Raw genomic sequence first — 144,179 nt, forward strand, 5'->3', positions numbered from 1 at the left:
TGTGATCATACATGTAAAGTTTCATTCAGATCGGAGCATGTTCAGGAGAGTTAGACAGCATTTCCTGTTTCATGGCGAAGGATCAAATTTCGACAGGCCGCCACGACCACACCCTTTAACTATGGAGGAAGATTTTGATAAGTTTTTCTCAGGAAGGTCTGCTGTATGTACTGGCAAAATTTCAGATCGCTCAGACTTTTCCCCTAGGAGGAGTTCATCATAGATTTTGTACAGTTAACGCATGATGGCGCACTTCCTGTTGGGTGTAGAGCATGGCTGTGATTGACTTTTTTGTGTTTCCTGATGTGCTGCAAATGCCTCCCAAATTTTTTAGCTCTCGCCCAAATTCCCTCCGAGTTGGCCTAATACCACTTTTTAAAATTTTGTAGGGGGCGCTATGGAGCCATTTTGCCACACACCTCCACATGCCCTAAAAAATATGAAATTTTTCGCCAGTTCTGATGTGTGTGCAAATTTTCATGACTTTTCGAGCATGTTCAGGCCCTGAAAAATGCAGTTGTTTTGGCAGAATAATAATAATAATAATTAAAGCTGCAAGCAGCGTTGAACGGGTCCTCGCATCCTTGCTGGTCGGAGACCCCAAGCATTTCCACCAGGCAATGCTATGACTGAGAATGTATTTAGGCCCATGAATGTCACAAAGATTGGATTCTGAGCACACAGGTCAAATTTCAGGCAGATTGGAGCATGTACAGACTATTTTTGCAGCACTTTGTGTCCATCCACCAGGTGGCGCTATCTCTGTGACTGTATCGTGGTCTATGAAACTCATCAGGACTGGACTCTGATCAAACATGTAAAGTTTGAGGTAGATTACAGCATGTACAGGGGATTTACACAAGACGTCCTGCTTCATGGCGTAACATTAAAGTTCATTTGTCCGCCATGGCCACACCCTTTGAGTTTTGTGAACAATTTTCGCAAATATGCAACCTGAAGGCGTTTCTTATATATTTTCCCAAATTCAGGTGTTTTGGAGTTATTGCCAGTGACAAATGAATTGTTGAAAATGACCAAAAACACCAAAAATCTGACATTTAATTCAAAATGGCCAACTTTCTGTTGGGTTTAGAGAATGACTCCAAGAGACTTTTTTGCTTGCACTGATGTGCTACATATGCATGCCAAATTTCATAGTCATAGGTGAAAGTCTGTGTGGAGGCTATTTTTTTAAATGCTTCAGGGGGCGCTATGGTAGATGCTGTGAATGTATTTTGGCCTATAAATGTGATCAGGACAGGACTGTGTTTAATCATGTGAGGTCTGAGGTAGACTGGAGCATGCAGAGGATAGTTCGGTAGCACTTGATGTTTCATGGCGAACCATCAAAATTCTGGAGGTCGCCATGTCCACACCCTTTGACTCTGCAAGAATCTTTTAATAACTTTTGATCATAACATTGTGTTGTATATCTTGGCAAAATTTCAGCTCTCTAGACCTTAACCCCAAGGAGGAGTTCGCTCTCAAAAATTAAAAAAATAGAGAAAATTTTTCCACGTAATTCAAAATGGCGGACTTCCTGTGGGGTTTAGGGGATGGCTCCAAGAGGCTTTTTTGTGTGTCCTGGTGTGCTCTATATGCCTTTCAAATTTTGTGGATGTATGTGAAACGTGCTCCCAGGGCTGTTTGTTAAACATACTGTAGGGGGCGCTATAGCATGCACAGTTCCAAGAAGCATACCGTGTTCTTCCTTGGGTCGACAGTGATGTGTGTGGTAATTTTGGTGAGCTGTTGAACATTCTAAGCCTGTCAAAAAGTACTTTGTTTGTCACAACAACAAAACGTTGCCACGGCAACAGCATTTTATCAAATGCCAAAATCTTCACACTTTGGCATTGTCAGGGGGTGAAGACTGAGCTGACCAGTTTCCAGAAGGATATGACAAAGTTTGGAGCAATGATGCAAGCAAATGTAATTTCTAAACTACTTGTTACCAATAGGTGGCGCTATGACTTTTTCTAAATTTTTCAGTGTGGATGTCCTCAAACTGGTTCTGGTGTCCAGCACATGAAGTTTGGGGCAGATAGGATCCTTTGCAGCTGAGATATGAACACTTCAATTTTCATGGCGAAACATCAAACTTTGCCGTCCCGCCACAGACACGCCTTTTTATGACACATCACCATTTTTTCTGTGATTCATCATCAATGTGTTCAGGCTTATGTCGCCACATCTGAGGTGAATCTGAGCAACAGGCTAAGAATAGTACATGAAAGTGTAAAAAATGTCAAATTCTTGATACCACAAGGTGGCGCTGTGACTGTGAATGAATCTTGCTATATGGATGTCATCGAGGCAGGTCTGTGATCATACATATAAAGTTTCATTCAGATCGGAGCATGTTCAGGAGAGTTAGACAGCATTTCCTGTTTCATGGCGAAGGATCAAATTACGACAGGCCGCCACGACCACACCCTTTGACTATGGAGGAAGATTTTAATAACTTTTTCTCAGGAAGGCCTCATGTATGTTCTGGCCAAATTTCAGATCGCTAAGACTTTCCCCCTAGGAGGAGTTCATCATAGATTTTGTACAGTTAACGCATGATGGCGCACTTCCTGTTGGGTTTAGAGCATGGCTGTGATTGACTTTTTTGTGTTTCCTGATGTGCTGCATATGCCTCCCAAATTTTGTAGCTCTAGACCAAATGTCCTCTGAGTTGGCCTAATACCACTTTTTAAAATTTTGTAGGGGGCGCTATGGAGCCATTTTGCCACACATCTCCACATGCCCTACAAAATATGAAATTTTTCGCCAGTTCTGATGTGTGTGCAAATTTTCATGACTTTTCGAGCATGTTCAGGCCCTGAAAAATGCAGTTCTTTCGGCAGGATAATAATAATAATTAAAGCTGCGAGCAGCGTTGAACGGGTCCTCGCATACTTCCTGGTCGGCGACCCCAAGCATCTCCACCAGGCAAAGCTACGACTGAGAGTGTATTTAGGCCCATGAATGTCACAAAGGCTGGATTCTGAGCACACAGGTCAAATTTCAGGCAGATTTGAGCATGTACAGGCTATTTATGCAGCACTTTGTGTCCATCCACCAGGTGGCGCTATCTCTGTGACTGTATGTTGGTCTATGAAACTCATCAGGACTGGACTCTGATCAAACATGTAAAGTTTGAGGCGGATTGCAGCGTGTACAGGGGATTTACACAAGACGTCCTGCTTCATGGCGTAACATTAAACTTCAGCTGCCCGCCATGGCCACGCCCTTAGAGTTTTATGAACAATTTTCGCAAATATGCAACCTGAAGACGTGTCTTATATATTTTCCCAAATTCAGATGTTTTGGAGTTATTGCCTGTGAGAAATGAATTTTTGAAAATGACCAAAAACACCAAAAATCTGACATTTAATTAAAAATGGCCGACTTTCTGTTGGGTTTAGAGAATGACTCCAAGAGACTTTTTTGTTTGCACTTACATGCTACATTTGCATGCCAAATTTCATAGTCCTAGCTGAAAGTCTCTGTGGAGGCTATTTTTTAAATGCTGTAGGGGGCGCGATGGTACATGCTGTGAATGTATTTTAGTCTATAAATGTGATCAGGACAGGACTGTGTTTAATCATGTGAGGTCTGAGGTAGATTGGAGCATGCAGAGGATAGTTAGATACCACTTGATGTTTCATGGCGAACCATCAAAATTCTGGAGGTCGCCATGTCCACACCCTTTGACTCTGGAAGAATCTTTTAATAACTTTTGATCATAACATCGTGTTGTATACCCTGGTAAAATTTGAGGTCTCTGGGAGTTAACCCCGAGGAGGAGTTCGCTCTCAAAAATTAAAAAAATAGAGAAAATTTATCCACATAATTCAAAATGGCGGACTTCCTGTTGAGTTTAGGGGATGGCTCCAAGAGGCTTTTTGTGCATCGTGATGTGCTCTATCGGCCTCCCAAATTTTGTGGATGTAGGTGAAACATGCTGCCGGGGCTGTTTATTAAACATACTGTAGGGGGCGCTATAGCACATGCCCTGCAGAGATGCATACAGTGTTATTCCTTGAGGGGACAGTGATGTGTGTGTAAATTTTAGTGAGCTGTTGAGCATTCTAAGCCTGTCAAAAAGTACTTTGTTTGTCACAAAAACAACGCGTTGGCACGGCAACAGCATTTCATCAAATATCAAAATCTTCACACTGTGGTATTGTCTGGGGGTGAAGAATCAGCTGACCAATTTTCAGAATGATATGAAAAAGTTTGGAGCAATGGTGTGTGCAAATGTAATTTCTAAACTTCCTGTTACCAATAGGTGGCGCTATGACTTTTTCCAAAATTTTCACCGTTGATGACCTCACACTGGGAATGGTGTCCAGCACATGAAGTTTGGGGCAGATACGATTAGGATTTGCTGAGATATAAACATTTTAGTCGTCATGGCGAGACATCTAAATTCGCCGCGCCGCCACAGACACACCTTTTTATGACACGTCACCATTTTCACTGTGAATAATCATCAACATGTTAAGGTTTATTTCACCACATTTGAGGTGAATCTGAGCAAGAGACAAAGAATAATACATCAAAGTGTAAAAAATGACATTTTCTGTTGCCAGCAGGTGGCGCTCTGACTGTGAATGGATTTCATCATATGGATGTGATCAGGGCAGGAATCTGATCATACATATAAAGTTTCAGGCAGATTGGAGCATGTTCAGGGCATTTACACACAACTTGAAATTTCATGGCGAAGGATCAAAATTCCACAGACCGCCACGGATACGCCCTTTGACTTTTGAAAAAGATTTTAATAACTTTTGCTCATTAAGGCCTCCTGTATGTACTGGTTGAATTTGAGGCGAATTGGAGTTTCCCCCTGGGAGGAGTTCGCTCTGGAAAAAAATGAAAAATGGGCAAAATCTCACATTCAACTTAAAATAGCTCACTTCCTGTTGGGTTTGGAATATGGCTGTCACTGACTTTTTTGTTCAGTCTGATGTGCTGCATATGTGTACCAAATTTGGTAGCTGTAGGTGAAACATGATGGCCGTGGGAAAGTGTAGGGGGCGCTATGGAGCCATTTTGCCACACACCTCTACAATTCCTTTAAAATATGAAATTTTTCACCAGTCCTGATGTGTGTACAAATTTTCATGAGTTTTTGAGCATGTTTAGGCCCTCAAAAATGCAATTGTTCTGAGAGACAAATAATAATAATAATAATAATAATTAAAGCTGCGAGCAGCGTTGGACGGGTCCTCGCATCCTTGCTGGTCGGCGACCCCAGGCATGTCCACCAGGCAATGCTGCGACAAAGTGTATTTCGGCTCATGGATGTAACGAGGACTGGATTCTGAGCACTCAGGTCAAATTTCAGACAGATTGGAGCATGTACAGACTATTTTTGCAGCACTTTGTGTCCATCCACCAGGTGGCACTATGTCTGTGACTGTATAGTGGTCTATGAAACTCATCAGGCCTGGACTCTGATCAAACATGTAAAGTTTGAGGTAGATTACAGCATGTACAGGGGATTTACACAAGACGTCCTGCTTCATGGCGTAACATTAAAGTTCAGTTGGCCGCCATGGCCATGCCCTTTGAGTTTTGTGAACAATTTTCGCAAATATGCAACCTGAAGGCGTTTCTTATATATTTTCCCAAATTCAGGTGTTTTGGAGTTATTGCCAGTGACAAATGAATTGTTGAAAATGACCAAAAACACCAAAAATCTGACATTTAATTCAAAATGGCTGACTTTCTGTTGTGTTTAGAGAATGACTCCAAGAGACTTTTTTGCTTGCACTGATGTGCTACATATGCATGCCAAATTTCATAGTCATAGGTGAAAGTCTGTGTGGAGGCTATTTTTTAAATTCTTTTAGGGGGCGCTATGGTAGATGCTGTGAATGTATTTTGGCCAATAAATGTGATCAGGACAGGACTGTGTTTAATCATGTGAGGTCTGAGGTAGATTGGAGCATGCAGAGGATAGTTAGGTAGCACTTGATGTTTCATGGCGAACCATCAAAATTCTGGAGGTCGCCATGTCCACACCCTTTGACTCTGCAAGAATCTTTTAATAACTTTTGATCATAACATCGTGTTGTATATCCTGGCAAAATTTCAGCTCTCTAGACCTTAACCCCGAGGAGTTCGCTCTCAAAAATGAAAAAAATACAGAAATTTTATCCACTTAATTCAAAATGGCGGACTTCCTGTTGAGTTTAGGGGATGGCTCCAAGAGGCTTTTTTGTGTGTCCTGGTGTGCTCTATAGGCCTCCCAAATTTTGTGGATGTAGGTGAAACATGCTGCCGGGGCTGTTTATTAAACATGCTGCAGGGGGCGCTATAGCACATGCCCTGCAGAGATGCATACAGTGTTATTCCTTGAGACGACAGTGATGTGTGTGTAAATTTTGGTGAGCTGTTGAACATTCTAAGTCTGTCAAAAAGTACTTTGTTTGTCACAAAAACAACGCGTTGCCATGGCAACAGCATTTCATCAAATATCAAAATCTTCACACTGTGGTATTGTCTGGGGGTGAAGAATTAGCTGACCAATTTTCAGAATGATATGACAAAGTTTGGAGCAATGATGTGTGCAAATGTAATTTCTAAACTGCTTGTTACCAAGAGGTGGCGCTATGACTTTTTCTAAATTTTTCAGTGTGGATGTCCTCAAACTGGTTCTGGTGTCCAGCACATGAAGTTTGGGGCAGATAGGATCCTTTGCAGCTGAGATATGAACACTTCAATTTTCATGGCGAAACATCAAACTTTGCCGTCCCGCCACAGACACGCCTTTTCATGACACGTCACCATTTTTTTCTGTGCTTCATCATCAATGTGTTCAGGCTTATGTCACAACATCTGAGGTGAATCTGAGCAACAGGCTAAGAATAGTACATGAAAGTCTAAAAAATGTCAAATTCTTGATACCACAAGGTGGCGCTGTGACTGTGAATGAATCTTGCTGTATGGATGTCATCGAGGCAGGTCTGTGATCATACATGTAAAGTTTCATTCAGATCGGAGCATGTTCAGGAGAGTTACACAGCATTTCCTGTTTCATGGTGCCTTGGCCAGTCGGTGCCCTTGCACCGCCTGTCCTCGGCACCTCGGTGTTCGGACCCTAAAAAAAAACCCTAAGGTTCCTATAGAGCTCCGGGAGATGACGTCACACAATCCCGGCATGCAACAGTCGAAATGAAAACACCGCCATATTGGCAGGAAGGCGCGCTGTTTAAACTACTGCCAGCTAACTCCTAAACCTTCTTCAGCGTCGACATCAGAGATATGGTGGACAGTTGTTGCGCCCCGGGATGCCAGAACAGCCGAGGACGAGCAAAGGGGAGAGCATTTTATCGGATTCCCGAAGATCCTGAAAGACGACAGAGGTGGATCACTGCCATAAAACGCGCAAGAAGCGAGCAGAAGAAAACGGAGCGGTGGGAAGCCGCAGGCAACGGATTCCGCTTATGTAGCAACCACTTTGTATCAGGTACAGAATCTGTTTCCTAAGATTTATATCTGATCGGGTAATTTCTCTTACCCCTCAAGGCTTTTATACGCTTTAAGAGATTCACCAGAGTAGGATGAAGGAAAATTTATCAGGTAATTGTAGATGTCAGGGTACCGCAGGTCCGGTAAAAGATCCGCTCCGACCGCCTCAAGATTCTTAAATAAGATACCGGGGGCATAATATGGACCGGATATGTTTAGTTTGTCCAGTTTGTTTGTATATTTTATATCGTCTGATTTAAAATGGAAAGTAAACTCAGACGGCATAAATTTTCTATCAGCGCCATTCATTTTGAAGCGGAGTTTCCTGCCAACATGGCGGCGTAAACAAACGGAGACACGTGATGTCCGGAGCTCTATAGGGTCCGAGGCACCGCTGGTGCCTTGGACAGTCGGTGCCCTTGCACCGCCTGTCCTTGGCACCCTCGGTGCTCAGACCCTAATTAAAGCTGCAAGCAGCATTAAACGGGTCCTCGCATCCTTGCTGGTTGGTGACCCCAAGCATTTCCACCAGGCAATGCTGCGACAGAGTGTATTTAGGCCCATGGATGTAACGAGGGCTGGATTCTGAGCACATATGTCAAATTTGCATGCATGCAATATGCCAGAAATGTGCTAAGTGACCCCTGTGACCTTGACCTTGATCTGCTGACCTCTAACTCCACAACTGAGCAGGGGACCTTAGACCGATCGTCAGTGCCAAGTTTGATCATCCTGACTTCAGCACTTGCAGAGATATCTGACCGGACATACCCACCCACCCACACACATACATACTTACCCAGCCAGCCACATACCGAAGCGAATGCAGTAACCCCGCTGACGTACGTCAGGCGTGGTTAATTAGTGATGCTAACCGAGCTAGTTGCTCAGTCGTAGCCTGATTAAAGCTAACATAGCATTAAGCTAACGATGTTTGCATTGTGTTTCATGTAAACAGCTGAAGTGTGTTGTGTTTGTGTAATGTGGTACATTTAGTTAATAAAACTGTCAGTGGAGACGCTGGTTCACATTAATGTAATATTTAGAAAACCTAAATGTGTTTAAAACAGTAAGGTTAAGATTCTGTGTTGTTAGTAGTCCTGAATATCTGCTGAGTCTCTGAAGTTAAACTGGAGAAAACAGTAAATCTACTCTCTCGTCGTTAACATTGTTTAATGACTGATTCACATGTTGTAGTACATCTTAGTGCAGATAAGAAAAATTACCTCCCAGAACACAGTGGGGAAAATAAGTATTGAACGCGTCAACTTTTTTCTCATCACATTTATTTCCAAAGATGCAATTCAAACAAAATTTCTACCAGACATTGATATTAACTCAGTTAATCCACACATGAAAAGAAATCATGACGTTCAAGTCCGTGAATAATGATTATGTGGAATTAAGTACAATAACACAGGAAAAAAAGTATTGAACACACCATGGAAAGGTTGTATACTTTGGCAAGGAAATGCACCATACCGCCTGAAATCTGTCAGTAATTATTACTTGAACTTCCAATTAGTGCAAACCAACATCAGCTGGGCTAGAGCAAATTGATGGTCCTTTAAAAAAGGTTGTTTTTTCACCAAGCAGTTAAATACGAAACACCTCATGATGGGTAAAGACAAAGAGCTCTCTGAAGACATTCGTAACCTGATTGTTGCTCAGCATCAGAATGGAACTGGTTACAGACTTATATCAAAGCACCTAATATTCCTGTCAGCACCGTTGGGGCCATTATTCGCAAGTGGAAAAAGCACCACCTTACCATCAACAGGCCACACACAGGAGCTCCTTGCAAGATTTCTGACCAGGGAGTCAGAAAGATAGTCAGAAGAGTACTCAACAAGCCAAGGACCAACCTGAAAGTGCTCCAGAAAGACTTGGAGGCAGCAGGTACAATTGTTAGAGAGAAAACAATAGGCAATGCACTCCACCGCCATGGCCTCTATGGACGCTCAGCCAGCAAGACTCCATTCCTCAAGAAAAGGCATGTTGAAGCTCGTTTAAAGTTTGCTAAACAGCATCTTGACAAGCCTGTAGAATACTGGGAGAATGTTGTCTGGTCAGATGAGACCAAAATTGAAATTTTCGGCTGTCATACTACATACCATGTTTGGAGGAGAAATGGCACTGCACATCACCCAAAAAACACTATACCAACAGTGAAGTTTGGAGGTGGAAGCATCATGGCATGGGGTTGTTTCTTATCTCATGGTATTGGGGTCATTCCGTGTGGTTTCACCAGATGGTGGTTGCCGCACCATTTTCAAATTAGTCCTAAATTTGTATGCCATTAGATAGTCACAAAAGTACTTTCTATGCAAAATTGTAGGCCTGTAGCTCAAATAGTTTCTGAGTTGTGGGGGTCTGAAATTTTCAGAATTTGGGCTATAAAAAGCCTCGCCAGCATTTTTTGCATCTTTAAGTGGTTAATTCTCAGCCTCTAGACATACCAGAGAGCTGTGAGTTGGTAAACAAGGCCTCTGCATGTAGCTAGTGCCCCACAAACATCCCCAGGTGTTTCCCTACACTCTGCAGCCCATGGGGGCTTGCTAAAAATGCTAAAAATTAAGAGATACCTACTCACGAGTGGGGTTTGGGACCTTGAAGGTACTAGAAATACTGCACAGAAGTGTTCTAACACCCCTGGGTTCCATTCTACACAAACTTGTGTGATAACTTAGCAAATTGGAGCTTTCCAGGTACCTCAGTTTGGAAAATATAAGCTCCCAAAGTTGGACGAGATTTTAAATTGGCTATTTTGGGGGGCAAAAATCTCAGTGTGGGACAGGTACCAGAGACCCCAAATTTTTCTACAAGACAGTTCCATCTGTCTTCTATCACTGTACAAAAAAGCAGCAAGGTTATATTTGTTGTTGTTGTTTCAAGATGGTGCAGCAACACCCCCCAAGGATTATCTGGGATCACCTGGAATGACTCATTGGCAAACTTCATATAATTGACGGAGCAATGAATGGAGCCATGTATCGGGAAATTCTTGATATGAATCTGCTGCCATCCACCAGGATGATGAAGATGAGACGTGGCTGGACTTTCCAGCAGGACAATGTTCCAAAGCAAAGTTGACTCTCAAATGATTTCAAAAAAAAGAAAATAAATCTGTTAAAATGGCCTAGTCAATCACCTGACTTAAATCCAATTGAACATTTGTGGAAAGAACTAAAAAGGGTTCACGAGAGGGCACCAAAGAATATTCAAGATTTAAAGACAATCTGTGCAGAGGAATGGGCCAAAATCACACCTGAGCAGTGTGGGCGATTAGTTAAAACATACAAGAAGCATCTGGAAGCTGTCCTTGCAAACAAAGGCTTCTCCACTAAGTATTAGATGAGTCTTAGCGTGTTCAATACTTTTTTCCTGTGTTATCGCACTTAATTCCACATAATCATTATTTATGGACCTGAACGTTGTGATTTCTTTTCATGTGTGGATTATTTGAGTTAATACCAATGTCTGGTAGAAATTTTGTTTGAATTGCATCTTTGGAAATAAATGTGATGAGAAAAAAGCTGACACGTTCAATACTTATTTTCCCTACTGTATGTCCAAAGTAATGATGAACACTACAGTTATTATATTTAAATTGCAGCACAGAGAAGCTAGATAATAAAATCCTCTCCTCTAAAGCTAAAGTGACTGCAGACCTTTCTGTCTTGCAGTGATTGGAAAACTGTATGAAATAGGAAATCTTTCCAGGGATACTTTAAAATGAACCTCTGCTGTTGATGCTGATACTGTGACGTCTGTCTTCATCTCAGGTGTCTCATGTTCACTGTGAGGATCTTCTGTGTGCAGCCAACAGGAGAAAAACCTCATCTGGTTGTGAAGAAGGAGACTGAATGGACGACATCCTCAGTGAACCACTTCCTGTTTAGCTTTCACTTACAGACAGACCAACTGTTTCAGCTGTTTATTATTCTCTGTTTTTAGTATTCACTGGTTCCATTTATCACCTTAAACTTAATCTCTGCTGTTGTAGCAGAAATACAACAGGGTTTCTGCAGGGCATTAAAAAGCATTAATAGTCATTAAGTTGATTTTGCAAAAATTAAGGCCTTAAATGGCATTAAAAATCATTTAATTTGATTCTCAGTGGCATTAAAAAAAATTTCTGCAGTTTTCAAGAAGATATTTGACAATAATATAGACTGCGATTTGTCAGATATGTGCATCTGCGTAAACATGCCGAAGCATTGCAATAATTGTTCCAGCCGGTTGGGTACAATTTCCAAAAATTGCATGTTTTAAAGTGGCTGACAGGTTGGACCAGGTGGAGGAGAGCTGGGAAATGGGAAAACACAAATTCCAGCAAAAATGGCTCAAAAACATGGATTTCAGGGAATGACTGCAGCCCGTTGGTGGTCAGGGGTGGTTTCCGGATTCAGAAATAGTCAAATGTACGGCTTTTATATAAAAATCATCTTTACAAAACAAAAAAAACCTGTGTAATTTGTTGAGTTCATGGTCGTGGCATTACAATTTTTACAGTATAGCATTAAAATGGCATTAAAAAGCATTAAATTTGACTGGTTGATATCGGCAGAAACCCTGTACAATATAAAAAGTCCATGTTATTTATAGCAGATATGCAGCATTAAAACATCAACACATTCAGGTCAAGAGCTTCATTATTTCCTTCACTGCACATTATAAAACTACATTATTTAACAATTCTAAACTGTAAAGATGTTTAAACACATGAAATAAATGGATGAAATAAATAATGTGTGGCTGACAGTGAAGTGTAAAAACTGAGCAGTCACAAAACAAGTTGTATTATGAAGAGAGGAGCTAAATCTGCAGCTTTATTGTTCTTAATGGAAGGATGAGGAGGACATCAGTGCTGCTCTTCCTCACAGTGATGAAGGAGAGAAGACTCTTCAGACAACAACAGCTGGATGTTCATGTTCTCTGTAGCTCTCAGTCCATCAGACCAGATGTTCCCAATGATCCAGACCAAGGCTGGAAGGAAAAGACAGTGAGGAAAAGATCGACAAGGTTCTTTCATTCCAACCGATGGAACTTTAAATATCAGAGTGAACACATCAGGATATGAATGTAGCGCAACAGAGTGTTGTATTTGGTCCTCCTTTCTAATCTTATAGAAATGTTTGTTTTCCTGGTTGAGGCCAAAGAATATTTTACTGCCTTAGACGGACAATAAAGTTTATTCTAATGTATCATTAGCATTAACATGAGCTCCACAGTTAACTTACCGTACACTGTTGTATGAACAGAAGCGGTAAAAATAGAGTCTGAAGCAAAGAACAGAGATATTAACTCAGAACTGAATTGTTCTTCATTCACTGAACTGAGAGTTCAGTAACAGAGTTCTGTGGAGGAACGTAAATGTAGATTAATTTCTATCTGCTGATCATTAATGAACTGCACCTCGAGACAGCAGTTGTTGCTCCGTTATGACTGATCTATTATGATTGATCAGCTGTGACCTGCAGGACACTTAGCTACACCTAATAGATAACTAGTTTATAACACTGACTAACCTGGATTAGCCTCAGTGTGAACACAAAGTTAGGAAACATAATTGAGATTTACAGAACAACTTTAAAACACGATGTTAGAACATGTTTATGTCAGAGATTACAGTCTGATGTGAACTTACAGTAACTTCACTGCTTTATAGGTGATATTGTCCAGATGTAGAGAAGAGTGCAACTAGTTACAAAGTTGACTTTAACACTTACCTGTAGAGATTAGCTCCACTTCTGGAAGCTAACGCTGTTAGCAGCAGTGGCAGCAGCGTCAATAAACAGCAGAAGCCGATAAATGTGGGCGGGACAGAGTCTCCTCGGCTGTGATTCAGTCTGACTAATCACGGCTCCACCCTTGCTGTTGACCACTTCCGGTCTCAGAAAATGAAAAAACGGACCTTTTTCATTTCTGTCTCTTAGTAATTTTAATTGTTGTTATTGTAAATATGAAATGGAAATCAAAGCATTTTTAAAATTTCGTATATCCCTTTTTGATCATGAAAAGGAAAAACGCCTTGTATTTCTATTTTAATTTTTGTATTTTAAAACGAAAATCGAATAACCACTTGGTTTTTTTTGTTTTTCAATAGCCTACCTGCTTTAGAATGGAAAATCCAATTACCAAAATATACACGGACCTATATCCAACACCGTACTGTACACAAGATGAAAGATAATTTTTATTTATTACATTAATGCAGTTGACAGTAACTGCATTACACAGTTGATTTTAGAATCCGTAGCTACTTAGAAATGGCTTCAAGCAACTTTCCTGACTTGGTCAAGTCACTGATTTGCTTTTTCAAATCTTTCTTATCAGATTTTCTTTAACTAGTGTTAAGGGTGTAATACATTTGTCAGATGTCCCCTATTGAAATTGGCTCAGAGGACTCACCAGCTGTAGTCAATTATAATCACTCACAAGAAGAGGAAATTAATTTGATTACCCCAGCTTTCTACATCATCATTAAAACTGATAACTCAAGTTGATGTTTATATGTTTTTGACCCAGCAGATTGTCATTTTCCCAGAAGACTGATAATAAATGTATGAAATAATCAAATTGGATGATTGTTTTTTTGTGATAACATCATAAAATTCATACTGAAACAGACAGGAAAACAATAGGAGGCGTAACAGTACTGGCTTAATGTGATGACAGTGTTTTCTTCCCATTAGAAGACAAGCAGCTGAACTGTGTACCAGTTACAGACACTGAAGAGGTGACTGCTCTGCACCCAAATGCAAAGAATTAAAAGCCTAACCAAGTTGTAATAATGTCCTGAATAATGTTTTCAAAGTATAAGAGGAGAGACTGGCCTTCAACTTAGAAGGCCAGTCTTTTGAAACTAGCATTTCAAAAGAAATGCTAGTTTTGGTCACTGAGCTGAACTTTCAAATTTGAAGGTGCTGTTAAAGGTCACTCCAAGGTTTTTCACAGAGTGATTGTATCAAGGCAAAAGAGCAAAACTGCTGTAATGATTAACACCTAGTGACATTTAATACATTGTATCAAATATTACTTTGTTATACCCATTATTAAAATCACAAAAAACACAAAATTCAAATTCAGCTGATACAAAATTTTATTCAACATATTTTCAAACATTAACAATAAATTAATGTCCATGATTAAAATTACCAGAAGGAACAGTTGAGATAGAAACTAAAAAAGGCATACTCATCAGGTGGATCAGCTTCAACTTAAAAAAAAAAAAAACAATCCCTCAAATGAAAAATTTACAATGCAAACATGATGGCACCATGAGATGTTTTTTTGTTGTTGTTCCTAGCTTGCTTAACCTTTGACTTCTGTCCTTTAAGGATATCCTCTGCTATTTAAAAAAATTCTGTGGTCACCAGGCTGTTTTTGGGTTTGCCCTGTAGAGACTGTAATCTTCTTCCCTGAAGAAGGCCACTTCCGTTTCATTGGCTGAAAAGACAAACACAAATATGTTACAGTTAACAGTGTGATTTAACTTAACTACCAGCAGCACTTATTAAGCTCCTAATGTTATCTAATTAACAGAAGCATTATTTGGAAATTATTTTTAATGGATTTACATGAACTTATATTATTACTGTTTTCTTGGATTAATGTCAAAAATATAGAGGGCTCTTTGGTAAGAGATATAAAAATAGTATTCATAATTATGCTTTCACTAAGGTATGAACACCTGTAACTATGAATCATGCTTTAATTAGCTTCGAATTAGCCCTTTATATAAAACACAACACTATAGAAAGACTATATTTAAAATACAGTGCAAACAAAAGTAAATACACCTGTGATTGCTGAAACAAAACTGAGTATTTTCAAATTAATTCAAATGCATGAACATGGATGTATAATGAGCTGTGAACAGAACCGTTTTGACCTGTGGGCTTTAGCTTATGAAAATCTGACATTAGAATGTCATATTTTACTCTTCTCAAACTCAGGTGTTGGCCACACATCAGTTTTAATGATGTGAGCTTCAGTAATTGAGGGACTAGTGGCTTCTCATGTGATGTTATGTGTTAATGGAACGTGTACATTCAAGCTTCAGAAAACACCCAGGGTTATCCTCTATACCTCTAAATTGCATTGTTGTGCATGAACTTTTGTCCCACCTAACACCATCTCAGCTTGTGGGAAACACTGGGATGTGACGACACATCAAACATTACGCATTTATTGCACAGTGCACAGCCAAAGAACATATGGGAACAAAAATTTTGCTGTTAGAGCATCAGTGTTCAGAAATAAACATTAAAAAAAAGCACAGTGTCTCCAATAAACTTGTCCTGTGTCATGACAGCTGTGGCCACCAGAGCAGCATCTTTCAGCACCTGGAAGCAATAAACTGAAGCAGTGAGGAGTCAGAGATAATAATCAAGTTTAACAATGCTTAAAATGAAGAAGATGGGCTACACCTTACTTTAAGTCCCAGATCATGTTTATGAAAGAACTCATTAAATGCACAAAACATTTATCTGCACCTTGATTCCTGTTTACATTAAGTCATTTCCATGTAGTGTTAAGAAATTACCTGTGTCTGGAAACTGACAAAGAATGTTATGCCTAAAATATATTGAACAGCACCAAAAATCACCGTAAAAAGGCTTGTGAGAATACTTAAATCAAAAAGTTTGGCACACAAGTGCAACCAGCAGAAAAAGTCAGTCTGAAGCCCCGCTTACAAGCCAAGCTAAATGGCTATTTGTTCATCCCTACACATTTCACAGACTTAGGATTAACATCTAGTAAAAAATCTGATGTTGTACCAACTTTCTTATAGTTGTAAGAACAAAGGGAAAGTTCTCAGATATACTGCTCTTCTGTAAAGCTGCAATCATGATATTAAAAAAAAAAATTCCAAATCCTTTGTGCATACAAAAAATACATGCGCTTGCACAATTTGAGAAATCAATTGTTAAAGCAGAGTTTAAGCATAAACCACTAAGACAGCATAATTTCCAGATGGTTCCATAGTGGTCTCTTTCATTAGTACATTGTGCAAGAAAAGCAATTTTTATAAAAATATAGAATAAAAGAAGCAAAAAAGTTTGGTTTTCTAGCGCAAACATTGTGCAAATAAATGAGTCCATGTGGACAATTGGATGTTAATGTGATGCTGTGGTGATTGCCTATAGCACCCTGCAGGAAAAATCTTAGCCTATATTTGTTTACATTTCTTAAAAAGTGGCTATACTAAAAGTACATATTAACTAACTAGTAGTTCCTGTCTGCTATGCACTCATAGAAGTAAGACCACTGAATGTCTTTGATACTAAACGAAAAACATAAAAGTTACAGAAGCAGAAGTAGTTTGTTTATCCTACATTTTCTAAGTGGATTTTTTAAAGTTTGAGTTAAATTAAGTAAGGTTTAGGTCAGTGACTTCTTAATGGACAGCAACTGCAAACTCTTACCAACACCAGCAGTTCTAAGGGTTTGGTCATCTTGCAGAATGAGTTTGTCATCATCATACAAACTCATTACCAGCTCATTCGTCTGAAAAAAAACAAAACATGTAAATTGAAATTTTAGTTAAAAAAAAAGTTTTATTTTCAAAAATTTATGAAACATACAGTCACAATGACATGAGATTGTAACTTGTTATCATACAGATGATTTGCAGCTCATTTCAGACACCCAGAATTCTAAAAAATTTGTCTTATCCTTGGCACATTTATCCGAAGGCAGGATCAATAGTATATTGAACTGGTGGTTCATGCTCTAATTTATATGCAACTGATATTCATCACAACATGTGACACTTGTAAAGTCAAACAAATTTTAATGTCAGACAAAGATAACCCAAGAAAACATAAAATGTAGTTTTTAAAACCATGACTTCCTTTATTGAAGGAAACGTTCTACCTGCACTAAAACCTACCTCTGATTACACTAATAAGAAGGACCCTAGGGCTGAGAGGCAGATGTGACAAGAAGGAGTTCATAATTCATCTATATATTTACATTTTAATTAAGGTTGTTTATTTCATTTTCCAGAGATGTACTGCAGTTTTGCGCATTATTTTGTACTTAAAAGTTCTTTGTTCTTGATAGTTGTAGATTAATAAAATAAATAAATGAGGCTTGTGAAAAGAATGCTACCATAGTGTGTTTGTTGCTTTCTTCTCACAATTACAACTTTATAAAAAAAAGCTGGACTATAACCTACCTCTAACAAGAAGTACACGACAAGATGTATTTCATAACTCACTTATAACTCATTGACTCTTTTTAAAAGGTTATATAATTTCCGAGAGGTTTAATATTTGTTGCATGTTTTTGTACTTAAAAATTCCTTTCTGTTGTATAGTTCAACAAATACTAAAGGACAAAGTATTGTAAAACAGTAAAATGTTCTGCCTGTAATTCATATCTTTGAATTGAAGCATTAAGGGACCAAAAAAGAAGCTATTTTATTCGTTATATTTTTTTAATTAATCGGCCAATTAATTGGTTATCAGAAATTTTTCTGCCAAATATCGGCATCGGCCTCAAAAAAGTCTATATTGGTCAGGCCCTAAATAAAATATTTCTTGTTGCTGCTAATTAAACCCTAAATCAACAGCTCAGAATCAAATGACAGAGCACTACTGCATCATGTTAAGCATTTTTGTCATCTGTTTTGCCTTTACTGCAGTAAACAGTACAGTAAGAATTATGGCTGAAATATTCTGCTTTATTTTTTATTGTTTTTGGAAATTCTGTTTTCATTCCATTAAGAAATAAGCAGATGCACAATTTCTTACAAACCTTCATTGCAAACTGTTTTTCACTTTTGTAAACGAGCATGTAGAAATAAGAAAAAAATAGAACACATGCATACACACCAGCAAAAGAAACAAACAGAACAAACAAAAAACCCTAACCCTACACCAATTTTGATTCCTAAAACCTCCATGCTACACTATATTGCCAAAAGTATTCGCTCACCAATTCAAATACTCAGAATCAGGTGTTCCAATCACTTCCATGGCCACAGGTGTATAAAATCAAGCATCTAGGCATGCAGACTGTTTTTACAAACATTTGTGAAAGAATGGGTCACTCTCAGGAGCTCAGTGAATTCCAGCGTGGAACTGTGATAGGATGCCACCTGTGCAACAAATCCAGTCGTGACATTTCCTCGCTGAAAATATTCCACAGTCAACTTTCAGCTGTATTATAAGAAAGTGGAAGTGTGTGGGAATGACAGCAACTCAGCCACGTAAACTGACAGAGCAGGATCAGCGGATGCTGAGGCGCATAGTGCCAAGAGGTCGCCAACTTTCTGCAGAGCCAATCACTACAGATCTTCAAACTTCATATGGCCTTCAGATTAGCTCAAGAACATGAACAGAGCTTCATGGAATGGGTTTCCATGGTCGAACAGCTGCATCCAAGCCATACATCACCAAGTGCAATGCAAAGCATCGGATGCAGTGGTGTAAAGCACGCCACCACTGGACTCTAGAGCAGTGGAGACGCCTTCTCTGGAGTGACGAATCGCGCTTCTCCATCTGGCAATCTGATGTACGAGTCTGGGTTTGGTGGTTGCCAGGAGAACGATACTTGTCAGACTGTATTGTGCCAAGTGTAAAGTTTGGTGGAGGGGGGATTATGGTGTGGGCTTGATTTTCAGGAGCTGGGCTTGGCCCCTTAGTTCCAGTGAAAGGAACTCTGAATGCTTCAGCATACCAAGACATTTTGGACAATTCCATGCTCCCAACTTCATGGGAACAGTTTGGAGCTGGCCCCTTCCTCTTCCAACATGACTGTGCACCAGTGCACAAGGCAAGGTCCATAAAGACATGGATGTCAGAGTCTGGTGTGGATGAACTTGACTGGCCTGCACAGACGCCTGACCTCAACCCGATAGAACACCTATAGGATGAATTAGAGTGGAGACTGAGAGCCAGGCCTCACAAATGCGCTTCTGGAAAAATGGTCATAAATTCCCATAAACACACTCCTAAACCCTGTGGACAGCCTTCCCAGAAGAGTTGAAGCTGTCATAGCTGCAAAGGGTCGACCGACATCATATTGAACCCTATGAATTAGGAATGGGATGTCACTTGCGTTCATATGCGAGTCAAGGTAGGTGAGTGAATACTTCTGGCAATATAGTGTATCTCTAATCATCTTCCAGAAGCTGTGAATCCGAGGGCACCCCCAAAACACATGAAAATGGTTTGCCCCCAAATTTCCACATCCTCTCCAGCAAGCAGCCTGCCTTTCCCTGAATTGTTTCTGAGCTGGTGTTATAAAGAATCAGACCATATTTTAACTCTCTCCAAGACAGTGAAGTGATTGTTTCCACTGCTTGTCATTCAGATCTTCCCATTCCTCCAATGACATGATAAAGTTTTCCTCTCTTTCCCATATGTCTTTTATGTGGGATGTATTCAGCCCATTTAACTCTTCGAGCTCTTTACATAGTTTGGGGATTGTTCTGAAGCATGTGTCTGTCCTATAAGCTGAGATAAAAACGCCTAATATACCATGTCCAGATCTTGATTCTTCCAAGACTGGTTTATTTAGTATTTTGTCAATACGGTGTCTCAACTGCAGAAACCCAAAGAGATCCTGCCTGGCCAAGACGTACTGTTCACTCAATTCTTGGAAGCTTTTAAGTGAGGATGTTCCAAAGAAGTCTAGACATAAACTTGACCATGCTTCTGCCATGATTTGAAGGTTGCATTAAGGCTAACTTAAATAAAATTTGGGTCATAAGCCACTCAACTGATCACAGAATATGGCTTCCTTGGATTCAAGGATTTAGCGACTTAAAATCAAGTTTTAAGTGAGAGGTCTTATCATGGGTTAGGGTTTTCTCCCAGGTGGTGTTTCAGCTTGCTACCTCCAATAATAGCCTGTAGTGAGACCTTGGGTGACAGCTGGAATTCAACTGACTTCCATAGTACCAAGAAGCCAGGTGTAACAGGTCAAATTAACTCCCTGGCCAAAATATACAAGGGTATAAACTGGCCTAGACCAAAGTATACCCGAGGGCATACTCTGGCCTAGGCCAGTTCATACCACCCTCAGCCAAAGCCTATCCCAGGGTATACTCTGGCCTAGGCCAGTACATACCCCTCGAGGCCAGCCTATACCCGCTGACACATGAAGATTAAGCATGGTAAACTCTTGATTGTTAAATTATGCAAGTTTTTTTTTTACACAAAGAGGTATGCTCAGCTAGCAAATCATTATGAAAGAACATAATTAGAATGTCCTTGAGCTAATTCCAATGAAAAAAGTTCAAATGAAAAAAAAACCTAAATTGCATGCTAAGACAAAATAAGGATTGGCTGTTGTTAATTTGAATTGTTGTTATAACTGATTTCAATACAATATTTATTTACCATCTTTGTATTGTGCTTATATTAAGCTAGGCTTGATTTCCTGTCCAGTATCTGTGCACTGCTTAATCCTCATTTGGGTGGTGGTGGTGCTGGAGTCTATCCCAGCTCACTTGTGGTGAAAGCAGGGGACACCTGTACAGGGAACAGTCATACTGTCTACTTCCCTAATAGCGTATTGGTCTCTGAGGCACTGACTGGGTGTTAATTAAAAACTAATAGTTAGGATTTGTGAGCGTTCAATTTATACCCTGATACTGATCCAAACTCTGTGTTTGTGGTAGCCTAGCCCACTGTCTCCCAGGTGGGAGAGACAGTGGGCTGGGCAGGGCCTGTACAACAGAATATCATATGCCAACATCGCTATGTTGCGTTCTCCTGACAGCAAGACTCATTTGCCTAGTCAGGCAAAGGCACTATAAAGAGTGCAAACAGGAGGGGACTGATAGGACACCCCTTCCAACACCTGCAATCCAGTTTAAAGGATCCAGATAGAGAGCCTTTTATTTTTATTCTTGCTGTCGGTATATTGTAAAGAGCTTTTAACGTTTGTATGAAGGTTGCATGGAACTGAAACTTGTGCAATGTGTTATAAAAAATGAGCAGTATACAGAGTCAAAAGCTTTTTCTGTTTTTGTTGTATAAATGTCATGTTTTTAGGTATAATTTGTGCTTGTACATTATTTAATTGAGATTTTATCGGTCCCATTTCTTTGGCAGGGTTTGGGTCCAAGGTATATCCCAGCTGTCTCAGGGTGAAGATTCAACTGAACAGGTCACCAGTCTATCACAGGACTACACAGGGAGACAGACTAGTAGAAGCAACTGTGCAGAGTTATAGCTAAGCCATTTTAATGTCTTACTTACATGGGGAAAAAAATCTAAATATGTCAGTTTGATACACAGAGCTTTTGGGGGTTAAATCAATGACTGGGGAGAGACTACCCTCTCCATGTACACTTCTAGGTTACTTAATTTTTGCTGCAGTCCTTTCAGCCATATGCAATATTGGGCAATATTGGGGCGTACCAGGCTGTATTGTTTCATTATGAAAAGACTTAATTATTTTTCCATTAAACAATACTACTGTACCTACTGTAATCCCACCTGATTTTATCCTGCCACTTTCTGTCTGTGCTAGTGTCTAGTAGTGGCATCTGTCAATAGACCAGTGAAATATTATTTTCATCAATAAAAGCTGCATACTAGAGATACATTTATACCTCTGCATGTTTCAAATTGATTTCTTTATGTACATCTGGCCTGCAGACACACGCCTTGTTTCTGGCCTTGCAGTGTGACAGATGGATACCTTTGCTCCATGAGCTTGGTGGATAATCTTCATTTTGTCTGAAAGTACAAGGTAACAAAATCAGATGCAGTGCAGGGGTTTTGGTACATGCCACATACACATACAAGAAATCACAATTACCTCTAACACACAACATTATATACACTTTTAGCTGCCAATCTTTACAAGCAGGTATTATTTTGTCTCTCTCTCTTCCTCTATTCCAGTATATCAGAATAAATACAGTTTAATTACAGTTTTTCTCAATTGATAAGACACTAAATTCCATTCACTGCACACAGCCATCAACTGACTGCACACATTCCTCAAAAACAGGACACTGCTGTTCAAATTTTGGACACTATTCATGGTTTGCACATAGTTTTCAAAACTCTTGCACTCTTTTTTTGCTCATTTGAACACACTTTTTCACTCATAGCACACATTTTTCAAAGAGTGAACAGCAGAATTGGGACACTGTTCCAACACTGCTGTCACAATTAAGATACAACAGGTCAAAACTGAAAACACTTTTGCCAATGAATAAAATCTGCTGGGAAGCAGCATTAGCTGTTCAGAATGTGTTGAGGTCAGCAGATAGTAAGGATGGTGCATAAAGCTGGGCTTGCGCTAGCCGATCGCCACAGCGCCATTGGCACATCACCCCGCCGGATGGCGCAGTCAAAAAGCAACAAAAAAGGGTTCGACTTACTTTTTCTTCGAAATGCCCGAGCGATAATATAAGAAAAACAAACTTTTTCTCTTGGCAGGCGTCGGAAATGTTTGGAGCCACCCGAATCTTGATCACCATCCAGCAAAACGATGTGCCAATGGCGCCATGGCGCATCGGCTAGCGCAAGCCCAGTAAAGTAAATTGTTTCAGGTTTGTTGTGGTATATTTTACATGGTATGTAAATGTAGCTTGTCACTTCAGTGACATTTCTATACTGGAACAATGCAAGCAGTCACAAATGTTCTGAGAATACTGTAAAAAAAAAAAATCTAATGTATAATTCTGCTTCACAAGTGCTAGTAAAATTACAGAAAGTGCATATGACTGACTTTTTCTCTATTTTGTGTGCATTTGTTCCAGAGAGTTTTTCAGTTGGATTCTGATGATGCACATGAATACATCTGGGACAATGCTAGTTTTCAAAGAGGACTATTGATTTGGGAATGGTTCAATATGAACCCCCAAGTTATTGTGGTTTTCTGCCTCCATATTCCCCCATTCTGAATCCTATAGAAGAATTCTTCTCTACATGGAGGTGGAAGGTATATGAGCTGCCGCTCATATACCTTTGGGAAAATCTCTGGTGATGTTTCCGTTGATGCAGGTCAGGGCTGGATCAGACACACTAGGGCTTTCTTTCCAGAGAAAACACAGCTTGTGATGTTGATGAGGTCCTGTGGCCTGACCAGGCTGAGAGAATTGATGCAGAGGTGGTGTAAATATTTCTGTACTGTACAGTGCTGTATTTTTTTTGTCCAACATTATTTTTATTTTGAAATGTACAGTCAGGCACTGCAGTGCCCCCCCTCTGATTTATTTATAGGCTGTATTTGTGTTTAAGTTGTCATTTTTGAGGACTGTATCATTTTTTTACACTTGGTGTGAAAACACAGTGAGTTTTGCTTCATGTGTCTTGATTTTGAAAATAAAGTTCAGATTTTGACAATAAAGTGCGCTTTTGACACAAGTGTGCAGTGCTTTGTGAATTGTTTTTAAATTTAAAAAATAGTGTGCAGTGTGTTGGGAAATGTGTGCTATTTTTCAGGAACAGTGTCTTATCAATTGAGAAAAACTGTAATATACTGGATACAGTATGAAAAACAAATACAAAGAAGATAGGAAATGTTTGTTAAAAAGTCTTACAGGTCTAATAGCCTTTTAAAAACAGCTCAGACTTCTGCAGGTACAATATCTGATTCCATAATCAGACATAGCAGTGCATTACATAATTAATTGTAATTTACTTTGAAAAACTGAGTATTCACAAAACCTTCGATTGGTAAAAATCAAGTCAGACATACGTACCATAAGCATATTTCCTGAATGGAAGTGGAAGTCCTGGTTTTGTAGCAATATCTGGAAGAAATTGTCATCTTTATCAAGACTTTATTCTGTAAATCCTTTGCACTGTTGGTAACACATTAGCAGCAAGTACAGTTGCCTTTGCTTTAGTAATTAGGAATACTATGACCTGGATGTCTGAGAATCTTTAGAAATATGCCCCTTTTCAGATGTGGGATCCGTAACTTCATTGATCTGTTAAAGTGACAGCAACCTATCATTTAGACAGAGGTCATTTTTATGTTAATGTTCCTCAAGGTTTCATTCAGACATACCCACCACAATTAGACAATATACCAAGTAATGTATAATGCTTAATAACACAATGACAAGACAAAATCTAAGCTAAGTGCAGCTCATGAAACATTAACAGTATAGTTTTTGATAAAACAATGACATTGACAGTTCAGGACTTAACCTGAAAACAGATGAGATGGAACAATTGATTTAAAAGCAGCTGATAAACTGTGAGTCTGTGTGACCGCTCACCTGCCTGGGGCGTAAATAAAATACCCAGTGTAACTCTCTATCAGATCTTGATCGACTCCATCTGAATGCAAGAAAAATTTATAATTGCTGTTGGTCTGTGCACAACTCCCTCACTTTGTAGACGCGTGTATTGATCCTAGTGACATTTAATACACTCCCAATTGGAACAACAGACTAAACTGTAATTCTGTGTGTGACGACTCACTCGTCTTGCTGATGGAAACTGATCAACTCATGAAATGATGATCAGACAGACAACAATGCAAAATAATGTGCAAATTATGGTATTTCCAAATAATAAAATAAAAAATAGTAAAAATAAACAACATCTTTACAAAACGCTGACACGGGGAACATTTAGAAGACTTTAGAAGGTTTTGTCTACAGTCTTTGTATGTAATGTGCATTACACAAATGCCTGACTGGCAAAAATGTATCCAGGTAGCAGTGACACTTTATATCAGGATATGCAAGCAGTCATTAGCGAATCATATTCATATATTCTGGCACCAAATATTTGACACCCTAGATACTGTGTTTATCATAAGAGTTGATCCTGATCCCATTACAGTTCTATTAATCTAATAGGTTTTCCTACCAGCTGAAGTCTGAGAATTGTCCTCAACAAAGCAACAGGTTCTGGCCTCTGCAACACTTTTGGCTAGATGTTGAATTATATTCAAGTGGAAACAAGAACTTTGCTGACTCTTTTGATAAGTCTTGGAAGCCAGTTATTAAATAACTGAATAAGGATACAATCCAGCCAAATTATTACTAGTAATAGTATTTAATTTAATATTTTTGTTTTACAATTGCTCTCAGTAATTGCATTACTTATGATTTGCCTGAGGGGTGTTTGCTTTAATGTCAAACTGAAAACTGTTTAGATTTACTGTATAGAAAGGACCCCACTGTATAAATTCAATGCAACAATAACTAGTAGACTGTTGATCACTGGGATTCATATAGCTTAAATTTTCTCAATACTTCACATGTCCACCTTTATTCTTGATGACAGACTCGATCCTCATCAGCATAGAGGATGCCCTATTTCTGAAGAGATGTTCTGTCACTCTTCAGAGCCATTTTTTCAGCTGCTTTTGCTGATGTTGTTCTGCCTTTCTCTTTAAAATACCTCAGAAGTGTTCTGTTTGATTACTCGATTTGCTAAATAAATTTCATCTCACAATATCTTTTGACCTCACAAAGTCCCATATGTAAGCACTATCTAGCCACTGCAGTAGTCCTGACCTTATCTTGGTCTCTGCTGACCATGGAATGTGCTCCCAATATTAACCAAGTTCCTTTTCACGTTATTCAACAAAATGTAATTTTGCAAATTTCTACCCCAGTGCAAAGGTACTGCTGTTCACAATGAGTCAGCTCATTTTAGAACCATGTTCATGCAATTAGACTAACTGAAAATCACATATGTAGTCAGCATAGTTTCAAGGATCACTAGTTATCTAATTTGTGTTTCACACAGACGTCTTCACTTTTTTGGAACTTTGTTTTCAATTTATGCTTATGATTGTTTACCCTACTGGATGAAGTCACTTCCGAAACAGATGCCAACTAATGAAACGCGTGAAAAATCATTTTTATCATTCAGTGATGTTGATACACGACCAATTGAGTTATCAAACTGATAGTTCGTTTTAAAAATGCATGCCAATACAAAGTGCGTTAAATTTCATTGCTAAATGTACTCACCAACTCTTACGAATTCAATGAAGTCCTGTACCGTTTGGTCTAAACTGACTCCATGAAACACAATAGGCTTGAAGTTCCTGTGCTCGAAGGACCTCACCAGACGAACAGTAACCACAGCTTCTCCGTCCATATCAGCTGCTGCTATCTTTTAATGTCACAATTCGGTACAACGCTGGGTGCGCTTGGCGAACCGACACACTGGCGAGGATCAGCCAACAACTTTCAGCGAATGGCGAACAGATTCACCCTAAAAGCTCAGTACTGCCACCTGCTGTATGGAGGTGTGTAGAACACCGACAGACAGTTACTTCCTGCCTATTGACTATGGAACGCAGTTTCATTCAATGTGAAACAAATACATTTATAAAAGTTCCTACAAAGTAAAAAGGGTTATGAAATAAATAGTGAAATACTTAAATCATCTGATATATATAAATACAAGACTTATCAGTAATTGCTTCTTTTCTTAAAGGTTTCCAAATTCAATGGCTTTTTGATTAAGGCTAATATGTAATATGTACATTGCACTCTTACAGTTGGTGCGTTTTTCCTGCGTGTTTTGACCAGAGAAAATAAGACAATTGGCATCCCATTTAATACTGTGATATTTTACAGTTGGCGTGAATTACATCACACTGGGCTAACTAAGCTTGCTGATCAAAGCCTGATAAGACTTAAATGTACCAATGTTAAGCAAATGATGCGTGTGTTGTGTTTCAGGCACATGTGACCAAGCTGAAGTGTACTGTCGAAAGTAGACTGAAACCTTTTATTTTGATGTGTCCTGTTTAAAAGATCCAAATAATTTGATCACTGGATCATCAAATGCTCTCACAATCTGCACAATGGTTGTTATTGTGATGCCAAGTGTTCTTTGTTACTGTAGACTGGCCCCCACTGTGTGCAGCACCATACATGTGGGTTGAGTCTCATCATCTTCATTTTTGCTGAAAAGACTACTCAAGTACTGAGTAACCGTTTGATTGTACTGTCTGATTTATTTTGTAGAAATGATATGATCAGACAGACAACAATGCAAATTAGACTCCCAGTCTCTGAGGTGTGTGAGGACATTTATTCTTGTTATTGTGTGTTTCAAACCGACTCTGTTACTAATAGACTTGTCAGGGAGGTATTTTTTATACTGGGTTGTAAAACTCACCTCTAAAAACTTTCATTCGCCCTCTCTCCTCCCCACAGTCTCAATCACTTAGATCTCTCCTTTTTAATTCCTTTTTTCATCAATCATTCTCCTTATTCCCTGTTCAATTTGCTAACTTTGTCTTATTTCAACCTGGCTGCAGTAGAGCCTCTGCTTGATAATCTTTTACTTTAATTCTGTCTCTGTGTGTGGTACATGCTGTCAAATTTAAAACTTTTTTTGCAAGCAGTTCCTGTGGATTCTCTAACTTACAATTGTTATTCACTCTTAACTCCTCCGTTTCATTCTTCTCCCATGTCTGCTTTATTTGTATAAGATATGTCGATTTGTTTTTGGCTTTCGTAAGCTTTCAAATTATGGTATTTCCAAATAATAAAATTTAAAAATAGTAAAAATAAACAACATATTTACAAAACGACAAGTTAAGGCACGAGAAAGACATATTTCCAAATCTCAGTTTTTCACAACTTAAAGCTTTTGAAACAAAAACCTGTAGTAGGGTAGCGTTTGTATGTTTGAACAGTGCAAACTACTTCCAGTGACAAGATATATTCACTATGTGTATATATATATATATATATATATATATATATATATATATATATATATATATATATATATATAAATTTAAAATATATATATATATATATATATATTGATATTTTTAATTGCCCCCTGGGGACAAATAAATTTTTCTGAATCTCAATCTGAATACCGCATGCTCACAGACTGTACGTGCAATGCTGTAAACAGAACACAAAAGTTGAAGATATCCATGCTAATGCTATGCTATTGTTGTCAGACTCTGATGCAAGATCAGATTTCTCCAAAATGCCACGTTTTTTTCATTCCATGTCTGCTTCGTGTGTACAGTTTGTGTCACTATGCCACCACAGTTCATATGAGGTCATGTGATTGGTGAAATGGAGTCACGTGATTATTGTTGCTTCGTCTGATTGGTGAAACGCAGTTATGTGGTAGATCCACTGGGCTATCTCTCTGGCAAAATAAAGCATATCTAATGCCACAACTAAAGTAGCACCCAGCGTAACCCAGTGTTATGGAGTAAGAGTCACATTTCCTCTTCAGAAATCTACTCAAGTAAGAGTAAAAAGTATGGCAGAGAAAATCTACTCGCAGAAGTACATTTTTCCCAAAACGTTACTCAACTAAATGTAACAGAGTAAATGTAACTCGTTATTACCCACCTCTGGTGAGGAACATCGATCATCTAACTCCGCCAAGGAACGTGGTGGAGTTATGTGACGATCGGTACACTGTAAGAAATGACTGTGAAATTCACAGTAAGTTACTGTGTATCTGTAAAGTAAGTTACTGTGATTTTTTAAAAAGTAAAATACTGTATAATAAGCAGTAATTTGCGAAATACTGTATATATCACGGTAGTAAACACAATACTGTAAAAATTTACAGCAGACTAAGGTCTACTGTAGTATTTCACAGTAATGTCATCACTACCGTAAGAAAACAAATCAAGCATTACAGTAGTGTGAAATTTACAGTAACATATTATTTACTGTAGGGAATAGCAGTAACTTGTACAGTACTGTAAAAGTTCACAGTAACAATTGCAGTACTGTAGAAATTCACAATAATATATTGGAATTTACAGTAACATTATTTACTGTAGGGAATAGCAGTAACTTGTACAGTACTGTAAAAGTTCACAGTAACCATTGCAGTACTGTAGAAATTCACAATAATATACTGGAATTTACAGTAACATATTATTTACTGTAGGGAATAGCAGTAACTTGAACAGTACTGTAAAAGTTCACAGTAACCATTGCAGTACTGGAGAAATTCACAATAATATATTGTGTACCGGGTAATATAGAAACCTCGAACAGTTAAGTACTTTAAAAAATCACAGTCATTTACTGTGTAGCCTGCTCTGGGGATTCATAGTAATTCATAGTAATATTAAAAATTAAATTTACTGTGACATATTCGATTTTCAGACCTGTGCGACTTTTGGAAATATGTTTTGCCCGTGCAGGCTTTTCTGACTCAGAGGGTCTGAAGGGTCATGAGTCTGAGAGCTTCTGATTTGTTAGACTTCAAATGGCCAATTAAGAAAACCACTGGGATTTAGGTTATCATTCCACTGAATTATTGGTCAGTGACCCCCGTGGATCATCTAGCCCTTGTTTGGGGTCTGTGGGGTCAAAGGTTGCTGCATGGCAGCAAAATGCAGTTTATTAAAATCTGAATTTGAACTAGACAAGTCCTCGCGTGACGCGAAAGGCCTGAAAAGAGGTCAATTTGGTCATTTGGAGGTCCTAAAGAGACTTATTTTGAAATGGTGGTGTGCTTTTATTTTGAAAGGCTGAGAAAAGAAGATCTCACCTGGTCAAAATTTTGATTACACGTGGCGTTAAGGCTGTGCAGAGGCCATTATCACTGCAGCGTCTGACATGCACATACGTGCAACTGCACGTTCTACTGAGCTCCGTTCATATAATTCTATGTTTAGTAGTCACCTTTTGGTCAGAGAGGCTACAAAAACAATAATTTCATCAATTGCAGCTCCAATAAAGATTTTTATTTTGAAAGGCAGAGACAGGAAGATCTCACCAGGTCAAAAGTTCGATGAGGCATAGCTTTACACACGTGGACAAAATTGTTGGTACCCCTCAGTTAAAGAAGGAAAAACCCACAATTCTCACTGAAATCACTTGAAACTCACAAAAGTAACAATAAATAAAAATTTATTGAAAATTAAATAATCAAAAACAGCCATTACTTTTGAATTGTTGATTAACATAATCATTAAAAAAAACAAACTAATGAAACAGGCCTGGACAAAAATGATGGTACCTCTATAAAAGATTGAAAACTATTTGACCAGAGTGACATGATTAACTCAGGTGTGTCATTTAATTGACATCACAGGTGTTTCCAAACTCATAATCAGTCAGTCTGCCTATTTAAAGGGAGACAAGTAGTCACCCTGCTGTTTGGTGAAAAGGTGTGTACCACACTGAACATGGACAACAGAAAGCGAAGGAGAGAATTGTCCCAGGACATCCGAAAAATAAATTATAGACAAACAACTTAAAGGTAAAGGCTATAAGACCATCTCTAAACAGCTTGAAGTTCCTGTGACAACAGTGGCTCATATTATTCAGAAGTTCAAGACCCACGGGACAGTAGCCAACCTCCCTGGACGTGGCCACAAGAGGAAAATTGATGACAAATTGAAGAGACGGATCGTTGGAATTGTATCCAAAGAGCCCAGAGCAACCTCCAAAGAAATTAAAGGTGAACTCCAAGGCCAAGGTACATCAGTGTCAGATCGCACCATCCGTCGTTGTTTGAGCCAAAGTGGACTTCATGGGAGACGACCAAGGAGGACACCACTGCTGAAAAAAACTCATAAAAAAGCGAGACTGGAATTTGCAAAAATGCATGTTGACAAGCCACAAAGCTTCTGGGAGAATGTCCTTTGGACAGATGAGACCAAACTGGAGCTTTTTGGTAAGGCACATCAACTCTATGTTCATAGACTCAAAAACCAAGCATACGAAGAAAAGAACACTGTCCCTACGGTGAAACATGGAGGAGGCTCAGTAATGTTTTGGGGCTGCTTTGCTGCATCTGGCACAGGGTGTCTTGAAAGTGTGCAAGGTACGATGAAATCTGAAGACTATCAAGGCATTCTGGAGAGAAATGTGCTGCCTAGTGTCAGAAAGCTTGGTCTCAGTCGCAGGTCATGGGTCTTCCAACAGGACAACGATCCAAAACACACAGCCAAAAACACCCAAGAATGGCTGAGAGAAAAGCGTTGGACTATTCTAAAGTGGCCTTCTATGAGCCCAGATCTGAATCCCATTGAACATATGTGGAAGGAGCTGAAACATGCCATTTGGAGAAGACACCCATCAAACCTGAGACAACTGGAGCTGTTTGCTCATGAGGAGTGGGCCAAAATACCTGTTGACAGCTGCAGAACGCTCATTGACAAATACAGAAATCGTTTAATGGCAGTGATTGCCTCAAAAGGTTGTGCAACAAAATATTAAGTTATGGGTACCATCATTTTTGTCCAGCCCTATTTCATTAGTTTGTTTTTTTTAAATAATTATGTTAATCAACAATTCAAAAGTGATGGCTGATTTTGATTATTTAATTTTCAATAAATTTTTATTTATTGTTACTTTTGTGAGTTTCAAGTGATTTCAGTGAGAATTGTGGGTTTTTCCTTCTTTAACTGAGGGGTACCAACAATTTTGTCCACGTGTGTAAGGTCGTGTGGAGGAGAGAAGTTTCTGCAGCGTCTGACGTGCACGTATGTGCACCTGCATGTTCTGCTGAGCTCCATTTATTAAATTCTATGTTTAGCAGTGAGGTTTTGGTGAGAGAGGCTACAAAAGGCATGAATTTCAGCATTTCCAGCACCAATAAAGATTTCCAAATGGTGGTGTGCTTTTATTTTTGAAAAGCACAGACAGGAAGATCTCACCTGGTCAAAATTTTGATAGGAGCTCATGTTATGTCTCTTTGAAAGTTTCTGCAATGACATGTATATGTCAGTATTGTTCCTAAGCACCTTTGAGTCATAAGCTCTATATGTGTGTGATATCATATGTTATCTGATTTATGTGTGTGTGGTGAATGTGAATGAACTGCAGTCAATCCAGTTGCCACAGACTGTAACATCAGCTATATGTGCATGAAAATGCAGCCTAAATGCAGCCTAAAGCCCTGTCAGTGCAGGTCAAGTTGCTGTCATCACCATGGTGATTAACGAGCCTGCACAGAGACACAGCAGCTTGACTGTGGCTGAGAATGGCTGTGGCGAAGCAGTATAAATGAGCAAATTAAAAGAAAACCGTAAATGTCACCTGAAAACCGAAATGATTTTAAGCGACAGAAACACCAAGTAAAGTGAGATCTGAAATTATTTTCCCCATAATGTAAAAAATGACAGAGTTATGGTAATTTAAAAACATCCAATCCGGCAGTAGAAAAAAGAAGCAGGTCTCACTGTGTAAACTTTTGCCTGTCATTTCACTTCAGAAAGAGCTAGGTCTTCAAACATGAATTCATATGAATCCCAAGAAAACATTTTACCATCTGAGCAAATATCATAAGATAAGATAAGATACATAGATACACCTACACAGTAAATTCCCCAGTGTTAAATATGCAGTGTCAAAGTGCATTGACTCTATCAGAGTTATTTCAACAACAGCTGGGGCCTGTTTCACGAAGCAGGTTCACTGAAAACTCTGAGTTTCTTAACCCTGAAATGAGGGAAACTCAGAGTTTTCCGTTTCACGAAGTGAGGTAACTTAACCCTGAGACAGAGGGGTAACTCGAGCCTGTTTCACAAAGAGGGGTAACTTAAATTCTCGGTCAGTTACCGCAGTAACAGACTCTATGAGTTGAACCTGCTCGGCAGCAGGTTTACCTGAGAAAACCGCGAGTTTCTTTCCGTCTCCGCCCACTTTCAGCCACACACGCTGTTTCATTTCCTCATTCATTCAGTCGGTAAGCGAGCGAGTTTTGGCGTAGAACAGCTTTTATTAACGATCCAGTAGATAAAGGAGCAGCATTACTGCACAGATAATTAAATATTCGTCGGTAGATTGTTATCAGACCGAGCATAAATGTTCTCGCATTTCCGGACAATTATTGGTTTGAGCTAGCCTAGCCGCGCTAGACAACCCACGGCAACGAATTTAATTCTCTGCCAGGGAGGGTCTAGTTACCTTCCATAAGGCTCGAGGCTGGATTCTCCTAAAACTGGTCGGACGAATCACCATGAAGTGTAGAGTCAGAAGGTGGGCGTAACGAAGTGACGACAGAGACGTGACGATTCTGACAGAAACAACCGGCGCACAATAAACAGTTATCTTTTGACTCGGCTTTGGCCACAGCCCTTAAAGATTTGAAGCTAAAATTCAACTTGAAAGATAAACAAAAGACGGCACTTAAGTGTTTCATTGAGAAGAAAGACGTATTTGGACTTATGCCGACGGGATATGGCAAATCCTTAATATACCAGTTGGCTCTGCGGCTCCGCTGGTTGGGAAGCTAATGGGACTTAGCCACAATCTGCCGGTGCTCTCGGAACTACGTCAGCCTATTCGTTACGTTGATTGGTTGTATACCTACCCAATTGCTGCAGAGGGATTTGATGGACAACCTTTTAGCCCGCCTCCCTCCCTGTCGAGCTTCCCTAGACCCTTGTGCCGTCAGAAACATGGGATCTAGCATGGCTAGGCTAGGTTTGAGCGGTACCGTTTCGTAATCGTTTCAAGTCCATAATCGACATAAACAACCTAATCTGTCCTTACATTTACATTACCAACTGCAGTCATGCTCTCACATCCAGCAGATATTGTGTGTTGCGCTGCGGTTCTTTGCAAATGGAAGTTTTTATATAATATCGGAGATGCAGAGCACTACAGTAAGACAACTGTATGCAGGACAGTCAGAAAAGTTTTCCTGGCTCTGAAACGACTTTTACTCATCATTGTGGACATAAACCTGTCAGAACACCAAGAGGAGTTCCACAGAATTGCAGGTGAATGATGTAGAGATCTGTTACATTCATTTTAAATCATATTCTGTTAATGACATTGTGCTGCAGCCTTAGACTGGGATTAGTCATTTGAATTTCTTTTAGGATTTCCCACTGTGAATAGCTGCATAGATGCACACACATCCCCATCACAGCTCCCTCACATCATGAATAGGAAGTCCATTCACAACATAAATGTGCAGGTAGGCTACAGGTAGACTGACTACTGTTTCTAAATGTTAAAGACTGCGTTCAACATCTGTCATTCTCTGCACTGTCCAGATCATATGTGATGCTGCATACATCATTTCTAATGTGGAGGCCAAGTGGTCTGGGTCTGTTCATGACTCCAGGATTTATGGAGAGTCTAACCTGAGCAACAGACTGCAGCATGGTGAGCAGCCTAAAGATTTTCACAATAGAATTCTCTTGTCTCTGTCCTTTAATATACTCTGATGTATCCACTATACATTACAGGAGAGTTTGATGGCCTTCTGCTGGGTGACAGGGGTTACCATGCCAACCCCGGCTGATGACCTCATACCCTGACCCTGAACCAGGCCCCCAACAGAACTTCAACCGGACTCACTGCAGGACCAGAGCCCAGGTGGAGATGGCTATAGGCCTGCTGAAAGCCCGTTTCCAGAGCCTACGTCTCCTCAGGGTGACCCCTGAGAGGGCCTGTGATATTACTGTGGCATGTGTTGTTCTTCATAATATTACTATTAGAGGAGAGCAACACCCTGCCCTACAAACTGAAGACCCAGATGATGACCCCATCCACCTGCAGCTATCCAGGACAGCAGAGCAGTCAGAGACACCGTATGCAATAATCACTTTAGAGTTTAAGTCACCATCTACAATTCTACAATTTCATTTGGCAGATGCTTTTGTCCAAAGCGACGTACAACACAAGCAAGAATTCAGACATAAGGAAAAACCTGTAGTAAGTGCAAAAAGTGTTTCAAGTGCGATTGGTCAAAGGTTGCAGAAGAATTGCCAACCCCCCCCCCCCTTTTTTTTTAAATCTTTGTCAGCGCTAAATAAATGCTGGGTTTTGGACCACCTGACTTATTCTACCCCTAAGGTAGAGTCAGATTAAGTGCCTATGTGTTCTCTAAACAATTGAGTCTTCAATTGTCTTTAAAAGTAGAAAGGGACTCAGCAGAATGCACAGAGTTTGATAATTTGCTCCACCATTTGGAAACAACAGAGGAGAAGAGTCTGGCTAGAGATATCGAGGGTTTTGGACCACCTGACTTATTCTACCCCTAAGGTGGAGTCAGATTAAGTGTCTAGGTGTTCTCTGAACAATTGAGTCTTCAATTGTCTCTTGAAAGTAGTCACCATCATCACCACCACAGCAAATAAAGACATGATACACATTTCATTTGGTCTTCTTTATTTCCTACAAATAAAAGAGATAGTTCAGTTCATGTTCCAATAATTAACATAATTCACCTGTGACCATCATCCACCTCTAACTTGTGCTCCAGTATTTCAATTTCCAGATCTGCCCTCCTAATCTGTTTTTTGGATTTTTCTCAGCAAATGCAGTTTGTAAATCCGTTTTACTGATAATTGGGAATACATAGAGGACATTAAATTATACAGTTGCACATGAATTCCACAGAATGAACCTCTGGTGTTTCCTGAACATCCATCTCACTGTGTCAGTCTGTGCAGTGGAAGCTGAGGAACCATCCTGCTGCTGTCCAGCCATGCTCTGTTAAAAAGATGAGAATGTGCAATACTTCAGTTTAGGCTAAATGTCACACTCTATATTCCACCTAAAATCTGAATGGGAAGAGAACTATCAGTAACACACCTCTGTATAAAACTTAAACTACCATTTGGATAAATGTTTGGAGTGTTGCCTACTTACAGTTACAAGGTCTTTTGTGGTGTGAAGGGGCCAAAAGACACAAAAGAGAACTAAATATCTATCTATCTATCTATCTACACACGTGGACAAAATTGTTGGTACCCCTCAGTTAAAGAAGGAAAAACCCACAATTCTCACTGAAATCACTTGAAACTCACAAAAGTAACAATAAATAAAAATTTATTGAAAATTAAATAATCAAAATCAGCCATCACTTTTGAATTGTTGATTAACATAATTATTTAAAAAAAAAACTAATGAAATAGGGCTGGACAAAAATGATGGTACCCATAACTTAATATTTTGTTGCACAACCTTTTGAGGCAATCACTGCAATTAAACGATTTCTGTATTTGTCAATGAGCGTTCTGCAGCTGTCCACAGGTATTTTGGCCCACTCCTCATGAGCAAACAGCTCCAGTTGTCTCAGGTTTGATGGGTGTCTTCTCCAAATGGCATGTTTCAGCTCCTTCCACATATGTTCAATGGGATTCAGATCTGGGCTCATAGAAGGCCACTTTAGAATAGTCCAACGCTTTTCTCTCAGCCATTCTTGGGTGTTTTTGGCTGTGTGTTTTGGATCGTTGTCCTGTTGGAAGACCCATGACCTGCGACTGAGACCAAGCTTTCTGACACTAGGCAGCACATTTCTCTCCAGAATGCCTTGATAGTCTTCAGATTTCATCGTACCTTGCACACTTTCAAGACACCCTGTGCCAGATGCAGCAAAGCAGCCCCAAAACATTACTGAGCCTCCTCCATGTTTCACCGTAGGGACAGTGTTCTTTTCTTCGTATGCTTGGTTTTTGAGTCTATGAACATAGAGTTGATGTGCCTTACCAAAAAGCTCCAGTTTGGTCTCATCTGTCCAAGGGACATTCTCCCAGAAGCTTTGTGGCTTGTCAACATGCATTTTTGCAAATTCCAGTCTCGCTTTTTTATGAGTTTTTTTCAGCAGTGGTGTCCTCCTTGGTCGTCTCCCATGAAGTCCACTTTGGCTCAAACAACGACGAATGGTGCGATCTGACACTGATGTACCTTGGCCTTGGAGTTCACCTTTAATTTCTTTGGAGGTTGCTCTGGGCTCTTTGGATACAATTCGAACGATCCGTCTCTTCAATTTGTCATCAATTTTCCTCTTGCGGCCACGTCCAGGGAGGTTGGCTACTGTCCCGTGGGTCTTGAACTTCTGAATAATATGAGCCACTGTTGTCACAGGAACTTCAAGCTGTTTAGAGATGGTCTTATAGCCTTTACCTTTAAGTTGTTTGTCTATAATTTTGTTTCAGATGTCCTGGGACAATTCTCTCCTTCGCTTTCTGTTGTCCATGTTCAGTGTGGTACACACCTTTTCACCAAACAGCAGGGTGACTACTTGTCTCCCTTTAAATAGGCAGACTGACTGATTATGAGTTTGGAAACACCTGTGATGTCAATTAAATGACACACCTGAGTTAATCATGTCACTCTGGTCAAATAGTTTTCAATCTTTTATAGAGGTACCATCATTTTTGTCCAGGCCTGTTTCATTTTGTCCACGTGTGTGTATACACACGTGGACAAAATTGTTGGTACCCCTCAGTTAAAGAAGGAAAAACCCACAATTCTCACTGAAATCACTTGAAACTCACAAAAGTAACAATAAATAAAAATTTATTGAAAATTAAATAATCAAAAACAGCCATTACTTTTGAATTGTTGATTAACATAATTATTAAAAAAAACAAACTAATGAAACAGGCCTGGACAAAAATGATGGTACCTCTATAAAAGATTGAAAACTATTTGACCAGAGTGACATGATTAACTCAGGTGTGTCATTTAATTGACATCACAGGTGTTTCCAAACTCATAATCAGTCAGTCTGCCTATTTAAAGGGAGACAAGTAGTCACCCTGCTGTTTGGTGAAAAGGTGTGTACCACACTGAACATGGACAACAGAAAGCGAAGGAGAGAATTGTCCCAGGACATCCGAAAAAAAATGATAGACAAACATGTTAAAGGTAAAGGCTATAAGACCATCTCTAAACAGCTTGAAGTTCCTGTGACAACAGTGGCTCATATTATTCAGAAGTTCAAGACCCACGGGACAGTAGCCAACCTCCCTGGACGTGGCCGCAAGAGGAAAATTGATGATAAATTGAAGAGACGGATCGTTGGAATTGTATCCAAAGAGCCCAGAGCAACCTCCAAAGAAATTAAAGGTGAACTCCAAGGCCAAGGTACATCAGTGTCAGATCGCACCATTCGTCGTTGTTTGAGCCAAAGTGGACTTCACGGGAGACGACCAAGGAGGACACCACTGCTGAAAAAAACTCATAAAAAAGCGAGACTGGAATTTGCAAAAATGCATGTTGACAAGCCACAAAGCTTCTGGGAGAATGTCCTTTGGACAGATGAGACCAAACTGGAGCTTTTTGGTAAGGCACATCAACTCTATGTTCATAGACTCAAAAACCAAGCATCCATGTCCCTACGGTGAAACATGGAGGAGGCTCAGTAATGTTTTGGGGCTGCTTTGCTGCATCTGGCACAGGGTGTCTTGAAAGTGTGCAAGGTACGATGAAATCTGAAGACTATCAAGGCATTCTGGAGAGAAATGTACTGCCTAGTGTCAGAAAGCTTGGTCTCAGTCGCAGGTCATGGGTCTTCCAACAGGACAACGATCCAAAACACACAGCCAAAAACACCCAAGAATGGCTGAGAGAAAAGCGTTGGACTATTCTAAAGTGGCCTTCTATGAGCCCAGATCTGAATCCCATTGAACATATGTGGAAGGAGCTGAAACATGCCATTTGGAGAAGACACCCATCAAACCTGAGACAACTGGAGCTGTTTGCTCATGAGGAGTGGGCCAAAATACCTGTTGACAGCTGCAGAACGCTCATTGACAAATACAGAAATCGTTTAATTGCAGTGATTGCCTCAAAAGGTTGTGCAACAAAATATTAAGTTATGGGTACCATCATTTTTGTCCAGCCCTATTTCATTAGTTTTTTTTTTTTAATAATTATGTTAATCAACAATTCAAAAGTGATGGCTGATTTTGATTATTTAATTTTCAATAAATTTTTATTTATTGTTACTTTTGTGAGTTTCAAGTGATTTCAGTGAGAATTGTGGGTTTTTCCTTCTTTAACTGAGGGGTACCAACAATTTTGTCCACGTGTGTATCTATATATATATATATATATATATATATATATATATATATATATGCATCCATGACCTTTTATACCACCGTTTTACAGGCATCTGCTTTCTTTCTGTTGGCTGAGCAGAAGTCTATGTTAGTTTAAATCGGCTTAATTATTTAACAGGACATGATATGGATGCAGACATTTAGACTATGTGTGGATAAAACAACTGCACAGTCAAACAGGCACTTAATATTTAGGCTACTTTACAATGTAAAACATGATCAACATGAAGTACCTCCATGAAATAATGCCGAGGTCTGACCTGTTTGAACAGTGTTTCTATATTTCATCTTAAGCTGCTGCCACGTGCGCTTCTCCCCGCAGCGGGATTTCACCTAAATGAAATAACATACTAGGCTGCCATTCAGACAGTTATTCCCTGTAATATTATTACGATTACAAAGGACTACATTTAAACTTACGCATTGATCCGGGCAGCAGTGTTTTTCACGTCGTCTCCCTCTCTTTTGCAGCTGCAGCGGTGTTGCACTTCTTTCTAAAAACGTGTTCAAACTCGCCATATGAGCGCGTGAAAAACTTCCATTTCAAAAACGCAGCCTTTCGCTTCTCCGTTTCCATGGTGACTCGTCGAATCGGGGTTCCATTGATGCTGTCTTTTCAGAGTTGCGGTGCACGCGCGTAACTCCGAGACTGAATCCCAAACCGCCCCCTACACACTATCCCTACACACTACCCCTCCATTTGCGCGTTCCCGCGGAGGGTCCTCCATATTAAGGGCCGCAGGGCCGTCCCAAACCGCGTAGTGCGGAGGGGGAGGGGACTGTTCAGCCCTTAAATAGCGAGTCTGCATCGATGCTCACTCTGGGGCTGAATCCCAAACCGCCCCCTACACACTCCCCCTCCACTACCGAGTGTCACTCCAAAAGAAGTCACACTCGCAGCTGTGGAGGGCACCTATTATTGAAGGGGGAGGGTATAAATACGATCGTCAGGAATGGGACGCCCTGTCGCCTCACCGGAAAACGGAAGACATCATTGCCATGGTAACACAAAGACGCCTACTGTGCGTGGCTGTACCGCTGTGGCACAGGTTGCAACTGACAAGGATCGCTGCTGCTTCCAGAAGACGAAAGTGTCCCACTTTTTTTTCACTCACATGTTTTCCAATCCTATTATCTGGCATTTCAAATCCAACAAATGAATGAATTAATGAATTCTGTCAGTTGTGTTCAAATTTTAAGGTGTCAGGGGGTGCACAATTAAATGTGGGGATAGTGGCTGAATCCCAAATCGCCCCCTACACACTATCCCTACACACTACCCCTCCGTTTGCGCGTTCCCGTGGAGGGTCCTCCATATTAAGGGCCGTCCCAAACCGCGTAGTGCGGAGGGAGAGTGGACTGTTCAGCCCTTAAATAGCGAGTCTGCATCAATGCTCACTCTGGACAACTTTTTCAGGAAGTGCAACGTCAAAATGGAGGAGGAAACAACATATTGATGTAAGTTCCACATGCATCCATTATTTCTCCCACGCCTTTTTCACACTGACAGAACATCACAAAAAGAGTGGTGTAAAAAGATAAAACAAAAGAAACAAATCTTCTTCTCTGCTGACGTTTGATTTAATTGTGCATCCCCTGACACCTTAAAATTTGAACACAACTGACAGAATTCATTTATTCATTCATTCATTTGTTGGATTTGAAATGCCAGACAATAGGATTGGAAAACATGCTAGTGAAAAAAAGTGGGATGCTTTCGTCTTCTGGAAGCAGCAGCGATCCTTGTTAGTTGCAACCTGTGCCACAGCGCTACAGCCACGCACAGTAGGCGTCTTTGTGTTACCATGGCGATGACATCTTCCGTTTTCCAGTGAGGCGACAGGGCGTCCCATTCCTGACGATCGTATTTATACCCTCCCCCTTCAATAATAGGTGCCCTCCACAGCTGCGAGTGTGACTTCTTTTGGAGTGACACTCGGTAGTGGAGGGGGAGTGTGTAGGGGGCGGTTTGGGATTCAGCCCGGGTCAACCTACTCCGAGTTAATTAACCCAACTCATATCAGCCGTTGTGAAACCGAAAACTCAGAGTTTTCTATCTCAGAGTAGATCAACTCAGAGTCGCAGAAGAAACTCAGAGTTTCTTGAACCTGCTTCGTGAAACAGGCCCCTGGAGTTGGAGTTGGTGTTAATTCCCAGCGTTAAATAAGGTAGTGTTAGAAGTACTCTGAAGAGCTCTGCCCACGTCCTCCTCATTTTCAAACTCCTTGGAATGTTGAGTACGCCATTTTCTCAAAGTGGAAAGAGTGCGGTAAGTTTCTCCTCATTACTTACTAAAGTAGTTAATTGGAATTTCAACTGAAACAGCTTGTCAGAATTACTTTATATCATTGTTCACTGAACATTTCAGTTATTTTCTGGCGGTTTTGTATCTGAAAATACCGAATTCTAAAAGAGCTAAGGTGACTGAGTGAATGCTAGCTTAATTGTGCCATTGTCGGTAAACTTTTTAACTAACTAGATAGCGTCGGACTAGACACGACATAAGGTCAATACGGTTTATATAAGCCCAGAGAGTGATTGAGGTGTGTACCCATGCATAGTGTTCAGAGTTTGAGAGGGGAGAAATTAGCTAACTTTAGCTTGATTAGTTAGCCACCTCGGGTTACATTGCGCGCGCGGGCCACGCAACAAGTACAAATGGTAAGTGAACCAGAGGATTTAGTATGCAAGTTTTACATATGTAGTTATTGTACAACCTAACAGATTTATGTTTGGCTTATTTATTGACCAAAAAACAATTTTCAATGTAGTGTAACTGTTAATGTTGAATTACTCTTTCAGCTGCAAACACTATTTTTCTTGTCCATTAAAGTGACTGTGAAGCAGACTGTAATAGCTCATTAAAACTAGGAGAATGGTGATTTCCTATTCATGTAGTTCTGTCTAATGTGTATTGGGCAGTAAATTTTACTTGACATTAATGTCTCAGTGGCCTTAAAATGAACTGACTTAACTACAGTGACTGTTATTGACAAACCATTCAAGTTTATGATATTTGACAGCCTCAGGTCAGAATATGTAGACAAGTGACCAGGGCTGATCATCGTAAAGTATGTTTTAATTCTAGAAGGCGTATTGCTGTATAGAGAAATGTGATTTATTAAAAATTATTTTGTGGTGTTTTTACCTTAGACAAGATGAGTTGTTAGCCTAGTTGATACCTTGTCAACTGCATGTGGCTTAAAGCCGTTTTTTAATCAAAAGTTGCATGCATTCATCTAAGAAAAACCTTCTTAATGTAATTAGAACTGGCTTTATGTGCCTGTCAAACTTATTTTGTTGTTTTTGTTTATTGTAAGAATGAACATGTGAACTTTTCCTCTGTGCTGATTCTGCTTATGTGCAATATACTTTCTGCAGGAAACATGCTACTGAAGGTGAAACTTGGCGATGCCCAAACGTTTGTTCGAATAACTGAGCCAAATCTATCAGACTTTTTGAATGCAGGTAAGAATTTGATATTGTTAATGTGAGATTTGCGCAAGGAGCTTTAACTGTGCTATTAACTGAATTTAGCTATATAAAATTGATTTACTGGAGATTAGGGCTCTCGCTTCATATCAAATCTTCAACCAAAAGTTCAGATCGTAACTCTAATGACAGGTTTGAATTCAAAATGAACTGTCTATGAGCCCAACAGATAATGTGATGTAGTTTGCTGTTTGATCTAGCAGATGGCTCTGTAAATCTTTACTGTGTGACCTATGACCTGCCCTGTTGACCTGCCAGTAAAGTAAGCTACTAAAATGATGTTGTTTGTTACAAAAATGGAGGACACAAGTGAGTATAGGCAGCTAGAGTGCACAGTTATGCCACCAAAATATCTGAGAAGCAGTTTAATATTCGGATACCGCCATCATAAACAGATATTCGGGTCCAGCCCTTAAAGATATCAACTTTTTGGTTTCCGCTTTTGTTCCTGTTTCCTAGCATTTGCCAAATTTGGTGTCCCAGCTGTAATGGAAGGTGTTAGAGTCGTTGACAGTTCAGGGACTGAGTTGGATGATGATGTCTTTGAGGACATCATAAAAGATCCCTCCACTGGGGTGCTAACCATTACATATGAAAAAGGTTTGTTCCAGTTAAATTTGTAATCTTTATTAACCTATTTACTCAAATAGTGACACGAGGTGAATCATTATTTCTAATACAGCTAAGTTTAATCTCAAGTGAAGCTTATATTCTTCATTAGATACGGTATGGGTGTGAGGGAACTATGTGTAACATGTCTTCTTTCTCCTGTCGCCAATTGTGGTTAGAATTTGTCTCCATGGTAGCCTCAACTGAGTCCCAGGTTTCATCTGTTGCTTCATCGGACTCTGATACAATTATCCTTCCAGACAGCCCTTCCAGAAAGCGTCAGAGGCTGGATTCGGAAGCTAAGCAAGTAAGACTTCACACAGACACTAATGTAGCAATATAATAATACACTAAACCCATGAAATGATTCAAATTCTGATTTTTAAGAAAGCTAGATTAAAGTTAAAATTTAGATAAGTGTTATTTCCACTCTCAAACAAGAAAAGTTGAAAAATATATGTTCCTCTTATGTTCTTTTACAAACAAAGTTCTTGTTTCCATGCAAAGGACAGGCATTACAGACTGGCTGAAATGTGGGGATATGGGAATGCAAAATTTTAGCTGTAATGTGTTTATCAAATCCCACGTTTGTAAAACATAAAACATCATAAAAGCCATAGAAATACCTGCACTTTATTTCCTTAGCTCTTACGTTAGTCTGGTTAGGGGATGACTGTGTATGTTACAGTGCCTTGTGAAAGTATTCGGCCCCCTTGAACTTTTCAACCTTTTGTCACATTTCAGGCTTAAAACATAAAGATATAAAATTTTAATTTTTTGTCAAGAATCAACAACAAGTGGGACACAATCGTGAAGTGGAATGAAATTTATTGGATATTTTATACTTTTTTAACAAATAAAAACCTGAAAAGTGGGGCGTGCAATATTATTCGGCCCCTTGCATTAATACTTTGTAGCGCCACCTTTTGCTGCATTTACAGCTGCAAGTCGCTTGGGGTATGTCTCGATCAGTTTTGCACATCGAGAGACTGAAATTCTTGCCCATTCTTCCTTGCAAAACAGCTCGAGCTCAGTGAGGTTGGATGGAGAGCGTTTGTGAACAGCAGTCTTCAGCTCTGCCCACAGATTCTCCATTGGATTCAGGTCTGGACTTTGACTTGGCCATTCTAACACCTGGATATGTTTATTTGTGAACCATTCCATTGTAGATTTGGCTTTATGTTTTGGATCATTGTCCTGTTGGAAGATAAATCTCCGTCCCAGTCTCAGGTCTTTTGCAGACTCCAACAGCTTTTCTTCCAGAATGGTCCTGTATTTGGCTCCATTCATCTTCCCATCAATTTTAACCATCTTGCCTGTCCCTGCTGAAGAAAAGCAGGCCCAAACCATGAGGCTGCCACCACCATGTTTGACAGTTGGGATGGTGTGTTCAGGGTGATGAGTTGTGTTGCTTTTACGCCAAACATATCGTTTTGCATTGTGGCCAAAAAGTTCGATTTTGGTTTCATCTGACCAGAGCACCTTCTTCCACATGTTTGGTGTGTCTCCCAGGTGGCTTGTGGCAAACTTCAAACGAGACTTTTTATGGATATCTTTGAGAAATGGCTTTCTTCTTGCCACTCTCTCATAAAGGCCAGATTTGTGCAGTGTACGACTGATTGTTGTCCAATGGACAGACTCTCCCACCTCAGCTGTAGATCTCTGCAGTTCATCCAGAGTGATCATGGGCCTCTTGGCTGCATCTCTGAACAGTCTTCTCCTTGTTCGAGGTGAAAGTTTAGAGGGACGGCCGGGTCTTGGTAGATTTGCAGTGGTCTGATACTCCTTCCATTTCAATATGATTGCTTGCACAGTGCTCCTTGAGATGTTTAAAGCTTGGGAAATCTTTTTGTATCCAAATCCGGCTTTAAACTTCTCCACAACAGTATCTCGGACCTGCCTGGTGTGTTCCTTGGTCTTCATGATGCTCTCTGCACTTTAAACAGAACCCCGAGACTATCACAGAGCAGGTGCATTTATACGAAGACTTGATTACACACAGGTGGATTCTATTTATCATCATCAGTCATTTAGGACAACATTGGATCATTCAGAGATCCTCACTGAACTTCTGGAGTGAGTTTGCTGCACTGAAAGTAAAGGGGCCGAATAATATTGCACACCCCACTTCTCAGGTTTTTATTTGTTAAAAAAGTATAAAATATCCAATAAATTTCATTCCACTTCACGATTGTGTCCCAATTGTTGTTGATTCTTGACAAAAAATTAAAATTTTATATCTTTATGTTTGAAGCCTGAAATGTGGCGAAAGGTTGAAAAGTTCAAGGGGATCGAATACTTTTGCAAGGCACTGTATATGTTATGCTTTACGGTCAGCACTCACAACATTGTTGTTGCTTTTCATTAATAATTAAGCACACCTCCCTCACCATTTAAAAAGACTATCCGGACACAAATTTATTTTATCAGAAATGAGACAAAGACCAACTCATTAGATTTTGGCAATGATGCGGCTTATAGTCTGGATCCACAGATTTGTTAAATATTTCTGTAAATTCTGAGATAGTGACATGGTGTCACTGTAACTATAACAAGAAGTGAACCCTACGTCAGCTGCCTGCTGATGATCACATGATTGCCATCCTACAGCAAATTGACCACTGCGGACTTATCGGGACTTATCTGTCTGAAATCATACAACGACTAAGCAGCCTTGGTGGAGTACTGCACTCTGAGTGTTTTTCTTGTGTTGTAATACATTGTTCTGTTGGGAAACTTTGAGTCCTGACATTCATGTGGATATTTGACATGTACCACCCATCTAAGCATTGCAGGTCAAGCAACCCCCAACACTCCATCCCCTATGGCAACAGCAGTCCTTGATTGCCAGTTGCCACCCTTAGCAGGACAACCCAACCTGACACACAGCAAAAATTGGTCAGGAGTGGCCCGGGAAACATGACAGAGCAATACTGTTCACTCGAGTTCCACACTTCCCTGATTCAAATTTTATTGAGCATCTGTGGGATGTGTCAGGATAAGCCTGATCTAGATAAATCCCAACCTACAACCTACAACTGACAGGACCCCCAGAATTCACTGGCACAATCACAGGTTACCACTGGAATCCTCTTCCACTCCTCCATGCTTTCATCATGGAGCTGGTGGATGTTAGAGACCTTGTGCATCTCCACCTTCCATTTGAGGATACCCCACAGATGCTTAATATGGGTTTAAGTCTGGACACATGCTTGGCCACTCCGTCACCTTTACCCTCAGCTTCTTTAGCAAAGTAGTGGTCATCTTGGAGGTGTGTTTGGAGTCGTTGTCATGTTGGAGTACTGTCCTGCAGCGCAGTTTCCGAAGAGAAGGGATCATGCTCTTCTTCAGTATGTCACAGTACATGTTGGCATTCATGGTTCCCTCAATGAACTGTAGCTCTCCAGTGCCGGCTGCACTCATGCAGCCCCAGACCATGACACTCTCACCACCATGCTTGACTGTAGGGAAGACGCGCTTGTCTTTGTATTCCTCACTTGGTTGCTGCCACACACGCGTGACACACTCTGAACCAAATAAGTTTATCTTGGTCTCATCAGACCACAGGACATGGTTCCAGTAATCCATGTCCTTAGTCTGCTTGTCTTTAGCAGACTGTTTGCAGGCTTTCTTGTGCATCATCAAAGAGGCTTTCTTCTGGGACGACAGCCATGCAGACCAATTTGATGTAGTGTGCAATGAGCACTGACAAGCTGACCCCCCCACCCCTTCAACCTCTGCAGCAATGCTGGCAGTACTCATACGTCTGTTTTCCAAAAACAACCTCTGGATATGACGCTGAGCACGTGTACTCAACTTCTTTGGTAGGCCCGGTCTGAGTGGAACCTGTCCCGTTAAACTGCTGTATGGACTTGGCCACCGTGCTGCAGCTCAGTTTCAGGATGATGGCAGTCTTCTTATAACCTAGGTCATCTTTATGTAGAGCAACAATTCTTTTTTCAGATCCTCAGAGAGTTTTTTGCCATGAGGTGCCATGTTGAACCTCTAGTGTCCAGTATGAGAGAGTGTGAGAGCGATAACACCAAATTTAATAGACCTGCTCCCCATTCACACCTGAGACCTTGCAACACTTACAAGTTGCTCAACACTAGGGAGGGAAAATGGCCAATTGGGCCCAATTTGGCCATTTTCACTTAGGGGTGTACTCACTTTTGTTGCCAGTGGTTTAGACATTAATGGCTGTGTGTTGAGTTATTTTGAGGGGACAGTAAATTTACACTGTTATACAAGCTGTAGACCGACTGCTTTACATTGTATCAAAGTGTCATTTCTTCATTGTTGTCTCATGAAAAGATAATATTAAATATTTGCAGAAATATGAGGGGTGTACTTACTTTTTGAGATACTGTATGTAGGGCAAGCATTTCAATTGGCATTTTCCTGATTCTAGTGACCTTGTCACAGTCCAGCCATGGTCCCTTGTCTACCTTCTTCTTTCCTCTCTTCTCCTCTCTGTGTCCCTCCTTTTCTCCTCATTTCTCGCTTCCTCATCTTCTCCCCCTGTCTCTAGAGTGCCTGTATAACCAGAGTGGCGACAACTGGGGATTTGACGCCATTTTGTTTCCATTCACTCAATATGGGGATGCGCAGTGCGAGGTGCACATTCACGAAAACTAGCCATTTGTGGATTGCTTACTGATTTCAAGACATGTTTTGGACAAAATATTTTACTGGCTTGTTTGTCTGGATGTCCAAGGTTGGATTATGGCTGTTTTTCTGTGGAATATTTTCATCTGTGACTTGTTTTGAGCCTTCAAAGGTGAGTTGTGCTGTTTAGGTTATTTGCTGTTTGTTGGACAAATGTGTTTATATTACCCGCTGTGGTAATCACATCTGAAAGTGGTTTATACCGGCGGATTCATGAGAATCTAAGCTTTCCATGGGTGTATAATGTTTCTATCATCGAGTTTGCAGCTTCGGTCAATTTAGCAAAATACGTTTGCACATACGGGCCGCTGAAGTTTAACGGGGTAACCCGTTAAACTTCAGCGGCCCGTATTTCATGCATCTCCATGCATGAAAATAGTCAAAGTCAAAACAACCACAACTGCCCAAAATCACATCCAACCTTTCTATTTGTCATTCACCCATACATCATAACATGAAAGTACATACATGGGACTAACCTGGCACAAAAACGATGATGAAGTCGGTTTCCATCCCACTCTGCGGACTTTATTTTCCCACAGTTTCCTTCTTTCACTATTACTGGGAAATCTAAACATGTGGAATCCCTTCTCTGACCGATTTGTGCACCCAAAGGCACAACAGCCCGTCATTTTTCAGGTATATAGGGAGCGAAGAAAGACCTAGATTTACACTCTGCGGTGTAAACAACGTTAAAAGGAAAACCCGGCGTTCATGAATTGGAAACAAAATGGCGCCTATACATCACGTGACCAAAATTTTTTGGACCCGTCATGTCACTACTCTGGTTATACAGGCACTCTACGTGTCTCCTCCTGACAGGTTTCCCTTTTCCTCTGTCTCCTCTCTCTTTTTTTAAATAGAAGTCTTTATTTAAAGAAACAATGCAGAACAGTGCAACACAATACATTGTAAAAAAAAACAGCGCCAGGGGGCTTATAAATATCAGGTGTAGCACCTCAGAACATTACATTATACAAATATATTAAAAAGAGCACAGAGATCAACAGTCTTAATGGCCTTCTTATTAGTGGAATGTCTAATAGTTTTAATGTATTGTTAGGCTTCATTATCAAAAATGGAAAGAAGTAGTGTTGGAAATCAGTCTATCCTACAATTAAACAACCCAACAGAATATGTGTAAGGCTATTTCCACCCAGTTCTTTTGATGGAGTAGTCAGGAGACTTCTTCTTAAAATCAAAAGTATTTATTACAGCAAAATTGAATGTGCGATACAGAGCTCTGGGCCTGAATCCTCTGTCCCTAACCAACAACAAGTGTTCAGTCTGTTCGGATGGAATCAGACTGCTACCTGTTCCTGACCCAGTCTTCTTATACTCTAACAGTGTGTATATCTATCTTGGCTGGCCGCTCCCTCCGGTGCTGCGTTGGTCCGTTCTCCTCTGTCACAGCTGATGTTTTGTCATTATCGCTCTCGTAGGAAAGACTTCATCCCTGCAAAGCAAGATTAGAGACTGCACACACAACAAGCTCATGTTCTTTAATGATTATGGCTTACGTCAAAAACTATCTGTATCTTTATTATCAAAAACTGTCTGTACTTTGATTATCAATCACTTTATGTCTTGATCATCCTTGCATTCAATCACATGAGTAATAAGTAGAAATAAAGCATAAGCTCCTTCTTATTGATTCTGGACTTTTCTACTCTTTGTTTCATTACAGTCACACCGTGGTAATGATGCTCTTGACCTTCCTATTCCTCAGAACCAATACAACTCTTAGATATGCACACTTAGCAATTATGAAACACACCATTTCCCACAGTGGTTCTGATTACTGTATCGACATTTGTGGCTATGCCTTTTGGCTAAATATATAATAAGATTATTAATATAAAATTGTTTTCTTTTGGTAGATGGATAGTCTGTGAAGCCAAACAATATATGTTCAAAGCATAAGAAAAAATCTGATTCAATACAAGTAGAAATCAATTTGCAAATATCTACCCATAATTTGGTGGAGAAGGGGCAAGACCAAAATAAATGAAATACATCTTCAGGGTGTCCTTCACAGAAAGAGCAAGTTCATATCTATGTCTCTTTTAAATTGCTGCAAAATGTTAGGATCCTGTTCCAGCTCCTGCCCTTCTTCCTCCTTTTCCTTCTTTTCCCCATTATTGCTCATCTGTGTGTTTTGACTTGTTTTTCTTTGGATCCCTCTATCTGTCATCTCTCCCTCCTGTCTCTTTCTCCCAATCAGTCACCCTCTTGCGCTACCTGCCCTCTACTAGCTGATTACTGCTATGAGTGTCAGCTGCAGTAATCAGCTAAACACTACTCACCTGTTCTCCACCTCACCTCAGCTATTTAAGCTCTGTGCCTTCTTTCAATCCTTGCTGGATCATTGACTCACTTGTGTCACAGATTCAGTTCCCCCACCAAAACCTACCACCTCTGGACTATGTCAGTTTATGGACACTTCTGCTTCCCCCCTTTATGGATTTCCCCTCTTGGACTCTGTTTTGCTCCTGTATGTTTTGGATTGACCTCAGGCCTGTTTGCTCCCTTGGTTATTAGTTTCCCCTGTGTGTGAGTACCTCTCCTTAGCTCTGTCGTCTTCAGCTGCTTGGTTTCATAGCATTTAGTATTGTTTTGTTTTTGCTCTGCCTCCTCAGTCCTGTTCTCAGTTTATATAGAAGTTTAGATTCTGGTTTAATAAAACAACTTCAATAATTCACTTATCTGCCAGTCTCGCTTCGTCTGCCGCCTGGGTTCTCCAACTGCCCCTGTAACACAAAAAGACTTTTGATAGGTAAAATCTGTGAATTATTTTAAAAAGACACTTTTATTTTATTATTTGTCATATATCTTGCTGGCAGGTTCCAGGTCTTTCTCCAGTTAAGGTTATTAATAAAGGTGTTCCAATAAGATCCACATATGGGACTGATACGACATCTTTCTGAATGAGCATATATGACGATTACTATTGCTTGTTGAGAAACAATCCGACCAATTTCAAGTTTGGTTGGATCAATGGGTAATAATGTTGGAGTCTGTCCTGCTGTACTTTTAAATAACATACAGTGCCTTGCAAAAGTATTCGATCCCCTTGAACTTTTCAACCTTTCGCCACATTTCAGGCTTCAAACAAAGACATAAAATTTTAATTTTTGTCAAGAATCAACAACAATTGGGACACAATCGTGAAGTGGAATGAAATTTACTGGATATCTTATACTTTTTTAACAAATAAAAACCTGAGAAGTGGAGTGTGCAATATTATTCGGCCCCTTTACTTTCAGTGCAGCAAACTCACTCCAGAAGTTCAGTGAGGATCTCTGAATGATCCAATGTTGTCCTAAATGACTGATGATGATAAATAGAATCCACCTGTGTGTAATCAAGTCTCCGTATAAATGCACCTGCTCTGTGATAGTCTCAGAGTTCTGTTTAAAGTGCCGAGAGCATCATGAAGACCAAGGAACACACCAGGCAGGTCCGAGATACTGTTGTGGAGAAGTTTAAAAGCCGGATTTGGATACAAAAGATTTCCCAAGCTTAAACATCTCAAGGAGCACTGTGCAAATATCATATTGAAATGGAAGGAGTATCAGACCACTGCAAATCTACCAAGACCCGGCCGTCCTTCTAACTTTCACCTCGAACAAGGAGAAGACTGATCAGAGATGCAGCCAAGAGGCCCATGATCACTCTGGATGAACTGCAGAGATCTACAGCTGAGGTGGGAGAGTCTGTCCATTGGACAACAATCAGTCGTACACTGCACAAATCTGGCCTTTATGGAAGAGTGGCAAGAAGAAAGCCATTTCTCAAAGATATCCATAAAAAGTCTCGTTTGAAGTTTGCCACAAGCCACCTGGGAGAGACACCCAAACATGTGGAAGAAGGTGCTCTGGTCAGATGAAACCAAAATCGAACTTTTTGGCCACAATGCAAAACGATATGTTTGGCGTAAAAGCAACACAACTCATCACCCTGAACACACCATCCAACTGTCAAACATGGTGGTGGCAGCCTCATGGTTTTGGGGCCTGCTTTTCTTCAGCAGGGACAGGCAGATGGTTAAAATTGATGGGAAGATGAATGGAGCCAAATACAGGACCATTCTGGAAGAAAAGCTGTTGGAGTCTGCAAAGACCTGAGACTGGGACGGAGATTTATCTTCCAACAGGACAATGATCCAAAACATAAAGCCAAATCTACAATGGAATGGTTCACAAATAAAACATATCCATGGTGTTAGAATGGCCAAGTCAAAGTCCAGACCTGAATCCAATGGAGAATCTGTGGGCAGAGCTGAAGACTGCTGTTCACAAACGCTCTCCATCCAACCTCACTGAGCTCGAGCTGTTTTGCAAGGAAGAATGGGCAAGAATTTCAGTCTCTCGATGTGCAAAACTGATTCGAGACATACCCCAAGCGACTTGCAGCTGTAATTTGCAGCAAAAGGTGGCACTACAAAGTATTAATGCAAGGGGCCGAATATATTGCACGCCCCACTTTTTCAGGTTTTTATTTGTTAAAAAAGTATAAAATATCCAATAAATTTCATTCCACTTCACGATTGTGTCCCACTTGTTGTGATTCTTGACAAAAAATTAAAATTTTATATCTTTATGTTTTAAGCCTGAAATGTGACCAAAGGTTGAAAAGTTCAAGGGGGCCGAATACTTTCACAAGGCACTGTAACTCCTTTTTGGATTGCATTTATAACAACATTAAGTTCATTAAAAGGGATTATGGCACTATATTTTAGAGTAAATTCTTGATATGTCATGAGTGACCCATCTGGGTTAAACAGCTGATGAACCAAGAGTATGTTGTGAGTATACCAGAAAGGGTAAAATAGGGATTTGTTTCTGTATATGATGTCTTTATTGTTCCACATGTAGTATCTATGTGGTGATTAAATTGTTGCAGATTAATGACCAAGAGAGAAGCATCTGTATATGCAAGTTGGATAGTTTTAAGGGGATTTTTTTCAACACTGTAATTACAAAATGGAAGGAAATTTAGGCCTCCTAATTTAGAGAAAATAAAATTTGTATGAAGTTCCAAATTGAGAGTGGGTTTTAATGAATTGTTTAAGCCAATTTATTTTGAAAGTATTGTTTAAAGTGTAAAAGTCTAAAAAGTTAAGGCCGCCCTTATCACATGAGTTCATTATTACTGATGTTTTTAATAGAGTGGATTTTGGTCCTCCATATAAAGTTACATAGCAACCTGTCAATATCTGTTGAGACCTTTTTGTTATCAAGAGATAAGCAGCATATGTAAGAACGGGATATTCCTTAGCTTTGGTTAGCAAAATTCTGCCTTTCAATGACAAATTCTTTGTAGCCACTGGTTCAATTTTTCTGGGTTTTATTAATAATTAAGTCAAGTTCAGATTGCATCTGGTTTCTTTATCTTTAGTAATGATGGCCGAACTTCAGTGGGATGTACGCACGCTTTCATGTCGCTCTGAGTGAGTGAAGTAATCTCTTTCTAAATGCCCTAAAATTGCATGCTGCCTCATGATTTTGGTGAACAGGCTCTAAAGAAAGGTTTTCAATGAACTTGCTCTGGAATAACAACGCAGAAGTTCGACTCTAAGACAAAGAAGAGACACGTGACAAACAAAGGAACACAATGGACGTGAGTAACCTGGAGAAAAGCTCAAACAATGCTCACAGACTTTAAGATGATCTTTCTAAACAAATTGGTGATTTATGCGCAGACGTGGGCCAAAATGACTATGGAAATGACACACATGAGGGAAGATTTGAAGCTTATACGCCTTGATCTGCGCGAGGCTCAGGGCAATATAAAGAAGCTGGAAAAAAAAAAACCAACTGGAAGAACGAGAAGAGGCTTCTACAGAGATGTTGAAAAAGCTGACCAAAGAACAAAGGGAAATGTCTGAAAAACTTGAATACTTGGAAATAAGTCAAGACAAAACAATATCCGCATATATGGCGTTCAAGAAGGCTTGGAGAGTAATGATGCAATTGATTTGTTAAAATAAAACTGCTATCAAAAGCTGAGTATCCCACCTGACATCATCCGTACCGCGGCTGCACACCACTCGTTGACTCAGAGACCAGCCGGAGACGCTGTTACGCCAAGATCACTGGTGGGTCAGGTTCGTGCAGTTGGAACACAAGACAACGCGTTCTGAACGCAGCATGGTTCCAAAAAAGAAATCCGGATCGGAGACCGTCGCATCTTTTTCTCCCAAGACTTCTCAAGTAAGATCCAAAAGAAAGAAGTAGAATACACACAGATGAGAAAACTTCTGAAAGAAAGAAACGTAAAGTCCCATATAATATATCCAGCGAAATTGAGGGTCTTCATCGAAGGAAACGCGGCAATCTTTGGCACATTTGAGGAAGCGGAGTTGGGCCTGCGGGAGAAGGGCATACTGCAGTGCGGAGAGCCCCAGCAGAGCAGCGCCACGGTGGACAACGCTGATACGTCGGCCTAGGAGCGCAAGAGGAGCAGAAGTGGAGACAGCGTGAAAGGACTTTGAAAGATCCTAAGGTATGCGGCATGAATATTTAATAATTGGGAAAAATATGTTATTCTTGAGAGGATCTTTAATTAACTTATGCTGATATCAAATAAAACCTCTCCTGACCATGGGGGTCGTCCTACAATGAGTTAAGATTAGGACTATTTCATTTGACAGAATGATCATTAAGAAAAACCACCAGAGCATGATAAACCTAAGAAATTTGTATAGATTTAGTTGAACCTTTTGCTGATCTTTTCAAAATGTATTTTTCTGTATATTTTTGTAATTGTAAGTTTATTTTTCAGATGTTTTAGTCTTTTGAAAATATGGTTATTATTGGTGTAGGGTATATTAGCCCCCCTTTTTTCTGTAAAAGCTACTAAGGCCTGCTCTGTTTGAATGTATATAGCAGTTAATTGAATTAGGGACCCCACAGAGGGGGGGATGTGGGCAGAAAAGGGATAATTCATCTAACAACCCACCACCTTTAGTGGGACAGTAGTCTCACGGTTCAGTCATGATAGAGTGGCTGACAACAGTTAATTTTTCCTCATAAAATAACAACACTGTGGAATGGTTGTGTTAACCATGTTGAGGTTACAGAATGTGGAAGTTCACAGGGGTTTCCTAGGGCACTTTTGTTTACTTATTTGTTTTTTATTTGTATATGTATGTTTTAGAATTAAACAACACAGCAAAAGGCCAGTCTTTAAAGTAAATCATGGGAGCCACTAAAGATTGTTACAGCAAATGTAAATGGAATTAATAATCCAATAAAAGAAAGAAGATAATGGAAACACTTAAAAAAAATAGGGGATATCATTTTTATACAGGAAACACATTTGTGTAAAGAGGAACATGAAAAATTAGGTAAATTAATTGGAGCCAATTTTGCAACCTCCTATACATCAGCTAAAGAGGAGTAGCTGTGCTCCTTAACAATTAGTTTAGGGGTTTGTCAAAGATAAGTGCATTAGGGACAGGGAAGGAAGATTTGTCTTTGTACAGGGAGAAATAGATGCCCAAGCTGTTACTTTGATTAATGTGTATAACCCACCAGGAGAAGATGTTGCTCTCATGAAAAGAATCCTACATTGTTAATGTCTGAGCGAAGGGATTAACTATATTGGGAGGAGATTTAAATTTAATAATGAATCAAAGGTTAGATACTGAAAGTCAAGTAAAACATAAATCTGAATCAACAGCTAAATTATTAAGGGAGGCCAAATCACAGAATTTGGCCTGTTGGACATATGGCGTATCCTCCACCCCAAGGACAAAGGCTTCACCTTCCACTTGGCTGCACATAAAGTTTCTTCTAGACTGGACTATTTCTTTATGTGGACCATCCGGCCACAATAGCGGCGCCGCTGTGGCGGCGGCCGCAAACGCCGGTGGACAGCTTAAATCGTCATGAATCCGCCGGTATAAACCACTTTCAGATGTGATTACCACAGCGGGTTTCGCTCGTGGTGAGCGGCACGAAAAACATGACGACATCGTGTTGGTGCCCACGAAACCGAAACAAAAACTGACGTGACAGTTTCACGAATCCCCGTGAGACCGGGCTGAGACTTGAGGTGTTCAATGGCAGATATAACTTACTGTAGTGTTAGTGGTCTGTCACCGAATTTATTCAAATCAGTGTTGATTAACTTAGTTTCTGTAAGAGATCCCAAAAACTGAGAGGTGGATTCTTCACTATATTTGATTCATATAATTTGGTATAGAAATCTGAACAATAATTAGCTATTTTTCGAGGGTCATCTGTAATGTCTCCATCAATGTTTAGTTTTGTATTGTGCTGTTTTTAGCTTTGAAAAAAAGCGTATTCTGTTCCCCTTCCTCCAGCCATCTTCTCCTGCTTCTCACAAAGGCCCCCTCGGCCTTCAATCTACGTATAAATGTCGTCCAATTTGTTTTGTTGACTGATTAAATGTTGATGTTCACTTTTAGTTAAATTTCAGGTATTTTTGTGTATTGATGTTATTTCGCAAGTTAGATTTTCTTCTTCAGCTTTTTAGCTCTAGTGATTGAACTTCTGTATGCTTCTAAACAATTTGATTGTTTGAATTTTAACAGTTCCCAATTATTGCAGAAATTTTTTTCGAATAAAGACTTATGCCAAAAATGCTAAATTAGCGGAATGGACAGTTTTGGAAACAGCTTCATGTTTAAGAATAGAGCTGTTCAATTCCATATGAACCTCTTTGGTGAATATTAGGATTTAGAGAGAGTTGTATTGAAATTGGTTTGTGGTCTGTTAAAGGAGTAGTGAAGATATTGACATTGATGAGGCTGCTATCAAAACAAGTGGAAACCAGCCAAAAGTCTATGCATGATAAGCTATTGCGTGCTTTATTGCTCCAAGTATATGAACTCACATCAGGATTGTTTTGTCTCCATATATCAGTTATACTAAATTTGTGCATAAACTGTGTTTAAATTATGAGGCCATAGAATAATTGGCTCGTGGAGGCCACCTATCCTGAAGACCATCCAAAGCAATGTTGTAATCCCCACCCATCACTATCATTGCGTTTGGACATTTAGAAGTCAATGTAGAAAACAAGATTCCAAAAACATTAAGCAACATATAATTTTCAGATTTTGACTTATACTCAAACAGGTTAACTAGTAAAATAACAGTATCATTGATATCGATATCCAAAATAAGGAAATGGCCATTAGGATCACCTTCAGAATGTAAAATGCTCTCATCAAAGGAGTTCTTCAGGTAGCAGTACCTGCTGCTCTTCCTGAGCCATGTGATAACCATATATCATTGCCCCACTGTGCTTTCCATAGCTGTGTCGTTCTTAACTGAATCTCTCTCTTGAAAAAGAAAAGTTAGTTTTTGTTGCTTTGCAAACAGAAATAAGGCTTTTCGTTTGGTGTTCTGTCTCAACCCCTGGCATTAAGAGAAAAAACAGAAAAAGGACAATGTAACAAGGAAGTACAAGGAACAAGTACTATAAGAAGTAGAAAATCTCAAGTACTAGAGAAATGGAGAGAACAATCTCTATCCCTTAACAATAGATTACAATAAAACTGCATGATTTAGTGTTAAATAATCTCCTCATCAAGTAGACAATACCAGCTAAAGGGGCTTCAGTGACTTAAGAAGGGGGAGAGTAAAAGGCTTAATATACTGTATCTCTCAATTGCAGAAAATAAACTATACATTTTTCCCCATAATTATTTCTTTCTTAGTCCCTCATCACTGTTGTAATAAAGCACAGTCTATATCAAGTCGCCTTGATTTCAAAGTTAGAATTTCAATAGCTCTCAGTAGTTGTCTTAGAACATATGATCAGTTTTAAGTGTAGAGTACAATAAAGGGTGATGAGTACACACAAAAACAACTCAAAAAATTGGGGGCAAAAAATAAGCCAAAAACTTAAGGATACAAAAACAAAAAAAATGGACAGAGAAAGTGCCATGACGCCTTGTGGTGAAGGTCATGTCTTCAGTAAACCTTTGAAGTCATCTTGGCAGTGTTCATAGGCAATTTTAGGTATGGGGAGCCGCATCCATGAATGATGTGTCCAGTTGAGACCGATCTTGCTGCTCTGACGTACCTCCGTTCCATTGATGATGACACGGGTACCAGCAAAGTGTGCCTTCCTTCCTTCATTTTTTGCAGTTTCGTATTGCTTTGTCAACAGCAGTTAGATCTTCAGCAAATCTCAGTTTACTGTTTTTAAGGTATTCACTTTTTTGGCCATCCTCCACAGTAAGTCTCTTGTAGATCTCTTAGTGAAGCGGATAAGGGTTGTCCTCAGCCTGTTTGTCGGCCCTAGGTTTTTTTCTAGGTGGTGGACAACATCAGTGTCATCTGTATTTTTTTATTTTTTTTGCTGAGAACCAGGTACAATAGTACAGCAGATGTTGATAACCTTGGCCTTGATATCTTCTGGGTTATCTTCATGGACACCATGGAGTCTGAGGTTCCACCTCCGTCCGTATCTTTCAGCCTCATTAAGCTTAAGTTGCAGATCTGTTATTTGCTGGTCATATCTTTCACTGGCAATTTTGACCTCTCTCATATCAGTTTTCAGAGACTCAACTTCTGCAAAGGCAAAATCTATGGACTTCTTCAGGGCTTCAATGCTCCACCGTGTTCCTGGTGATCATGCCCTCCAGATTATCTGCTCGCACATTAATTGCGGTGACAATGTTGTTCTGCAAGTCTGTTAAAGATATCTCAGCTTTTTGTTTTTTTTCTTTTGGCTTGACTGGTGTATCAAGAACAGATACAGGTAGGGGGACAAGATCATCATCTGATTACAAGCGTGGGTTTCAGAGATGTATACTCTTGATCGGTGTTGGCTGCGTAGCAGCGGTAGATGCAGTAGTAGCTGAAGAGCTCATTGGAGCTTATGAATATTTAAGGCCACTCCAAAAATCATGCCTTCTTTGTGGGAAGGAGGTTCTTTCTCTTACATTGCCTTCCTTGTTCATTTGGCTTCATGTTGAAGGAGGGCGGCCCCAACACAGCAGCGAAGTAGCTATTTTTAGTCTAGCTGGTGTTTGTGCCTTAGTCAGCAAAAAGGGCATTTGTCTCAGGATTAGATGAAAGATCAGAGTTTAAAGGCTGGAGGATTGTTCAGAATTAGTACTTAGTGGATCATATGAAAAGTTAGAGGTATGAAGGTAAGGGCCAAAGATCTGAAACATTGCTCAGCTACAAGACTTGCGTCTGCCTTGGTTGCCATCTTGCCACGTCCCCTCCTCTCTCTCTGTCTCTTGCTTTCTTTCTCTGTCTCGCCCCCCTCTGTACTGTGCCTCTGGTTGCGCCGGTCGTTGGGCTCATTGGCTCCAGCTGTGGTGGAGCCACAGATGGACCTGATCTGTCATCAGCGCTGGATAAAGACCTGCTTGTCCCTCCATTTGCGCCAGACCCTAGCGTCTACTACGGTAACGAGCTGGTCTGGTCCGAGGTAGCCTACACATCTTCTCGTAGTCTCTTGCGGAGTTACGAGATAACCTGTTTGTTTGTGCAGCGCTAAGTTTCTATCACCCCAGCAGTGGGGATCTTCCGGCGGGGGCACGGATTATTGCTACTGTTTATTATTGCCCCTAGGTTTTACTGTTATGTATATTGTATAAGTGTTGCTTATTGTATTTTAAAACTAACATTCCTGCACAGAACATGTAATATTATTTTAACACAGATCAAGGGTAAAAATTGTTGTTCACTGTGATGTATAGGGTAGTGCTTATTTTGATTAAGACTGATCAGTATACAGAACCCCTGATGTTCATGGTTTACAACTGAGAACTAGTTGCTTAAAGTACAGAATATTATCAGTAAACGTTCTAAGAAGTGGAAATCCACCTGGTTGTAAATAGTGCTGTTCTTGCACAATATTTGTCAATTTCCCTCAGGATACTGTCGTTGAATAGCCTAGCCGCGTTAGACCCATGTTCTGAAGGGCACAAGGGTCTAGGCACGCTCGACAGGGAGGGAGGCGGCTAAAAGGTTGTCTATCAAATCCCTCTGCAGCAATTGGGTAGGTATACAATCAATCAACGCAACGAATAGGCTGACGTAGTTCCTAAAGCGCCGGCGGATTGTGGCTAAGTCCCATTAGCTTCCAACCAGTGGAGCCGCAGAGCCAACTGGTTAATTAAGGATTTGCCATATCCCGTCGGGCATAAGTCCAAATACGTCTTTCTTCTCAATGAAACACTTCAGTGCCGTCCTTTGTTTATCTTCAAGTTGAATTTAGCTTCAAATCTTTAAGGGCTGTGGCCAAGCCGAGTCGAAGATAACAGTCAGTTGTTTTTGTCAGAATCGTCGCGCCTCTGTCGTCACTTCGTTACGCCCGCCTTCTGACTCTACACTTCATGGTGATTCGTCCAGCCAGTTTTAGGAGCATCCAGCCTCGAGCCTTATGGAGGGTAACTAGACCCACCCTGGCAGAGGAATTAAATTCGTCGCCGTGGGTTGTCTAGTGCGGCTAGGCTAGGTCGTTGAACTGACCAGTTTTACATAACAAGCAGATGCTGCAGCTGATGATGCTGTAATTCACATAAACAAGGAAATAAGTCTATTCATAATTGAATGTTAACAGTTAAAAATGAAAAGGTCATATACAGCTTTCCTGTTGGGTTAAAGAGCCAAAAACATGAAAAATACTTTGTACAAGTGAAGAGGTCAGTAGGCAGCTTTCATTTTTTTCTTATAACTTTTTAGTGCACTCTGGCGTTCCAACCTGCCTGCCCCATGAGAGACCTTCTCCAGGATGACATAGGGCTTATGGAGTGACTGGTTATAGACTTCGCAGGTGCCAGATCTCAACTGAGCTCTGATATACTGACATGTTTAAACAGCAATGTCCACTACCATTATCAGAACACCAAATGAAGGAATATTTTTGGAAGACTGCTAGTCCCTCACGGTTACAGAAACAATGCCAAGGAGCACTTACGCTCTTCTGGTGTCATGGTGACCTAGCACCTTACCCTGACATTTTAAGCTGGGTTTTCTTGTAATTCATCACCCATCTGTATATTGTGGAAGTTATAAGAAAGAGGGATGCAGGCTGCACGCGGAGCAGTTGAGGGCAGTGTGGCAGTCAAGACACTGAGCAGAGAGGAGGACACAAAGAGAGCCTCTGGTAGGAGGAAAGACTGATGCATTTGCCAGGGTAAATAAATGACTAAGTCCATGGCAAAGTAACACCATTTATACATCACTCGAATATAGAATCAAGTCGGGCATTACATTTCTCTTAAGCAAATAATGCTTTTCAGTTGCTATTTATTTTGACATACATGTTTATGAACATGTAAATGAAGCAATCAAGTGTGACAAAATGAAGAACTTGAGTTTCAGGTTGTGATGGACCACAGTGAAGTGCAAGCTTCTTGGGGGTACTTTGGTCTAAGTGTAAATGATGCCGACACACACAATTAATATGCGTATTCAGTTTTACAAATGCAAGCTGAGTGACTCTGTTTTTCTCAAATGCACGACAGTGCTAATCAACTTACAGTGATTCCATTGTACTCATCAGGGAGTGCTGTCACACTGCAGAGGCTCTGTGGCTGCGGTTTGTGTGTCAGTGCACTTGTCTACATAGATTGTTATGGACTGCTTGCCACGTGTGTGCATATGCCTGTTTGTCGTGTGCGTGTGCACGCGCATGTGTGTGTGGTGCTCATCAGCAACATTGGGAAGTCCTCGGAATCGACAGCTTTGTTAGCTGCTAGCTTAGCTGCTGAGATGAGAGGATATGAGAAGTTAAATCCCAGATCTTTGGAGATAAGGATTGCTGATCTTGATAACAGAAGGCAAGTCATGCCTCTGTAACAGATTAGACAAACAGGGAAAGGGCACCTGCCAACTTTTAGATAGCTCCAACTATAAGGCACTTCAAGAAGCTAAAGATGGTGATGCACAGAAGGAAAAGATCAGATGGTTCCTCTGTGCAATTCATTTGAAATCAGAGCTCACATTATGTAGTATTGATCAGAAATTAACCCAATGTATGACAAACATGCACAGGGAATTCGTTCTGTGTAGGGCCTCTTGGGAACACAGGCAACACCTGCTGTTAACAGATGTCATAAATGCTTTAAGATAAGGTGCACAAAATCAGTTTGTCATCAAGTGAGAAAAATTAAAAATACACCCAATTTCAGTGGAGCTACAAGTTAAGAGATAGCGACAGACCAACAGACAGATTTCACCCACAATACATGCCCTTTTGCATTCAGATGCACCGCGCGAAAGCCTGAGGCAAAACCAAGCCACTAACTCCCTGCATTTAAGTCACAGTTCACAACAAAATGAGGATTGAGTGTTGTAAATACCCAGTACATCTCTTTATTGCCAAAGAAGATTGCAGTATTTTATTTTGGAGTTTACCTTTATTTAAAGTCGCTAAATGTAACTTCCGGTTCATGCTCATACTTTGAAATGATTACTTCCTGTTGCAGCTGAGCGCGAACTCGCTTATCAGCAAAAATAAGACAGAAAAGGATAAGGACACGGAGAGTCATTGACACATAAATATGTATTTTGCACTTAGCAGCCCTTGAAAGAGGCACAAGTATGTTTGTGTGTAAAGATGACCAATTTGGAATGTTACATGGAACTGAAGTGTACATTTGTTGATTTTTATTACTAAAGCTAAGGTCTGTCTAATGGTTGTAAGAGTTAGCATTTATAGCTTACACGTGCTTTTGTTTTTTCTAGCTCTTACGGTGAAGTTTGAGGGTTTACTGCCAATAAATCCAAAAAACTCATCAGTAAGTGTCATCCTTCAATCAAGGGGGTATGCTACAGTAAGAGCTTGCCTTCAAGAAGAGTGAGAACTTGTCGCCGAGAGAAGCATGAGCCGCTAGCCTAGCCAGAGCTTCACCCCATGTTGCTACAACGAGCTGCCTGCGATCTCAAGGAACGGCACGGCAACAGCGCGGAGCAGCGAGCTGCAGCAAACGGTCTAAGGTTACAGTGACAAGCAATTGCTCTCAAAATGGAAAATATAGAAGAACAGATGCCATGAGAAAGAACAGCTAAAAGAGTTGCAATGTGAAATGGATGAAACAGCTAATGAAATGTTACCAAGGCGATCAGAACGGATTAGTGTGCCCACGGAGAAATGCCTCTCATATCAAAAAGATGAACAGACTAAAAGAGAGAGAAAACTGTTAACCATCTATGAACATTGGAAAGGCCAGGTCAGAATATACAGAGAAAACCTGAAAAGCGATCTGTCAGATTCACATTAGCAGAAATGGCAGATAATATTTGAAAAGACTGTGAATGCAATGACGAAAGCATACAGTGAACTAAGAGAGCGTGATACACCATCCCATGTCATAAGGCGCCAAAATGGACTCTTGTGAATCAGTGACAAAGACATTATGAAGATAATTTCTGAGCGTTAGCAGCCATTGATGAGTATGATGCAGAAAGAGAAAGGCAACGCCTCCATCAGCTCTTAACTTATGAACATGCTAAATCCATATTTGGTACTGTATCACAGTCAAGTCGCCACTCTGAAGCAAGCATTGCTGCCAAAAGAATAGATGCAGCCGCAGAATTAGCTGCAAAGGAAGCTCAATATAAAATCACACAAGAGGAAATTAAACAAAAGGAAAAAATAAGAGAAATGGAGGAGAAACAGGAGGGAATTGGATGCCACAAAAGTCTGAACTAGAGCGTTTACAAGCAGAAAAAGGAAAGGCAAGCTGCACGTGCAAAATTAGAGATTTACAACATGGAATTGAAAGTTGATACAGACAGTCAGTTAATGTTACAAAACAATGGGACTTCTATCAACCACAAACTTTGCACAACCAAGCCCCAGTACTCTCTACAGATCATATCACCGTTCATGCAACAGTATGCATCCATTCCAGTGAACAATCCTGTACAGCAACTGCACCCCCAAGTTAGCACTTCATCGCCTCCTACAGTCATTTCCCTGCTGGCTAAAGCTATCCAAGACAGCCATAGCTGTGAACAGAATCCCCGTGCCCATGCCTGTCGTCTTCAGCGGAGATCCAATCACCTACATCGAATGGAAGGCTTCCTTCAGCTCACTGGTGGACTGCAAAAGTATATCTCCTGCTGAAAACTGCACTTGTTAAAAGCTATATCACTGGTCCAGCACTACAATGTCTTGAGGGCACATTTTATCGCAGTGACGAAGAGGCATACAAAGATGCATGGAAAAGACTTGACCAGCGCTACGGTCAGCCTTTGTTGTTCAAAGGGCATTCAGAGACAAACTCTCAAAGTGGCCTAAAATTCACTCAAAGGATGCAGAAGGTCTAAGGGCATTCTCTGATTTTCTCACAACCTGTCTCCAAGCAACACCACATGTAAAGGGCCTAGAGATCTTAAGTGACTGTGAGGAGAACCAAAAGTTATTGCCAAAAATCCCAGAATGGCTCACAACAAGATGGAATCGTCAGGTCACAGCTGCTCTCATGGAAGGCAAAGATTTCCCCTCTTTTAAGGATTTTGCAAAGTTTATAGCATTCGAGGCGGAAATTGCATGTAACCCTGTGACTTCTTCATACGCACTCCATTCAGGCAGCTCATCTCTGGAAAAAAGACATGCAAGGGAGATTAAACCAACAAGGTCTGCAACTCAAGTCTTCACAACACAAGCTACTGTACATGCAGACAAAGCAAAGTCAAATAACACAAAGCTAAAGGTACCATGCATGTTCTGCAAAGATGAAAGGCATCAGTTGTCAAAGTGCCCAAAGCTTCTCAGAAAAGTCGGTGGACGACAAACGGACATTTGTAAAGGACAATAAACTGTGCTACGGGTGCTTAAAGGTGGGCCACAATGCAAAAGACTGTCGTCATCGCCACCACATGTGACACCTGCAAAGGACGACACCCCACTTGTTTGCACATTGAGAATTACAAATCAAATGAAAAGCCCTCAGAGCCCCAGAAATGTCCCTCCAACCATAGAAAGTGATTCTACGGCAGCCCACAGCTCTGAACGTCACAAAGGTGAGTCAGTCAGGTAGCACCTCCATGATTGTTCCTGTGTGGGTTTCTACTGCCCAGAGTCCGTTTAAAGAGCAGGTTAGTGTACGCCTTATTGAGACACACAAAGTGACAACACATTTGTCAGTGAAGAGGTAGCTAATCAGTTACAAGCAGACTCCCATCCAGTTAAGCTAAAATTAACCACGATGCTGGGAGTTCACATGACAGTCAAAAGTCAGAGAGTATCAGGGCTGCGTGTGAGAGGCTACGACTCAGATGTCACATTGACCTTCCACCCTCTTACACAAAAGACTATATACCGTTTAACTATGACAACATACCCACGAATGAAACGGCAAAGCAATGGCCCATCTGTCAGAGATTGTTGATAAAATACCACCTCTCCTGAGCTGTGATGTTGGACTGCTCATTGGATTTAACTGTCCCAGAACTCTAGCTCCAAACAGGTTCTACTTGGAAAAGACAATGAGCCATTTGCCAATCCAGACAGATCTAGGGTGGAGCATTGTTGGTGGCTCCACATCAGTGTCCAATGAAGCTGAAACAAGTGTGTGCCATAGAGTTACAGTAAAGAACTACCTCCTGTCACACCAATGGACGTGATCAGTGTTCTCGAGTCAGATTTTAAGGACACAAAGACAAGTGATAAGACAGTCTCACAAGAGGATCTCATTTTTCTGGACAAACTCAAGCAAGGAATAAAGAAAAATGAACAAGGACACTGTGAGATGCCTCTCCCATTCAAACAAAGGCCACGCCTACCTGACAACAAAAAGGTTGCAGAATCAGACTTGAACATTTAAAGCGAAAGTTCAGCAAGGATGAGAAGTACAAAAGGGACTACTTAGCATACATGAATGACATAATTGAAAGAGGAGACGCTGAAGAAGTATACAACGAAGGAATACAAGGTGAACAATGGTATATTCCCCACCATGGGATTTATCATCCCTAAAAACCCACAAAGCTGCGTGTTGTATTTGACTGTTCAGCTAAACACAATGGAACAAGTCTCAACGATCATCTCCAAGGGCCAGACTGATAAACAATCTGTCAGGTGTTCTCTTAAGGTTCAGGCAACATCCCATGCTTTAATGTGCGATATAGGAAGATGTTCCATCAGTTCCACGTCAATGAAAGGGACAGGGACTATCTACGTTTCCTTTGGTGGAAAAACGGTGATACGAGCTCACAACCTCAAACCTACAGAATGAAAGTACACCTTTTCGGTGCAGCATCATCTCCAGGCTGTGCAAATTACGTACTGAAATACTTAGCCAAAGAGCACAGCACTCACACCAGCAGGTGCACAGTTTATGGAGAAAGACTTTTATGTTGATGATGGAGTTACAAGTACAAGCACAGTGGAAGGAGCATACAGTTGGCACAGGAGGCCAGAGAAATCTGCAGCAAAGGTAACCTCCGGCTACACAAGTTCATCTCAAACCACCACAGTGTTTTGCAAAGCATCCCTCCATCAGAATGTGCTGTAAACACAAACATGAAGGACTTAACATTTAAAGATATGCCAACAAGAAAGAGCATTAGGCATCCAATGGAACATTGGAAAAGGACTGTTTCACATTTGACAACACACTAAAAGTCCAGCCAGCTACACACAGAGGCATTCTATCCACTGTTGCATCCATCTATGATCCGCTTGGATTATTAGCACCATATGTACTAAACGGAAAGAGATCCTGCAAGAAATGTGCCAGCACGGTATTGGATGGATGAACCCCTACCAAATTCTCTCAGGCCAAGGTGGGAGAATTGGCAAAGTGACTTTGTAAATCTAGAAAAGCTAGACATACCTCGCTGTTGTCTACCTGTTAGTTTTGGCAAACCAAAGGAAATCGAGTTACACCACTTTCAGATGCGAGCTCAAGTGGTTATGGACAATGCAGCTATCTGAGAGCAAGAACACTAAAGATGAGATTCATTGCTCTCTAGTAATAGCAAAGGCCAGAGTTGCTCCAACTAAACTGACCACGATCCCCAGACTTGAACTAACAGCAGCTGTAGTTTCAGTCTCTGTCAGTAACATGTTAAAGGAGAATTGTATGATGATGTGAAAGAATATTTCTGGACTGACTCAAAGGTAGTATTGGGCTACATAAACAATGATGCGCGTCGTTTCCACACCTTTGGGGAAATTAACAGGGTCCAAAGAATCAGACAAAGTACAAGCCCTCAGCAATGGTTTTATGTACCATCAGAAGTGAACCCAGCCGACAGTGCATCAAGAGGTACAACTGTTAATGAGTTAATCAAGTCTAACTGGTTCAGTGGCCCCACCTTTCTGTGGAAAAATGAACTGCCTACACCACAACTGTTGAGCTGGATCTGGCTATAGGAGATCCAGAAGTCAGAAAAGTACAGACAATGCTAACTAAAGTCACAGACACTGTGAGTCTTGCTGAACGTTTAAGTAAGTTCTTGTCATGGTCCAAAGCTATTAAAGCTGTAGCACATCTCATAAGAAGGGCTCAGAAAATCAAGTTAAGCGCACCAGCTTCAGTAAGCGAACAAGCAAATGCTGAATGTGTGATCATTCGGGATGTGCAGAGTCAAACATATGGACAAGAAATAAAACTGTTGAGCAAAGGAAAACAGCTCCCACATCACAACAAACTGTTTAAGCTGGACATGTTCATGGACATAGATGGTCTCCTCAAGGTGGGAGGGAGACTTCAACATTTACCAACAAGTGACTCTTTCAAACACCCAATTGTGATCCCAAAAGATCATCATGCAGCCAAGCTCATAATATCTCACTGTCACGACAAAGTAAACACCAAGGAAAAGGATTTACGATAAATGAAATCAGATCTAATGGCTATTGGATCCCCGGAATGAGCAAAACTGTCGCTTCATCATCCGTCAATGTGTGATCTGCCGCAGACTCCGCAGAACCCAGAGGGTCAGAGGATGAGTTATCTACCTCCACAGCGCTTAGAACCCTCTCCTCCCTTCACACATTGCGGCATGGACTGCTTTGGCCCGTTTGTGACAACAGAAGGAAGGAAACAGCACAAACGATATGGACTCTTATTTACCTGCTTTTGTTCTCGTGCTATTCACATAGAGTTATTAGAGGACTTGTCCACTAATGCATTATTAATGCACTGAGGTGTTTCATTTCAATCAGAGGTGCAGTCCGGCAAATCCAATGTGACCAGGGAACAAACCTTGTTGGTGCTCAAAATGAGTTTAAAGCAGCCTTAAATGAACTGGATACTAACAGATTAAGTACTTACTTATCTGAAAGACAGTGTGACTTTGTGATGAATGCACCCCACTCGAGTCACGCAGGGGGAGTGTGGGAGCGTCAGATAAAGACTGTTCAGAAGTGTACTGAATACCACTCTGTCACTTGCTCATGCCAGACTCGATGCTTCATTAAGGACTTATTCTATGAAGCCATGGCTGTAGTCAACAGCAGACCCCTGACTGTAGATAACTTGAAACAGCCCTGACAGCGAGAACCGCTTTCACCCAATCACCTGCTCCACATGAATCCAACGCACCGTTGCCCCCACCTGGTGCTTTTTCAAAGGAGGACCTATATGGCAAAAGGAGATGGCGCCGTGTGCAGTTCCTTGCAGAGCAGTTCTGGAGCCGCTGGAGACGGGAATATGTTCACAACATCATTTCAAGACAAAGTGGCACACAACAAAGAGGAACCTGAAAGTAGGTGATGTTGTGTTGGACATAGATGAACAAGCGCCCAGAGGCGAATGGAGACTTGCCAGAGTTTCAGAAACTGTCAGTGGAAACGATGGACTTGTGCGAAGAGTGAAAATCTCACTTGGAGAAAAGAGACTAAATAACAAAGGTCAACGCTCTAGTAAGCTATCAGTTGTAGAGCGTCCAGTACAAAAACTTGTCTTCTTGTTAGACAGTTAAGGTAACCACTTTGTATGGGTTATTTTGTTTGAAAAATTCTTTGTTGTTGTTCTCATGTAAACCAACACACAATTTTGGTGGGAGTGTAAATAACCCAGTACATCTCTTTATTTGCCAAAGAAGATTGCAGTATTTTATTTTGGAGTTTTACCTTTATTTAAAGTCGCTAAATGTAACTTCCGGTTCATGCTCATACTTTGAAATGATTACTTCCTGTTGCAGCTGAGCGCGAACTCGCTTATCAGCAAAAATAAGACAGAAAAGGATAAGGACACGGAGAGTCATTGACACATAAATATGTATTTTGCACTTAGCAGCCCCTTTGAAAGAGGCACAAGGTATGTTTGTGTGTAAAGATGAGCAATTTGGAATGTTACATGGAACTGAATGTGTACATTTGTTGATTTTTATTACTAAAGCTAAGGTCTCTCTAATGGTTGTAAGAGTTAGCATTTATAGCTTACACGTTGCTTGTGTTTTCTAGCTCTTACGGTGAAGTTTGAGGGTTTACTGCCAATAAATCCAAAAAACTCATCAGTAAGTGTCATCCTTCAATCAAGGGGGTATGCTACAAGTGTCATACAATTACTGGCAGAGGTGGGTAGAGTAGCCAAAAATTGTACTTAAGTAAGATTAACGTTACTTCAGAATAATATCACTCAAGTAAAGGTAAAACTAGTGATCCAAAAAAATTGCTCAAGAGTAAAAAAGTATTTGGTGAAAAGACTACTCAAGTACTGAAAGCACTGAGTAACTGTTTGATTGTAATGTCCGATTTATTTATTTATTTATTAGAAATGACGAGATCAGACAGACAAAAGTGTAAAATAATGTGCAAATTCTGGTATTTCCAAACAATAAAATAAAAGACAGCAAAAATAAACATCTTTACAAAATGACAAGTTAAGGCACAAAAAACACAAATTTCCAAATCTCAGTTTTTCACAACGTAAAATTTTGAAATAAATACCTGTAGTAATGTAACGTTTGTATGTTTGAACAATGCAAACTACTTCCAGTGACAAGATATACTGCATGCTCATAGAGTCTATGACATCGACTCTATGAGCATGCTGATCACCTCCATATCACACGGACCTATCAAGCCTGACGTCACGCTTCACTTTGCCCGTGTTATTAAAATAGAAGATAAAAGATGGAGATATCCATGCTAATGGCTACTATGCTAATGTTGTCGGACTCCGAAACAAGATCAAATTTCTCGAAAATGCCTCTGTTTTTTTCATTATCTGTCTGCTACATGTGTAGAGTTTGTGTCACTATGCTGCTAATGTGACTGCAGGACCACGTCTGGTGAAACGGAGTCATGTGATTATTGTTCAATCATCTGATTGGTGAAACACAGTCATGTAGTAGGTCCACCAGGGGCATCTCTCTGGCAAAATAAAGCATATCTAATGTGGTAAATAAAAAAGTAAGGAGTGAAGTGTAGCCCAGTGTAACGGAGCGTTTCTAAATCATAAATCTACTCAAGTAAAAGTAAAAAGTATGGCAGAGAAAAACTACTCTCAGAAGTATGTTTTTTCAATAAGTTACTTAAGTAAATGTAACGGATTTAAATGCAACTCGTTATTAATAATCATGGACATGAGACTACTCTGAGTGCGTAATTGTACACCAGGCTCCGTTATGCTGCGGAGTCGTATCATGAAACAGACAAGAACCTTAATATATGTATTTGTTTTGCTCCCGCATTCTGCAATTTTTAAGTGTCAAGGGGAATATTTACCTGTCCATTTTTGCACAAATCTGCCCACATGCTTGTCCCATCCCCTCCGCGCATTAGCACATGATAGGTGAAGTAATAAATTCCAGACACTTGGCATGTAAACCTGCCGGTAGCCAGGTCGCAGTGGCGGTTCTTTTACGTCACCTGTGACGTAAAAGAAGCAGTGAATACATTTCCCTGCCATCTCCTCCTAATCTCAAAGCCTTCCTCATCCAGAATGTATGTTTCTTGTAGGAACATGGTTTTACAATCCAAATCTTTAAGCTTCCTCATAATGTGATTAATAAAGTTAAATGAGCATTGCTCGGATTCACTCTCCGGCAGGTTCACCAGCCTCAGCTTAGTTACTTGCAATCTCAACTGCAGATCCAACACTTTAAAGCCACAGCTTCATAAACAGACATCTCAAGCCCTGATGTAAAACAAAAAACTAAAACAATCTTATTGACTACATACCACAACTGAGTGAACCAACCCCTTTATAGAAGTTCGGACTCCATAACAAACTGATCCTTTACAGCTTATCCCATTTGGATCAGTATATTCTTAGCAGCAGTGTGTCCTTTGACTTGGTTAGCAGTATCACTAGAAATGAGGTGAGGAAGAAGCAAAAAAGAGAGAGCATATATGTCAAAAGATGTCAGATCACTAACAAGAAATAACAAATGTATCTGTAGAGCTGCTTTTCAAAAGCAGTATTAAAGTGCCTTATACATGGCAAACAAACAGAGATATGGAGGATTATTTAAAGAAATAAATAAGTTGTTGCACATATAAATAGCATTTCAATTCCTCATATCCTCAGGTAAAAATTAGTTTTAAAAAATGACTTAAAAAACCTCCTCAAGTAGTTCAGAGCTTTGGTGCCCTGACAGCAAACAGCCAGCAGGTTCCTGTCAAGGGACCTTTGGCTGCACTCAACAGGGAGAGAGCAGCTCAAAATAATGTGGAGCCTGAGGGATAAAATCTCAAAATCAAGCCTAAAACAACTGATGCTAAAAGAGGCAAGGTGTGATGTTTTATGGTTTTAGTTAAAATTGTAGCAGCTGCATATGAGCTGGAATTTGTTGAATGTGTTCATATTTACACATTAAAAAAAGACTGCTATTACCTTTGATATTCAAAGTCAAAGCAAGAGTCATCAGGATCAAAATTAAAGCAAAGGCTGAAATATCACAATTGGAAAATAGTTCAGTCTTCAAAAACACTGGATTCTACACAGTCCATAAATTTTATTGAACATACAGAAACATCTTTCATGCTTGGTCAGTGTCCAACACAGGCTCTCTTTAAAAACATTACAGGAACAGCCAGGGTCAGGATTATTTTCTCTGTAGATGATAACAGGTATAAGTGCATTATCTATATCTAAGTTGATTGTCTCTAACTGAGAGAGATAAAAAGAGAAAATCTATTACATTCTGCTGGAAATTCAAACTGTCACTAATGATTTCTGATCCCTTTCCCTTAGGGCTTGATGGATTTATAATTCATACATAAAGATGACATGGTTATCATTGCAGACATAATCTACATTGTAACTGGCTTTGAACTTGTTAGGTCAACAGCTCTTGACTCCCCTCTCGATTATTGCAGACGAGCATAACCCGCTGGAAGCCTCTTTCAGCTCGGAGATCAGCCGCGTCATGCGCTGCCAAAACGTATATTTCCCCTGCCAACTGTGTGAAGCCAAGTGACACTGGCACCACGCTGAACGCTGCAGGCTGAACGGGGCTTTAGGGTTACAACACGCTGCTGTCTCTCTCTCTCCTCACTTTCTCCTAGGATTAAGTGAATCAGTTTCGGTCTGCTCTCTTTTCGCCGTGGCTTTTAGCACTTTCACACCTTCCACCATTACCTCCCAAAGCAAAACAGACTTTTTAGCGCTTGCTTCTCGGACTCTCCAGAGGAAGGGAATCGTCGCCGCTGTGGTTGGCATCGTTATGGTTTTGGCTCTCATCATCGCAATTCCCCTGCTAATCCAAACTTCTAAGACCGATGGACACTATGAGATGATGGGCACCTGTCGGATGATCTGTGACCCGTACAACCCCAAACCAAGCGCCACATCCTTGGAAGTCATGCGGGATCTGAGTGCCATCCCCTCTCCATCCTTTGTTCAAGGGACAAAAGGCGAGCCGGGTAGGCCGGGAAAACCCGGGCCGAGGGGGCCAGCAGGCGAACCGGGGCCACCCGGTCCAAGGGGGCCTCCGGGTGACAGAGGCGATTCTGCAAAGACCGGGCATCCCGGGGTAATGGGCTCAGCGCGGACCGAAATCAGCGGAGAGTTGGGCTCTTCTACCGGTGGGGCAAAGATAGCATTTTATGTGGGTCTGAAAAACCCCCATGAAGGATACGAAGTGTTACGGTTCGACGACGTGGTCACAAATTTGGGGAACCACTACGACCCGGCTACCGGCAAGTTTACATGCCAAGTGTCTGGAATTTATTACTTCACCTATCATGTGCTAATGCGTGGAGGGGACGGGACAAGCATGTGGGCAGATTTGTGCAAAAATGGACAGGTAAATATTCCCCTTGACACTCTTAAAAATCGCAGTATGCGGGAGCAAAACAGATACATAGCTATATTTAGGTTCTTGTCTGTTCCGTGATGCCACTCCGCAGCATAACGGAGCCTGGAGCGCAATTACGCACTCAGACTAGTCTCGTGTCCATGATCGTAGTGTGGACTTTGTTTCTCTATTTTACATGGTTTATCCAGTAATCTTATGACACATTAAATGCAGGGAGTTAGTGGCTTGGTTTGCGTCAGGCTCCGCGCGCACCTAAAGGTGCGTCTGAATGCAAAGGGGCATGTACTGCTGGGTGAAATCTGTCTGTCTTTCTGTCGCTATCTCTTTCTTAATTTATAGGTCCGAGCTAGCGCTATAGCGCAGGACGCAGACCAGAATTATGACTACGCCAGCAACAGCGTCGTCTTACATCTGGACTCCGGGGACGAGATTTATGTCAAGCTGGACGGCGGGAAAGCGCACGGTGGAAACAACAATAAATACAGCACATTCTCCGGCTTCCTTTTGTACCCAGACTAGTGTGGAGCAGTGGACTCTTAAAGGACTGCCGTGGTCGGAAATAAAGCACAGTAAAATCCAATTAACACCGACAAGAAGAAGCTGCAATGCAATGAAGCACCTCACAGACTTTTTTTTTATTTTTTAGAAATTATTTGTTTATTTATTTAATCTACTTGGATTAGGGAATTCGACTTTTTCCAGTTCCACATGTTTTGCAGATTTTCTTTTTAAAGAGCAGATTACGACCAAAATATCCTCAAGACATTTTTGGAACAGTGTTTTCTGCTTTAGAAATAAGTGACATGACTGTGTGGACAGTTTTAGAGAATCATTCTGAAATATGTTAACTTTAGTTCCACATTATTCTGACGCTCAGTGGATTCGGTGTGTATTTGCAGTTTTGGTGTTGTTGCATTTTCTTTTTGTGCCGTTTGTGGAGTTGGGGTTACTCTTTGTACTGCATTAAAACTGGACTCAGAGTACCTTGATGAACATACAGAGAATAATACTGGGTGATTTGATGCCATTTTTGCTTGAAATCTGTCTCATGAAGATTTATATATAAACAGTCTATGTGTTTGTTTATCCAAGAAGTAATGAAAATCAGTAAACATGTGTAAACTGTAAGCCAATTAACTGTTTATTTGCTTTTGCACAAATGTTTCTAGATGTGTTCATATTCCAATTGTCATTAATTTCAATAAATGATTATGTTTTCTATGTCAGTGTGGGGGTTTTATGGTTGTTAGTAAAACCAACAGGGTCTGATAATTTCTCACCTCTGATACTAGACCTTTCGAATCAGCTGGTTTTGGATGGGTCACGTGTAATATTTGTGTGTACATACACATGCATACACACACACACACACACACATACACACACACACACACACACACACACACACACACACACACACACACACACACACAACTACAGTTATTTTAAGATATGCTTTGTTTAGAAGGGAGGTCACATGTTGAAAGGAGCAGTTACTAACAGTGAGACATGTGACAATGGGCCCTAAGTACATGCTGCCTTTTCTTACATGTAAAAATGGTAGGAAACCATTGATTTCATCTTTAAAGATGTATTGTATTTTGGGAGCTTATCATATGTTTCTTCTACAAACCTTGATTTTAAAATGTCAACCTCAAAAGTAACTCAGATTTAGTGAAGATGTATGAAGTCACAAAAACAAAAGTACACTACCTCAACTGAGGACAATGCTTACAGTACATGTAGCTGCAATCCACCACTAGTGACCTCATCAAAATACAGAGGTCACTATCTATCATGCCCCCTCTAAGTGTCTTAACATGGTTAAGACCCAAGAGGAAAATAAAGAAAAGAAATACAAATGTATACATCTGATCAGTTGGTAACTTTAGGACTTAGCTCTTTATAAAGGAGGTAAAAATAGCTCCATGTCCAGCAGCTTAGCAGTAAAATGCTATTTATATATTAACACATAACAATCAAATCAAGTAAAATGTCAAGGGCACATTTTATCACATGATGTATTTAAAACTGCATTGTGGCGCTACAATTTCAGTGCTTTTCCTCAATAAAAACTGTGAATGCAGCAGAATTTTGCAAGTACAAGTCTATCATTATGTTAATGACAAAAATAATATGGTATATTAACATTGTTGTTCATGCACTTTTACTTTAGTGAAAAATATGAGGACTTTCTTCCAGTCCATTTTGTGAGAGAGAAACAACAGACAGAGAGTGCATGCGTCCTCCCACTATGTACACACGTGGACGAAATTGTTGGTACCCCTCAGTTAAAGAAGGAAAAACCCACAATTCTCACTGAAATCACTTGAAACTCACAAAAGTAACAATAAATAAAAATTTATTGAAAATTAAATAATCAAAAACAGCCATTACTTTTGAATTGTTGATTAACATAATTATTTAAAAAAACAAACTAATGAAACAGGCCTGGACAAAAATGATGGTACCTCTATAAAAGATTGAAAACTATTTGACCAGAGTGACATGATTAACTCAGGTGTGTCATTTAATTGACATCACAGGTTTTTCCAAACTCATAATCAGTCAGTCTGCCTATTTAAAGGGAGACAAGTAGTCACCCTGCTGTTTGGTGAAAAGGTGTGTACCACACTGAACATGGACAACAGAAAGCGAAGGAGAGAATTGTCCCAGGACATCTGAAACAAAATTATAGACAAACAACTTAAAGGTAAAGGCTATAAGACCATCTCTAAACAGCTTGAAGTTCCTGTGACAACAGTGGCTCATATTATTCAGAAGTTCAAGACCCACGGGACAGTAGCCAACCTCCCTGGACGTGGCCGCAAGAGGAAAATTGATGACAAATTGAAGAGACGGATCGTTGGAATTGTATCCAAAGAGCCCAGAGCAACCTCCAAAGAAATTAAAGGTGAACTCCAAGGCCAAGGTACATCAGTGTCAGATCGCACCATTCGTCGTTGTTTGAGCCAAAGTGGACTTCATGGGAGACGACCAAGGAGGACACCACTGCTGAAAAAAACTCATAAAAAAGCCAGACTGGAATTTGCAAAAATGCTTGTTGACAAGCCACAAAGCTTCTGGGAGAATGTCCTTTGGACAGATGAGACCAAACTGGAGCTTTTTGGTAAGGCACATCAACTCTATGTTCATAGACTCAAAAACCAAGCATACGAAGAAAAGAACACTGTCCCTACGGTGAAACATGGAGGAGGCTCAGTAATGTTTTGGGGCTGCTTTGCTGCATCTGGCACAGGGTGTCTTGAAAGTGTGCAAGGTACGATGAAATCTGAAGGCTATCAAGGCATTCTGGAGAGAAATGTGCTGCCTAGTGTCAGAAAGCTTGGTCTCAGTCGCAGGTCATGGGTCTTCCAACAGGACAACGATCCAAAACACACAGCCAAAAACACCCAAGAATGGCTGAGAGAAAAGCGTTGGACTATTCTAAAGTGGCCTTCTATGAGCCCAGATCTGAATCCCATTGAACATATGTGGAAGGAGCTGAAACATGCCATTTGGAGAAGACACCCATCAAACCTGAGACAACTGGAGCTGTTTGCTCATGAGGAGTGGGCCAAAATACCTGTTGACAGCTGCAGAACGCTCATTGACAAATACAGAAATCGTTTAATGGCAGTGATTGCCTCAAAAGGTTGTGCAACAAAATATTAAGTTATGGGTACCATCATTTTTGTCCAGCCCTATTTCATTAGTTTGTTTTTTTAAATAATTATGTTAATCAACAATTCAAAAGTAATGGCTGTTTTTGATTATTTAATTTTCAATAAATTTTTATTTATTGTTACTTTTGTGAGTTTCAAGTGATTTCAGTGAGAATTGTGGGTTTTTCCTTCTTTAACTGAGGGGTACCAACAATTTTGTCCACGTGTGTATGTGATAGATCTGCAGGCATATCTTGTGGTGGATGCTGATCCAGTCTTGATAAATGATGAGATGATGTTTTGTCAAAGTGTGTCATGTTTGATGAGTTTCCCATGAAGTCAACAACTCAGCATGTCACACTCCAGTCAAGACATACATCCTCGTTAAGTCGCCTGGACTCGGCGGCTACAGGACACTGGCAGCAGGTTCAGCATTCATTTCAGATCTTTAAAGCAAGAATCATCACATCCTGTGGGTAAATGTGCTATCCATCCAGTCAGCTAGTACCTTGAGTCTCCTGGGTCCGTGTATATTTGGTAATTGGATTTTCCACTCTGAAACGGATATTGAAAAACAAAAAATGAGTGATTATTTAATTTTCGTTTTAAAATACAAAAATGAAGATAGAAATAAATCCGTGAATCCATAATAATCCATGTATGGTTCGTTCATTCATATTCCCGTTTCAAAATAAAATCTAAAAAACCGATAAACCACGTTGTTTTTTTGTTTTTCAGTTTTAAAAACCTAAATGTAGAAATGTATTATTTAAATAATGGAAAAATCACAGTGTTGGATTTTTGCTCTTGCTTTTTAAGGCCTAAATACAAAATACGGCTGTTGTTTTATTTTGTTGCAACACCGGAAGTGCCGGAAGGCGCCGAGAAAGAACAGTTTTGCGCTGGTCTGCACCACGAATACATAAAGAATGGCTGCACTCAAGCCCTTTTTAAGTTAATTCGGAAACTCTTTGAGAGTGGCAAAACCCACGCTGAAATCAGTGACACTTTGCGCCGCCGTGGAGCTCCACATTGCTCAGTAATGAGTGTCAGGAGGTTCTGTATGGACAACAATTTAAGAAGACGCAATCGTGTCCATTTGGAGAGAGCTGTAATTTGTTCCGTTAACCAGGTAAGTTATTTTCAGTGGCATACTTTGTATTAACTGTGGAATGTTATGTTTCACTTCTGTGTGTTTGTGTGTTTTACAGACAGGTCTAGTACAGGTCCAACCTACGGACGCAAGTTTATGACAGGATACTTACTGTATCATCTATTGGTATACTTGCCGGAGAAACCAGGTTGGTAGGATCTTAAGAGAGGTGCACCAGCCTTACCACAATCTGTGACAGCATGTAAGTAACATTGACAACTTTGTACTCAACCTGTTTAATCCCATTGGCAACAATTGTTGCTGCTCGTTTTTCTTTTAATTTTTATTCTCTAAAAGTGTTGTTTTGGCTTTGGACAGCCCTAATCTCACACATACAAAAAAGACTAAGATAAAAACTTAGTTTGGCAGTGAGGGATGTGTGACATCCTTGACCAAAAAAATTAATTTGTTATATATAAAATGAGGAATCTCAAATGTGTTAGTTGGGACGAATGCTAACATTCTTTAGCTTTATTACAATGATCAAGCTCAACAAATAATATTGCACAGTGCAGCCACTTCCTCATCTAACCCCACAACAGTTTGAACATGATACTCAAAATTATCCAAGCGACACTTGGGACAGTGATCGTGGTTTTGCTGCCACTGCAGTAGGCAAGATCGACAACCCAGTAGACTTCTGCAGCATTCAGCAAACATCGGTTCCTTCATAGGATCTGCACAAATAATGGCGAAGATACTATGAATGCCATATAGTTTCTGTTAAACAGTAACATTGTTAACTTCAGATAATTACCACTGCATTTGACACAGGCAAATGCAGCTTTGACAGATGCAGCCTGACTGGCACTGAGGCACAAAGCTGTGTGTGGATTGGCCTCCACATACCCAACCAGCTCTTTCACAGTTTTTGAGATTTGCTGTAGACCCTGTGACGCAAGAACAACTTCCTCTATTTGTTCCAGAACACCTGGAAGTCCACTGTCCTCTAGACGACTAAAAACAATAAATAAAAAACATGTACAATTGTCTCATTAGCAAACCAACTAAAACATTCCAATGCTTGCACTTCAGCAACTTACCTTTCTCTCCTTCTTTTATTCTCCCTTAGTGTATGTAGTTGTCCTTCTGGCACAGCAAATATTTTTCTTGCATGCTGCTTCCAGAAAGCAGGTCCTACAGTGTTTGATAAAACACCAAACATGCAGTTTTTATTCTTATTTTTTATATAAAGATAAGCTTAGTTTGCATGATTTTGATTAGATGTGGGCGATATAACCAAAAATATATTTCACACCATTTTTTCTTCAGTGTGTCCAGTGTTCATTCATCAGATTTGACAGTTACAGTTTACGTTGTAAAAACTATACGAATCACGGATCACAAGTAGTGCAAAGATTGTACAGAAGCAAAAAGAATAGTGACAAATAAAAAGTGGAAGCTGTATTACAAAACTGACTTTGTATCACTGTATATAAAAATTTTGATTTTTGGAAGAAAAAATGGTATTTGGTATGTACTGGAATATATTGCCCGGCCACCAGCTGTCATTTAAAACATTCATAAATGTAGATGCCTCTTGTTCCTTTGCAGTCCATTATTTCATTGTGATGACTGTCAATAAGTACAATGGGCTCCTCTTGTCCAAGAGCATCAGCAACTTTGGCCTTGCTGCTGGGAACTGAACACTCGAATTCAGAGAATTTTATGATGACTGTCTTTTGAGTTTCCAGGACCCCATCAACTATCTCTGCTACAAAGACATTCCTAAGTGTTAAAAAAAAACATCAACACGTTATGATACACTTAGATGCACCCAGCAAAAAGGTACCAAGTATAAAGAAATGACATGACAAAATAGTAACTATAGATTTACTTCTGCAACATCTTTAGCCCACTGGCTGTTGGATTCTGAGGACCTGCAGTGGCACTAGATGAAGCACTTGATAGGCGACGAAAGGCAAACCTTACTGGAGGTTGGATGATGGCTGCTGAAATTGAGGCCTCGGCATCACTGATGCTTTCGCCATGAACTTCATAATGGCTACTGTCCCGTAGGTCAAGGAGGTCAAAGACCCCACCTTCACCAGGCAACACACCCCTGTTGTCGTCAGCTGTTAGAAAAATTGAATCTGCACGTACCTCAAAGCAAAAAGACAATCAAAAACTTAGAATAATGAATAAGTGATTCATAAAATAAACCATAGCTTGAAGGACAGTCAATAATTATTAATTATCGATATGAATTACTTATTCAAATTATTTCTATGACTAAGGCGTTTGTCAACTTGTCCTTCGCTTTCCGTCCCCCCTTACAAATTTCCTATTACACATACAGGACTGTGATATAAGATAAAAACCCTTAGGAGGACGATAATAACGTTTGTAAGACAGGGATAAATTTTTTCCATAAAGGGCGTATAAATTAGCCTTATAGTGAATGAACATTGTGGTACCCACAGATATTAATATTAACTGGAAATATCTGTGGTGGTACCAACCACGCCAGTGAAGTTTATATAGTTAACGACCACTAGGTTCAGTGAACTACATCCATCCATCCATTCTCTATACACAGCTTTATCTTCACTAGGGTCGCGGGGGTGCTGGAGCCTATTCCAGCTGACTCGGGCGAAGGCAGGGGACACTCTGGATAGGTCGCCAGTCTGTCGCAGGGATAGTGAACTACATACATATGTGAAATTTTATTATAATGACTTGGAATACAAGAGCAATTTTGTAATAAAGTCTATATCCATGTAAACATCACATATAGATGGTTAAAAGAAATGTCTCTAATTATATTTCTGGATTCCATCGTTTCCTCTTCACCGTTCATAAAAATACTTGTTTTTTTTTAATTTCGCCAGCACATTTCCTTTTACTGTCTGTAGCAGTGGTGTAGCAACACGGTCTCACGGGGATTCGTGAAACTGTTACGTAAATTTTTTGTTTCTTTTTCGTGCGCACCAACACGATTTCGTCATGTTTTTCGTGCCGCTCACCACGAAATGTTTTTCGTGTTGCTCACAACGAAACCCGCTGTGGTAATCACAGCTGAAAGTGGTTTATACCAGCGGATTCATGACGATCTAAGCTGTCCATCGGCGTATACTGCTTGTGTGATCGCGTTTGCGGCCGCCGGCCGCCGGACATTCTTTAAATTCCTATGCAAATTGGTAAGTGTACCACCGGGTTATGGTTAGGTTATGGTTAGGTTATGGTTAGGGTTATGGTTAGGGTTATGGTTAGGGACGATGTCATGCAAAATATAGCGTTGGATTCGCCATGGTTTTACATTAAAAATATAATACACACATTCGTTTGAAATACGTTCTGGGTGGCACGAAAAGTCCGCCGTTTAAAATACATTGGTGCGCATTTCGTGGTGAGCGGCACGAAAAACATGACGAAATCGTGTTGGTGCGCACGAAACCGAAACAAAAATTTACGTAACAGTTTCACGAATCCTCGTGAGATCGGGCTGGGTGTAGTCTAGTTTCCTCTAGTGGGTACACTCCAGAGTCATAAGCCAGGTCAGGTTCTCATATATGTGCGCGTGCACTCCCAAGTGCTCGTGCGCCCGTGCGCATCAGCAGCTCCTCCTCTTCATCAGGTAGAGCTGATGTTTCCTCTTCATCAGGCTCCCTTTCCTAAACGTTAACCTAAGCTCCAGCCATAGGCGTCAGTTTAGGGGGGGACGGTGGGGATGTGTCCCCCCCACTTTTTGTCAGGGGTCATTTTGTCTCCAACACATTCAAATTCTTCACATGTAAGCCGTTGTAAACCCAGTTATTTTCAGCAGTGTAGAAAATTCCGATGCTCCTGAACGCACCATCCGCACTCAGCCGAGAGTTGCACAGACATGCAGCACACCTTCGTGAGGCTAAAAAAAAAACATGCAGATGCTAAATTTGCGCCCGTGCCAAGTGGAAGCTCTGACCAGAGGCGTGCAGGGGCAAAATTTCGGCCCGGGAGAATTAGTACTATAGCGGCCCACAGACCCCCTACCCGCATGTACCGATAGCTCAACAGGTTGAGCCTCTGCCTTTGGTGTGGTCCTTGTGAGTTCAAGCCCAGCTTGTGGTATTTTGCCGCCGTTCTTCGACATTTTCTCAAAGTGCTGTTTTACCAACGACACGGAAGCATATGAGAAAAGCAGGCGTGCCGCACCAATGCTAAACTTTGATCTCAAGTAGAGGGCCACAAAATATCGTCCCACGGGCCGCAGTTGGCCCGCGAGTTTGAGACCCATGATTTAAAGCATTATTATTATTATTATTATTATTATTATTATTATTATTTTATGACTGGAGCGGCCCAACAATAAAGCGGCCCACCGGTGTAGTGAGACCTCCAGGTTTAAGTGACCAAAACATTCCACAGGAACATCATCTCACAGAAAAAACAAAACTCTCTCCTCTCAGAAAGCTTAAACAAACAGACTAAGAGCCCAAAGTGGATTTTTATGGCTTCAGAGATATCTGTACCTTCCACCAAAAGCCCCGTAAAATTCATTTACGGGGACCTGTGACCTGGCCAGAAAACCCCCTTTTGCAGACTCTCACATGTATTGTTGTATTTGTATGTTTTCCTGTATTTCTAACTTCACATACAGACCTTTTTTGCAGAGAACTGTTAACACCTTTAAATTTAATTACCATTTAAATGTTTGTGGTCCACACCGACAGAACTTTCACACCTTCTTAAGGAACCGAACTGTTGTTTGCAACTCTGAAAAGTGCTTTGATGAACTCAGTGTCCTCTCAGCTGGATCTCTGCTCCTCTCCCTGTCTGCCATCAGATAAGAAGGGTCATAAATATTCTAATGACCTGCCCTCACCTCTGCAGAGGCTGGCAGAGACTTTCTCCTTTGTCCAGTCACAGAACTCTAAAACTCATGTCTCAGAAATGTATTTTGTTATTCTGTGTTTACAAAAGATATAGTGAGATGTCAACATGCATTTTTAACCAACTCCCGTTTTCCGAGCTGGTTTAAATCAAAAGTTAGGGAACTCATGAACAATTCATTTTGCTTCCACAGCTCAACATTGCCACCTTTTGACGTCGGGATGCCATGACATTATCGAGGTTTTCAGTGTATTAACTATAAAACTTTGCTTTATTCAGGTTTCAAAGAAGTGGAAAACAGTTTTATTCCGCCTTGTATGAACGTATGTTAACATGTCTTCACTGTGATACATATAATAACCATTAGAATGCACCCAAACATATAAAATAGAAACTAGAACTCACATATTCTTAGACTAGCTTGTATATTCAGTTTTATTTTATCTTTGATTGTTTATAATATATTGTAAGGATCATGGAGGAGTAAACAGATCGTTCTTTTGCGCGTTTTAATATTTTTAATTTTTATTTGATCCGGTTTCGTCTCTCCTCTCTGAGCCAAAGTGGGAGGCGCGCCTCAGCCGACATTTCCACGCCCCTTCTCAGAGAAAATCCTTAAAACCAGCCATTTTAGGTTTCTCTCTCTCTTACACTCTTACGCCTCTTCGACTCTTACGTCTCTTACGCTCTTACCTCTTCTTCCTAACTCGCTTTCAGAAACTACGTCGAGCGATTCTTTTGTTTTCCCTTTGGCGCCTTTTCCTCTCTTTTTCTATTTTACTATAAGCTCATCCTGGTTACAGAGCAGGCCTCTGCTAACCACAACTCTTAATCATTTTTCTGTTCATCAAAGAATAGATATCTTCACTCACTACTTAAACAAATCAAGTCCATTTTTGTTTGACGACGATTTTTTTAAATCAAGAACTAATTCCATCCCGTTTCACGGCTCCGACAGTTTCTTTTTTAGCGGCTCTTTATTCATCTGTTCTCCAGTCAAATCTGCCGACCGAGACAGACCAAGAGCCTGCGGTTTTGTTTTTGTTTATCAAGCTATTTTTCGGTCAAGTCAACCCCAGAGAAGGACGAACGGTTCCTGCGTTCTCCCCACCATTTGCTGAGATCCACCCAACTGGCCCGAACCGAACCAGAGGCGCTCAACAGCATCAGCAGGCAGGACGCCAAGACGTTGCCATAGCGACAGACTTCACGGCCGGGGAATCCGCCGACCCTTATAGTCAGGTCCGTTCAAGGCAACGCAGTCCCAGCCGGACCTCGGAGCGACCCATTCTCCAACAAAGTAAGCCAGTAAACGCATTGGTGTGATCTGAATTATTGGGTTCACGTCTCAAAATAGCTTGAAATCTTCCTTAAATAGCTTCCAAAATCTTCTTTTAATAACTCCGTTTAGTCACTTATCAGTCGTTCATTTTCCAAATTATTAATCACATCGTCATACCTTCAGAGGTCTGATTACTCAGTCCATAGTCCTAGTCAGAAATGCAAATCTGAATAATTAACACACACACACACACACACACACACACACACACACACACACACACACACACACACACACACACACACACCTATTATCACCCACACACACACACCATTATACTTATTACTGTATTAATCACTGTTTTGTTATTAGTTTTAGTCAATAAATATCTTTCATTTAAACCAAAATTACAGTCTCTTTTGCGTTTATATGTGTTGACTGGGGTCAATGTTTTTCGAGGATTCTCGACATTCAGATATTAGACTGACTAACTAATCAAAATTTTCAATCAATTAATAATATTTTTATTAAGGTTAATTAATAATTTCCTGACAAAATTAAACATCAGGTGGTGCCCCGATTAATAAACTACAATCAACGAGTGCATACTTATTAAATTAACGTTTAATAAGGCAATATCGCTACACCGTGGATATCCCACCCAGGGAGTGCATTTCCATCTGACAATGGCTGTGGTCTCCACCCCCACACACACACACACACTTTTAAAAACAAACTGACGCCCTTGGCTCCAGCTTTAGTGTTTCCTAAAGTGGCAGTATTCACAAGACAAGCAACAGACTTATTAAAACACTGAAATATTTTCATTTGGATTTGCTTTATTTTTTCTTACTTTTTGGATCAGTAGAGGTTGCTGACTCATGCCCCTCTTCTTCTAAGCCAATTCAATTCAATTCAATTCATTTCAATTCAATTCAATTCAATTTTATTTATATAGCGTCAATTACAGTCAAATCGTCTCAAGACGCTTTACAGAACCCATATGCCTGACCCCCAGAGCAAGCCCAAAGGCGACAGTGGCAAGGAAAACACCCTTTTAACAGGGAAGAAACCTCGAGCAGAACCCGGCTCTATATAGGGGGGACCCATCTGCCTGCTGGCCGGGCGGGTTGATTCAGAGAGGTCCAGTCAGAGAAAATGGATTAAAGCAAAGGTCCAGAACATCACAATGTCTAACTTGAATTAGTGTGATATGTGCTGATGTAACCTGGTAGTTTTATTAGAGTCTGCCTGTAATCAAAAACTGACCATCAAATAAATTCCGTACAGTTCAAAAACATTTTGACATTTATTAATAAATAACTTTTTATATAACGCTATATCTTAAAATAAAGTGTAGAACTTAAAAAACGTGGCTGAACAACCTAAACCAATTTCTATACATCTTTAACAATACATACATCTCATAAATGTAAACATTTGAACACTTTTACATTTTTTTTCTGTCTTCTATCACTCCCCTTATATCTCTGCTGCTTAATGGGAGAACTGAGCTGCTGCTTGTCCTGCCAGTATTTTGAATCACGGCCTGAATGGTGTCAGAGCCGTTCTCAAACATATTTAGAGGAGCTCATTGGTGAGTCAGGAACAATATTTAGTTTTGATTATGTTCATAGTTGAGAAAACTGCCTTACAGCTGTATGTTCAGCCAAGCATGGTCAGCATGTGACCACAGTCTGTCCTCTAGTGATGTGTAATGCACAAAAGATACGACTCTAAGAGCCGATGCTTTGTAGTGAATCTGAAGAGCCGACTCCTAACGTATTTAATGGAGTATGGAGTTCAACACTGTCCTCGCAGAAAACATGTTACTGGATCCTACATTAAAGAAGCTTGCCTTCAGTGACAACAGACCTGTTGATGAGAAACTTCAGAGAATAAGAGCAGCAGCAGCAGCAGCAGCAGCCTGACACCTCCACCATTAGAGGACCAAGTGGAGGAGGAACCTCAAACTTGAGCTGTGTGGAGCCTCTTTGATGGAAGGGCTACAGGAGATGATTCAGGAGAAATCCTACAGCTGATGTGGTAATGGAGGATCATATCTAGAGGAACCCCTCATCCAACCAGCAGCTGACCCACTGAGCTGGAGGCAGGCCAAGGCCTCAGCTCCACCTGGTGAAGGTGATGGAGGAGAGACAACTTCTTCCATCTGAGAGAATCTTCTCACAAACACGGCAGATATTCACTGACAGAAGAAATGGTATCAGCCCATCCAAGCTCGGGCTTCTGATTTTTCTGAATGTCAGCCTGCACTGAGGACGTTTATACTGTTTGAATACCAAGTCTGATTCTGTTTCTGTTCTGGTTCTGTGGGTTCATATGCAGAGTTTTGTTCATTTGTTTTTTGTACAAAAAAGTTTGATTGAAATAATAAACAAAAGTAAGAATACCTGTTTTTGTAACAGAAAAAATGCACAAAATGAGTCAATTATGAGGCTTCTCATAAAAAACACTGAATGAAAAAGTGTTTGTCAAAACACAAATGATTCATATTTGCCAGGTTAGGCTAAATATGAGGCTACAAACAATAATAAATTAGGAGTCGTTTGGGAGCCGAAAGAGCCATGCCATGCCAAAAGCTCTCTGAAAAGAGCCAAACTTCCATCACTACTGTCCTCCTCTCTGTCGCTCATCTCTCTACTGCTTATGGAAGCCAGAGCTGCAATGCAATGCAGCGACGTCATTGGCTGAGTAGCGTCACGTGGGATGCCTGAACTCGTACATAATTGGTCTGTGTGTTTCTGAGCTGATAGACAAATGACAAACACTGGAAAGCTGCACCGGTAAAATAGAAGCGATCTGTCAAATTTACACCTGTATAGATGGCGTCTGGCTCCAGATCTGGACTGCGGTCTGTCTTTTAGTGAGCCCTGTTCTCAGCCAGACACCTTCCCCCGTCCCATACAACGTCACCGCTTCCTAACACAGAGAAGACGAATTTATGAACGGGAAAGTGAACGTTATGTCAATAAACATACTGATACACATGTTTGCGCATTTTTAAGTGGTTATATGGAAATTCAGGACCTTTTCTAGTGAGTATACGGCATATACCTGCGTGTTTACACCCCTGGGTATACGTATCTTTGGGCATTTTTAAGTGGGTATTCGGAAATTTGGAAAATTTTCTAGTGGGTATACGGCGTATACCTGCGTATCACGTAGACTACACCACTGGTCTGTAGGTGATACTTACATGGATATAGACTTTATTCATCAGTGATGCCGACGTTTATGGGCAAGCTCTTCTTTATCTAGTATCTTAATTTCACACACAGCCAGGTCTGGTCTGGTCAAATATGCTACAAAATATCTGGAGACGGAAACTATCACCAGTTAAACTGGAACACCGGCACCAATACATAACATCCCGTCATAAACTTTCGTCCATACGTCGGACCTGTCTATAAAACACACAAAAGTGAAACATAGCATTCTACAGTTAATAAAGTATGGCACTGAAAATATCATATCTGGTTAACAGAACAAATTACAGCTCTCTCCAAATCAGCAGTTGACACATTACTGTGTCTTAAATTGTTCTCCATGCAGAACCTCCTGATAATATAATATAAACTCTTTAATATGGAGCAATGTTATGGGTTTTGTCACTCTCAAAGAGAATAAAATTGGAAAAACGCTCCATTAAAGCCATTCTAGATGTGTTCATGAGCCAGACCAGCTTTAAACTGTTCTTAATCAGCGACTTCCGGTGTTGCAACAAATGAAAACAACAGCCGTATTTTGTATTTCGGGTTAAAAAGCAAGAGCAAAAATCCAACACTGTGGTTTTTCCATGAGTTAAATAATACGTTTTTCCATTTAGGTTTTAAAAACTGAAAAACAAAAAAACAACGTGGTTTATTGGCTTTTTTAGATTTTATTTTGAAACGGAAAAACGAATGAGCGAACCATACACGGATTATGGGGACCGGTCAGAGGCCAAAAGTATTCTGGTAATTGGATTTTCCGTTCTAAAGCAGGTATTGAAAAACAAAAAACGAGTGGTTATTTGATTTTCGTTTTAAAATACAGAAACTAAAATAGAAATAAAAGGCATTTTTCCTTTTCATGATTATTAATGTATATACGAAATTTTAAAAATGGTTTGATTTTCATTTTATATTTACAATAACAAAAATTAAAATTACGAAGAGACAAAAACGAAAAGGGGTCCGTTTTTTCATTTTCTGAGACCGGAAGTGGTCATCAGCAAGGGTGGAGCCAAACAGAGTACGGAGCATAGAGTGTATATAAATGTTTTTTTTCCCGTTAGTTTTCATGGTCAAAATGAGAGATCAAGTGGCTGATCTTAAAATAAATCAATATTGATTTTTTATTTATTAAGTTTTGCGACGCAATGGGGCGTGGTTACTTGACTGACAGTTCATCTGGAATGACTGACAGTCTGGAGGATGTAGCCGACATAGACTCTGCTCTCCTGGACTGGATTAATTCTGATATGGTCACTGTTGGTTTATTTATCGGTGGAGAAGCAGAATCTTTTCCACAGACAGTTTTCCTGCCCGTTGGCTTGTTTTAATCAGTTTTCTACCTTCGGCTGATTCTACCAGCAGACACTGAAAGTTCAGTAAGTAAATGTTTATTTTCTCAACAGTACCGCTTTTAATGCACTTCATATGCAACTTTAGTGTTAGATATAATGTGTGCAATGCAGTCCAGATGTTGGTGGAGTTTATTTCAGTGTGTATTGACCAGAGAAGAGAGTTAGCATCCAGTAAATATTAGCTTTAAAGTAAATTAGTCATGCTAACCGAGCTAGCTGCTTAGTCATAGCCTGATTAAAGCTAGCGTTGTCAGGCTGGCTGCAGCCAGGCCTTGATAAGCACTCTCTCCTCTCATGCCCTTATTTGGTGTTTCCTGCAGCGGGGCAGCAGGTGATCCTCATCTGCCTCATCAGCTGGATCTTCGACAGGTGGAGCGCCTGCAACCCGTGCTGCATAAGAGGAGACGCCATCCACTCCCCTGTGCTGGATTGTGAAAAGAACTTGTAGGGGTCACAGTTGTTGCTTAAGAGAATCTGTGTATGGTTTGCCTTTCACGAATACTCCTGTCCTCCGTTCCTTGCAGTACTGGATTATCTGTGCAGTGACCACCTACCTGGAACTCCTCACGCCATCCTCCACCTGGCAGCCAGCACGCTACTCTCATCCGTTTCCAGCACCGCTGTGAGCCCGTCCGAGCACCTCCGCCATTGTGTTATACTTTGTGAACCATAGTTGGTTATTTTGCGATGATTGTAGATTTAGAGTAATTTGTAGTATCGCTCTTGTAGGAGCCGTTGTAGTTAGTAGTTGTGGTTATAGTTATGGAAATTAATGGTAGAATTTGGTTTTTGAAGTCTGTGCAGAAACAGAATAGAGTATTGCAGTGAAATAGTCAAATTACGTTCATTTGTTATTTTAGTACTTGCCACCCAGCCGCGAGCAAGCGCTATCATTTTCAAGCCTTGAGCTTCTGCTTTCCGTTTTTGCTTGGCGTTCTTTTTATTTGTAGTTTTCCTGTGTAAATGGAGTCTTTGTGTTAGCTGCTATCAAGCGCCCTCGTTTCAAGCCTAGAGCTTCCGCTTTCTGTTCCGCCAGTAGTTCTATTGGTTATTGTAGTTTTTATCCCTTGTGAATAAAATCTTTGTGTTGCCTTCACGTCGACCTGTTTATTCCCTGCACCCAGCCTATCCTACAATTTGGGACAAACGTAGCATTAAACTAACGATGTTTGTATTGTGTTTCATGGAAACAGCTGAAGTGTGTTGTGTTAGTGTAATGTGGTACATTTCGTTGTTAAACTCAGTGGAGACGCTGGTTCACATTCATGCAGTGGTGTAGTCTACGTGATACGCAGGTATATGCCATATACCTACGAGAAAATTTTCCAAACTTCCGTATACCCACTTAAAAATGCGAAGATATTCAAGAAACAAGCTCATCTGACTCAGAACATTTGAAACTCAAAAGAGATTGGGTTGGTCACACCTACTTTTCTTCCTACTCACAAAATAAAAGAGGCACAGTTATTCTCATTAATAAGAACCTGCCCTTTATTTTAGAACATGAAGAAAAAGATCCAGAGGGTAGATTTGTATTGATCACAGGCTCAATACTGCAACAACCTATAACTATCCTCAATGTCTATGCCCCGAATCAGGACTCTCCTCATTTTATATCGCGGATTATTTTAATGTTTAACCATTACTGTAAAGGATTGGGTTTCCTAGCTGGTGATTTCAATTGTATAATGAATGCTGCTCTGGATAAGTCCTCCTCCGCAAGTATAGCAAAACCAAGATCCTCGAATACTCTCCATAGTAGACACTGGTTTAATAGATGTTTAGCGACAGACAAATCCTAATGTGAGAGACTATACATTTTATTCACATCCTCACAATTCATACTCCCACCTTGATTATTTCTTTATTCCCAAACAATTTTTACATGCAGTTCAGGCTTGCCACATAGATTCTATTGCCCTTTCAGATCATGCATCAGTTCATTTGCATATTGATCCAGCATTTAATATTCCTAAGACCCCAATTTGGAGATTTAATACATCTTTTTTAAGTAGCGAGTCTTTTTGCAGCTTCATCCAGAGTAGCCTATCACAGTTTTGGTCTGATAATAGAAACTCTCCGGTGTCTCCAGCTATGATCTGGGACGCAGCTAAAGCCACTCTACGTGGCCATCTTATTTCATACGCTTCTTATCAAAAGAAATTAGAGATGGTCATAGGAAAAATCTTGAAAAAGAAGTTGTTAGGCTAGAACAGGCACATAAACAAACACCCACAACTCCCAATTTAAAGGCATTGATATCTGCTCGGACTGAACTTAATATGGACCACACCCGTCATATCCAGAAGCTCCTACTTATTACTAAACAGAAATACTACGAATTTAATAATAAATCCAGTCGTTTACTTGCACATCAGTTGAAAAATCAGAATAGTGACCGCACCATTAATATAAGATCACCGTCTGGCAATGTTTCATGCGATCCACTGATAACACGTTCAGGGATTTTTATAAATCTCTTTACAGTTCAGCAGGCACTAATCCAAATATTGCTTCGTATTTAAGCACTATTTCCCTACCAGCTATTGCGGAGGAGGATCGTTCCGTTTTAGATGCTGCATTCACTCCTGAGGAGGTTTGGTCTGCAATTCAGGCTATGCCAAATGGTAAATGTCCAGGACCCGATGGGTTTCCTCTAGAGTTCTTCAAGAAATTTTGGCCAGAGATCCACCCAATACTTATGCCTGCTATTAGAAATATTTTAAAAGATGGCATCCCTCCTTCTTTGAAGCAGGCGTCTATCAGTTTGCTTTTAAAAAAGGATAAAAACCCTTTGAACTGCTCTTCATATAGGCCCATTAGTTTACTCAATGTGGACTACAAAATAATTGCAAAAATATTGGCCCGCAGGCTTGAAAACATACTCCCCAAGATTATAAACCCAGACCAGGCTGGATTTGTTAAATCTAGACATGGTACAGATAATGTTCGTCGCGCACTTAATATTATACATTATCTTAACATTCATAAAAATCCAGCATTTATTATATCTTTAGACACCGAAAAGGCCTTTGATCGCGTGGAATGGCCTTTTCTTTTTGCTGCGTTAGAAAAATTCGGTCTGGGCCCCAAATTTATTAATTTGGTTAAAGCCCTCTATTCTGATTCAGCGGCCGCTGTTAATACAAATGGTCTGATGTCTGAAGGTTTCCCAGTGCACAGAGGTTGCAGGCAGGGGTGCCCTCTGTCGCCCTTACTGTTTACTTTATTTATTGAACCTCTGGCTGAAGCCATCAGGACTAATCCTGATATACATGGAATCACAGTTGGGGAGTTTCAAGTGATTTCAGTGAGAATTGTGGGTTTTTCCTTGTTTAACTGAGGGGTACCAACAATTTTGTCCACGTGTGTAAAAATGTGGAACGTATGTATCAGTATGTTTTTTGACATAACGCTGACTTTCCCGTTCATAAATTCGTCTTCTCTGTATCAGGAAGCAGTGACGTTGTATGGGACGGGGGAAGGCGTCTGGCTGAGAATAGGGCTCACTTCAAAGGCGGACCGTGGTCCGGACCCAGACGCCATCTATACGGGTGTAAATTTGACAGATCGCTTCTATTTTACCGGTGCAGCTTTCCAGTGTTTATCATTGGTCTATCAGCTCAGAAACACACAGGCCAATTATGTACGAGTTCAGGCATCCCACGTGACTCTACTCAGCCAAAGAAGTCTCTGCATTGCATTGCAGCTCTGCCTTCAAAACCAGATGAGAGATGAGGGACAGAGAGGACAGTAGTGATGGAAGTTCGGCTCTTTTCAGAGAGCTTTTGGCACGGCTTCAAAGAAAAGCCGGTTCTTTCGGCTCCTAATTTGTTATTGTTTGAAGCCTCATATTTAGCCTAACCTGGCAAATATGAATCATTTGTGTTTTGACAAACACTTTTTCATTCAGTGTTTTTATGAGAAGCCTTATAATTGACTCATTTTATGCATTTGCTCTGTTACAAAAACAGGCATTCTTACTTTTGTTTAATATTTCAATAAAACTTTTTTGCACAAAAAAAGAATGAACAAAACTTTGCACATGAACCCACAGAACCAAAACAGAAACAGACTCCGTATTCAAAAAGTATAATATCTTCAGTGCAGGGTTGACATTCAGAAAAATCAGAAGCCTGAGCTTGGATGGGCTGATACCATTTCTTCTTTCAGTGAATATCTGCCGTGTTTGTGAGAAGATTCTCTCAGATGGAAGAAGTTGTCTCTCCTCCATCACCTCACCAGGTGGGGCAGACTGAGACCTTGGCCTGCCTCCAGCTCAGTGGGTCAGCTGCTGGTTGGATGAGGGGTTCCTCTAGATATGATCCTCCATTACCACATCAGCTGTAGGATTTCTCCTGAATCATCTCCTGTAGCTCTTCCATCAAAGAGGCTCCACACAGCAGAAGTTTGAGGTTCCTCCTCCACTTGGTCTAATGGTGGAGGTGTCAGGCTGCTGCTGCTGCTGCTCTTATTCTCTGAAGTTTCTCATCAACAGGTCTGTTGTCACTGAAGGCAAGCTTCTTTAATGTAGGATCCAGTAAACATGTTTTCTGCGAGGACAGTGTTGAACTCCATACTCCATTAAATAAGTTAGGAGTCGGCTCTTCAGATTCACTACAAAGCATCGGCTCTTAAGAGTCATGTCTTTTGTGCATTACACATCACTAGAGGACAGACTGTGGTCACATGCTGACCATGCTTGGCTCAGCATACAGCTGTAAGGCAGTTTTCTCAACTATGAACATAATCAAAACTAAATATCATTCCATACTCACCAATGAGCTCCTCTAGATTTGTTTGAGAACGACCCTGACACCATTCAGACCATGATTCAAAACACTGGCAGGACAAGCAGCAGCTCAGTTCCTCCCATTAAGCAGCAGAGATATAAGGGGAGTGATATAAGACAGAAAAAAATGTAAGTGTTTAAATGTTTACATTTATGAGATTTAGGTATTGTTGAAGATGTATAGAAGTTGGTTCAGGTTGTTCACCCACATTTTTTTTTAAGTTCTACACTTTATTTTAAGATATAAAAGTTATTTTAGACATAAAAGTAGGGATGGGCGAGTACCGATGACAGGTATCGGTATCGGGCCGATCCTGGCTTATTTCAAAGTATCAAGTACCGGTACTTTTGAAGGCTGCCGATGCCAGCCACCGATACTCAAGGCAAGAAAATCCCACGCGTAGTAAGCCTCCTCGCCGGGAGATGGCGCTACACTGCCGCGGGTTGACTTCTCCATGTGCGTCACATCCTGTGCAGAGACAACATGACTGAGTCCGCTCGTCTCACCAAAACTTCGCCGGTGTGGAAATTCTTTTTTATAAGCGAAAACGAGCCAAACTTTGCAGAATGCAAACTCTGCAACACAAAAATTGCTAGAGGAGGTGTGCGACCATGTTCGTTTAACACTAGTAATTTGTTGAAACACCTCAGGGTGAAGCATGTGGATGAGTATAGAGAGGTTGACGCTGTTGTGCTGGAAAAAGAAAACTCCTGCAGCCAACTCTACGGCAAACTCTACAGAAGACCGAGAAACTGAAGAACACCAATCCGAGGGCAGTACAAATAACACGAGCACTTGCAGAAATGCTTGCACTCGCCAACTTACCCCTCTCGTTTGTGGACAGCGTGGGATTCCGACAGTTCATGGAGGTTGTGGAGCCGAAATATGATGTCCTCTCTCGAACCACAATGGTGAGGACTGTGATTCCGGAGGTGCACGACTCCGTTAAAAAACATGTTAGCAGTTTGTTGTGTAATGCTCCGGTCATTAGCTTCACCACTGATATTTGGAACAGCAGTGTGAATGCTGTGTCTTCTCATCAGCCAGACAGCGCGTTGGATAGATGCTGATTTCCAACTTCATAGCATCATGCTGCATGCAAAAGAGTTCAGTGGCTCACACACAAGACAGGCGATCACAGAAAAGTTTGAGGAGATGCTCAACACATGGAATATATGAAATATATGTTTTATCTTGCACTTTAGTTCATAAAAAAACCTTAAAACTCACAGAAAGCTGTTTCATCTTGCACTTAAGTTCATTTAAAAAAAACATTAACAATGTGTTCATTTAAAAAAGTGTTTTTCACTCAGAGGTGTTTGTTACATCTTTTTACTTCAGTTCATTTAAAAGAAACCTTAAAACTCAGAGAAATTGATTTATCTTGCAACTTAATTTCATTTCAAAAACTGTAAACTCGAAGAGTTGCTTGTTTACATCTTGTACTTCAGTTCATCTTTTAAAAAAACCCTTAAAACTCAGAGAAATTGATTTATCTTGCACTTAATTTCATTTAAAAAAGTGTAAAACTCAAAAGAGTTGTTTGTTTTATATTTCACTTCTGTTATATATCTGAAACTCAGACTGCTATTATTTAGTAGTGGCTGTGCTGCTATTTTTTAGAAATAAAGTCATTTTTCAAAATGATCTGTCATTGCATTATTTGAAATTTTTATGGGATCAAAAGTATCGGTATGAGTACTCGGTATCAAGTGAGTACTGAAGATGGAGTACTGGTACTCGGTATCGGTCTGAAAAAATGTGGTATCGAACATCCCTACATAAAAGGTTATTTATTAATAAATGTCAAATGTGTTTGAACCGTACTGAATTTATTGACGGTCAGTTTTGATTACAGGGAGACTCTAATATAACTACCAGGTTACATCAACATATATCACCACTAACTCAAGTTAGACAATATGATGTTCTGGACCTTTGTTTAATCCATTTTCTCTGACTGGACCTCTCTGAATTTAGCCGAATACCCCTGACTTAGAAGAAGAGGGCATGAGTCAACAACCTCTAACGACCCAACACCTGTCAGTGGAGAAAAATATGAAAAAGAAAGCAAAGCCCAAATGACACTATTTTCAGTGTTTTAATAAGCCTGTTGCTTGTCCTGTGAATACCGCTGCTTCAGGAACACTAAAGCTGGAGCTAAGGTTAACGCCCGATGAATAGGAAACATCAGCTCTACCTGATGGCAGGAGGAGGAGCTGCTGACGCTATTAGTCTATAAGTATCTAATTGGTAGTTTGAAATAATGGAGCTGCTGCTGCTGTGTGTGTGTGCACGCACTCACGCGCGCACACGTGTGAGTGATCAGACCGTCTCTAACAAATCAGGGTATATTGAACAATTTATTATTCAATATAAAGTCACGACATGTGAAGGAGAGCCTGTGAGAAGGTTGATACTGACCAGCACTCCCTGTAACCTGAAATCTATGATCCACAGGATTATCAGGTGGAAGTGTGTGGAGAGTTTCTCCACCAAGTTGTGTGACTGTAGAATGTTGAGGTGAGAACTGCAGTGGAAAGTCTCTGGTGTAGGTGTCTTGCTGTCCATCTGGAATTACTGAGTTTCACTGCCAGTTCACTGAGTGAAACACCACAGAATGCCAAAAAAGCTGAAAAAGCAGACCCCATGAAGAACATCCATGCAAAAAGTTAAAATTACAAAATTAGACAAAAAGAGAAAAAGGCAGCCAGACACAGACAGCTAGTATCTAGCTAAGAGACAACATGTACTCTCAGACTGCAGAGAAAAGGTATCTATTAAATCACTAAATATCCAAATATACAAACAATGGAAAACTGCTCTACAAGTTGTCCAGTTAACTGCACAAGCAACTGACTTTTAAGGAAAAAAACAAAACCCAAAACAAAAAACATTTTACCACTTATCCAAGAGTTATTTCAATTTCAATTATAATCACTTATGATGGGAATGCCCTAATGTTCCTCGATTTTATTAGTAATTTCTACTACAATCTTTAAATTTAAATGTCACATTTGGCTTTTTATGGATTTTTGTGTTCCCATTTTAAGAAACTTATGTAATCATGTTTTTGTTCTTCAAAGATGAAAAATATTGAATTCAGAAAAATGCAAAGAACTTAGTCCATGTTTTTTGACCTCATGACTAAGTGCTCCAAAAGCAAAAACCACAATATGAAACATACAAAGACAAGTACAATATTATAGCATTTTAAAAAGATTCACCAATGGAAGAAAGAGAAGCTTGCTGGGTTGGTCACTGAAATCAGTAGTTTTCATCCTTATTTTAGATCAGGAGAGCATGTGGACGAGAGTAGATTTTTACAGAAAGTGAATACAGGACAAGCTATCAGGGGAAATACAGTTAAAGGGCACTTGTGCTTTAAAATACTTCCTAGAAGCTCAGATTTCTAAATATCAGTGTCTTTCAGAAAGGAGTTAAAATAGACCATGTTGGACTTCCTGTTATGGCAGCACCCAAGTAAGACGTGCGTGACACTCATCAGCAACAGCTTCTGATAATTATTAAATTAAATTATAAAACAAAACACCTGATTCTGCAGAAAAAAGTAATAAGCAAACTACGCTACTCAGTACTACGTTTGTGACAACTAATAAAATGAGTAAAGAAGAAGGAAAATATCGAAAGCTGACTAACTTTAGCACTAGCAGTGCAGAACAGAAAGTTAACGACAATATGGAAGAAGGAGCCATAAGTGTATTCAGAGGTTCAGAAACAACACCATAGGAAATTAATGACATGAAATCTGAGTTCTTCTCTAAGCTGAATAGAACAATGATGGCCATTACTCGGGTGCTTTGCTTACCGGGCAGTAGGCAGGAGCGGGCGCCTGGGCGTGCCGCCCCCTGGTGGCGTAGACTAGCTCTGGGACGTGGAACGTCACCTCACTGGCGGGGAAGGAACCTGAGCTAGATATAGTTGGGCTCACCTCCATGCACAACAAGGGTTCTGGAACCAGAATCCTGGAGAGGGATTGGACTCTCTCCTACTCCGGAGTTGCCCAAAGTGAGAGGCGCTGGGCGGGTGTGGGGATACTCACAAGCCCCCAGCTGAGCACCGCTTTGTTGGAGTTCTCCCCGGAGAACGAGAGGGTCACCTCTCTGCGATTTCGTGTTGCAGAGGGGAAAACTCTGACTGTTGTCTGTGCTTATGTGCTGAACAGCAGTTCAGAGTATTCGGCCTTCTTGGAGTCTCTGGTTGGTGTCCGGGAAGGGGTACCACCTGGGGATTTCATAATTCTCCTGGGAGACTTCAATGCTCACATGGGCAACAATGGAGAAACCTGGAGGGGGTGCTTGGGAGGAACAGTCTGCCCGATCTGAACCCGAGTGGTGTTTTGTTATTGGACTTCTGTGCTAGTCATAGATTGTCCATAACAAACACCATGTTCGAGCATAAGGTTGCTTATAAGTGTACCTGGTACCAGAGCACCTTAGGCCAAAGGTCGATGATCGGCTTTTCGGGCCTGGTTGGCTCGGGGGTCTTCTGAAGCAGCTGACAGGTACCGGCTGGCCAAAAGGGCGGCAGCTGTGGCAGTTGTGGAAGCTAAAACTCGGGTGTGGGAGGAGTTCGGGGAGGCCATGGAGAAGGACTTTCGGTCGGCCTCGGGGAAGTTCTGGCAAACCGTTCTGCACCTCAGGAAGGGGAGGCAAGGCTTTGCTCAGGCTGTGTACAGTCAGGGTGGAGAACTGTTGACCCGTACTGGGGATATCGTCAAGCGGTGGAAAGAGCACTTCGAGGAACTCCTGAAACAAACACATCCTCTATGGAGGAGGCAGAGCCTGAAGACTCGGGGGATCTTCGTCCATATCTGTGGCAGAGGTCGCCGAGGTAGTTAAGAAGCTCCTCGGTGGCAAGGCGCCAGGTGTGGACGAGACTCGCCCTGAGATGCTGAAGGCTCTGGACATTGTTGGACTGTCTTGGTTGACACGTCTATACAATGTCGCGTGGGCATCGGGTACAGTACCTGTGGAGTGGCAGACCGGGGTGGTGGTAGCTATTTTCAAAAATGGGGACTGGAGAGTGTGTGCCAACTACCGGGGTATCACACTTCTCAGCCTCCCCGGGAAAGTTTACTCTAGGGTGCTGGAAGGGAGGCTCCGACCGATAGTCTAACCTCGGATTCAGGAGGAGCAATGCGGATTACGTCCCGGTCGTGGAACAGCAGACCAGCTCTTTACCGTTGCGGAAATGCTGAGGGGGTCATGGGAGTTTGACCTGCCAGTCTACATGTGTTTTGTGGATCTGGAGAAGGCCTATGACCGTGTCCCCCGCGGGGCACTGTGGGGGTACTACAGGAGTATGGGGCACCGGGCTCGTTGCTACAAGCCGTTCGGTCCCTGTACGACCAAAGTGAGAGCTGTGTCCGCATACTTGGCACTAAATCAGACACGTTTCCTGTGGGTGTTGGACTCTGCCAAGGCTGCTCCTTGTCTCCAATCCTGTTTGTGGTCTTCATGGACAGGATCTCAGGGCACAGTCGTGGTGGGGAGGGTGTCCGGTTTGGGAGCCTCAGGATCGTATCTTTGCTTTTTGCAGATGATGTGATTTTGTTGGCATCCTCAGACCGTGACCTCCAGCATGCACTGGAGCGGTTTGCAGCCGAGTGTGAAGCGGCAGGGATGCGGATCAGCACCTCCAAATCCAAGGCCATGGTTCTCTGCCGGACATTGCTCCTCTGGGTTGGGGGGGAGTTGCTTTCCCAAGCGAAGGAGTTCAAGTATCTCGGGATCTTGTTCACGAGTGATGGGAAAATGGAGTGAGAGATGGACAGGCGGATTGGTGCGGCGTCAGTAGTAATGTGAGCGTTGTACCGAACTGTTGTGGTGAAGAGGGAGCTGAGCTGCAAGGGTGTATTTAGTCATTTGGGGCCTAAGGCAAACCCAGTCACTGGGGCCCTCGACATCCTCGTACTACACTGAAAATTTGTTCTCAACTCAAACGTCTTCAGTGTGGCAGCAGAAGCAGGTTCAGCCTAGATTGTTGTTAAAAAAAAAAAAAAAAAATATCAATTATAAACAATTATAACATTTTAACAGTATCATTTTATCAAATTTACCTTTCTCTTTCTTTCACTCCCTTTTGTCTGCTTCCCCTTTCCTCTGTGATGGTTTTGGCTCCGTTTCTTTGCGATGTTTTCTTCTGTCCTTTCTAATGCTTTTCTTCTCTCCCTATTTCTTTGTAATGTTTTCTTCTCTCCCTCTTTCTTTGTAATGAATCAGAAGAATCAGAGAACTTATTGTCATTGCACACTTTAGTATACAACGAAATTACATTTGAGCTGCCCTGCCAATGGCAGCTCCGGCTGCTGCGCTGTAAGCGCGCCACCTGTATTTAGGAAATGAGAAAAAAAAAAAAGAAGAGACATTTGGTGAGGGTGGCCAAGGGTAAAATGAAAAAAAAGGTTAATTAAACAAAATGAAGCCTCCAAGGTTGGGAAAATTCAAATTGAGAAGGAACCTGAAAAAAACAAACCCCGCAACAGACACAGCATAACACTAGACAAGGTTAACTGGGGTAAGGGTGAAGGGTAATGGGACGGGGCGCTCAGCTCAGTAGTCAGTCACTCATCCAGCTGCTGCTGCCATGGGTGGCGCGCTGCATGCATGGGATTCCAACCCCTGTGCATTGCTGTAGGGAAGCTGCTGGTGGCGGCCTTGGATGGGGGAATGGGCTTGTGCGTGCGAATGTGAGTCCAAGTGTGTGTGTGAGCATTAGCCAGTCTCCTTCCGTCCCAGACCCCCCTGATGTCTCAGTTCGGGTGGAAGCGATAACACGGCAGGTTGCCATGGAGACGTCCTCGGATGGGTCAGACAGAAGTCAACAGGTGTTGTTGGGAGAGTGGGGGGGGGGTTTAGGAAAGCAATCTCTTGGCCGTGGAAGCTTCCAGAGGAGTTTATTATTCCAGGGGCGCCGAATTGTTATCAGTATCCTTTTGTTTAGTCGAAGTAGAGGAGCATTTTCCCTCTCCCTCTGGCCGCTCTCAACTGTCAGACGTCGGCTGTGGCTAAACGCATCCTGATGGCATCCACTCTGCGACTCAAATCAACAGTCACACCAAGCAAATTGTCTATCTTACGTTTGAGTTCGTCAATCCGATCACCAACATCCTTGATCCGTTCGTTTGCAGGGGTCAGCAGAGTTTGGACATCATTTTTCTCTGCGGTCCTCCTAATCTTCCAGAAGCTCAGGCCCACAATCAAGCCAATTGTCAGCAGACCTTGTCATTAAAAATCCGAATATGTAGACATCTTCAACGTCCTCCACAGATAGGGGTGCCAGGCACATGATCCCTTGCCACTTCCCCCACGAATCGATCACATAGCCCGAGGCAAAACTCCCATCTGGGCAGGTGGGTCCCCTAAACCCGTGCTTTGTCCCAACAACCTTGTCAATCGCATTGAGAGACCAGCTAATCAATTCCATGATCGGTGTTTCGAAGGTCCAGTGCCAATAGATCACTTCAAGACAGACAGACGAGACGAGACAAAGTATGCAGCAAGCAGAAAAACATAAGGATGTGGGGAGAAAGAGCACAGAGAGAGACGGAGAGAAGAAAAGTGCGACCGCCTCCTTCAAGGAGCAAGGGCAGAAAATGCTTTCTTCTCTCCCTATTTCTTTGTAATGTTTTCTTCTCTCCCGCTTTCTTTCTCTCCCTTTTTTCTTTGTAATGTTTTCTTCTCTCCCTCTTTCTTTCTCTCACTCCCTTTTTCTTTATGATGGTTTTGTCTCCCTTTTTCTTTGTGATGTTTCTTCTCTCCCCAGTTTCGAGTTACATATCATATATAAATGTTTATCACTAAAAGATTTTGAAATCAACTAAAAAGTGTGAATTTGAGGGGTAATTATCTAAGTGAATCATCTCAATACTTTTACTGTAACTGATAAGAGCATTCATTCAACATCAGTCTATTGGCCTGTGTCATCAGGAGACACGGCAATGTACAAGCTGTGTATCATCAGCGTCGCTATGGAAAATGATGCCGTGGTTCTCCTGATGACATCCCAAGAGGAAGCATGTAAAGATTAAAAATAATAGAACCTAAAATCGACCCTTGGGAACCCCACAACTAATTTCATGAGTTTGTAGGATCCACAGCCATTATTCAACAGTGGAACAGGACAAAGAACAGATTTAACACCTTCACAGCCACAGTGGAGACGAGGCTTACTTTGATCAGTGGAGCTGAGACACCAAGACACTGCAGACAAAGACACTTTCCACATCTGGCCCGAAGATGCAAAGGGACAAATCAACAGGAGAGAACCAGATCAAACTTTAAAGGATGCCCCTATACAGACTGGTCTAAACCCCCACTCACCATCAGGACCAAACGGCCACCAGTACACATTCTGACTGATTCCTTAGCCATCGAAGGGGCAGCTCTGGAACCTGCATGACAACTTCAAAGACATTCTATTCACTAACAAAGGAATTTTGAACTCAAATCAGAACCAACAAAGACAATCGTCCCACAGTTATGGACAAAACTGCTTTTATGTACATCCATTTCACCGAACAAGTGACCCTTTCAATGACTTCATGATCAATCTACCTCTTGCCTTACTTTTAATATTTTACTCCTCCTGATTAGTATCAATGTCATCATTTTTGACATGTCTGCCAGTCACATATAATCATGTTTGGTATCATTTTAATCAGTTATCTGTCAGTAATGCATCTAGGTAAATGATGTGCACAAAATTACCATATTTTGAAGAGTTACAGAAATTACCTGTAGATAAACTTTATATCGACGGCCAACTGTACCGGGACCCCAATACCACTCCCTGGCTGTTCTGATCAGTATGGTGAAACGAAAGAGCTTTGTCTATTTACTTAAAAAATAATGTATATATTGTGTGTGTGTATATATATATATGTAGGTATGTATATATGTATATGTATTTAATCTCACTATGGCTACTTATAATAATGGCTCACTGTTTTATGTTTGACCCCCTTCTGTTTACCTTTTTGTCTACCTCCCCTCCCTCTGCTTCCCCTAACCACCTAAACTCACACCTCCCCTCTCCCCCACACAAACTCCCGATGTAAATCTTTTGTGTGTTATATATGTCGAGGCACCAGTGTTCTTTGTTTTTTTGTGCTCACGTTTGACATGTTTTACAGTCTTGTTATCCACACCCATCATAGATTTAAACCCTGCTACACACGTGGACAAAATTGTTGGTACCCCTCAGTTAAAGAAGGAAAAACCCACAATTCTCACTGAAATCACTTGAAACTCACAAAAGTAACAATAAATAAAAATTTATTGAAAATTAAATAATCAAAAACAGCCATTACTTTTGAATTGTTGATTAACATAATTATTTAAAAAAACAAACTAATGAAACAGGCCTGGACAAAAATGATGGTACCTCTATAAAAGATTGAAAACTATTTGACCAGAGTGACATGATTAACTCAGGTGTGTCATTTAATTGACATCACAGGTGTTTCCAAACTCATAATCAGTCAGTCTGCCTATTTAAAGGGAGACAAGTAGTCACCCTGCTGTTTGGTGAAAAGGTGTGTACCACACTGAACATGGACAACAGAAAGCGAAGGAGAGAATTGTCCCAGGACATCTGAAAAAAAATTATAGACAAACATCTTAAAGGTAAAGGCTATAAGACCATCTCTAAACAGCTTGAAGTTCCTGTGACAACAGTGGCTCATATTATTCAGAAGTTCAAGACCCACGGGACAGTAGCCAACCTCCCTGGACGTGGCCGCAAGAGGAAAATTGATGACAAATTGAAGAGACGGATCGTTCGAATTGTATCCAAAGAGCCCAGAGCAACCTCCAAAGAAATTAAAGGTGAACTCCAAGGCCAAGGTACATCAGTGTCAGATCGCACCATTCGTCGTTGTTTGAGCCAAAGTGGACTTCATGGGAGACGACCAAGGAGGACACCACTGCTGAAAAAAATCATAAAAAGCCAGACTGGAATTTGAAAAATGCATGTTGACAAGCACAAAGCTTCTGGGAGAATGTCCTTTGGACAGATGAGACCAAACTGGAGCTTTTTGGTAAGGCACATCAACTCTATGTTCATAGACTCAAAAACCAAGCATACGAAGAAAAGAACACTGTCCCTACGGTGAAACATGGAGGAGGCTCAGTAATGTTTTGGGGCTGCTTTGCTGCATCTGGCACAGGGTGTCTTGAAAGTGTGCAAGGTACAATGAAATCTGAAGACTATCAAGGCATTCTGGAGAGAAATGTGCTGCCTAGTGTCAGAAAGCTTGGTCTCAGTCGCAGGTCATGGGTCTTCCAACAGGACAACGATCCAAAACACACAGCCAAAAACACCCAAGAATGGTTGAGAGAAAAGCGTTGGACTATTCTAAAGTGGCCTTCTATGAGCCCAGATCTGAATCCCATTGAACATATGTGGAAGGAGCTGAAACATGCCATTTGGAGAAGACACCCATCAAACCTGAGACAACTGGAGCTGTTTGCTCATGAGGAGTGGGCCAAAATACCTGTTGACAGCTGCAGAACGCTCATTGACAAATACAGAAATCGTTTAATTGCAGTGATTGCCTCAAAAGGTTGTGCAACAAAATATTAAGTTATGGGTACCATCATTTTTGTCCAGCCCTATTTCATTAGTTTGTTTTTTTAAATAATTATGTTAATCAACAATTCAAAAGTGATGGCTGATTTTGATTATTTAATTTTCAATACATTTTTATTTATTGTTACTTTTGTGAGTTTCAAGTGATTTCAGTGAGAATTGTGGGTTTTTCCTTCTTTAACTGAGGGGTACCAACAATTTTGTCCACGTGTGTATACACTCATCCAACGTTATCAGTAGACTGAGTTTATTTCATAACATGCCAATATTAGTAAGCTGCTCACATAGCTATACATCCAAGGCTGAATTTAAACAGTCTATATGCATAAACTAACTCTGGTCTCCTGGAATGTGTGTGGCACTCGCTCACAGGCAAAAAGAATAAAAATCTTAGACCATTTTTCAAAATTAAAAGCAGACATTTGTCTCCTACAAGAAACCCATCTACAAAAATCTGAAGAAAAATTACTTACTGGCATGAATTTCAATCAGGTTTATTCTGCCTCTTATGACAGTAGACAAAGAGGAGTCTCTATACTTATTCATAAGAGGCTACTTTTTACTTTAAATGACATAATAGTTGACTCAGAAGGCAGATACATTATTATCCAGGCAACTATATTCAATAAAGAATATACGATTGGGAATTTGTACGCCCCGAATAATGATGATCCGGCCTTTTTTCATTTTTCTCTCAACTATCTGACTTAACAGCAAATTCAACTGTTATCATTGGAGGAGACTTCAACACAGTCCTAAATCCATTAGTAGATCGCTCCAATAACACAACACGTACAAGGCAATCTCAATCTGCTAAAGTAATAGAGGAATATATGGATGATTTTGGCCTTGGCGACAGCTGGAGACTAAAAAATCCAACAAAGAAGGAATTCACCTTCCATTCCTCGGTGCATCGATCATTTTCAAGAATTGATTTTTTTCTTACAAATAATTCTATTACTGAGAAAACTTCTACAAGAATACACCCCATTATTATCAGTGACCATGCACCAGTCTCCCTCTCCTTACAAACTGACCTCACCTTTAAACCACCTCCGACATGGCGTTTTAACATCTCACTGTTAAAAGATGAAGAGTTCGATAAGATCATAAGGAGAGAGTGGGCAGACTATCTGGAAATGAATGACTCCCCAAACTCATCTCCATCTTTACTCTGGGAAGCAGGGAAAGCAGTACTTAGAGGTAAAATTATATTCATCGTATAAAAAGAAACAAGATCAAAAATTAGAAAAAGTCTGGAAGATAAAATTAAACAACTAACTGATGAATATACAACAAACCCAAATAATCAAATATGGACTGAAATTACAAATACAAAAATACAGCTAGATGAGATGTTATCCAAAAGGACCGAGTTCATATACAAACAATGCGATACAACAACTTTGAGCATTAATAATAACAAATCAGGTAAATTTCTTGCAAACAACTCCAACGCAATCGGGAAAATCTCTTCATAACAGCGATAAAAAGGGACAACTGGTGAGTATACGCAATCGCCAGAAGATAAAATTAATCATATTTTCTACCCAATTATTATTCGATCTGTATTCAGAAAATAACAAAACCCAACCCTGAGCATATCGAGGCATTTCTCAGTAGTTTAAATATACCTCAGTTATCTACTGAACATAAAAATATCCTAGATGCTCCACTGTCCATAAAAATGAGCTGTCCAGTGGTCTAGACAGTATGCCTAATGGTAAGGCACCAGGTCCAGACGGTTTTCCGGCCGAATTTCTGAAGCACTTCTGGTCAACGCTGGCTCCACTGTTTTTTAGATTAGTAACAGAAATTAAAACCAGTGGTCACATACGGCCTCACATGAACACAGCAGCAATTAAACTTTTATTAAAACCAGATAAAGACCCGACCCTTCCGTCAAGTTATCGCCCGATATCACTAATTAACACCGACATTAAAATTATTGCAAAGGCCTTGGCATCTAGACTAGAGACAGTAATTTCAACAATTATTCATAATGATCAAACCGGCTTTATTAAAGGTCGACACTCTACCAACAACGTAAGAAGGCTCTTAAATTTGATTAACATGTCACAGCGGCAGGACAAAAAGGCAGTTATCATATCGTTGGATGCAGAAAAAGCCTTTGACAAAGTTAACTGGTCCTTCCTCTTTGTTTTAAATAAGCTTGGCTTTGGAGAGTCATTTATTCACTGGGTATCAGCACTATATGATTCTCCAAAGCTACTGTCACCACTAATGGAATCGCCTCAAAGACTTTCACCTTACAGAGAGGCACCAGACAGGGCTGTCCACTCTCTCCTTTGTTATTTGCGATATTCATTGAGCCGTTGGCAACAGCTGTGCGCCAGGATGTCAGGATCCAAGGAATCCGCTCTGGGGCAACAGAACACAAAATTAATTTATACGCAGATGATATATTACTTTATTTAGAAGAACCGGCTATTTCATTAAGGGAAGTATTTAATTTAATAACTAATTTTCAGAGTTATCAGATTATTCCATAAATTGGACAAAATCAACATTACTTCCGATCACAGAAAATTCATGGAGTCCTGCAGACCAGGACCCTCACTACTCTTTCCCTACAGGCAACTTAAAATACTTAGGCATAAAAATTTCACCTAAATTATCTGAATTACTCACTTAAATTTTTCCCCATTACTGGATAACATCACCAATGACCTACAGCGCTGGAACAATCTCCCTATATCTCTTATGGGACGAATAGCTACTATCAAAATGAAAATCCTACCAAAAATAAATTACTTCTTTGCAATGATTCCATTCAACCAACGTCCAACTGGTTCCAGTCGCTGGACTCGGCTATCACAAAATTCTTACTGGAATAATAAAAAAGCAAAAATCAGTCTATCTACTCTTCAGAAAAGTAAAGCCGAAGGAGGTCTAGAAGCACCAAATTTTATGCATTATTATTTAGCTAACCAGCTACAATATCTTATTCTATGGACACAAACCTACCGTAGATGCCAACTGTTGGTTAGAATTAGAACAGAAGGATTGCAAAGCATCAAACTTTCAGACATACTCTTTATTACAACATCCATCAAACGACATAACTGTTTTAAAAACCCAATGATTTCCTCCACCTTGACCGCTTGGTGGAAGGCATTAGAAATTGCAAACTCTAATTGGAGCCCTGTAAGTTTTCTCCCATTTGGTACAACCCTGATTTTCAAGTTAACAATCAGCTGCTCCATTTAGCTGTTTGGGAGCAGAATGGAATCACACATCTCCACCACCTCTTTTCAGATAATACGTTCATGTCATATACAAACTTGCTTCAAAAATACAAATAAAAACGGGAATTTTTTACATTATCTTCAAGTTAAAAATATTATTAAGAAAAGAATCCCAACACTTCAAAGCACGCTCCGGCCGCCGGCATTAGCTGAAGCAATCATAAAGCTTTCTCCAACAACAACTAAAACCCTCTCTAAAATATATAAGTTACTCTTAAGCACTTGATACAATACATTTACCTATCTCTAAATGGGAGTCAGATCTATCTATATCTCCGGAACCAGACTTCTGGACTCAAATTGGCGATAATGCATTTAAAATGACAAAATACACAAACTTACAACTCATCCAATACAAATCCTCCATAGAACTCATATTACTCAATATATGATGAACAAAATGGGATTCTCCGACTCCGACATCTGTCTCCAGTGCTCCCAGAACACTGCTGATACTTATTTTCATGCTCTATGGCTGTGCACCCCCGTAAAAAATTTCTGGACCAACGTCTCAGAAAAACTTTCCGCTATCTTAGGGGCCGTTTATACGAGGACCATCCTAACAGAAAACGCAAAAGTGGCGTCTTGTCATTTCACGTTTAGACGAGCGGTTTTGAAGGAAATCTGCGTATATACGGTGACTCTATAGTGTGTGGAATTCGATTGATATGCATGCCAGGCAGCTGGGTGGCGCTGTGATAAAACTCTGCCATGTCTACGCGCATGCTTACTATCTCCCTTTTCGGATCTCCGCCGCGGTAAATGTTCATGAATGGAATCTGTACAGATTCTGTACGTTTGTTGGTACGACTCCTGTAGTGTACATAGAGCTGCCAGAGTTGCTTGAAGGTACAAGGATGGAAATAATCACATATCTTTGTTTACGTCCTTGTACCGGCCGGCAAACCAAAGCACGTATGTGACGTAATCGCGTACGTGACGCGGTCAGATCTCGGCAAAGTTTTGCGTTTTGCTGTTTAGACGGAAACGTAAAGGCGGAGCGTTTTCTACTTTTCCACTCTGGAGGCCGGTTTCAAATTTTTTGCGTTTTCAAGCCCCCAAAACGCCCGTCCTCGTATAAACGGTAGGGTGTTTTGTTGAATATTTTGCGTTTTCACCTGCAAGCGTCCTCGTGTAAACGGCCCCTTAAACTGCAGGATTCCTCTATCTCCAAGTCTGTGTTTACTCGGCGACTAACAACAACGGACCTACACACAAACAATCTCAATCCTTACCTCGCAATGGCGAGGGCAATGGCCCTCGCCATTGCCAAAAAAACAATCCTTGTTAACCGGAAAAATAAGCAATCTCTGAACATTAATCTCTGGTTGAACCTCCTAATAATCACATTTCAATGGAGAAAATCTCTGCTTCAAATAAAAATCAGTTGTTAAATTTTATACAAACATGGTCACTGTATGTTAACTCCCTTAACTTAAACCTGGTAACCTGACTCTGCCTGTTAGCGAGAGCCACCACATCACCCAATATATGTTGCTGCTTATGTATGTTGGCATTGTGTAACTAATGATTGTCTTCAGTTAGGAACCCAGTCGCTGCCAGCAGGATCGAGCGGGCCGTATCGACGACAACTTACAGTCAACACTCCCCAGGATCCTCTGTCTATATGCATGAATGGCTAGCTTGGTGTTACTGCATGCTTGGCTAATCTTCCAGGTGCTGTCCCCTGTGGCTCGGTGTGGTTGGCCTTGTTCCCCGGGCGGCGCTCGGTTTGGGCGGGCGCCGGGTCGCCTCGGGGGCCGGGGTCGTGGGGGGCTGGTGGCGTCCTGCGGGTGGCTGCTTCTGTGGGGGGCATGGTGGACGGTTCGGCTCGGTCGGGTGCCTGGTTTGGCGCCCGCCGGTCGCCATCTGCGACTAAAAATGTCGTGGGTGGCGCCCGGCGGTCGTCTGGGTCTGGCGCCGGTCGGGCTGGGTCGCCTGTCGTGTTCTCTTCATGGGGGTGGCCCCTTTGTGTGGTGTCGTTGGCCTCCCGTGGTTCCCTTGGCGCTTGTGGTGGCCTGGCGGCCGTCTGGATCGGCGCTGCCCCCCGGTCTCTGCTGGTCGCAATGCGTCTCGGCCGTCTCCCAGTGCCCGTGGCGGGTGCTGTGCGGGATGTTGCCCGGGGCTCGGGGCGGCGCTGTTCCGGCATGGCCTGTTGCTCTCGGCTAGCGTTGCGGTTCCGGCCTGGTGGGTCTCTGGGTGCCCCGTGGTACCCTCTCCTCTCCCCCTCCTCCTCCTTGCCTTTTTCCCCCTCGCTCCCTCCTCCCGTCTTCCTCCGCCTCCTTGTCCCCTCTCCCTCGCCCCCTCCCTCCTCCCCCCCCCTCGTCTTCCCGCTCTGCTGCCTGTCCTCTCCTTTCTTGTCGTCTACTCCTCCCCCTCCTTCTCCTGCCTTCCGCCCTCCCCCTGGGGGTGGGCGGGGATGGTGTGGGATGGGAGGGCGGGTGTGGATGGGGTGGGGGGGCTTGGGGGGCTGAGGGGGAGGAGGGTAGGGGGAGGGGGACCGGGTGCGGTGCGCGAGGGCGTTCTGGCCTGGCCTGCGCCGTCTGCCCGCTGGGGCGCCGGGGCTGGGATTGGGGTGGGGGGGTGTATGGGGTCGGCACTGGCGCGCGCGCACCTCCTCTGCCTGGCTGGGTGGGGCCCCGTTGATCGCTCCTCTTAAATCACTTCACAAGCTTCACACAATACAACTTGTAAATATACACATAGGGCACACAACACATCCCTTGGGGGGGGGGGTGGAGAGGTACTATTCCTACTCCACAATTCCCCTCCAATTTTAATGCACCACACTACCTGGGGGGTGGGTGGTTATGGGGTGGGACGTCATTAGACGGGATAGGCCCCAGTGCAGTGTTGCGCTGTGGCCCCCCCGTCTATGCCCCCACCCAGACACTTCTTCCCCCAATTTTAATGCACCACATACACATTCACATTTTGGGCTTGTGGTGAGACTGAGGGGGGTTTCGTTACCCTGTGCTCTGCCTCACCGACCCCCCAATCCTAAGACACCACACATACTTGTATATACACTTGGGTGGGTCACATTCACGGTGCAGGGCTAGTGTTCACCAGTTGGGGAACTGGTGAACTCAGTAACAGGGTAACTCACAATAGTTTTACTGGCGTGATCTCCGGGGCTTCTCCCTGCCGGGCCCGAGGCCTGGGTTGTTGCGCCTCCCCTGGTGCTCCTTCCTCTCCCTCCCTCCCTCCCTCAGGGTCGCGTCTCTCTGGGCGGCCGGAGGTGGGCTGGGCTCGTCTGCCCTTGCAGTGCTGTTGCCCGGTCCCTTGGTGCTGTTTTCCGGTGAGCGGGTGGCCTCCCGAATTTGGTGTGGAGGGGTGGCGTGGGTGGTGTGGGTGGTGTGGTTGGATGGGGTGGGGTGGGGTGGTTGGGCGAGGGGTGGGGGGTGGCCTGGTGGGGGGGGGGCGGGGGGGTGTTGGGGTGGGTTGTGGTGGGCGGCATGGTGGGGAGGGGGGTGGCGTGGGTGGGTGGCGGGGGTGGGACGGTGGGGGGCCGTGGGGTCCGCTATGGCCCGTCCTGCTGCGCGGGCCTTGGGGCTCTGGCTGTGTCGGGGGGGGTCGCTCCGGGCTCCTGGGCTGGGTCTCCGCTTGGTGGCTCCTGCGGGGGGGCTGGGTGGACCTCCTTGGGCTGGAGGGGACAGCTCCCTCCTTTTGGTGGAGGTTTTCATGCATGCCAGACCCACCACACCGGCACCTACCAAAACTCAATAGAGTGTGTTCCTCCGGTTGCTGAGTCAGTGGAGGTTGCTGGGTTAGTGTCTGTGGATCTCACTCTGCTCTATCTATCCTTCTTGTGGCCTCCTGACATCTTCATGATTGATCCAGTTGGGACTTTGTCGTATTAGGTGTTTGTGAAGGGTTTTAGATTTGTAAATGGTTTTAAGGTGTGAATTAAAGAGTACAAACAAATAAAATGCACCTTTTCTCTTAGAACACTGTCTATGCCTCACCTTTCTGTCTGTCCTGTGTTTGTTTTATGTTTCACTTGGGTGTGCACAGCCCTCAATGGCATAATGTAGGAAACAGCTTGAAATAAACATGATAGGTTAATTTGCCATGAGGGCCGGTGATGGTCACAGTCACAAAGAAGAAAAAAAAGTTGCACATGAAGCTTAAGCAATGGCACCATGAGTGGTTGGTGTCATTTTTGAGCGGACTTGCAGACAAAAAAAGAAAAAAAAAAAAAAAGAAATTACCTGAAAATCTAACTCTGTGAGGGACATCTAGACATCAGCCCTTGTTGTGTAAAAATATATCTATTACTGTGAAAAATCTATGCCTGTGTGTGTCTAACCTGATGAACTGGCCTTGAACCGGTTGTGAGAAAAGAACCCAGTACTTTCTGTACTCTAACAGATGTGCTGGCTGTGTAGCACAATGTGTGTACAGTGTGTGACCTTGTACTCAGCAGCGGCCAGATGTGTGTTGAATATGTGTTGACTGTGTAGCTCCAATGTGTGTGTAATAATCTGTAGTGAGACCTTGTAACGCCAGGTGGCCCGGCGTACGTGCAGAAAGAACGATAAAAGGAACGAAGCCGGGGGGGGGGGATCCCTCCCCAGTCTCATATTTTTTTGGAAAGTTAGAGAAATATCAGCCTCTATTAGACCTTGAGACTATGAGGTAATTGTGTAAAAGTGAAAGTTCGCAAGGGATAAAAGTAGGATGGACTAGGGGTGTCACCGATACCAGCCAAAATAGTATAAATGATTCAGCATTCTGGCAGATATTCAGAACATATCTCCGGAGGTATCTTCTCAGTGTTTTACCTGTCATATACAGAAATCAACACTTTTTTCTTGGCATCTGAAGACTGACTCCTGGACTCCTTTTTCGTCTTCTCTGGTGAGACTTAGATTATTTTACAACAAGAACCTAGCAATGATTTATAAGTGTTAGTATTATTGAAGTGAATAGTTTAGTGATTGACCTTAAGTAGTGGACATCTGACCCAGCCACTACATTTTGGCGGAGTTCCAGCCAGGAGAGGGCGGCGACAACTGGGGACTGCAACGTTTTGGCAGGGGACCAGATCACTCAAAGGGGCCCCGTCTAATTCACCATTATTAGGTGAGAAAAAATTCTTTGTTGAATCTAAATTGTTTTGGGTGAATTTGGGCTCTCTGCCTGGACTTGCGGTCACCAGGTACTGTCAAATTGCTCTCAAAGAACCTAGAGAACCTAAAATGCTAAATATGACATAAATTGATAAAGTACATGCAATTAAAATAATAATGTGTGTTCCGTGGGTCGTCTTCAGATGGATGCTCTGCAGAAATTAATTTTTAAAAAGGGTTGACTCGCGGCTGGTTGATTCTGTTAGGAGCGTGTGGGAGTGGAATGATTTATTACTTTGTGAGAAGGTTAGTGGAAGAACAGCAGATTAGAATGAATGTAAGTGCAAGTGTGTGAACAGAGCGAGAAGGAATATGTGCAGTTTTTTTGTGTGTGTGTGTGTGTGTCTAGGAATATGTGTCTTCTTTGTGTCTGTTAAGTCTAAAAGAGGTGTTGAAAATGAGTTATAGAACACTACTACTTGGGGATGTCACCATTATGCTTGTCTAAGGAATGAGTCCAAGATGACGGTAGCTCTGGTCTGGTGAGAGATCAGAGGTCAGTCGCTATGCCGTGCGGGGGCAACAGTAGTGAATGACTTATAATACTACTACTTGGGGACGTCACTCTTATGCTTATCTAAGGAATAAGTGCAAGTTGACAGTAGCTCTGGTCTCATGAGAGGTCAGAGGTCAGTCGCTAAGCCGTGCGGGGTAGAGTGCCTGTATACCAGAGTGGCGACATGACGGGTCCAAAAATTTTTGGTCACGTGATGTATAGGCGCCATTTTGTTTCCAATTCATGAACGCTGGACAGAATCAGAATCATTTAACGTTGTTTACACCGCAGAGTGTAATTCTAGGTCTTTTTTCGCTCCCTAAATATCAGAAAAATGCACAACAGTGCCTTTGGGTGCACAAATCGGTCAGAGAAGGGATCCCACATGTTTCGGTTTCCCAGTGATCCAGAAAGAAGGGAACTGTGGGAAAATAAAGTCCAGAAAGTGGGATGGAAACCGACTTCATCATTGTTTTTGTGACAGGTTAGTCCCATGTATGTACTTTCACGTTATGATGTTTGGGTGAATGACACAGAGAAAAGTTTGATGTGATTTTAGGCAGTTGTGGTTATTTTGACTTTGACTATTTTCATGCATGGAGATGCATGAAATACGGGCCGCTGAAGTTTAACTGGTTACCCCGTTAAACTTCAGCGGTCCGTGTGTGCAAACGTATTTTGCTAAATTGACCGAAGCTGCAAACTCGATGATAGAAACATTATACACCCATGGAAAGCTTAGATTCTCATGAATCCGCCGGTATAAACCAATTTCAGATGTGATTACCACAGCGGGTAATATAAACACATTTGTCCAACAAACAGCAAATAACGTAAACAGCACAACTCACTTTTGAAGGCTCAAAACTAGTCACAGATGAAAATATTCCACAAAAAACGGCCATAATCCAACCTTGGACATCCACACAAAACAAGCCAGTAAAATATTTTGTCCAAAACATGTCTTGAAATCAGTAAGTAAATTAGTTCATGCTTTTGTTACTTCCAGGCTTGACTATTGCAATTCCTTATTATTGGGTTGTCCAAATAGCTCTCTTAACATCTACAGTTGATCCAAAATGCTGCTGCGAGAGTACTGACAGGAGTTAGCAAAAGAGATCACATTTCCCCTATACTTCTCTTCACTGGCTTCCTGTTAAATCCAGAATAGAATTTAAAATCCTTCTTCTGACATATAAAGCTCTTAATAACCAATCTCCATCATATCTTAAAGATCTGATAGTACCATATTATCCTAGTAGAACTCTTCGCTCTCAAACTGCAAGCTTACTTGTTGTTCCTAGAATTTCTAAAAGTAGAATGGGAGGCAGAGCCTTCAGTTATCAGGCGCCTCTCCTGTGGAACCTGCTCCCAGTTTGGGTTCGGGAGGCAGATACCCTCTCTATTTTTAAGACCAGGCTTAAGACGTTCCTTTTTGACAAATCTTATAGTTGGGGCTGACTGGGTGACCCACAGGGGTTCGGCTTGTGTCTTCATTTGCACAGCTGACTCCCTCTTGGACGTCCCTTCGTTCTGTCATGCTGCTATAGGCCTAGGCTGCTGGAGGACTTTTCTTGACGCACTGAGCCCTTCTCTATCTACCTTTACATTTAATATGTATACCGTTATTGCAGTACATTCACTCTGTTCCCCCTGTGCTATTTCTCCGAGTGTCCCTGGTCCAGAGCTGGATGCTTCAGATCTGCGGTCGATGTTCCACCAGCTGGTCCAGTCTCCATCATGTCCACTGTGGGATGCTGCCGCTGACCTTCCTCCAGCCCTCTGCTTCCAACTCACCTTTTTCCACCAGTCAACTCTGCATCGCCTTCACTATACTTGTTATGCTAACTTACATACTGTTTGAATTTTACTGCTAGCTATATATGGAGTATGTTTAATGTCAGAGCCGTACATCATAAGAGTAAACTATGAGTCAGTTTTCAATGTTAGCTTATACTTTGTCTGTGTCACATATCCTGTCATGCATGTATCCAAATGTGTGTTGTGTTTTCCTTGCTTTCCCACCCTCCCTCTTCTCCCATCCCTCCCCTTGCCCTCCTCTGTCCCTCTCAACCCGCCCGGCCAGCAGGCAGATGGGTCCCCCTATATAGAGCAGAGTTCTGCTCGAGGTTTCTTCCCTGTTAAAAGGGTGTTTTTCCTTGCCACTGTCGCCTTTGGGCTTGCTCTGGGGTCAGGCATATGGGTTCTGTAAAGCGTCTTGAGATGATTTGACTGTAATTGACGCTATATAAATAAATTGAATTGAATTGAATTAAGCAATCCACAAATAGCTAGTTTTCGTGAATGTGCACCTCGCGCTGCGCATCCCATATTGAGTGAATGGAAACAAAATGGCGTCAAATCCCCAGTTGTCGCCACTGTGGTTATACAGGTCCTCTAGTGCGGGGGCGACAGTAGTGAATAGAAGTGTTAACAGAGAAGTTAAATATGTTGCTTGACTGATTGGAAGCAATTACCACATGGAGAGACTAGCAGCTGACTGGTAGTTGACCAGGGCTGGAGCCTCAGAATAACTGCGCATTGTGTTTAAAATAACAGCCTTTTACATGTATGAAGTAAAATATAAATGTAAATTGGTATAACTGGCTATAAAATCATGTAGAATTAGTGTGTGAGGTGAAATGATTAAAATGGGTGATTAATGCATGAGAGAAGTAACATAGGATTAGTTGTAAATCTGTAAATAGGAGGGAGAAGGAAAAAAAAAGGTCTCTCACTATCTCTGTCTTTGGAGTACTCTGCCAGGTCATCAAAAGCGTTGTTTATGCTTTACGTTAAAAATGCGATGCCAAAACCTGTGCAGGAGAAATTAAATGGAGTGGTTGGGTTGTTGAAGACGGACTGGCCTGTGTTTTCGGAACATATAGCGCACTTTGTTGACGCTTACAGAAACGGACAGAAAGCTGCAGAAGAACAGAGCAAACAATTAGCAAACAAGCTGACACAGCTGCAGATAGGAGAACTGACAAAACAGAAAAAGACAAAGAAAAAGCTAAACATCCCGAGGAAGCTTCACTGACATACGGAAGGCGGTTGTCGACAGGATGGGCTTTCCGCCTGAGGACCGCCGCAGCCGATTCCGGGGCACCAGGCTGCGGACGGGCGACCGCCCGTTTGTGTACGCGCAGCAGCTGAGGGATGCGGTGGCCAGGTGGCTGCAGCCAGGGGAGACCGCAGGGGAGAGTCAGCTGCTGGACAAGGTGGTGATGGAGCAGTTTCTGGAGGGGCTTCCGACGGAGACAGGCAACTGGGTGAGGTGCCATCGTCCGGTGGACCTGAACGCGGCGGTGACGCTGGCCGAGAACCATCTGGCTGTTCATCCGGGGACCAAGGAGTGCTTGGCGATCAGATGGGCGGTTGGGGCCCTGCGCTACTACCTCCTGGGACGCACATTCACCCTCTGTTCGGACCACGCCCCTCTCCAATGGCTCCACCGCATGAAGGATACCAACGCCCGAATCACACGGTGGTATCTGGCGCTGCAGCCTTTTAAGTTCAAGGTGATTCATAGGCCGGGGGTGCAGATGGCTGTGGCTGACTTCCTCTCCCACTCCTCGGAGCGGGGGGGGGAGTAGGTTAGGCCAGACGGCTCCCCGGCCTACGTCGGGCGGTGGGGATATGTGGCAGTGGGCGTGGCAGAGCTCAGCTGCAGGAGAGAGAAGTGTAGAGGAGGGTGTGTGGAAGCAGCGTCAGGTTAATTGACGCAGGTGTTATCGATCAGACTCACCTGATTCTCTTGGCAGTAGCAGGCTGAAGGAGAGGACAAAAGAAGGACACAGACGGAGAGGACGGCAGCTGGTGAAGACGCACGAGTGGAGGACAGTTGACCGGACGAGGTCCTGTGGAGTGCCGGGCACAGTTTGGAGACTGTTTACAGACGAAGTCCGGTGGAGCGCCGGGCATAAGTTAGAGACTGTTGATTTGTGTTGTGACTCTGACGGTGAATAAAAAGCCCATTTGATATCGCCAACCTGCCGTGGTTATTGTGCTGAGTGGACCCACAGACAGGTCATCTGTTACAGTCACTTTTCTGTTAACCCATAATAAAGTCATAAAAGGTCCAAATTTCATGAATATTTTTTTGTGACAAAGAAGTATCTGTTCCAGTCACTCTATCAGATAATAATCAGAGTTGTAGAAATAACTGGAAACTCAAGAGAGCCATGACATTATGTTCTTGAGAAGTGTATGTAAAATTTTGACCACTATATGTATCTCATTCTGTCAACATATCCAGAACAGCATATAAGAATAAGGGATTTAACTGCCCCCCGATGAATCACCACTTTATTTTGGTGGAGGGGTTTGAGTGTCCCTGTGATCCTGGTAGCTATGTTGTCCGGGGCAATAGCATCTGATAGGGTCTTCCAAGGCACATTGGTCCTAGGGGAGGGACCCAACAAAGAGCGATTGAGACAACCCTGATGACAGCACTCAAAAAGGAAGCTGCTACCTAACCCGGACTAGGGAAACCGGGGCCTCTCCCTGGAGCCAGGTCTCGGAGTACCTGGTGGCTGAGTGTTGGGTCCCCGTGGGGCTCGGTCGGGCACAGCCCGAAGAAGTAACATTGCAGAAGCGGCTGTTAGGGGCTGTGGTCTGACGATCTCTGGTGCCTGTCGCGGTGGCAACCCAAGAACCTGCTGGTGGACACCAGCGGTGAGGGAAGCCGTCAGGCTGAAGAAGGAGGCCTTTTGAGCTTGGCTTGCTCAGAGGTATCCTTAAGCAGCTGATGGGTACCGGTTGGCCAAAAGGGAGCCAGCTGCGGCAGTCGTCGGAAACAAAAACTCGGGTGTAGGAGGAGTACTCACACTGTCTGATTTGTCATAAAACTCTAATTTCCTTTTTTTTTCTTTTTTTTGTCTGCAAGTCCGCTCAAAAATGACACCAACCACCCATGGTGCCATTGCTCCAGCTTCATGTGCAATTTTTTTCTTCTTTGTGACTGTGACCATCACCTGCCCTCATGGCAAATTAACCTATCATGTTTATTTCAAGCTGTTTCCTACATTATGCCATTGAGGGCTGTGCACACCCAAGTGAAACATAAAACAAACACAGGACAGACAGAAAGGTGAGGCATAGACAGTGTTCTAAGAGAAAAGGTGCATTTTATTTGTTTGTACTCTTTAATTCACACCTTAAACCATTTACAATCTAAACCCTTCACAAACACCTATACGACAAAGTCCCAACTGGATCAATCATGAAGATGTCAGGAGGCCACAAGAAGGATAGATAAAGCAGAGTGAGATCCACAGACACTAACCCAGCAACCTCCACTGACTCAGTAACCGGAGGAACACACTGTATTGAGTTTTGTAGGTGCCGGTGTGTGGGTCTGGCATGCATGAAAACCTCCACCAAAAGGAGGAGCTGTCCCCTCCAGCCCAAGGAGTCCACCACCCCCCCGCAGGGAGCCACCAAGCGGAGACCCAGCCCAGGAGCCCGGAGCGACCACCCCCCCCCCGGACACAGCCAGAGCCCAAGGCCCGCGCAGCAGAACGGGCCATATTGACCCCCACGGGCGCCCACTGGCCACAGCCCCACTTCCTCCACGACCCACCCCCCCCCCCCCCCCGTCCTCCCCCGCAACCCGCCCCCTAGACCCAGAATTTAAGACACATCAAAGAAGAATGAGCATGGTATTTCTTTTGCTTAATAATTTATTAAAAATGCTATACTATTGCAGACATCTAACTTGCTACAGACATATATAAATGGAAACAAGTAAGACTCCATCTATGTAAAAAAAAAAAAATGCTTTCCCTTTAAAGTGACATCACTCTGCAACTTAAAACAGGTGACATTTCAGAGAATCTACAAATCAGAGCTCTGAATCAAAGGTAATCCTTTGTGAGCCACTGAACCAGAAAGCTCTATCTTTGTCAGCAGCTGTCAGACTTCTTCAGATATGCTTGTTTACTGTCACCCCTTCGCTGTCTCACAAACCTCTCTGCCAAATGAAAAGCAACAAGTTTTTATGGTGCTACATAAAAATGTGTCAACAGCAGGATGCCACAGCAGCTTGGATGAAACACTTTGTCGTTTTCCTGCCTCTCTCATTTAGCCTGCTTTCAGAAGGGCCCCAGGGCATGGCTTTATCAGTCTGATGGACACCTGAGCCAGGGCTCTGACACAGATGCTAGATTTCCTTTGCAGCAACACTAATAAAACAAACAAGATGCTTTTTGTCACTCCACAAACAAGCAATGGAGCTGGACAGTGCTGTTGGCTAGTGTTTGGCATTGCACACTAACTTTTTCTGACAAGAGGCAACAGTTTAAAATAGGTTTGTCTCGGAGAGCAGACAGAGGGACTATGGGTAAAAAGAGAACTTTAGGGACACATTTCACTCCAAAAAAATCCAATATGCTGTGAGAGAAGAGAAACAAACTGGGTAGTGCATTTAAGTAGGAATATGGTCGCGTGTGTTTTTTATTTTTGTCTCTGAATTTCTACAGGAGGTGAAAAGGACACAGAGTTAGAAAGTCTGCTCAGTGTCTCAAGACAACTAAGCAATATATTACAGTCTAGGAGCGACCCTCCTGCACCAGCAACAAATATTTTACTCCTTAAAGCCTTTAGGAAGATTAATGGAGGTGCTGAATATACACTATATCGCCAAAAGTATTCGCTCTTTCCATCCAATTAATCAGAATCAGATGCTCCAATCACTTCCATGGCCACAGGTGTGTAAAATAAAGCACCTAGACATGCAGACTGCTTTTTCAAACATTTGTGAAAGAATGGGTCACTCTCAGGAGCTCAGTGAATTGCAGCGTGGAACTCTGATAGGTTGCCACCTGTGCAACAAATCCAGTTGTGACATTTCCTCGTTCCTAAATATTCCACAGTCAACTGTCAGCTGTATTATAAAAAGTGAAAGTGTGTGGGAACGACGGCAACTCAGCCACCAAGTGGTAGGCCACGTAAACTGACAGAGCGATGTCAGTGGATGCTGAGGCCGCATAGTGCCAAGAGGTCGCCAACTTTCTGCAGAGTCAATCGCTACAGACCTTCAAACTTCATGTGGCCTTCAGATTAGGTCAAGAACAGTGCGAGAGAGCTTCATGGAATAGGTTTCCATGCCGAACAGCTGCATCCAAGCCATACATCACCAAGTGCAATGCAAAGTGTCGGATGCAGTGGTGTAAAGCACGCCACCACTGGACTCTAGAGCAGTGGAGATGCCTTCTCTGGAGTGACGAATTGCGCTTCTCCATCTGGCAATCTGATGGACGAGTCTGGGTTTGGCGGTTGCCAGGAGAACGATACTTGTCGGACTGCATTGTGCCAAGTGTAAAGTTTGGTTGGAGGGGGATTATGATGTGGGCTTGTTTTTTCAGGAGCTGGCCTTGGCCCCTTAGTTCCAGTGAAAGGAACTATGAATGCTTCAGCATACCAAGACATTTTGGGCAATTCCATGTTTCCAACTTTGTGGGAACAGTTTGGAGCTGGCCTTTTCCTCTTCCAACATGACTGTGCACCAGTGCACATAGCAAGGTCCATAAAGACATGGATAACAGAGTCTGATGTGGATGAACTTGACTGGTCTGCACAGACTCCTGACCTCAACCCGATAGAACACCTATAGGATGAATTAGAGCGGAGACTGAGTGCCAGGCCTTCTGGTCAGTGTGTGATCAGTGTGTGACCTCACAAATGCGCTTCTGGAAGAATGGTCAAAAATTCCCATAAACACACTCCAAAACCTTGTGGACAGCCTTCCCAGAAGAGTTGAAGCTGTTATAGCTGCAATGGCCCGACACCATATTTAACCCTATGGATTAGGAATGGGATGTCACTTATATTCATATGCAAGTCAAGGCAGATGAGCGAATACTTTTGGCAATATAGTGTAACAATGGAAAAGAATCAGGGCTTATTTGAAAATATACATCTTTCTTAGCTTTTGAGAGATTGTGTCATATTGGAGTTTAAAACGAGTAGGATTAATGTCAAAATTATTTCACGTGTCTGAGAAAATCACTAATACCAACTTAGCATACATAGTCATTATCAGAGATGGGTAGAGTATCCAAAAATTGTATTCAAGCAAGAATAACGTTACTTCAAAATATTATCACTCAAGTAGAAGTAAAAATAGTCATCCAAAAAATTACTCAAGTAAGAGTAATAAAGTATTTGCTGAAAATACTACTCAAGTACTGAGTAACCGTTTGATTGTACTATCTGATTTATTTTTTTAGAAATTAGAATAGAATAGAATAGAATAGAATAGAATAGAATAGAATAGAATAGAATAGAATAGAATCACTTTATTCATCCCCGAAGGGAAATTCAGTTGTCAGGGTTCTTATCTGTTTAATTTTCAATTGAATAGCCTGACTGCTGATGGTATGAAAGATTTTCTAAATCTTTCTGTCCTGCAGTGCAGGGATAAGAGCCGTCCACTGATGTTTCATTGTTCATTGAGGCAGATGTGAAGTGGATGATCTATGTTTGTAAGAATGGCCTCCATCTTGCTCAGTGCCGGTCTCTCCTCCTCATCCTCCAATGTGTTCAATGTGATTCCAACCACAGAGCCAGCTTTTTTAATCAGTTTGTTCAGACGCCTTGCATCCTTGTGTTTTATGCTGCCTCCCCAGCAGACTGCAGCATGAAACAGGACACTTGCTACCACAGACTGATAAAACATCCACAGCATCTTACTGCAGATGTCTAGTGATCGAAGTCTTCTGAGGCAATAAAGTCGGCTCTGGCCCTTTTGTAGATGAAGTCTACGTTTGTAGACCAGTCCAACTTATTATCAAGATGGACACTTAGATATTTACACACGTGGACAAAATTGTTGGTACCCCTCAGTTAAAGAAGGAAAAACCCACAATTCTCACTGAAATCACTTGAAACTCACAAAAGTAACAATAAATAAAATTTATTGAAAATTAAATAATCAAAAACAGCCATTACTTTTGAATTGTTGATTAACATAATTATTTAAAAAAACAAACTAATGAAACAGGCCTGGACAAAAATGATGGTACCTCTATAAAAGATTGAAAACTATTTGACCAGAGTGACATGATTAACTCAGGTGTGTCATTTAATTGACATCACAGGTGTTTCCAAACTCATAATCAGTCAGTCTGCCTATTTAAAGGGAGACAAGTAGTCACCCTGCTGTTTGGTGAAAAGGTGTGTACCACACTGAACATGGACAACAGAAAGCGAAGGAGAGAATTGTCCCAGGACATCCGAAAAAAAATTATAGACAAATATCTTAAAGGTAAAGGCTATAAGACCATCTCTAAACAGCTTGAAGTTCCTGTGACAACAGTGGCTCATATTATTCAGAAGTTCAAGACCCACGGGACAGTAGCCAACCTCCCTGGACGTGGCCGCAAGAGGAAATTGATGACAAATTGAAGAGACGGATCGTTGGAATTGTATCCAAAGAGCCCAGAGCAACCTCCAAAGAAATTAAAGGTGAACTCCAAGGCCAAGGTACATCAGTGTCAGATCGCACCATTCGTCGTTGTTTGAGCCAAAGTGGACTTCATGGGAGACGACCAAGGAGGACACCACTGCTGAAAAAAACTCATAAAAAAGCGAGACTGGAATTTGCAAAAATGCATGTTGACAAGCCACAAAGCTTCTGGGAGACTGTCCTTTGGACAGATGAGACCAAACTGGAGCTTTTTGGTAAGGCACATCAACTCTATGTTCATAGACTCAAAAACCAAGCATACGAAGAAAAGAACACTGTCCCTACGGTGAAACATGGAGGAGGCTCAGCAATGTTTTGGGGCTGCTTTGCTGCATCTGGCACAGGGTGTCTTGAAAGTGTGCAAGGTACGATGAAATCTGAAGACTATCAAGGCATTCTGGAGAGAAATGTGCTGCCTCGTGTCAGAAAGCTTGGTCTCAGTCGCAGGTCATGGGTCTTCCAACAGGACAATGATCCAAAACACACAGCCAAAACACCCAAGAATGGCTGAGAGAAAAGCGTTGGACTATTCTAAAGTGGCCTTCTATGAGCCCAGATCTGAATCCCATTGAACATATGTGGAAGGAGCTGAAACATGCCATTTGGAGAAGACACCCATCAAACCTGAGACAACTGGAGCTGTTTGCTCATGAGGAGTGGGCCAAAATACCTGTTGACAGCTGCAGAACGCTCATTGACAAATACAGAAATCGTTTAATTGCAGTGATTGCCTCAAAAGGTTGTGCAACAAAATATTAAGTTATGGGTACCATCATTTTTGTCCAGCCCTATTTCATTAGTTTGTTTTTTTAAATAATTATGTTTAATCAACAATTCAAAAGTGATGGCTGATTTTGATTATTTAATTTTCAATAAATTTTTATTTATTGTTACTTTTGTGAGTTTCAAGTGATTTCAGTGAGAATTGTGGGTTTTTCCTTCTTTAACTGAGGGGTACCAACAATTTTGTCCACGTGTGTATATGATGTCACCATCTCGATGTCCATGCCACAAGTGTTCACTGGCTGAAGAGGGGGTTTGGATCTACGGAAATCGATGATCATTTCCTTTGTGTTTGAGGCGTTGAGTAGCAGGCAATTTTTGTGACTCCAGTCACATAAGGCACTTATCAGATCTCTGTATTCAGCTTCATGTCCATTTCTGATACATGCCATGCTAGCAGTGTCATCAGAGTATTTCTGAATGTGACAGGACTCAGTGCTGTATTTGAAGTCACATGTATACAGAGTGAACAGGAATGGAGCCAGGACTGTTCCTTGTGGAGCCGCAGTACTACTCATTAATGTCCCAGAAACACAGTTCCCCAGCCTGAAAAACTGTGGCCTTCCTGTCAGGTAATCTGTGATCCATGAAACACAGGAAGGATCCACTCTCATCTCTGTGAGCTTGTCTTTGAGGATGGTGGGTTGGATGGAGTTGAATGCATTTGAAAAATCAAAGAACATGAGTCTCACATAAACTCCAGGTTCCTCCAGATGAGACAGGGCACGGTGAAGCATGAAGAGGATGGCATCATCCACTCCAATGTGCTCTTTGTAAGCAAACTGCAGAGAATCTATGATATTATATGAAATTAAATTAAATGATCAGACAGACAACAATGTAATATAATGTGCAAATTATGGTATTTCCAAATAAAATTTAAAAAAAATAGTAAAAACAAACATCTTTACAAAATGACAAGTTAAGACGCAAGAAACACAAATTTCCAAATCTCAGTTTTTCACAACATAAAGCTTTTGAAACAAATACCTGTAGTAAGGTAGCGTTTGTATGTTTGAACAGTGCAAACTACTTCCAGTGACAAGATATACTTACTATATATATATTTATATTTTTAATTGCCCCCTGGGGACAAATAAATTGTTCTGAATCTCAGTCTAAATACCACATTCTCACAGACTGTATGTGCATGCTGCATTCTTCCCCCCTCTCCCCCTTGTGTTCTAGTAAACAGAACAAAAAAGCCGAAGATATCCATACTAATGCTATGGTAATGCTGTTGGACTCCAATGCAACATCAGACTTATCGAAAATGCCCGTTTTTCTCATTCCATGTCTGCTACAGGTGTAGAGTTTGTGTCACTATGCCACCATAGTTCGTATGAGGTCATGTGACTGCAGGGCGACGTCTGGTGAAACGGAATCACGTGATTATTGTCGTTTTGTCTGATAGGTGAAACACAGTCGTGGCAGATCCACTGGGACATCTCTTTGCAAAATAAAGCATATCTAATGCGGTAAATAAAAAAGTAACAAGTCGAGCGTAGCCCATTGTAACGGAGTAAGAGTAGCGTTTCTTCTTCACAAATCTACTCAAGTAAGAGTAAAAAGTATGGCAGAGAAAAACTACTCGCAGAAGTACATTTTTTTCCAAAAAAGTTACTCAAGTAAATGTAACGGAGTAAATCATTAACTAATAGTAACTCATTACTACTCATCTCTGGTCATTATGGACAGTGAACAAAACAAAGCAACCCTTGGCCATTCATAAAAATACTCTATCACCTATTTACATCATGTGGTTGCACCTAGTGGTATGTAAACACGTTGCATGGCAGCTCTGCTGCCATAGTTGTGTAAATTTGTATGTGAATTAGGAATGGGAAACACATTGTAAAGTGCTCTGTTGTCATTCCCTTCAACCCCAGCTCTACTTAGAAGCAGCCTTACTGTCCCCCTCCTTCTTCCTACTTTCATGAGGTGTGTGTGTGTGTGTGTGTGTGTGTGTGTGTGTGTGTGTGTGTGTGTGTGTGTGTGTGTGTGTGTGTGTGTGTGTGTAGCCAACTGGATGATCATCTGAGTGGTCCACCTGCAACTCATCACCTCTCCACCACAACAGTCAGGCTCAGACCACTACATGACCTGCATGGTTCTATAGTCGTTAGTCTACGTGGCCTTATTCAGTTTACTTCGTTGTCAGTTCGTTTTGCTAACCTGTGTCTTCCAGTTTTGTTCATCTGTGACAATCCCTACCTGCCCTGCTTGGCTGCTCTGTCTGCCTACTGCCAGGAACATGCTTGTATCCGCCACCATCATTCTGGCTTTGCTCTGTCTGGACCTCCACCTGGCCTGTACCTGCGTGGATGCCATTCCTGCCACTCTAGCCACACACCAATCTCCATTTTCACCATTCTCTCGCTCTCTCTTCCCACATTGGTTGTCAGCTAAATTACTCCCCTCCCTTGTTGGGTCCCTTTGTGTGTTCAGTAGCTGTCATCAGTCATCAGCCAATCAAACGCACGTTTGATTGGACCAGCACATTCAGCAAGTGAAAAGGGGTAAATGTAAGTCTGAACCTGGTCTGAACATAATGAAAATAATTCACTTAATAATGGTAGGGTCAATTCTGTCCTTACAACATATGGGAAGACAATCAAAATTACCTATATAACTGAACTCATTATATAATGTAAATAAGGTTGCTTAAAAGTTGGTGGGGACAATTTGACCCTCTTGAAAAGTTGGTAGTGTTATGGGACATAACCTACGCCCTTGATTCTGCCATGCCATATATGCATGTTTGTGTTTGTAAATCTGCTTTCCTAGCTTGGTTGTGCCAAGTCCTGGTCAGTCCTACTACATAAAATTGATATTTTCCCTCTGGTAAAATTAAATTTGTCTGATTGTGTAGTAACTTGTAGCCTAGATTCGTTTTGGTTGTGTGTTAAGGATTATTCACCCTAAACAGTAGGGTCTAAACTACTGTTTATGGTCTAAACAGTAGTTGGCTCCCTCAGAAAAAGTCTGCCTGTTCTGTTTAATTAGGTCCCTTACCTTACTCCTCATTTGACTTCCTGTAAATATTGATCATTTATTCTTATGAATAAATTGCATTTAAAGCCCTGTCCGCTGTCTTTTGTCCTTTTGTGCTTGAGCCTCTGGACCTGCTGATATTTGTAGAACCTAGCTTAGGTTAAAAATGCGTGATGTACGTGCAGACCATTTAACATTCAAAGGATCCCTTTTCTCTAACTCTTATGGCTTTTTGTGTTATCAGAAAAGCTGGCTTTAATAAGATCTTATTTTTGTAAAATAAATCAATGTGTTGGGGGTGGGTGGGGGGTGGACGTTTCTTGTAGTAAACCAAACATACAGTTTCTTATCATGACAAATGTTCCTGTTGAAATGTTTCACACCAAGAAGCAGATGAGAATTTGCTTTTGTCATGATACAATAACACAGGGCCAACAAACTGTAAACAACACTGATGTTACGGTTGTCAAGTTGACTCAGGTGCGGGCAATGAGAAACAACAAGTTAGAATAAGTTGAAGGAATTTATTTACAAAAATACAATGAAAATGTACTACAAATATGGAACCTAGCCCTGCGACAGACTGGCGACCTGTCCAGGGTGTCCCCTGCCTTTGCCCGAGTCAGCTGGGATAGGCTCCAGTGCCCCCCCCGTCCCTATAGTGTGTATAGGGACGCGGTGTAGTGGTGTATAGAGAATGGCTTTATGGAAATATGGAACCTCAGACGACAATTGGAAGTGATGGAAGTCACACAGGAGATCAGGTTAGGCTATGGAACACAGCCCCTACTGGTGGGTGGAGTACTAAACAGCAACTACAAGTTACAGTATATTCAAAATACACAGAATGATTAACCCACATTAGGTACCGCCTAGACAGGAGAGTAGAAATACGCCGGAGCAACTATGAAGGAAATACAAGACAATCTATTGTAAAAAAAAAAAAAAAAAAAAAAAAGCTAGAACTACAGAGGCTTCGCTAACATGGAGCGGCTATGGTTTAAACAGAACCAAACGATCAGAGAGATAACTGACTGCACGATATGAATACAGGGAGACTGAAGCCAGTTAAGCGGCATGAGCTATAAAAGTTCAGATGGGTTACATGTTAGCTATATCAACTATCTCCAGATAGAGATCTTGAGTACAGTTAGAAAAAGGGTTGCTCCAACCACACACAGGAACACTACGCTTGACCTCTGTTATGGCTCTATACCAGGAGCATATAAATCAATGACTCTGCCCTTCTTTGGTGCATCTTATAACAGCGTGTACTTAGTCCCTGTGTATGAGCCGTCCTTCAGGCATTTTGAAAGGGAAGAGAGGATGGTCAAAGTCTGGACTTACAGTACGAGAACATAGCCAGTATCCAGGCCTCTTTAGACCGCACTGACTGAGACTGTTTTCTTAATGTGTGTGACAACATGGATGAACTGACAGATACTATTTCTTCCGAGATCACTTTCTGTACAGACTCTGAAATTCAGACTAAAAAAGTGATTATGTATCCTACCAACAAACCATGGATAACAAAGGAACTTAAATCTGTCATTAACAAAAAGAAACAAATATTTTTCTGTGGTGATCTTTTGGAAAGAAAGACTGTCTCAAGGGAAGTTAAAAATGAAATAAAGAAAGCAAAAATGAATTATAGAAATAAGATTGAAAATCAGTATGCTAAGGGTGACCTTAGAGCAGCCTGGAAGGGCATTAACCCCTTAGTCCCTGAGCTCTGTTTGTGAGGCACCTACTCTTAGTCCCTACAGCCCCCGCCGGCGGGGGCTGTAGGGACTAAGGGGTTAAATCCATGGCATCCATCAACCATTTGGACTGTGAGCCCAAACACATCATAACTATAAATGGTATAAATGATAGGGACCTAATGCTTTTAACTCAGTCTTTAGTAGGTTTGAGAGGACTGACCTGTATGAAAATTGTTCAAACCTCAAAAAGGTTCTTGAACATAATAAGATAAATGACCTGGTGATAGCTCAGGAAAGTGTCACCAAATATCTAAGAAAGGTGAATGTCCATAAAGCTGCTGGCCCTGATTCATCTGTGGCAGAACATTGCACAACTGTGCTGAACAGCTTAGTGGGGTCTTCACACAACTGTTTCAATTGTGTCTAAACAGCGGATACAGTTGGTACGGAAAGTATTCAGACCCCTTGAAATTTTTCACTCTCTGTGTCATTGCAGCCATTTGCCAAAATCAAAAAAGTTCATTTTATTTCTCATTAATGTACACTCAGCACCCCATCTTGACAGAAAAAAACAGAAATGTAGAATTTTTTGCAAATTTATTAAAAAAGAAAAACTGAAATATCACATGGTCATAAGTATTCAGACCCTTTGCAGCAACATTCATATTAAATTCACATGCTGTCCATTTCTTCTGATCCTCCTTGAGATGATTCTGCTTCTTTATTGGAGTCCAGCTGTGTTTAATTAAACTGATTGGACTTGAGTAGGAAAGGCACACACCTGTCTATATAAGATCTTACAGCTCACAGTGCATGTCAGAGCAAATGAGAATCACGAGGTCGAAGGAACTGCCCAAGGAGCTCACAGACAGAACTGTGGCAAGGCACAGATCTGGCCAAGGTTACAAAAGAATTTCTGCAGCACTCAAGGTTCCTAAGAGCACAGTGGCCTCCATAATCCTCAAATGGAAGAAGCTTGGGACCACCACAACTCTTCCAAGACCTGGCCGTCCAGCCAAACTGAGCAATCGCGGGAGAAGAGCCTTGGGGTGAGAGAGATAAAGAAGAACCCAAAGATCACTGTGGCTGAGCTCCAGAGATGCAGTCGGGAGATAGGAGAAAGTTCCACAAAGTCAACTATCACTGCAGCCCTCCACCAGTCGGGGCTTTATGGCAGAGTGCCCCGACGGAAGCCTCTCCTCAGTGCAAGACACATGAAAGCCCACATAGAGTTTGCAAAAAAAAACACATGAAGGACTCCCAGACTATGAGAAATAAGATTCTCTGGTCTGATGAGACCAAGATTGAACTTTTTGGTGTTAATTCTAAGCCGTATGTGTGGAGAAAACCCGGCACTGCTCATCACCTGCCCAATACAATCCCTACAGTGAAAAATGGTGGTGGGAGCATCATGTTGTGAGGGTGTTTTTCAGCTGCAGGGACAGGACGACTGGTTGCAATTGAAGGAAGGATGAATGCGGCCAAGTACAGAGATATCCTCTTCCAGAGTGCTCAGGACCTCAGACTGGGCCGAAGGTTCACTTTCAACAGGACAATGACCCTAAGCACACAGCTAAAATAAAGGAGTGGCTTCAGAACAACTCTGTGACCGTTCTTGACTGGCCCAGCCAGAGGCCTGACCTAAACCCAATTGAGCATCTCTGGTGAGACCTCAAAATGGCTGTCCACCAACGTTCACCATCCAACCTGACAGAACTGGAGAGGATCTGCAAAGAAGAATGGCAGAGGATCCCCAAATCCAGGTGTGAAAAACCTGTTGCGTCATTCCCAAGAAGACTTATGGCTGTCCTAGCTGAAAAGGGTGCTTCTACTCAATACTTATGACCATGTGATATTTCAGTTTTTCTTTTTTAATAAATTTGCAAAAAATTCTGCATTTCTGTTTTTTTCTATCAAGATGGGGTGCTGAGTGTACATTAATGAGAAATAAAATGAACTTTTTTGATTTTGGCAAATGGCTGCAATGACACACAGTGAAAAATTTCAAGGGGTCTGAATACTTTCCATACCAACTGTATATCCCTAAATTGTGGAAAACCTCCAACATCATTCCTCTGCCTAAATGTAAACAGCCTAAAGAACTGAATGAATTCAGGCCCATAGCTCTCACATCTCTTGTGATAAAAAACTTTGAGAAAATCCTTAAAGAAATTATTCTTGGCCTTACTGATGGCAAGCTTGATCCATTGCAGTTTGCATATCAGGCACGAAAAGGAGTGGATGATGCCAAAATTTTTTACTTTGGATAAAATTTCCGAACATTTAGAAAATCCCTGGTCCCATGTCAGAATTCTATTTGCTGATTTTTCTTCTGCTTTTAATAAGATACAACCATATATTTTAATTGAATGTTTAGCATCTTATTTTAACTTCTCTGAGCAGATTTTATCGTTGCTTTATAACTGATAGAGTTAAGCGCGCTTTAGTGAATGGCCAAATGTCTGACTGTGTCACCTCCAGCACTGGTGCACCCCAGGGCTCTATTCTCTCACCCTTGCTGTACATTATGTATACAGACATGGGGAGGGGGGGGGAGGGGGACATGGAATTTAATTTGTGCAAGTTAATTCTGTGTTTTTGTTTTGGCAAGGGGGTGGAAATACCAATATCCACAGTGATGGCTTGGAAGTCAGAGATAGTGAGACTGGAACCTTGATGACAAGTTCATAGACATTCCACTCCCTGATAAAGGAACTTTGGACTCAAATCAGAACCAACAAAGACAATCAAACTCAACTTGAATCTTGAAACTGCTTTTTATATACATCCATTTCACAGAACAAATGAACTTTTTAATAACTTCATGATCAATGCACATCTTGCCTTGTCTTTAATCTTTTATTTCTCCTGATTTGTATCAACATGATAATTCTTAACATGTCTGTCATTCACATGATCAAATTTGGCATCATTGTGATCAGCTGTCTGTCAGCAATGCACCTATTTAAATCATGTTCACCAAATAATTTTTATGAGTTATAGATACCACAAAATTATCTGCAAATGTAATTCTGTGAGGGACATAAGGACTTAGTATAAGGTCAGTGCCTCAATTGTTTGTGGTTCACATTTTGATCCCTAATTTGTGTTGATTCCAGCCACCGAAATTGGATACAAAACCTGTCAAGCTAAATAATCCCCTTACAATTCCTGAAGCTCTTCTTGATAGCACAACAAGAGGTGCTTCACATGCTGCATTATTATATTTGTCTAACCTAAATACTTCACTGGCCAAATATCAAGCAGACTATATAATAATTCTGCATAAAAACCATAACCCCATTTGAACAAACATTTATCCTACATTTTATATACTGGTGGAGAAACATTTAATAATCTTACAGTTATAATTGGTGGCAAAACTAAACCTTACAAACATCCATCCATCCATTCTCTATACACCGCTTTATCCTCACTAGGGTTGCGGGGGGTGCTGGAGCCTATCCCAGCTGACTCGGGCGAAGACGGGACACCCTGGACAGGTCGCCAGTCTGTCGCAGGGTGTTACGACCCTGGCTCACTGGCCGCAACAAATAACAGGGGGAAGGACACAATATAGTTTTAAATTATTTATTTAAACTATAATTAAACTTTAAAGAAAACAAACAGTATCTGCATGTCGTCAGTGTAAGTGAAGTGTAGTGAAAGGTAGGCTGAAATGCATGTTGGATGTAATCAGTGAGATAACCTGCATCAGGTGTGTGTGTAGCGTTGGATGCAAAAACTAGTACAAAAGAATACAACATGAAACATAATCTAAATAAAGAAGAACGGCGTAGCATGGCGTATGTGTGGCGAAGGACGGAGAGCAACCCGGGTGGTCGACTCCATCCAGGAGCCGACGGAGAAAGCCACCAACCCGGAGCCGACGGAGAGAACCAACACGTCCTTGCCGCTCTCCTGCCGCCGCGCTCGCTCTCCCTGCCGCCGCGCTCGTGCTCGTCAAAACACAGCGGAAGCCGGCTTTTAACGAGGCCAGGCCGGAAGTGTTGCCAGGTCCCCAGAACGCCACCAGCGCCTCCTCCAGTCCACCTTAACACACATAAACATTAGCAAAGGCCAACTAGCACCAGCAGAGGGCCGTCACACCCCCGCCCATCAAAAAGCAGGTTCCCAATGGAACCCTGCGCAAACCACCAGTGCTAACAAATAAGCCACCACCAACATAACATGCATTACAAACTTTACAAGTGCTCCAAATAAACAAAACGTGCATGTGTGTAAACGTATCTAAACCCCCACAACTAACTAACTCAACAGTCCCAAACATCCTGCAACTGGTGCACACAGAAGCAAATTAAGGGCAAGAGACAGTGAGAAAGAAAGAAAGGAAGAACAAAAACATTACAACACTGGAGCACGTGACAAGGCATCAGCCACGACATTCTCTATACCTTTTATATAGCGAATATCTAGATTGTAAGACTGTAGAAATAATGACCATCGAATTAAACGCTGGTTGGGACACTTGAGCGAAGACAAAAACGTTATTGGGTTATGATCGGTGTGTACCACAATGCTTGCACTACCATTAAGATAAACATCAAAATGTTTTAAAGCCAAGATCAATGCAAATGTTTCTTTTTCAATTACTGAATAGTTTACTTGATGTTTATTAAACTTCTTAGAAAAGTAACTCACCGGCCTACAAATACCTAGGTGGTCACGTTGTGTAAGCACAGCTCCAGAACCCACGTGGCTAGCATCCACGTAGAGCTCAAAAGGTTGACCAATGCGTGGAGCAGCCAACACTGGAGCAGCACAGAGGAGACTCTTCACCTGGTCAAACACCTGCTGACAAAGAGGAGTCCACACAAATTTAACATCTTTACATAGCAAGTTTGTTAATGGTGCTACGACCGAAGAAAAGTTCCGACAGAAACATCTGTAGTAACCAACGAGCCCCAAAAACCTCATAAGCTCTTTTTTTGGTCACAGGAACAGGAAACTGCTCTACTGCTTGAACCTTTGCCTCAACTGGACGAACTTCTCCTTGACCTACCACACGACCTAAATAGGTGACAGTCGCCCTGGCAAACTCACACTTTGCAAGGTTGACAGTCAACCTCGCCCCCGCCAAGCGAGTGAAAAGCTCCTTGATGCGCTCCACGTGCTTTTCCCATGAATCCGAATACACAACCACATCGTCCAAGTACACTGCACAACCCGACATGTCACCAATAACTTTATTCATCAGTCTTTGGAAAGTTGCGGGTGTATTCCTTAAACCGAACGGCATTACAGTGTAGGAATACAAGCCTGTTGGTGTTATAAATGCAGACACTTCACGAGCACGCTCAGTCATAGGTATTTGCCAAAACCCCTTCAACAGATCCAATTTACTAACGAATTTAGCTGAGCCTACTTCATCCACAAGATCATCGATTCGAGGTAACGGAAAACAATCTGGCTTTGTCACCGCATTAAGTTTCCTAAAATCAGAACAAAAACGAGGTGTACAATCTGACTTGGGAACCAAAATACATGGCGACGACCAGCTAGACATACTAGGCTCTGCAATTCCATTCTCAAGCATGTATTTAACCTCTGCATCCAAATACCTGCGTTTCTCAGAGTTGACTCTAAAATCTCTGTTTAATAGGCTTTGAATCACCCACGTCCACGTCGTGTTCAATCAAGTGTGTGCGACCAGGTATATCTGAAAAAAGACTTGGAAAACTGTGAATTACATCTGCTAACTGTTTCGCACGATCTTCAGGCAAATGAGCAAACAAAGTGTCCAAACTGCGTAAGGTTTCTGAGTTTTTAAGACGCCCCTCTGTAAGAGCGCTGTCCAAGGTACCTGTGACACCGTCACCCTCCACACCAGGCGACACCTCGCTGTCCGTGGTGCTGAAATGACCTTTAACAGTACTAACAGCACAAATAGGATTTATACCCAATTCCAGCTTCTCAGCATCGACTTCTCGCTCATAGTAAGGTTTTAACAGATTTACATGGCAAACCTGTTTTTTCTTTCTTCGCTCAGGCATCGACAATAAATAATTCTGATCAGAAAGTCGTTCAAGAACAGTATATGGACCAGCAAACTTCGCCTGAAAAGGAGATGATATCAGCGGACAAAGTGCTAGAACTTGATCACCAGGCAAAAACGAACGAACCTCCGAACGTCGATCAAACAGTTCCTTCATTTTTCACTGTACTGTTGACATTCTGTCTTTAACAAGCTCCCTTGCCAAATAAAGACGTCTTCTAAAACCATTGACATAATCCTGTAAGTTTTTTGGTGGTTCTGGCTCTTTAAAACCATCGGCCACTACAGCCAGTGGACCTTTAACTATATGTCCAAAGACCAACTCATTTGGACTAAATCCTGTACTCTCCTGGATAACCTCTCTGGCAGCCAACATAAGCCACGGCAAGCCTTCTTCCCAATCTGTACCCAACTCCGTACAGTAAGCACGCAGAAGAGACTTGAGCGATTGATGGAAGCGCTCTAAAGCCCCCTGACTCTCAGGATGGTAAGCTGTTGCCTTACTGTGATGCACACGAAGCTGTTTCAAAACCTGGTTGAACAAATGGGATGAGAAGTTAGTCCCTTGGTCTGACTGGATTACCTTAGGAATGCCAAACACAGAGATAAACTGAGTCAGTGCACGTACCACAGACCTAGCAGTTATTGTGCGCAATGGATAAACTGCTGGATAACGCGTCACCTGACACATCACCGTGAGTAAATACAAAGACCCTGATTTAGAACGAGGTAGTGGACCTACACAGTCAATGATTAGATGCTCAAATGGCTCAGATGCCATCACAATTGGACACAGTGGAGATGGTTTAAGAGTTTGGTTTGGCTTGGATGTAAGCTGGCAAACATGACATGTTTTCACATAAGCAGAAACATCTTTTTTAAGACGAGGCCAGAAAAACTGTCTCAGGACCCGATCATACGTTTTCCTCACACCGGAATGCCCTGACTCGTCATGTGCGACTTTTAACACAGCTGAGCGCAACTTAGTGGGCACAACAATCTGCAACACAGGATCACCCACAACACCAGCATGTGGCAACCATTTCCTCACCAGCAGTGAATCCTGAATAAAATATCCACACGCACAGTCTGCTAATTCACTCGCTGAGCGCACCTGATCAAAAAGACTTTTTAAAGACACGTCAGTCTGTTGTTCTGCAACCAACTCACTACGAGACATGGACAAAGGAAACTCTGACAAAGGTATCTTGACATTTTGCCCAGATTTCTCATCTTTTACTGCCTCATTACGCACCATTGCCCGCGTAACTGCACACGCAGTGAACACATTTGGAAATGCCTTACTATTTTCATCCTGTTGAGAAACCACAAATGGCACTTGCTCTGCTTTACTAGGCAAAGTTAACGGGACAGCGTCAAACCACAACCGCGAACCTGCCAAACCATTACCCAAAATCACAGAGACGCCTTCAATTGGTAGAGCAGGACGTGCAGCCAACACAGCTTCTCCATTAAACAACTCACACTCCAAAGACACTTTGTGTAGAGGAACAAAGAGTACATTTAGCCCCATTCCACGAACTGGAACACATGTGCCCGTCTCCGACTCCTTGGACAATGGCAACACATCAGCTTGAATAAATGAGTCAAAAGCCCCTGTATCTCGGAGAATCCTCACTCGCACTTTTTTGTCACTGCCCAATAGCGACACATAGCCCTCACGAATGAAAGGAAGGTACGAGTCAAGTGCTTCAGCAGGTTGTTTTACAGCTTTATGCACAGGCGCAGCCAAACCAGCCCCCTTTGGATTAGCATGGAAAAATCTGGACTTTTTAAACAAAGGACAATCCAACTTAAAATGGCCACGTTTCTGACAATGATGACATACACGATCTCCCTCGCGCGTTAGAGGTCCTCTGTACTCAAACTGTTTTACCGTCTGAGGCCGTCCATTGACAACTCCATTTTCCTCAGGCCTGCTCATACCAAAATGCCTACTAAACCCTCCAGTTTGTAAAAACTCTTTATGTGTAAGCACGTATTCATCTGCCAATGTAGCTGCATCCGATACATTTGAAACTTTCTGCTCATTAATGTAAGTTGTAATCTTGTCCGGTACACAGCTCTTGAACTCCTCCATCAAAATTAACTCTCGAAGCTGGTCGAAGTTTTTGACATTTTGTGATGCACACCAACGATCAAAAAGTGCAATTTTGTCACGTACAAATTCAGCATAACTTTGTTTTTCAGACTTTTTGAAACCTCTAAACTTTTGTCTATACGCTTCTGGCACCAATTCATATGCTCGTTCTACAGCACTTTTAACTTTGTCATATTTAAGACTGTCTTCAGGAGACAACGCTGCATAAGCCTCCTGAGCCTTGCCTCTTAGAACACATTGTAAAAGTAAAGGCCACACATCTTCTGGCCATTTTAATGTCTTAGCCACCCGTTCAAACAACACAAAAAATTTATCGACATCCTTCTCTGAAAAAATTGGAACAAGACGAATACATTTATTTATGTCAAACTCAGTTTCTACCACTCTGCTTTGATTAATTGACAACCTCCCTGAATCACGTCTTTGATCTGCTTCTAACTCCAATTTACGCAGTTCAAACTGATGTTGAAGCTCCTTTTCTCTAAGCTCTTTTTTTAAACGGCGCATTTCTAATTGTAGCTCCATTTTACGCAACTCAGAATCAGATGCCCCCACTCTGGTCTGAATACTTCCTTCAGGAGCAGGAAGAACATTTTTCTCAACCAAAGCTAAATTGATTTGTTTTTTAATTTCATTTTTCCTGTCTTGTTTCACTATTGGGATGTCGTACTTTGCTGCTAAAACAATTAAATCATTTTTTCGACACTCATCAAGCTTCCCCACTGTGGGTTCAGCCACAAAACCTTCTATATCCATCCTAAGCCACAAAAAAATACGCGCGTACGCTTAACGACGCGTAAAATACCCCAAAAAACACACACGGGATAAATACACTAAAGTGAAGTGCTAAAACAAGCGCACAGCAAACGGGCCAAAAGCAACAATGCCCCCGCTACGCTTTGCCAACCTACCCGAATCTCTCCTGAATAGCTCCCCCCTAGTCTTCACGCAGATCGGGCAGTGGGATGAATTAAGCGCAACGCCCAGCGAGACAAGAAGCCTCCTGGAAGCGCCCCCGAGAACGCTGCTCTCACAGCGAACACCAGCCGCCAGCTACTACGACACTACTCCCAAAAAACAGGAACCGCATGAAGCAACGGCCCTCTAAGCCTACAAGGAGACAAAGTCGCTAAACAGTACCCATAAACTGTAGCACAAACACATATAAAACACTTCACTCACCTGTATTTCCCGGTAGATGTGCCACAACCGCCACAGAAACAAAGAACCATTTGAAAAAACCGCGTCCTCCCCGCTGCTACTAGATACTGACTGCACCTGTACTGAATAATGACGTCACAGCCCATTCACAAAAACATGTGAAGCTTCAGCGCGCATTCAGCAAAATACTACTGTTGTAAACGACTTGGGAAAACGACTTACCAACAAAATCGCATCGGACGAGCCCCCAATTTGTTACGACCCTGGCTCACTGGCCGCAACAAATAACAGGGGGAAGGACACAATATAGTTTTAAATTATTTATTTAAACTATAATTAAACTTTAAAGAAAACAAACGGTATCTGCATGTCGTCAGTGTAAGTGAAGTGTAGTGAAAGGTAGGCTGAAATGCATGTTGGATGTAATCAGTGAGATAACCTGCATCAGGTGTGTGTGTAGCGTTGGATGCAAAAACTAGTACAAAAGAATACAACATGAAACATAATCTAAATAAAGAAGAACGGCGTAGCATGGCGTATGTGTGGCGAAGGACGGAGAGCAACCCGGGCGGTTGACTCCATCCAGGAGCCGACGGAGAGAACCAACACATCCTTGCCGCTCTCCTGCCGCCGCGCTCGTGCTCGTGCCCGTCAAAACACAGCGGAAGCCGGCTTTTAACGAGGCCAGGCCGGAAGTGTTGCCAGGTCCCCAGAACGCCACCAGCGCCTCCTCCAGTCCACCTTAACACACATAAACATTAGCAAAGGCCAACTAGCACCAGCAGAGGGCCGTCACACAGGGCTACATATACAGACAAACAATCACACTCACCTCAGCATATTTTTGGACTGTGGGAGGAAGCCGGAGTACCCAGAGAAAACCCACGCATGCACAGGGAGAACATGCAAACTCCATGCAGAAAGATCCCAGGCCCAGGCCGGGATTTGAACTGGGGATCTTCTTGCTGCAAGGCATAAGTGCTTACCACTACCCCACTGTGCAGCCCCCTTGCAAACATAAATTAAGAAATCCTACACAGTGGAGAGAGAGCAGAGTTGGGTCTGGAAGTCAGAGAGGTTGGAGAGGAACAATGGCCTCGACTCAGGAGGACGGCAGACAACACCACTAATCAATTATGTAGGGCTGGAGTGTTTGAAACTCGGGTTATTAACCCTTTGATGCACATTGTGGATCAGGAGACATTTTTCATTGGATTAGGGTCACTTTTCATATCAAAGGGTTAAATGATGGAGCAGATGGGATGAATATGAGGCTGGTCTTTATGTCCCATCTGTGTATAACAGAGATTCCACTGGCTCAGCCCACAGCATGTGGTCTGTTGAGGTAAGTGCATCAGTTTGGTGTGGCCAGGTTGAGTGACAGATATTCCAGTGGTTGTTGTCATGTTTCAGTGAGACAGAGAAAGATAATTTTATTGTCCAACATGAATTCACTGATGTCATTTTTTTTTATTGTTGAGGGATCAAGTATTGAACAGTATGAGTTTCAGTGTATATCAGGGGTGGGGGGTGGGGGGGACGGGCACGAGAGGAGAGGATCTGCATCGACAGTCGATGGTGTATCACTGTGATACCTCATCAGGTGAGAGGTTCTCAAAATATTGAAGCAGGGGTCTCCAGTGACTATGAAATCTGTTAGAGCACCCTCTAAGAGTGAATTTAATTTTCTCCAACTTAAGGAGATATAAGATATCATGCAGCCATGCTTTAAAGGAGGGGGGTTGTGAAGATTTCTATAAGAGAAGAATTCTCCTGCGGGCAACCAAAGAGGCAAAGGCAACAACATTGTCCTGAGTGGTTGAAGTGGTCAGATGATCTACCGAAAATGGCTATATGGGGGGATGGTTTGATGTTTAAACCTAAAATGTCAGAGATAGATTTAAAAAAGGATTGCCAAAAATGACCTAATTTAGAAAAAGCCCAAAACATGTGAATAAGGTTGCAAGGAGCCTGAGAGCATCTACTACAACGTTCATCAATTGAGTTTGGGAATATTCTTGAAAGTTTGTTTGCTATAATGAAGCCTGCAGAGCACTTTAAACTGAATAAGAGATAGCCTAGCACAGCTAGAAGAAGAATTAACTGCTCCAAGAGCTTTTATCCAGAAATCCTCAGAAAAGTTGGTTTGCAGTTCAAATTCCGAATCAGCTTTGATCTTATTTATCACTGAGTCATTAGTTGTGAACAGGAGGTCATAAAGAAAGGAAATCTGACCTTTGGGCAAGACTCTTGCCTTGAGTGCCAGATCAATGCCACTAGAATTTGGACCTTGAGGGAATGCTGGCGTGTGGGTCCAGGCGAAATCACGGAGTTGAAAGTATCGAAAGAAGTCTGAGCTATTCAAGTTGAATGCAGAACGCAAATTATCAAAAACATTAACATATAAGTCGCCCAGGCAGCGAAGGCCATTCTTCTCCAGCGATGTAAATCGTGGGTCAATCCTAGCTGGTTTAAAAAGGTGGTTTTTACAGATGGGCATTGCTTTAGGGAGGGAAAGCCACCCAAAGTGTTGTCTAATTTGTGACCATTTTTTAAGAGTATTTATTACCACAGTATTAGATGTAAAGCTAGAGGGAGAGAGTGGAAGGATGCCACACACCAGAGATAGAAGGGAAGAAGTGCAGGAGTCAGCCTCTAATCGGCACCAGTCACACTGGGGTGAGATAAACCAAAGCATGATTTTATGGACATTGGCCGCCCAATAATAACCCCTAAAATTAGGCAGCCCAAGCCCACCGACCGCTCCGCCCCTCTGAAGTAGAATTTTTCTCGCACGCTTACCAGCCCAAATAAAAGAAGAGACAATGTGATTAATAGATTTAAAAAAAGGACTGAGGGAGAAATATGGGGAGACATTGAAATAAATACAAACATCTGGGTAGCACATTCATTTTTTTAGTCTGTATCCTTCCTGCCAGAGATAGTGGCAAGCAATTCCACCTCTGTAGATCTGATTTGACTACAGCAGTTAAGGCAGTAAAATTTTATTCCCAGAGTGTACGGATGGTATGCGTAATCATGACACCTAGGAATCTTATTTCTTCTTTAGATATTTTAAATGGTATGGATGACGGTGACATTTCTGTGGCCATTTGATTAATCGGAAGACATTCACTTTTTGAGATATTTAATTTATATCCGGAAATAATGCCAAAAGTGGACAAGAGTGAAAGGATAGGTGGAATACTTAGAGAAGAAGATCGTCAGCATAAAGTGAGATGCGATGTTCGACTTCCCCCCTTTTGATCCCCTTGAACCCTCCATCCAACTTTAAAGCTAGTGACAGTGGTTCGATGATGAGTGCAAACAACAGCAGGGAGAGCTGGTAGCCTTGCCTAGTGCCAAGAGAAAGAGGAAATGGACTTGAGCGCTGTGTGTTTGTACAAGCTGATGCGTAAGGGGAGGAGTAAAGTAATTTAATCCAGGAGATGAAGCTAGCACTAAAACCAAACTGTTGCAGGGTGAAAAAGAGGTAAGCCCACTACACCCTGTCAAAGGTCTTCTCGGTGTCGAAAGATATTATGGCTTCAGGTTCTTAGAGGAGGACGGGGTGTGAATAATGTCAAGAAGCCTTCTGACATTAGAAAACGAGTGCCTTCCCTTTATGAATCCAGTCTGATCTTCCGAGATTACCATGGGCAAAATAGTCTCCAGACAGTGGCCTAGGACTTTAGCTAAGATTTTGACGTCGACTGAGAGGAGTGAAATTGGGCGATAGGACGCACAGTTTGCTGGGTCCTTGTTTTTCTTATAGATGAGAGATATAGAAGCTTGCATAAGCGTGGGTGGCAAGGTGCCCTTGTGACAAGACTGATTGAACATATCAAGTAGGAATGGGGCAAGCAGATCAGAAAACGGTTTAAAAAAAAAAAAAAACTCTACCGGGTACCCGTCAGGGCCGGGTGATTTGCCGCTGTTCATTGAGGAAATTGCTTCTTTGATTTCAGCAACAGTTAAAGGGGCATCTGGAGTCTGAGTGTCATTTGGCGAGATTTTCAGTAACGTTAATTTATCAAAAAAAATCTTGCAATAGATTTTCATTGTTAGAGGACTTGGAAGTATACAGTTTGGAATAAAATGATCTAAATATGTTTATCTTTTCCGGGTCAGAGGTTAGAGAGGCTGACTCGTCTCGTGTCTGACTGATCTGGTTGGAAGCCAATCTGGCCTTTAGCTGGTGGGCCAGAAGGCGACCCACCTTGTCACCATGTTCATATATAGACCCACGAGAGTGGAGAAGAAGACGTTCAGCTTCTGTAGTAAGAAGAAGGTCAAGCTCGGTTTGGAGTCCTAGTCTTTTTTTGTACAAGTCAGGTGTTTGGGAAGTTGACAATAAAGTATCAAGATTGGCTATAGCTTTTTCTAGTTCCTTTTGACGAGCCCTGTGCAATTTGTTTGCATGAGATGTGTACGAGATAATTCTACCTGTAATGAAAGCCTTTAGGGTTTCCCATAATAATGAGGGGGAGGTTTCATCGTTCTTATTAGTTTCACAAAAGAAGGTAATCGAATCAGCAACATATTTGCAAAAGTTTACATCAGCCAGTAATAATGGATCGAGGCGCCAAGCTCTGAATTCCTTTGGTCTGAGGTCAAAGCGAAGGTCCAGAATCACAGTTGAATGATCAGACACCGTAATAGTAGAGTATTGGGTACAGATAATAGACGGAATGAGTGTTTTATCAACCAAAAAATAGTCTATCCAAGAGAACGATCGGTGAGCATGCGAGAAAAAGGAATATTGTCTGGCAGAGGGGTGTGAAAACCTCCAAGGATCAATATAACCATATTGGTCCATAAAGGCCAAAAGGGTCTGTGACATTTTTGAGAGTGGAGAGGGCCGTGAGCTAGATCTGTCCAATACTGGGTCTATGACACAGTTCATGTCACCTCCAAGTACAACCCGGTCTCACGGGGATTCGTGAAACTGTCACGTAAGTTTTAGTTTCGTGCGCACCAACACGATTTCGTCATGTTTTTCGTGCCGCTCACCACGAAATGTTTTTCGCTGTGGTAATCACAACTGAAAGTGGTTTATACCGGCGGATTCATGACGATCTAAGCTGTCCATCGGCGTATACTGCTTGTGTGATCGCGTTTGCGGCCGCCGGACATTCTTGAAATTCCTATGCAAATTGGTAAGTGTACCACCGGCTTATGGTTAGGTTATGGTTATGTTTAGGAACGATGTCATGCAAAATATAGCGTTGGATTCGCCACGGTTTTACATTAAAAATATAATATACACATTCTTTTGAAATACGTTCTGAGTGGCACGAAAAGTCCGCTGTTTAAAATACACTGGTGCGCATTTCGTGGTGAGCGGCACGAAAAACATGACGAAATCGTGTTGGTGCGCACGAAACCGAAACTAAAACTTACGTGACAGTTTCACGAATCCTCGTGAGATCGGGCTGCCAAGTATCAGAGCATGGGAGTTCAAGTTCGGGATAGAGGACAGTAACAACTTCATAAAATTATGGTCATCCCAATTCGGAGCATAGACTGACAATAAAACAACTGGCTTCTGGTATAGTATGCCTGAGATAATCACATACCGCCCATCTGAATCTTGGATTGTGCTGGTAGGAGTAAAATGTACATTTTTCCTTATTAATATGGCTGTACCTCTTGTTTTCAAATTAAATTTAGAATGATAGACCTGACCAATCCACTGCCTGTTCAATTTTCGGTGATCAGAGTTTTGTAAATGTGTCTCCTGGAGGAATATTATATTGGCGTTGAGGCTCTTGATATGCGTCATGATTTTAGTTCGCTTCACTGCAGCATTTAGCCCACCAGTATTTAAGGAGACAATCCTCACCACCTGTCCTCCCGCTGCCCCCCACCGGTCACATCAGCCATGACACAGCAGAGGGCAGCAAAAGTTTCTGGTCAATTCCAGGACCCGAGCAGCAAAAGATAAGTAAAACACAGCAAGTGTATGAGCAACATCGTACAGTAAAAACAAAAATAACAAATAAAATAAAAATTACCCAATGATAAGTCAACGAAGAGGTCCCCTCCCCTACACATCCATGAAGCTGCAACTTCCCTCTAGCTTCAACTATCCCTCCCTGAAAAACTTCACTATAGAAAAAACGATCCTCCCATCCCTCCTTACCCACATTTCCCATATCCCTTAATAAAACCATGTAAACCAAAAATGTGTATTTCCCTTTCTGCATCCTCAATCTTTCAGGATTCATCTCAAATCCCACAACTTGTGAACAAGAAAATCAGTTATGTAAACATATAACCCTCAAAGGATAATATGAAATGTTAGTCTACTACTGTATAAACAATCAACAGCTTGCAAGTATTAAATTGAGGTTTTAAGACAGGCTGTGCTATTCTGCATTGCATTAATAATAAATAAAAAGACAAATATAAACACACAGGTTCTGAATAGACCCCTTATTTGTTCAGCTAACTTTGATCAGAGCATATATCCAAATGGCTCCGGGTAGTGGGATGACAGGCTTATTTAGCACCAAGTGTGAATAAAACATAAAGCCTTGCTTGTTAATACAATTTGTAGACGTTGTGGCCACTCAAACATTATTAACTCCAGCATCCCAGAACCATGAGCACCTCAGATTAAGTGCCAACCTATGTGCATATATGATATAGACATCTTCAATAAAAACAAATTAAGTAGACAGATAAAAAAAACAGTAATCAAACATAAAGCGCCCGAGTAAACCACAGGCTCAGATTACCACGATGTATCATCACTCTTCATGGTCCTTTAACCCCCCGACGCACAACACGGACCAAAAGAGACCCACACCCAGTGGTGAGTGGGCATCCCCCAATCCACGCCGCGCACCCAAGGGCCAGGTGTACATAATAAATGTTTAGCTAGCCGGCCAGTCGCTAGGCCAACAGTAAAGTGCAAAAGGTTTCATAAGGAAACATTCCAGGCTTAAAGTATCACCATATTGTCCTTTATGTCCCGACG

At 41.6% G+C, this 144,179-nt stretch overlaps 2 protein-coding genes and 3 long non-coding RNA genes across 6 annotated transcripts in view; 2 read left to right on the forward strand and 3 right to left on the reverse strand.

Annotated features, from left to right (window-relative positions):
• LOC110972614 (uncharacterized) overlaps positions 1–3,682 on the reverse strand; it is an 18,140-nt gene extending 14,458 nt beyond the window's left edge. The window contains exon 1 of the long non-coding RNA XR_007946636.1: positions 420–3,682. This is a non-coding gene — a long non-coding RNA (uncharacterized LOC110972614). The remainder of the gene's footprint in view (positions 1–419) is intronic.
• A 10,878-nt stretch (positions 3,683–14,560) lies between these two features.
• Positions 14,561–26,637, reverse strand: c14h2orf76 (chromosome 14 C2orf76 homolog). Its single transcript, XM_022221810.2, has 5 exons — positions 26,399–26,637; positions 24,161–24,211; positions 22,144–22,181; positions 16,908–16,989; positions 14,561–14,925 (listed from the first exon to the last, which is right to left on the reverse strand). Exons 1-5 carry the CDS (start codon positions 26,526–26,528, stop codon positions 14,849–14,851), a joined length of 378 nt encoding a protein of 125 aa, XP_022077502.1. The 5' UTR covers positions 26,529–26,637; the 3' UTR covers positions 14,561–14,848.
• A 3,638-nt stretch (positions 26,638–30,275) lies between these two features.
• On the reverse strand, positions 30,276–38,302 carry LOC127537143 (uncharacterized). Its single transcript, XR_007946640.1, has 2 exons — positions 38,187–38,302; positions 30,276–30,828 (listed from the first exon to the last, which is right to left on the reverse strand). It is a non-coding gene; the product is annotated as an uncharacterized LOC127537143 (long non-coding RNA).
• On the forward strand, positions 33,402–35,498 carry LOC127537148 (uncharacterized). Its single transcript, XR_007946645.1, has 4 exons — positions 33,402–34,116; positions 34,219–34,316; positions 34,396–34,507; positions 34,591–35,498. It is a non-coding gene; the product is annotated as an uncharacterized LOC127537148 (long non-coding RNA).
• Positions 38,303–40,921: 2,619 nt separating the features above from the next.
• LOC110970873 (complement C1q-like protein 2) lies at positions 40,922–74,360 on the forward strand. Of its 2 annotated transcripts, XR_007946616.1 has the most exons (5): positions 40,922–41,470; positions 42,583–42,669; positions 43,153–43,293; positions 43,482–43,609; positions 49,318–50,713. XR_007946616.1 is itself a non-coding variant. In XM_022221193.2 (2 exons), the coding sequence occupies exons 1-2, from the start codon at positions 72,546–72,548 to the stop codon at positions 73,656–73,658; spliced, it is 762 nt and encodes a 253-aa protein (XP_022076885.1). In that variant the 5' UTR covers positions 72,308–72,545; the 3' UTR covers positions 73,659–74,360. The 2 variants fall into 2 exon arrangements, 1 of the variants encoding a protein (XP_022076885.1); XM_022221193.2 differs by lacking the exons at positions 40,922–41,470; positions 42,583–42,669; positions 43,153–43,293; positions 43,482–43,609; positions 49,318–50,713 and adding exons at positions 72,308–73,127; positions 73,479–74,360.
• The last annotated feature ends 69,819 nt before the right edge of the window (positions 74,361–144,179 follow it).

This window comes from Acanthochromis polyacanthus, chromosome 14, assembly GCF_021347895.1.
Source record: "Acanthochromis polyacanthus isolate Apoly-LR-REF ecotype Palm Island chromosome 14, KAUST_Apoly_ChrSc, whole genome shotgun sequence".
Taxonomy (NCBI): Eukaryota; Metazoa; Chordata; class Actinopteri; family Pomacentridae; genus Acanthochromis; species Acanthochromis polyacanthus.

Bases quoted from the DNA above. Each gene is read 5' to 3' on its own strand.
- LOC110970873 (XM_022221193.2), top strand. From the start codon at position 72,546: ATGGTTTTGGCTCTCATCATCGCAATTCCCCTGCTAATCCAAACTTCT. The intron at 73,128-73,478 runs GTAAATATTCCC...CTTAATTTATAG, and splicing joins ATTTGTGCAAAAATGGACAG to GTCCGAGCTAGCGCTATAGC.
- c14h2orf76 (XM_022221810.2), bottom strand. From the start codon at position 26,528: ATGGACGGAGAAGCTGTGGTTACTGTTCGTCTGGTGAGGTCCTTCGAG. The intron at 24,212-26,398 runs GTGAGTACATTT...AATTTCTTCCAG, and splicing joins CATTGAATTCGTAAGAGTTG to ATATTGCTACAAAACCAGGA. The intron at 16,990-22,143 runs GTATCCATCTGT...GTTTTTTTTCAG, and splicing joins ACCAAGCTCATGGAGCAAAG to ACGAATGAGCTGGTAATGAG.